The sequence below is a fragment of the Sus scrofa genome, chromosome 4 (assembly GCF_000003025.6).
Source record: "Sus scrofa isolate TJ Tabasco breed Duroc chromosome 4, Sscrofa11.1, whole genome shotgun sequence".
Classification (NCBI taxonomy): Eukaryota; Metazoa; Chordata; class Mammalia; order Artiodactyla; family Suidae; genus Sus; species Sus scrofa.
The window spans coordinates 124,050,897-124,175,057 of record NC_010446.5 but is presented as its reverse complement, the minus strand read 5'-3'; the positions used below and the strand labels follow the sequence as shown (position 1 = coordinate 124,175,057).

The 124,161-nt window shown below is 38.7% G+C and overlaps 1 protein-coding gene across 7 annotated transcripts; it reads left to right on the top strand.

Annotated features, from left to right (window-relative positions):
• MTF2 (metal response element binding transcription factor 2) lies at nt 50,618-123,472 on the top strand. Of its 7 annotated transcripts, none has more exons than XM_021090203.1 (17): nt 50,618-50,911; nt 56,494-56,580; nt 95,661-95,677; nt 95,758-95,859; nt 95,995-96,076; nt 100,640-100,735; nt 100,970-101,070; nt 101,459-101,607; nt 103,737-103,832; nt 105,650-105,718; nt 106,546-106,669; nt 114,029-114,096; nt 116,203-116,373; nt 120,044-120,149; nt 120,266-120,318; nt 120,431-120,535; nt 122,545-123,032. In XM_021090203.1, the coding sequence occupies exons 2-17, from the start codon at nt 56,577-56,579 to the stop codon at nt 122,900-122,902; spliced, it is 1,701 nt and encodes a 566-aa protein (XP_020945862.1). In that variant the 5' UTR covers nt 50,618-50,911; nt 56,494-56,576; the 3' UTR covers nt 122,903-123,032. The 7 variants fall into 7 exon arrangements, with proteins under 7 accessions (XP_020945862.1, XP_003481559.1, XP_020945863.1 ...); XM_021090206.1 differs by lacking the exon at nt 56,494-56,580 and adding an exon at nt 52,422-52,483 and having other exon boundaries at nt 50,664-50,911; nt 122,545-123,031; XM_005663669.3 differs by lacking the exon at nt 56,494-56,580 and having other exon boundaries at nt 50,639-50,911; nt 122,545-123,467.

The window sequence follows — 124,161 nt, the reverse complement described above, 5'->3', positions numbered from 1 at the left end:
ATGAATCTCCAGTGTCTGGATGCAACCTGTTGCCCAGGATGCCCTCATTATAATAAAATCATAATAAAATTAGCTGTGCAGATAAGAAGTGCCCATCATACACCGACGTCATGACATTTCCGTTAAAACTAAATAAGGACAAAAAATCCCTCCTCCCTTCGGGAAGGTGAAGAGGGGTGAAAATTAAGGAGCATGACCCCCAAACCCCACCTTCCCAGTGAATATCCCACCCATCAAATTAGAGACCCCATATAAACGGTGTGCCAAAAAAGAGCAGAGCAGCCACTCGTCTCTCTGCCCGCCTCTCCTTAAGAGGGGTATTTCTCACCAAAATAAATCCTCAGTTTTCCCAATTCCCATCTCGTTTCTAAATTCCTTCTGTGATGAGACAAAAACCTAACCTTCGAGAACAGCTCCACAGCCATGGCCCTTTTCTGCTCTGTTAATTTGCTTTCCAACTCACGAGGTAAGTGCAACTGCAGAAAAATACACAAAATATGGGAGTACAGGGGAGAGAGAGTCACGGTGGGGTTCACAGACAAGGCGGTATTTGAGCTGAGTTTTGAAGAATGTCATAATTTTTCAGGTCGAGAAAGCAGCAAAAGCATCCCAGCTGGAGAAGCAGTTCACACAATGCATGGCAGAGCGAGGTATATTTGATTTATAGAGCGGTAATTCCGTGTTGATAAAGCACAGGATGAAAGGGCTGAGTGACAGGAGATGGAACAGGACACCTGCCTGAGAGGGACCTTGTTCACCATCCCAAGACCTTGGCCACTGACGGTTTTTAAATAGAGAAGGTCCCACTGGAGAGAGAGGAGCTGGAGTCAGAACACTTGGACTCAGGACCTAATTTGGTCACTTACTACGTATCTTAGGGATTCCCATGTCCTCAGTTTTCCTAACCGAAAATTATAACACCTACCCAAGTACTTCGCAGAGTTGCGATGAGATTCAATTAAGACGCGCAACTGAAAGCGCTTTGTAAACTGTAACACTAACCACTATAAAAGTTATTATTAGCTTAACATGTGTACTACTTTGTTAGGTCTGCAATAATAAATACCCCAGAGCGGGTGGCTTAAACAACAGAACTATATTTTCTCACGGTTCTTGAGGCTAGAAGTTCCAGATCAAGGTGTTGGCGGGGATGACTTCATTTTGAGACCCCTCGCCTTGGCTCGTAGATAACCATCTTCTCCCTGTGTCTTTACAAGGTCTTGCCTCTGTGCACATCTGTGTCCTAATCTCTTTTCATAAGGACACCTGTCACTTTGGATTAGCGCCATCCTAAGGACCTCATTTTACCTTTTCTTACATTTCACCTCAATTACCTCGTTAAAGGCCCTCTCCCCAAATGCAATCACATTGTTTGGCCGTGGGGGTTAGGACTTCAACACATGAATGTTGCAGGTGACACAATTCAGTCCATAACAGCATATCATAAAAGCCAAATGTAACAAATCCACAATATCTACTCAGGTAACACCAAATGAAAACCTAAGTTTTTTTTCTGACCACACCATTCGAACAAGAAAGGAAGTCATGAACTCATTCCCACACCTTCTTCCCTACGAAATGGACCTGCTGGTCAGCAGTTATGTGGAGTGGGATTTCATGCCTGTGCATCAAGCTTCCCAAAAGCCCCAGAAAATGGTGCTGGCTGCGGCTCTGTGAGTGGGAAAGGAAAACCAATCCCTGGAATAAATGTCAATCCTTGTAAGGATGAACCACTGGCTCTTCCCGGTTGGAAGGGATCTTTGAGTTGTCCTCTTTGAGGAATGGTTCCACATGAGGATTCCCCGTGTCGGTCCGAGTTGCTGACAATTTGGACATTCAGAGGCAGCGACACTTAGCCTGATCCTGGGAAGCAGAAGTTGATGTTTCGGGGCCAATACACAGCCTTCATCTCTTCCACTGTAGCCAATCTCTTCACGTGCCCATTGTGCCTGTTCCAGACTTGACAATGGCAATGGCTGGCCAACACAATTAGCTGAGGAACTGTGTCTACTTTGTTCAGCACTTCGGTGATGGATGCTTCTGGCAGGCACCAACGTTTTTCTTTCTTTTCTTTTCTTTTTCTTTTTAGGGCCGCATCTTCGGCATTTGGAAATTCCCACATCGGAGCTGCAGTGGAGGCTCTACACTATAGCCACAGCAACGCCAGACCTGAGCCATGTCTTCGACCTACACCACAGCTCACGGCCATATCAGATCCTTTAATCCACTGAGTGGGGCCAGGGATCAAACCTGCGCCCTCATGAATACTAGTTGGGTTCGTTACTGCTGAGCCACAGCAGGAACTCCATGGGAGGCATTAACTCTTTTTTTTTTTTGTCTTTTTGCCTTTTCTAGGGCCGCTCCCATGGCATATGGAGGTTCCCAGGCTAGAGTCGAATCTGAGCTGTAGCCGCCGGCCTACACCAGAGCCACAGCAACACCAGATCCGAGCCGCGTCTGCAACCTACACTACAGCTCACGGCAACGCCAGATCCTTGACCCACTGAGCAAGGCCAGGGATCAAACCCGCAACCTCATGGTTCCTGGTCGGATTCATTGACCACTGAACCACGACGGCAACTCCGGCATTAACTCTTGATATAAAATCTTTGCACTTTGTGCTTCTCCCTATGTCCTTTCAAGCCTGTGTTCCTCGTTTCGAGGCTTCAGTCCTTTTCTCTCCACCCCCCTGCGTGTGGTCAGGCCATTGGTCACGGCCGAAAGGCTCTACGTATTCTCCACACAGACGTCTCCTTCCACGTCATCCCACGGTAGGCAGTTTCGATTATTTGACGGGTAAATTTTGAAGATGAACATGCTTCTTCCTTGTTTCTCTCAGGATTCTACGCTCCTAAAGAGGAACATTCTGGTGGTTCCTCTGTGTTGTGAAGTTTACAGGGATGGGCTTGGCATTGTCCAGTGCTGCCTGCAGGTGTGTGGGTCCATCTGCCCAGTTATTCGGCTAAACTACATCCCCCAAACCAGCCTTTATCCATAATTAAGTGATTCTTTGGTCTCCAGCTGCCCGACTCCCGCGTCTTTCTCTGGATTAGTTAGTTCCTACCCTGGAATTATTTCTGATTATGCAACTGAAACCCAGCAGAAAGGGCAGTGCTTCCCTAGCTCTCGAATCTCTCCAGAGCTGAAAGCACTTCCCTGGGCCTAGGGAGCTACACGGTATTTGAAGTCAGAGTGGACACTGGAGCTGAAGTGGCTTGAAAGAACATTATCCCAGGAGCTCCTGTCCTGGCTCAGTAGAAATGAATCTGGCTAGTATCCATGAGGATGCAAGTCCGGTCCCTGACCTTGCTCAGTGCGTTAAGGATCTGTGTTGCCATGAGCTGTGGTGTAGGTTGAAGACATGGCTCAGGTCTGGCGTTGCTGTGGCTGTGGTGTAGGGCCGCCACTGCAGCTCTGATTTGACCCCTAGACTGGGAATTTCCATATGCCAAAGATGCGGCCTTCAAAAGAAAAAAAAAGAAAAGAAGGACATGGCTCAGGTCTGGCATAGTTGTGGCTGTGGTTGTGACATAGGCCAGCTGCTACATTTCCAATTTGACCCCTAGCCTGGGAACCTCCATATGCTGCAAGTGCGGCCCTAAAAAGACAAAAAAGAAAGAAAAAACATTATCCCTTGACGAAAGTTACAGATGACAACTGGCTCTGAATAAAGCAGAGGTGCAGTCTTTTGTGTGTGTGAGTGTCTTTTTAGGGCCTCACTGGATCTGTGCTGCATCTGTGATCTACGCTGCAGTTTGCAGCAACGTTGGATCCGTAACCCACTGAGTGAGGCCAGGGATCGAATCTGCATCCTTGTGGATACTAGTCATTCTTAACCCGGTGAGCCACAACGGGAACTCCCGGAGATGCAGTCTTATTGCTTCATCACCTTGGCTCTCTGCAGGGCTCCTTTCTAGGAGGCTGATGTGATGAAAGCCAAGAGCAGACTTCTGTAGCAATCCAAACTTAGGGTTAGGGTTAGGGTTAGGCTTCTGTAGCAGTCCAAACTTTTGGAACTCATAGTTCATTTGGACCATATCATGGAGAGAACTTTGGAAGGAATACAGTGAAAATACTTTTTCTAATTCTTTTTGCAAAAGTAAACATTTTTCTTTACACATCTTCTTATTGTTACAGAGCATTTCTATGCATTTACTCTATACAGATATTAATTTCCTACTGCATTTGAGGCATTGACTATTTTATATATTCATATATCTACATTATATATATGATGTGAGGGGGAAAAAAGCAGTTAAGCTTCTCATATTTCTTTTCTTTTTCTTTCCTTTTTTTTTTTTTTTTTTTTTGGTCTTTTTAGGCCTGCACCCTTGGCATGTGGAGGTTCCCAGGCTAGGGGTTGAACTGGAGTGGTAGCCACTGGCCTACACCACAGCCACAGCCATGCCAGATCTGAGCTGTGTCTGTGACCTATACCACAGCTCACGGCAACGCCAGATCCTTAACCCACTGAGCAAGGCTAAGGATAGAATGAACCCACATCCTCATGGATACTAGTCAGATTTGTTTCTGCTGAGCCATGATGGGAACTCCTAAGCTTCTCACATTTCTTACAAGTATTTCTTTGGTGACTGCATGCCGGTATGGAATAAGCAACATTTTCTTTACAAAGCAATGTTGAAATACCTGAGCTCAAGCTAGCGAAGTATTCAGAAGGAAGATGTTCACATATAAGTGTGGGAACTAGAGCACTTAATTCCACCTCAAAATGTGTCTTGTGTTTTTGTGTAAAAGAAAGAATCCATTTGATGTTTACCCTCCTCATTTTCATGCACCAACAGTTGCCCCCATCTGGCATTCTGGTGGCCACACCTGGGTCATCACAAAACTGAAAACAGATGTGTGGGTTCTTAGCCGACATGTCAGATTCAATCAGAGATGCAATGGGAACATTATAGAGTAAAGCCTGTGTTTAACCACAAGGTGCCCAACTTGACTGGGGAGGCCAGAGACAAAGAGAAACCACAGACGAGTAGCTGGGAAAGGAAGAGAGGCAGGAGGAGAAAAGAGAAGGAGATAAGACTTGGGGAAGCAGATGTAGGTCAATCCAGGGTACCGTGGCTGGACGGGTGTTTTGGGGCTTGGGCTGCTTTGAGTGAGCACAATGCTTCCCTCCTTCCTCTCACCTCCCTGCACTGCCCAACATCTGACACCTGCAACACACACCCTTTCCCAGAAGGCCAAATACCATGGCAGTTAAAAGCCTGGGCTTTGGAGTCAGGAAACCTGGTGTCAAGTCCATTATTTACCACGTGTCATCACTAATTAACTCAACAAAGGGCAGCTCTGGCTTTTCACTTCTTAATCTGTCAAGTGGGGCCAATAAGGGATTATTCCTCCTAAAAGGCTGATTATTACACGAGCTAATAGATTACAGAGTTCTTAGCACAATGCCTGGCACATAGTGAGTCCTAATGAAAGCTAGCTAGTTTTATCAACCTGGGTCAATAGTGCTCTGAGCTCTAGAAAGGCCTCGAGGTGTCTGGCTGTGTCTTTGTTTACTCCCACCTTCACCAAAGCCATTTCATTTTTATCTATTCTATATTTGTTTCCTGTGAAGATTTTACTTTAGTGGAGTTATGCTTTTAAAAAACTCTTCAGGAGTTCCTGTCGTGGTGCAGTTGAAATGACTCCAACTAGGATCCATGAGGTTGTGGGTTCAATCCCTGGCCTCGCTCAGTGAATTAAGGATCGGGCGTTGCCATGAGCTGTGGTGTAGGTCGAAGGCGTGGCTCAGATCTGGCATTGCTGTGGCTATGGTGTAGGCTGAGAACCTCCAATTAGACACCTAGCCTGGGAACTTCAATATGAGCGTGGGTGTGGCCCTAAAAAGACAAAAGACAAAAAAAAAAAAACAAACAAAACCCAAAAACCCTTCAGGAGTTCCCACTTGGCTCAGCGGGTTACAAACCCAACTAGTATCCACAAGGATGAGGGTTCGATCCCTGGCCTCACTCAGTAAGTTAAGGATCCGGCGTTGCCATGAGCTGTGGTGCAGGTCGCACATGTGGCTCAGTTCTGGCGTTGCTGTGGCTGTGGCATAGGCTGGCAGCTATACCTCTGATTAGACCCCTAGCTGGGAACCTCCATATGCTGCAGGCGCAGCCCTAAAAGGCAAAAAAGAAAAAATTATTTTTGAGAATTTGCAATTTTACTTTACAAACCACCTTTCCACTCCTTTGTACTAGAGAGAGTTGGGAGCCAATGGGCTTTCACTCAGAACCCTGTTGGCTTATCTAATGCACACCCAAACCAGATGCACCCAGTGAACTGTGATGAATACCCCAGCTAACCACAATCATGCTCCCCACAGCATCCAACTGCACAGCCCTCCCTTGTTCCTCAGTCAACCAAGGCCCCCCCTGGGGTTAAAACCTGTTGTGCAGGGCAACCTCTCCCCCACTTAGACTCATGCCTAGATATCCAAGAGATCACAGCAGACATTGTCACTGATATTTTTTCTTTCCTTTTGTTGGCTGTGCCTGTGGCATGCAGAAGTTCCCGGGCCAGGGATCAAACTTGCACCACAGCTGTAGCCAGAGCCACCACAGTGACAACACCGGCTGCTTCACCCTCTGAGCCGTGTGGGAACTCCTCACTGAACATTTCTTTAAACTGAATCTGGAAGCGTTAAGACAAACGACTCAGTAATTCCCACTTCTAGCTTGCTTAGGTCAGGACGGTATATAGGGGAGAGATGAAATCATGCAATTAGATCCCGAGAGCCTACAGAATAAAACATCACTGCTCCAAGTCACTCAGCTGACTAAACTCAGGAAATTTTATGCCCTTGGATACATTGCTTATCCAAAGCTGTATCTAAAATCACTTAGAAATCAAACATTTCTATTGAATTGGATTCATGGGCGTGCAACCCATGGAGTTCACACAGGGTCCAGACTTAAAATGCCCCATGCTTGGTTTACTGCTCTACTGTCTTCGTTTTGAAATTCCAAATAATGTAATCTTTGAATTTATATTTTGTAAGTGAAGTCTGATGGGAAAACGTAGCCTGTGCAAGAACAGAGGAGATTAAGTGTTCTCCATTATTCACTGCCGAATGTGCGTGTAATTTTCTAGATTTGCCCAGGAACGCTGAATTCTGGTGGAGATCCAAAATGCCTGCGTTCAGTAAGACACAAAACAAGTACAAGGTAAGCGTGTTATGTCCAAAACTAAGTGGGGCCCTGATACCCCTGAGACCCTGTGCTTTCCATTTACACCAGAACTTGCTTTGAGTGTAGAAAGCAAGCAATGGCATCCTAAAACACACAAATGACTGAAAAATGCTATCACGCCCTTTCTTACTTGTGTTAATTTCCTGTATTAGCCAACTACTTACACTGAAAATGACAGGGAAGGAAAGGGAAAGATAGTGACCTATAGTTCTTTTCCTTTCAGTTCTTTCTTACTCATCAGTAAGCTGAAGATAGTGCTTGTAGGATGTGTGCATATCAAGAAGCAAAATAAAAACAGTTGAGGTATTTTTGTGCAGTGTTTCCACTGCTCTGATAAGGACGAAATATCTGTGTGTGTATAAGCTATAATATATGAACTGTGCAATTTTGGCAATTCTGCATGAGTTAAATGCTCTTATACTTGCATTTTAAAAAGGCATTGCACAATACAGAGATGAACGTTAAAATTCATGTTAAATTTAAAATTTTAATTTTTATTTATTTAGAATGACATTAAACATAAAATTAAAAAAAACCATTGCAAATTTAGAAAAGAACCTCAGAAGAAAGCAAAACTTTACATTTTAGCACCTTTTTTCCAAACAGTTTAAGATATAGTTTATAAAAATGAAATCTTGCCATTTGTGACAACATGGATGGATCTGGAGGGTTTTACGCTAAGTGAAATAAGACAGAAAGAGACAAATACTGTACGATTTCGGAAGTTCCCCTGTGGTGCCGCAGGTTAAGGATCCAGTGTTGCCACAGCTGTGGTGTACATCCTTGGCCCAGGAAATTCCAAGTGCCACAGATGCGGCCACCCCCCCCCAACAAATACTGCATTATTTCACTTATATGTGGAATCTAAAAAACAAAATGAAGAGGTAAAAACCTCCAGTTGTAAGATAAATACGCACAGGGATGTAACATACAGCATAAGGAATGTGGTCAGTGATATGGTGATAGATTTGTTTGGGACTAGACAGTTGCCAGACACATCAGGAGACCATTTTTATACCGTACCTCAAATCACTATGTAGTGCACCTAAAACCAACATAATATTGTATGTCAGCTATGTTCCCTCAGAAAAGATGAGTTCCTGTGTGGCTCAGTGGGTTAAGTGTCTGGCGTTGTCACCACAGTGGCTCAGGTTTAGTTCCTGGCCTGGGAACTTCCGCATTTTGTGGGTGCAGCCACAGAAGTAAACAAATAAATATTTTAAAAACGAAAAAGTTGACGAGTTCCCATTGTGGCTCAGCGGTAATGAACCCAACTAGTATCCATGAGGACTTGGGTTTGATCCCTGGCCTCGCTCAGTGAGTTAAGTATACGGCGTTGCTGTGAGCTGTGGTGTAGGTCGCAGACGTGGCTCAGACTCCACATTGCTGTGGCTCTGATGTAGGCCGGCAGCAGAAGTTTTGATTTGACTCTTACCCGGGAAACTTCCATATGGCCCTAAAAAGCAAAAAAAAAAAAAAAAAAAAGAAAGAAAGAAAGAAAGGAAGGAAGAAAGAAAGAGTTGAATTTCCCATGTAATTGATCTGGGGATATGCTTAAAATATATATATACATATATATATTTTTTAAGATGAACAAACACACACAGGTGATATAGTTCACAGACCATACAATTTACATTACAATTTAGAATCGTAGACATCAATGGGTTTGCAGTATAATCACAGACGGTACAACCATCACCACAGTCATTTTAGAACATTGTCATCGCCTCAGAAAGAAAACCCCTCTTCTCACCCTGGCAAGTCCCCCTCCCTCTTGCCTCCTGAGGCAACCACTACCTTCCTTTCCGCCCCGTAGATTTTCCTGTTCCGGATATTGCACATGAATGGAATCACATGCTATGTGGTCTTTTCTGTGACTGGCTTCTTTTCCTCAGCATACACCTTTCAAAGTTTACGCATATTGCAGCATGTATAATACCTCATTCCTTTTTATAACCGAATGAATATGGAAATACCACTTTACTTTATCCATTTATCAGTCCATGGATATTTGCGGTATTTCCATTTTTGACTATTATGAATAATGCTGCTATCAACATTATATTTTAATAATTTCAGGTCGCTTTTTTCCTACTTTTTGAACAAGGAGGTCTGTATTTTAATTTTTTTTTCACTGGGCTCAGCAAATTATGTAGCCAGCCCTGGTTTCAACTTACTTAACCCAAGAAATATTTGTTAGGTTTCTACTCTGTCCAAGATATTATAATTGACAGTGCCTGCTCTTAAGCGGTCTACAGTGTGGTAAGCAAGAATCAATCAAATACATGTCATAACTTGGATCATTAATTTCAAAGAAGTTATAATATTAAACGTGTTTGTGGCACTGAAACACTTTAAGATAAGGAGGATAGTTAGACCTGGACAGGGACTTCTCCATGGAACTGTGCTCCAACTTTTGGGGTCAGCATTGTCAACTTCATGAAATACTGACTCCCTGGGGACTGATAAATGCAGAGCCTTTTCTCTAAAATAAGGACCACGCTGATGAGGACCACAGAAACCCAGCCTATGAGGCTGCCAGGTGCCTTTGTCCCTTGAAGATGGGAGAGAAAGGATTTAAATTTTGGTAAAAGCCAGTATAGTGACTTTATTTGATTTTTTTCTTTCTGTTGTGACTAATGTTTGACATTAAAATAAATCACAGTTGATTGGTGAATAGTTCAAATGAAAAAAAGACTAGGACATTAGTCTGAATCAAAAAGAACCTATATGGCTCAAGAGTAAGGTGCCTTTAATCCTACAGAATTTAACCGAATGAATGGGGACTGAAGATGCATGGTCTCAGGACACCCTTGAATAAGATTCCTGGGTTCCCTGCCATTACAGATGTGAGAAAAAAAAATCTTATGAGAAAGAAACACATATCAAACAATCCACATTGTGTTTTTTGGTCTTGTTTTGTTTTTTAATCTTTTATGGGTATACATAGACATGCTAATGAAAAAACATAGGCAGAAAAGAAATGCTGTTAAAAAAAGAGAAGTAAAAAAGGAATTCTGTTCATCTGACTGTTGATTTGTCAGCTATTTATACGGTGAGGCTGCTCTATGGTAGAACATACAGGGAAAACACACAGTTCGTTCTTTTCGAGGAGCTCAGAATAAAAGGAAGAAGCGAGTCAATATCTACGTAAACTATACTGTGAAACCCGAAACACAGAAATACGAAAAAAGTGAAGCACTGAAGGAGATTTCAATTCTGGCACTAATGGGACTAAGAGCTAGAACATCTGAACTGGTCTTTGAAGAATGAGGAGGAACTCCCTACGTAAAAAGGAAGGGAAGTTCATTCCAGCCTGGCCGAGGACTCAAGGCTGTGGAAGAGCACGTTCTGTTTGGGGAGTGCGACAGAACTGATGGCCCGGAGAGTGGGGCGTGTACCGGGGAGATGCGGGAAAGGGGGAGAGTGGGGCGTGTAGCGGGGAGATGCGGGAAAGGGGGAGAGTGGGGCGCGTAGCGGGGAGATGCGGGAAAGGGGGAGAGTGGGGCGCGTAGCGGGGAGATGCGGGAAAGGGGGAGAGTGGGGCGCGTAGCGGGGAGATGCGGGAAAGGGGGAGAGTGGGGCGCGTAGCGGGGAGATGCGGGAAAGGGGGAGAGTGGGGCGTGTAGCGGGGAGATGCGGGAAAGGGGGAGAGTGGGGCGTGTAGCGGGGAGATGCGGGAAAGGGGGAGAGTGGGGCGCGTAGCGGGGAGATGCGGGAAAGGGGGAGAGTGGGGCGCGTGCCGGGGAGATGCGGGAAAGGGGGAGAGTGGGGCGCGTACGGGGAGATGCGGGAAAGGGGGAGAGTGGGGCGCGTAGCGGGGAGATGCGGGAAAGGGGGAGAGTGGGGCGTGTAGCGGGGAGATGCGGGAAAGGGGGAGAGTGGGGCGCGTAGCGGGGAGATGCGGGAAAGGGGGAGAGTGGGGCGCGTACCGGGGAGATGCGGGAAAGGGGGAGAGTGGGGCGCGTACCGGGGAGATGCGGGAAAGGAGGAGAGTGGGGCGTGTAGCGGGGAGATGCGGGAAAGGGGGAGAGTGGGGCGTGTACCGGGGAGATGCGGGAAAGGGGGAGAGTGGGGCGCGTGCCGGGGAGATGCAGAAAGGAGGGTCTGACCTCAGGCCAAGGGCTCGGGAACATTGCCTTTGTCCTGTGGAATCAGCAGTGTTTTAAGAACAGAAATGATATGAAAAGATGTATATTTTAGACTGACAAATCTGGACTGCAAGCGAAGAAGAAGTTTTGCAGCAAGAAGAAAATGTTGGCTCATGGTCTAGTTAGAGACAAGGGAAGAGATGATACGAGTGTGCTAAGGCTCGAGCAATGAGAAGCAGAAAAAGGAAAGATCTGAGAGGTATTTCAAGGAAGAATCAAAAGGATTTAGGGGAGTTCCTGCTGTAGCTCATCCAGTTAAGAACCCAACATAGTGTCTGTGATGATGCAGGTTCCATTCCTGACCTTGCTCAGTGGGTTAAGGATCTGGCCTTGCCACAACCTGCAGTGAAGGTCACAGATGCGGCTCAGACCTGGTGTTGCTGTGGCTGTGGTGTAGGCCTGCAGCTATAGCTCCAATTCAACCCCTAGCCTGGAAATTTCCATATGCCTCAGGTATGGCTGTAAAAAGAAAAAAAAAAAAGGATCAGCTGATGTAAGTCAAATGCAAGGTGAAAGCTACATCGTAGAGCCTATAAAAATCCTCACCCGTAAGAAGTTTACAATCAAGTTGAGAAGGCAAGATAATGACATGCACATTCTCTCTCTCTCACAAACACACAACACACAATGCAGCAAAGAGACAAACAATAGCCTAAGCAGCAAATGTCATTTATTGTGACTGGTACATGATAGATACTTAATGTTTGATGAATAGATGAGCAAGGAGCATAGTTGACAAATGCTATGAGAGTTCAGAGGAGAATTATACTAGACCATTAGGCACAATGTTTACGAGTACAGGCTTTGGAATCTGTCGCTTTTTCAAATTCTCATATAACCATTTAGCAGCAGGGAGAACTTGAGCAAGTTAAACTTTCAAGCTCCATTTCCCTAACTTGTAAAGTAAGCACAATAATCACTTCCTCAAAAGATTGATGCGAAGATAATAAAACGATTGCATGTATAAGGCCTAGCACATAGTATTTGATCAATAAATGACAAATATTTATTTATCATACTTGTGATGTTTTGGAGATGGTCCAGGAAGACGTCTACAAAGTCTTCTACAGGAAGTGGAACTTTGTAGAACTTTGTAGAACCTAAACTAAATTCTTCTTTCTTTCTTTTTCTTTTTTTCTTTTCTTTTTTTTTTTTTTTTTGTCTTTTTGCCTTTTCTAGGGCTGCTCCCACGGCATATGGAGGTTCCCAGGCTAGAGGTCCAATTGGGGCTGTAGCCGCCAGCCTATGCCAGAGCCACAGCAACGCCAGATCCGAGCCACATCTGCGACCTACACCACAACTCACGGCAACATCGGATCCTTAACTCGCTGAGCAAGGCCAGGGATAGAACCCACAACCTCATGGTTCCTAGTCGGATTCGTTAACCACTGAGCCATGATGGGAACTCCTAACCTAAACTAAATTCTATAGAAAGGGTACATTTTATGTAGGCAATGAAAGAGCAAGGCACTTACTATAGCCACGAGGAATGATGTGAGCAATATAAAGAATCAAACAGAGTTCTCTTGTGGCACAGAGAGTTAAGGACTCAGTGTTGTCGCTGCAGCAGCTTGGGTTACTACTGTGGCATGGGTTAGATCCCTGGCCCAGGAACTTCCATATGCTTCAGGAAAATAAAAATAAAAATAAAGAATAACACAAGGCAAAATCATAAACTAATTCCTCTGTGCTTCTTCTCTATACTTCCATAATATTCTGTACACGTGGCATTTTTAAGGGCTGAATATTTCATAATATTCTGTACACATGGTGTTTTTAAGGACTGTTTCACTCCCCGAAAGCAAGAAATGTATTCTGCATGGCTATCACTGTATTCTCAGTATGGAACATAATGCTTGGCACACAGCAGGCACTCAATCATGATGTTGAATGAGTGGAGAAATGAACAGCTCTCCATGGAGATCAGGGGTCAGTTGAAAGATCAATTAGAGATGGATTTTGTGGGACAGTGTCACTGATACACATTTTATACATATATAGCTTTTTAGGGCTGTACCCACAGCAAATGGAAGTTCCTGGGCCAGCGGTCAAATTGGAGCTACAGCTGCCAGCCTACACCATAGCCACAGCAACGTGGGATCCAAGCCACGTCTGCGACCTACACCACAGCTCATGGCAACACCAGATCCTTAACCTACAGAATGAGGCCAGGGATCGAACCCACATCCTTAGGTATCTGGTCGGGTTTGTTACCACGAGCCACGACAGGAACTCCCAGCAGGATATATTTTTTTCTCTCGTGCGGTAGCTATTTTTGAGTCACAGCTGGAGGATGATTTTACATCCTTGGCAACATAAAGGCAGAAGCTTGCTTCTTTTCTGGCTTAGGACTTTAAAGAATAAAGTATCTTTAAAAGAAAGTTAAAATCTGGGAGTTCTCGCTCTCCCTCTCTCTCTCTCTCTCTCTTTTTTTTTTTTTTTCTTTTTTCTTTTTGTCTTTTTGTCTTTTTAGGGCTGCACCCACAGCATACAGAGGTTCCCAGGCTAGGAAGTCGAATCGTAGCTGCTGGCCTATGCCACAGGCACAGCAACTTGGGATCTGAGCCTTGTCTGAGACCTACATCACAGCTCACAGCAACGCCAGATCCTTAACCCACTGAACGAGGCCAGGGATCGAACCCACAACCTCAAGGTTCCTAGTCGGATTAGTTTCTGCTGCACCAGGACAGGAACTCCCGGGAGTTCTCTTTTGATAGAACTTCCACATGCCACAGACACAGCCAAAACAAACAAAAAGTAAAATAATTGGAAAAATATAACTTTATAGCTTCAGTTTATAGTTATTAATTGATTCTAGAATTTATGAGCAATTCCTTATAACAGCACAAGATCCTAAGCTAAAAGCAAGTGCAATCAGTCTTCTAACACTTTCTTTTTATACTTTTTTTTTCTTTTTAGAGTTGCACCTGTGGCACTTGGAAGTTCCAGGACTAGAGGTCGAATCAGAGCTGCAGCTCCTGGCCCATGTCACAGCCATAGCAAGCAGGATCTGAGCTGTGTCTTCAGCCTACACCACAGCTCATGGCAATGCCAGATCCTTAACCCACTGAGCAAAGCCAGGAATCAAACCCTCATATTCAGAGGTGCTAGTCAGGTTCTTAACCCACTGAGCCACAACTCCACTTTTTACATACTTTAAGAAACACTTTTTATAAGTAAATGTGACCAACAATAAAAAAAATTAGCCTTACTTTTCATGGAACTGAAAATTTAAGTCATCTAAAATATACTTTGGGAGTTCCTGCTGTGGCACAATGGGTTAATGATCCAGCATTGTGACAGCCATGGAGTAGGAGAGAGATGTGGGTCGGATTTGATCCCTGGCCCAGGAACTTCCATATGCTGTAAGTGTGGCTAAAAAAGGAAAAAATCAAATCAAATCAAATAAACTTTTAAAAAAGTATATGGATAATGGGGACACATGCTCCCCTCTGTCTCCCCTTGGCACCCTTGTTGCAATCAAAACAGCAACTTCTTCCTTCTCTTGTTTCCATTTTTTAATTATCCAATCAATTTTCCATATCTGTACACTGAGTGCTCCTTACTATTTTTACAGCTGCATAGTATTCCATTTATGGATATACCAGTGTTCATTTAATCAGTTATCTATAATCAATCAGTGGTTTTCATCAGAGGAGTGGGAAAGATTGTGTCCCCCACCCTCAGCCCAAGAGCCATTTGCCAAATCTGAAGTCATTTTGCTTTGGAGGGAAGAATGCTACTGGCATCTAGTGGGTAGCGGCCAGGGATGCTACTAAACAATCCATAATACACAGGACAGTCCCACCACAAAGAGTTGATCTGGTCCAAAATATCCCTTAGGACTGGGATTGAGAAACCCTGCTCTTCCCATTCTTGGCCAGTACAAACAATTCTTCAGCAAATAACTTTGTAACTTCGTTGTGTTGTATAAATGCAAATATATTTTAGGATAAACTGCCAGAGGTGAAATTGCTGGGTCAAAGCATAAATGTAATTGAAGTGATTTCCAAATGCTCTCTAAGAGGTTATGGGTTTTATACTCCAAGCAGCTTTTTATTTATTTCTGTAATCTCATCGGCAGAGTATGTAGTCACACTTCGCTTTTAACAATCTGAAAGGTGCAGGATGTTATTTTAGCTAGTTTTAATTTGCAATTATCTTATGATAACACCTTTTTATATGTTTAAAGGCTACTTAAATTTCATTTTCTGTTGCCCAAGTGGGAGTTTTCAGAGGAAGGGACCTGGACAACAGCTCCCTCTACAGTGTCATGCAAAAAACCACCACAGTTGGAGGTCAGAGCCAGATAACTTTTATTATCTAGGATAGAGCCAAACTTCTATTTTATTTGAACTATCAAGATGAGATAATTCCCAAAGATGATGACAGGGCTCTACCAGTTGCTGGGTTATTGCAACTAAGGACCTACCCTCTTTGACAATAGAATTTCTAGAAAGTGAGTTCCATGAGGATGCAAAAATCCATGAAGACAGTGACTCCGATGTTTTTCTTCATTAACGTATCCTCAGAATCTAGAATAGTGCTTGATGCATAGTTGGCTCAGTAAATATTTGTTGGAATGAATGAGTGATCTGCAGACAATGTTATAGGGGTGCGGGAATGGGAATGGAAAGAAAAGGACAAGTAAGAGGCCTAGAAAAAAAATGTGTTGATCAGGTCTAGGATGTCAAGGGTAAGGAAGTAGTTAAGAGGACTTAGAGGATTTGCCAGCTGGTGACTTTGGGAACTGTGGCCCTACTGACATGAGCACAGCAGTCAGAAGGGTATCCAGTTAGAGAAGTTGGTTTGTGGTCATGCTGAGTTAGAGAAAATCACAGGATATCCAAGGGGAAATACTCAAAAGCAGAGAAGGGACAGAGCTGGAGGTACTGATTTGGAAGACATTTGTTAAGAGGGTTGACATTTCAATAGTATGTGAGATCTTTGAAGGACAGAATATTGAAAGAGATGTTGGCGAGGAAGAAATTTATTTTTAAAACTTCTTTGAGAAATAGGTGAGCTCAACTAATTAATAAAATAAGCCCTTGATCTGTCAGCTATCCTCACTTTCTTGTATTTTTAAGTTCTCACTCTCAAATGGCAACTTGATCTACACAGCAAATGTGTTGAAATATCTGCAGTACCAGTAATATTCTCCTTCCCTCCTCTGGTGACCTATCTCCTTTTCAAGGATACAGGGTCTCATCTTTCCAAAGTATCAAAGGTTTTCCCAAACAAAGAGGAGTTCTGCTACCAGGTGATTACACTTTTTATCCTTTTTTGATGAAAAATTTCAAATATTTACACAAGTAGAATAGAATAAAGAATTCCTGTCACCAGATTAAATAATTATCAACCCATGGGCAACCTTGCTCCATCTTTTAGCTCCCTATTGCCTTCATTGCTTCTTTTTTCTTTTTTTTCTGGCTGCGCCCATGGCATACAGAAGTTCTGGGGCCACAGCAGCAACCTGAGCTACAGCAGTGACAATGCTGGACCCTTAACCCATAAAGCCACCAGGGAACTCCCTGCCTTCATCATTTCTTAGGAGTAAATCTCAGACTTCAAATGGCTTCATCTTTAAATATTTCAATGTGTATTTCTAAAAGATATGGATTTGGAGTTCCCCTTGCGGCATAGCAGAAGCAAATCTGACTAATAACCATGAGGTTGCAGGTTTGATCCCTGGCCTGGCTCAGTGAGTTAAGGATCCGGCATTGCCGTGAGCTGTGGCTTGGATACTATGTTGCTGTAGCTCCTGCAGCAGCTATAGCTCTGATTAGACCCCTAGCCTGGGAACCTCCATATGTTGCAGGTGGGCCCTAAAGAGCAAAAAATAATATAAAAGATATGGATTTTTTTAAAAAACATAATCACAAAACTATTGTCACATCTAAAAAATAAACAGTTTCTTAATATCATCAAATATTCAGTGTTCAAATATCCTTGTCTCACAAAGCTTTTTACAGTATTTGTTTGAATCAGGATCCAGATAATGTCCATACATTGTAATTGGTTGCTACCTCTTTTAAGCTTTTTTTAATCTATTGATTCCCTTGTACCCTGCCCCCCTTAATTTGAAATTTATTTGTTGGCAAAACCGTATTTTGGCCCTATAGTGTTTCTACAGTCTGGATTTGCTGAGTCATTCTGAATGATGTTGTTTAGTATATTCCTCTGTCCTTTATATTTCCTATAAATTGACAGTTTAGAGCTAAGCTAGGTTTGCTTAGATTTCAGTTAGATTCTTTTTGGGGGGCAAGAATACTTTATATGTAGTGTTAGACACTTAAAGGGCATGCAATGTCTTTTTGTAATGTTAGCAGATGTAATTAATGCATCTAATAGTTCATTAGAAATTGTTAAAAATGGTAATATCTAATCCTAGTCTAGGTCCATAAGTCCTGCATTTTTAGCTAGAATATTTCTTTTTTTTTTTTTTTTTGGTCTTTTTGTCTTTTTGTCTTTTCTAGGGCTGCTCCCACATCATATGGAGGTTCCCAGGCTAGGGGTCTAATCAGAGCTGTAGCCGCTGGCCTACACCAGAGCCACAGCAACACCAGATCTGAGCTGTGTCTGTGACCTACACCACAGCTCATAGCAACACCGGATCCTTAACCCACTAGCAAGGCCAGGGATCGAACCTGCAACTTCATGGTTCCTAGTCAGATTCGTTAACCACTGCACCATGATGGGAACTCCTAGAATATTTCTTTTTTTCTTTCTTTCTTTCTTTTTTTTTTGTCTTTTCTAGGGTCTCGGCATATGAAGGTTCCCAGACTAGGGGTAGAATCAGAGCTGTAGCCGCTGCCCTACTCCATAGCCATAGCGATGGGGGATCTGAGCCAAGTCTGCAAACTACACCACAGCTGACTGCAACGCAGGATCCTTAACCCACTGAGTGAGGCCAGGGATCAAACCCGCAACCTCATGGTTCCTAGTTGGATTCATTACCCACTGAGCCACAACGGAAACTCTTCTATAATATCAATTTTCTCTCATGCACTATTTGGTTATTTGGTATAGTCATATAGGAAAGATAGAATAAGGACTTGATTTCTGCCTTTTTAAAACTGGCTTTCAAAATAAAGGGTTGGTTCTCTAGAATTTTCTAAATGTGACTAATTAGTTTCTTCTAATCATAATGAATTCATGAATTTAAATAAAGTTTATGTTTTTCAATCCATTGCAGTTATTTTCTTTGTTAATAAATTATTAATATTTAAACTACCCTATCTTTAGTCAGTTGGCTTCTGAGTCCTTTTGAAATGACCCAAATGGTCTTTGATTTGCCTTCTTGCTTTGCGATATTACGAAATATTCTAAGCTTTTCTTTTATATTTTCTGCCCTAGACGAGATCAGCCATTTCTCACATGATCCTTGATTTATTTTGCTGAGAAATGCTACATACAGCCTACGAACTGGGCACTGAGGTTGCTCATTACTTCTGGTTCATCATTGTTTCTAAACCATTTTGGTAGGCAGAGATAGGAAACATCTACTTATATATTTAAAGATAAAAATAAATATCTATTTATTTTGAGATCATATTGATATCCTCAATACAAATTCAGGGTTTTTCCTCTTCTCTTTTACATTTATATCTCCTTTCTCCCGTGACAGAAATCCCAGTTCTCCATGATGCCAGTATAATTGCTAATTTGCTTTATCTCACAACATATAAGAACCTCAGGGTAACGCCAACACCTCCATCAACAATGTGAATACTGAAACTGAAGACAGATTAAGGGTTTCGTTTGTTTTCTTTTGTTTTTGCAGTTCTTTTTTCCTTAGGGTGTATCCCAATAGGAACCTATAGTCAAAGTGCTGTGTTTTATAGTAATTTGGAATAGCTCCTGCCTGTGTGGTTACACCACCAACTGGATATGTGGTTAAGTTCAATTGGTTTCTTGCTTTCAATTTTTTGAGATTTAAAAAAATGTTTCCTTTTGTTTTATAACTATATTAAATATTTACATTGTTTCAGCGACTAAACTAAAAGAAGGGACAATTAAACACATCTGTCTTCTCTCTCTGTTCCCTAAGCATCCTTCTTTCTTCCACAGGTAACTATTTTAAAAATTGTGTGATTTACCATTCACTTAAAAAAAATATATGGACAAATATATATATATGTCAATTTTTTTTTTTTTGCTTTTTTTTTTTTTTTTAGGGCCGCACCCATGGCATGTGGAGGTTCCCAGGTTAGGGAATGAATTGGAGCTACAGCTGCCGGCCTACACCTCAGCCACAGCAACACAGGATCAGAGCCGCATCTGCGACCTACATCACAGCTCATGGCAAAACCAGATCCTTAACCCACTGAGCAAGGGACCCGCAGCCTCAAGGTTCCTTGTCGGATTTGTTGCTGCTGCCCCACAACAGGAACTCCAACATCACTTTTTCTATCCATGAGTAGATAAACAGTGTCATATCAAAACACTTTGCTACACCTTGTTTTCACTTAATGCATCCTGATGACTGTGTCATTTTAATATATAAAGATGTTTCTCATTTCTTTTTATAGCTTTATAGTTCTACAGTGTGTACATATATCACTACTTATGCAACGTTTCCCTTATTAATGGACAATTGGATTATTTACAGTCTTTCAATAATGCAAAGAATATAGTTATGAGTAGCCCCATGCAAACTTTTGTTCTTATTCTTGCCAGTAAATGTTTGGGATAGATTCCTAGACTGGGATTTCTGGGCCAAATGCACATTTTATTTTATTTTTTTGTCTTTTTAGGGCCACACCCATGCCACATGGACGTTCTCAAGCTAGGGGTCCAATCAGAGCTGTTGCCATTGGCCTACGCCACAGTAACACAGGATCAGAGCCGTGTCTGGGACCTATACCCCAGCTCACAGCAACACCGGATCCTTAACCCACTGAGAGGGGCCAGGGATGGAACCCGTGTCTTCATGGATGCCAGTCGGGTTTGTTAACTGCTGCACCACGATGGGAACTCCCAAAGGCACATTAGTTTTGTCAGATACTGCCAAATTCCCTGCCATTAGCAGTTGTGGTGTTTCACAGTCACACAAGCAATGTATGAAAGTGTCCATGTCCCAAGCAGCCTTACCAAAAGAGTGTTGTCTTGTCGAAGACGGCAGAATAGAGGGACTGGAGCTCAACTTCTCTCCTAAAAACAACAAAATTCACAACTAAAGACTGAGCAATCTCCACTCAAATGGACCGAAAACCTTAAAAAAGATACCCTACTCCAGAAGAAAAAGAGGAGGCCACATCAAGAGGTAGGAGGGGCAATTTCACAATATAAACAACCCCATACCTCCCAGGTGGGAAGCCCCACAGACTGGAAACTAACTGGTTCAGAGAGACTCACCTACAGGAGTGAGAGTTGTGAGCCCCACATCAAACCCTCACGTGCGGGGATCCGGCACTGGGAGAAAGAGCCCCTGGAGCATCTGGCATTGAAGGCCAGTGGGGCTTGTGTGCAGGAGCTCCACGGGACTGGGGGAAATGGAGACCCCATTCTTGAAAGGCGCACACAGACTTTCACGTGCACTGGGTCCCAGGACAAAGCAAAGTCTCCATAGGAATCTGGGTCAAACCTGACTGCAGTTCTTGGAGGACATCCTGGGAAAACAGGGGTGAACGTGACTTGTTGTGAGGGAAGGACATTGAAAGCAAAGCTCTCGGGAATATTCAGCAGCTGCCTTTCTCTGGAGGGGGCCATTTTGGGAACATCTGGATCCACCCATCAGTCAGTGCTGAGAAGCCCCAAGACAAATAACAATCCAGGTGGGATCACAGCCCCGCCCCTCAGTAAACAGGCTGCCTAAAGACCCCTCAGGCACACAGCTGCCTCTAATCCCATTCAGAGACTAAGCCCCACCCAACAGAGGGATTAGAATCAGCTCCACCTACCAGTGGGCAGGCATCAGCCCCTCCCATTAGAAAGCCTACAACAAGCCCCCCATACTGACTTTAGCCACAAGGGGGGCAGACACCAGAAGTAAGAGAGGCTACAGCTCTATTATCTCTATAAAGGTCACCACACCAAAAATCTATAAAAATGAAAAGACAAAGAACTATAACTCAGATAAGGGGGAAAGGAAAACCCCCAGAAAATCAGCTAAGTGATCAGGAGATTCTCAGCTTCCAGGAAAAAGGCTTCAGATTGTTGATGCTGAAGATGTTGCAAGACATTAGAAATAAACTGGAGACAAAGATGGATAACTCACAGCAAACACTGACCAAAGAGATACAAGATATAAAACTCAAACAGGAAGAGATGCAAAATACAATAACTGAAATAAAAAATTCACTAGAAGCAGCTAACAGCAGAATACAAGAGGCAGAAGAACGAATAAGTGAGGTGGAAGACAGATGAGTGGAAATTACGGATGCAGAACAGAAAAGAGAAAGAAGATTGAAAACGAATGAAGAGAGTCTCAGAGAACTCTGGGACAACGTTAAACGCACCAACATCTGTATTATAGGGGTGCCAGAAGGAGAAGAGAGAGAGAAGGGGACAGAAAAAATATTCCAAGAGGTAATAGCCGAAAACTTCCCTAACATGGGAAAGGAATCACTCACTGAAATCCAGGAAGCACAACAAGTACCATATAAAATAAACCCAAGGAGGAATACACTGAGACACATATTAATCAAACTGACCAAAATTACAGACAAAGAGAAAATCTTGAAAGCAGCTAGAGAAAAGAAACAAGTAACATACAAGGGAACCCCAATAAGGTTATCAGCAGATTTTTCAGCAGAAACTCTGCAGGCCAGAAGGGAGTGGCATGATATACTTAATGTGATGAAAGGAAAAAACCTCCAACCAAGATTACTTTACCCAGAAAGGCTCTCATTCAGATTTGAAGGAGAAAGCAAAACCTTCACAGATAAGCAAAAGCTGAGAGAATTCAGCAACACTAAACCAGCCTTACAACAAATACTAAAGGATCTTCTCTAGGCAGAAAAGAAAAGACAGCAACAGGAAACAAAAATTAAACACACATGACAAGGCTCACCAGTAAAGGTATATATACAGTAAAGATACGAAATCATCCATGCACAATTATACCACCAAATCAGAAATCATGAGAAGAGGTGGGTACAAATGCAGGACACTGGAGATGAACTTGCAATTAAGAGAACACCAACTTAAAACAATCTCATATACATATAGACTCTTATATCAAAACTTCAGAATAACTGTAAACCTGATACACAAACAAGGAAACTCTGGAGAAGAAATATATCTCATGGTAAATAAGTGCATAATCCACCAAGAAGGGGGTCATTTGACATCATTCTTGGAATGCTGAAGTCTTCTTACATCTGATTCTGATTTCCTATCCATCAAAGAATTTATGATAATTATAATTAAATAATGCAACTGTATAATTAAATAATACAGTTCTACAATTGCATTATTAATAACCATTTCTCTCCATGGCATAATGTAAAGTCTATAATGTCTTGTTTATCACATCACCTAGAGTAGTGTAATGCCTATATTGAAGAGTCAATAAGATGTAACAAATTGTGAGGACATGTTTATATAGTTACACTGTTTTTTAACCAATTTATGCATTTTATATTTTACTTATTTTCAGAGCATATATTATTTTTGTTATTCTTACCAGTTATTCTTTTTATTACCCTATATAAAATATTTAATGATATATAAGGCTTTCTTCTTTATAAATTTTAGTTGCATAATATAACAATTTTAATATAATGCTGATTTTTAAAGAAAAATTGAAATGTAATAGATAAAACTTAATAGTAAGGATGAAAGCCATACAAAATGGGATAAAGTATAGAATAAATTTCCTATTTGTCTCAGCATATTTTCCATTCCACTTCTCCAGAGGGAGTCACTTAATCTGTTTCTTAAGATCCATGATATAATAATCTGTGTGAATGTAACTGTGTTTAAATGTAGGTATTTTATTCTGTAAAAAATAAAAATAAAATTTCAGAATTAAAAAAAAAAAAAATATATATATAGTTCAGTATGAGATTGTCCTAAAACAAAACTGATTAGGAAATTCAAAACTGGTCAAACTAAGATGTGATTTTACTGCAAGAAACATGGCGGCATTTTGGAAGTAAAGTATATTCAGAGTAATCATTTTTATTAGGAGAAAACCACTAATTTATCTTCTTAGTATTATTGTAATATTTTATTAGAGAAATTAATGAAAAGTAGGTAAAAAGATCTTAAGAAGAAATTAAAAAATAAGAGTGAATATCATCAGATTTCAAATGTGGTAGGTTAGTAGAAAGAGCACACCCTTTGTTATCAGCAAGGCTTCAGCTTAAATAATGAAAAAAAGTTATTTGCCTTTTGAAGTAAATTTTCCATCTATAAAATATTAATAACTCTACCAATTTCATAGAGTTGTTGTGAAGGTAAAGTAACCAGCAAATATTAAGTTCCCAGTAATTAAACATCTCAAATAATAAAAATAATAATATTTCATCACAAAGCATCTGGTCAATATTTTACAAATATATATATATGACAAGAAATCTATTTATTGTATTATAATATTATACTTATCTTTCAAATAAAATATTATTTGTCATCAAAAAAAGAGTGTTGTCAAATTTGGGGATTTTTCTTTGTAAGACTGGCAAAAATCTTGTAAGTGAGAAATGATATCTCATGGTAATATTGCTTTGCATTGTTTTTCTTATTAACAGGATTGAAACATCTTTTCATGTGGTTGAGAGACGTCAACATTTTTTTGTGATATCTCTAATCCAATTTTTCTGTAGGACTCTTGGTCTTTTATATTTTAGAAGCTTTTTATATGCTAGTGATATTAATCCCTTATCTGTGATAAATATTGCAAAAAGTTTCAAAGTTTGGAATTTTTTTATTTTGCTCATTGCGCTTTTTATCACATCATTTTAAACTATTTTATGGAATCAAATTTCTTAATTTTTTCCTTATTCTTTCCAGATAGGAACATTTGCACCACTCTCAGGTTATAGAGAAATTCACTGTATTTTCCTCTTTTTACATTAAAAACTCTCATTCCATTAGAATTTATCTGGTATACCTGGTATACGATACGAGGCTTGAGTCCAACTGTCTTTTACCATGTGATTATCTTCTTATTCTACCATCCTTTATTTAAATGTCCACATTTTGCCCACTGATTCAAAGTGCTATCTTTATCATTTACTGAATTTCTTTATACATTTGGGTCTATTTCCGGATTTTCTGCCATGTTCTGTTTGTCAGCCTATTTGTGTGCCAATGCCACATTGTTTTAATTATGGAGGATTGGTAATACGTTCTCATATCTGGTAAGGCTAGCACCCTCTTTCACTGCTTCTTTTTTTTTTTTTTTTTTCAGATTTTTCTGCTTATTCTTGCCTGTTCTTACAAATGAACATGATAAGCAATATCTAGTTCCAGTAAAAACAAAAACAAAACCAACAAAAACTAAGGTATTTTTATGAGGATTGAATTAAATTTATTAAATCATTTAGAGAGACCCGACTTTTTTTTTGACCATACTTGTGGCATGTGGAAGTTCCCCAGCCAGGGACTGAACCCAAGCCATGGCAGCTACCCAAGCCACAGGAGTGACAACACCAGGTCTTTAGCCTGCTGTACCACAAGGGAACTCGCAGAACTGACATTTTTATAATATCAAGTTTTACTATTCAAAAATGGTATGTTTTCCATTTGTTCAAGTTTATTTTTGTATCTTTCAATAGTATTGTATGACTTTCCTTATATGTATAAATTCTGGGTTTATTCATGCCTAGGTATTTTTTTTTCTTTGTAAATGTGTTCTATTATATCTTCTAGCTGGTTTTTGTTTGTATACAAAAAAGCCAGTGATTTTTGCATGCTTATTTTATGACATGATATTTAACTAAACTATTTTGTTTGTAGTAATTTTCTCATTGGTGGATAAAAGGTTCAAACTTGTTATACCAAAAGAACACAAGGTTCTGCTATCAAGAAACAGACAGAAATTAGTCTTCTTTAATTTGCTACCCTTTACCAATGAGTAATGCACCTCCTTTATTATTTATTTATTTATTTATTTGGTCTCCAGCACATGTGGAAATTCCCAGGGCAGGAACTGAACCTGCACCGCACAGTGACAGTGCTCGATCCTCAAGACGCCACCAGGGAACCCCTATTTTTCCAGACTGCTTCTGTTTGGGAGCTAACCAATACAGGGTAAGGAGAGAGAGGAGGAGAGGTGGGAAGAGAGTAATTTATCTTGTCTAGTCTACTCTAGAGGAGTCTGGAGGGGCTCCTTTTGCTCTTCTCTCACGCTCCCCTGGAGGACCTCATCTTCCAAAGCCCTGATGGCAGGTTGGAGGATGAAAACACCCCTGACAAATGCCCATCCTCACAATGGTAACGCATTAACAAACAGTTTTACTTTATGTTTCCCAGGGCTTTGCTCCGAGGTACAAACTTTCCTTTGCTGCCTATATTTCTAAACTTACATCCCCCTATTTCCAAGAGAAACTCCTTGTTCGCTCACCTGTTCTACTCCCGCTTCACCGCACACCACCCTCTCAGAGGTGCACTCCGCAACTGCCATCTGTCGCTTCATGTTGTTCTCTCGTTGAAGGCAGAAACTCCCCACTTCCGCCGCCTCTCCCCATCCTCCATCCCCCCCACACACCCGTCTTTGCACTCGTTTTACTTTCCCCTCCTCTCTTCCTGTGCGGAATTACGGGCTATTCCTCCCCCACAGAATGTTGTTCTTCTATTATAGCATTTAATTTGCGCTGCAATTGTTTACTCACTTTTTCCTTCACTTAACTACGAGAATAGGAGTCATAAAGATTTGTTTCTTTCTACATCTCCAGCTTCTAGCACGGTTTGAGGGATTTGCTCCTGATCATATGCCATATTTTCCTATTTTTGTACCTGATGCTGATCTTGAAGTTCTGCTTCAGCCCTCCTCTATTAATACGTGTTTAAGCAATGGGGTTTGTACTCTATGTTGTTACACTCTTCTTCTCTACCTTAAAACACGCTAATTAACTCAAAGAGTTCAAGTACTTATATTCTTCTAGTCTAAATTAATAAGTACATTTGCTGATTATCAGTGCGGCATATTTAGGTTTTGTTTTGTTTTTTTTTTTTTACTTTTTAAGGCCTCATCCATGGCATATGGAAGTTCCCAGACTAGGAGTCCAATTGGAGTTACAGCTGCCAGCCTTAGCCACAGCCACAGCAATGCTGGATTTGAGCTGCATCTTCAACCTACACCACAGCTCACGGCAACACAGGATCCTTAACCCACTGAGCAAGGCCAGGGATTGAAACCACATCCTCACAGATGCTAGTTGGGTTCATTACCACTGAGCCACAATGGGAACTCCTGGGTATACAGAGTTTTATTTGTGTGTATGTTAGTGACCAGAAACTCAGAGTGTAATGAAACTCCTACTCTTGCAACAACAAAAACAAAAACACAGCCATGCTATGACATCCCTCCTTTATGTTCTTTGTGAATATTTGATGTTTCACCTAAGACTATAGCTCTTACGCCGAGTGAAATAGTCACACTGAGCTATCCAGATACTTTTCCCTTGAAAAGTTCTAGAGAAATACCAATGAAATGATGGCTACCAACTTTACTCTTTCTGGATTATTTGAGACTCAATTTCTTTTGGTGATATTTAAAAAATGATGCTACCAGTTTTTCTTCATTTCAACAGGCTTTTATAATTCTCTATTTTATAAATAATTTTTATTATATTTTAAATTGAATGCTTCTTGATGATTTAGCAAGAACTATATTATTCTCTACACTAATAGCTTACTAACATTAAATTGTAGAATTTAATATTTTGGGGATGTTTTTTGCAGAAACCAACCTTATCAAAGTTTCCATTTAGTTCAAGAGTTACCTTATGAAAGCAGAAGAGTCAGAGTTTTGCTCAAAGCTTGATTATCATGAATTGAAGTATTTATTATCGTCTATGCTCCTCATACTATATTTGGTAATGGGGCAACACAAAGTTGAGTAATGCATACTTCCTATCTTGCAAGAAGTCAATCTAGTGAAGGAAATAAGCAAAACGTACAATTAGGAGTTCCCATCGTGGTGCAGCAGAAAGGAATCCGACTAGGAACCATGAGGTTGTGGGTTCGATTCCTGGCCTCGCTCAGTGGGTTAAGGATCTGGCGTTGCTGTGAGCTGTGGTGTAGGTCACAGACTTGGCTCTGATCTGGTGTTGCTGTGGCTGTGGTGTAGGCTGGCAGCTGTAGCTCTGATTCTACCCCTAGGCTGGAAATCTCCATGTGCCATGGGTGTGACCCTAAAAAGCCAAACAAGAACAACAACAACAAAACCATACATCGAGACAATAGAAACCAGACTGTGTCATGTTTTTTTTTTTCCTTTTTTAAAGCCCCAACTGCAGTTACAAGCAACTGCTAAATTAATACAAGGATTGAGTCAGGAGTGGCTTCACAAAACTAGTAACATTGGCTCGAGGCATCAAAGGATGAATAAGATATGGAAAGATGAGACAGAGGGTAAGAGTATTCCACGCAGCAGGCACGGCATGCAAAAAGGCAGAGAGGTAAGTGAAAACAGTGCAAGTAGAAAAAACAAAACAGATAGAAAATGGTAGGTGTACAGCCAAGCTAGGAACGCGGGGATAGTGGGTGTTTTTAGTAGAAGGGGAGGAAACAAGTGATAGGTGGTAAGTAACTTGAAGGTAGGAAGTGGATAAACGAGTGTAGGAAAAGAAGACTACAGAACAAAAAGGAAAAGGACAGAGGAAGGGGTGTCGTAGTTATGATTTAAGGGCTAAGCAGAGGAAGAGGAAGCAGCAAATATGCAGGTAGAAAGTCCATCAGAAAAGTACTGAGGTTTGAAGATTCATACTACTTTAGTTTACTTCTTATTTTAATCTTAAAAAATATTTTAGAGCAATTATAGGGTTATAGAAAAACTGAGTAGAAAGTACAAAGTGCCCATATACTCCGTTCCCTAATCCTTCAGTTTCTCCCATTACCAGCATCTTGCATTAGTGTGGTATAGTTTTTGTTAAAACTGATGAATCAGTATCAACACATTAACATTTACTAAAGTCCATAGTTTATACTAAGGTTTAGTCTTTGTGTTGTAAAATTCCATGGGTTTTATTTAAAAAAAAAAAAATTTTTTTTTTTTTTTTGGCCTTTTAGGGCCGCACCTTATTTTTTGGACTTTTTAGGGCTGCACCGCGGCATATGGAAGCTCCAGGCTAGGGGTAGAATCGGAACTGTAGCCGCCAGCCTACACCACAGACACGGCAACACCAGATCCCAGCTGAATCTGTGACCTACACCACAGCTGATAACAACACCAGATCCTTAACCCACTGAGCAAGGCCAGGGATTGAACCTGCCTCATGGTTACTAGTCAGATTCATTAACTGCTGAGCCACGACAGGAACTCCGAAAATTATTTTTTTAGAAGAAATAAAAGGAAAATTAAGAGCCAAAGTAAAAGTCACGTCATGACTTAAAAGCACTTTACTCCCAAAGATACAAAGTCTATTAACTCTACCAGTGGGACTTTGTTCAGAAGAATAGCAAATATCTGAGTGGATAGAAGAGTCCAGCTGAAAACGGAGGGACTTTTGTGGTCTAAAAGCAATTGAGGGTTTCTATCCTTAAGAAAAGATTTCTCATGTTACAGCAGTTGAGGTTGTGAAAAATGTACAGAACCGATTGCATTTCACTCTCTTTATGAGTGAAACAGCTTGTGCAGCTTGTGAAGGTGGGCTAATACTATGGGAATCCTTACTCCATTCACACCTCTGAATACGTACATGGTATTTATACGTCTAGAGTTTAAGTGATCACTCTTTTCACCATCTGTACATGGATCATTTTTACCCTAAGAGCTACTGGTTCCAATGTTATTGTTTTGACATTATGCACTATAATTGATTTAAACAGAAGTAAATACCACAGCAGTTGGTGCTCTAGAACAAAATTCAGCCCAATAATTTCCACATTATTGTGAAATCTAATATACTCATCACCCCACACTTAATTCACTGCACAGTCAAAAGCTTGGGAAAGTAAGAATGAGATCTATGTAGGCATTATCATCACCCACTTGACAAAAATCCTAAATGAAATCAATTGAGACTCCAGAGTTCGATTTAAGAAAGTTACATAGACCGAGAATGCCCCAAATTTATCAAGTACGGCTGTTGGTTGCTATTTATGGCCTCCCTTTCCATTTCTATTTGACTGTTTCTTTTTAATCATAGCACAGTGTGACTTGTTAAATTTTTTTCAAGGACTGAAGATTCAAAAACAAAACCAAACGATTTGAAAGCAAAACCTCTAGGGATTATAGATGCAACCTAAAAAACATAAGCATAGGATAGGGGAAATCTTTACAGTTTATAACTTTTTTCTGTCTGCACCTGTGGCCTGAGGATCCTTAACCCACTGAGCGAGGCCAGGAATCAAACCCACATCCTTGTGGATACTAGTTAGGTTCTTAACCTGCTGAGCCGCAATGGGAGTTCCTGACCTGTTCTAACAACAACAAAAAATGGAAGCAGTCCAGGGGCTCAATGTCAAGGAAGCTCATGGAGAGGGAAGAGGAGCTTAAATTCTTTGAATGCCACTATCAGACATCTTGCTAAGCATTTTACAAGGGTTTCTTACTTAATATTGCCAACAATCCTATGAGTAATATGTTATTATCCTAGTTCACAGATGAAGAAAAATGAAACTTAAATGGGGAAAGTGACATGTAGGTGACAGCTTTTCTTTGTAATGAAAACCCAAATGCACGAGGATAAATTAGAGGAAGCTGTGGTAAAACAGTGAGGATGGGCAAAAACATCAGGTGAGTTTCAGCTTCAATGAACATAAGGGGACATTTCTTTAAAATACATTTAGAGGATAATGGTAAATCATTATTAACTACTTCTGTCAGATACTAATCCTCAACCTATTAGAGCCAACCCACCAATAAAAGATTGAGCATCACCAAAAAATTAAATGTAAAACGAAGTTGGAAACACTGTTCTACTCTTGTGCAAACTACAATGGTACCTACATCTATTCTACCCTATCCTGCTGACTCATTATTTCATGATGTTTGTAAGTCAAATCATTATGCTCTATACCTTCAACTTACACAGCGCTATAGGTCAATTATATCTCAATAAAACTAGAAGGAAACGTAATTTTTAAAAAGAGCTTGAGGAGTTCCCATTGTGGCTCAGTGGTTAACGAATCCGACTAGGAGCCATGAGGTTGCAGGTTCGATCCCTGGCCTCGCTCAGTGGGTTGGGGATCTGGCTTGCCCTGAGCTGTGGTGTGGGTCGCAGATACAGCTCAGTGTAAACCCCTAGCCTGGGAACCTCCATATGCCGCAGGTGAGGCCCTGGAAAAGACAAATGAATAAATAAATAAAATTGGCTTTGAATTTAAAAAAAAAAAGAGCTTGAAAACTATAATTCTTTCAGAATTCCTTATTCACTTCTAGCATGGACAGATATTGTGTTAAACCAAGAAACATATTTAATCATGATAAAGCTTTGGATTTCCTTTGTCATGCATGATCTCATTTGATCTTTCACAGCTTTTTTGTTCTTCTGCTTAAAACTCACAAAGGTTAGGAGTTCCTGCTGTGGCACATTGTGTTAGGAATCCCAGCTGCAGGGCTCCAGTCACTGCAGAGGCTTAGGTTTGCTCCCTAGCTGGCACAGTGGGTTAAAGGACCTAGTGTTGCTTCAGCTGCAATGTAGGTCACAGCTACAGCTCGCACTCAATCCCTGGCCTGAGAACTTCCATATTCCACGAGTGCAGCCATTAAAAAAAAAATTCAGGCGTTCCTGTCGTGGCTCCATGGTTAACGAATCTGACTAGGAACCATGAGGTTGTGGGTTCAATCCTGGCCTTGCTCAGTGGGTTAAGGATCCGGCGTTGCCATGAGCTGTGCTGTAGGTTGCAGACATGGCTCGGATCCCGAGTTGCTGTGGCTCTGGCGTAGGCCAGTGGCTACATCTCCAATTTGACCCCTAGCCTGGGAACCTCCATATGCCATAGGAGTGGCCCAAGAAATGGCAAAAAGACAAAAACAAACAAACAAACAAACAAAACACAAAGGTCTGCTTACTTCAGTTCTAGAAATAATGAATTAAGGAAGGCCCAGATGGAACTGACTGACTTGTTCAAAGGAAACTGAAGCTTGAAGTTTTTTTTAAGTTAAAAATACAGATTCTTTCATGCTCAGATCACTTTTTGTGAAATGCTGATCTAGACTGTGGAGTGTGACGGCAAGAAGGATGAACGTACTCATCTCTTATCCACTCATTGATGTGACAAACATCAGACACTGTGCGGATGCTAGAAATCAGAGATGACAAAGGGATCTCTCAGGCGCCTGCTATCTAGACATCCCTGGCAATTTACGCTGACCTGAGATATAAATGCAGATATGTGCCAGGCTCCATCTAACTCCTTGGGCTTTGAAAAGCAGCTCCTTATTGTTGCGCTTGTTTTCTTCAACCCCTCTCCTACCCCAACCCTGCTTCTAGATCATCCTCCTATCCCTTAGGGGAAAGATGGTTACGAAAGTTGTATCGTACTCATTTCTCACTCCAGGGGCCTGGGCTTTATTGGGGAAAATGTCTGAATGTTGAAGCCTAGGGTCAAAGTGCCTGTGTCAACTTCAAAACCTTGCAGAAATGAAAATGACAAAATCTATCCCTGTCTGCAGCCCTTGTTGCTTATGCGGAGTAAAATATTTTAATCAGGCCTTGATACAGACAAGATGGCACATGAAGACAAGAAATTTGCGGTATAATTTCTTTCTTCTTTTTTTTTTTTTGGCCTTTCCCATGGCACACAGAAGTTCCCAGGCCAGGTATCAAACCCACGCCACAGCAGCGACCGCAGTCACAGCAGTGACAATGCCAGATCCTTAACCTGCTAGGCCACCAGGGAACACATACAGTACAATTTCTAAAATATTCATTTGATAAAATATGGTCAATTTAATGAATATAAACCCAACTAATGTTAATGAGCTCCTAATGGGAAATATATGGACCTTGAAATAAGACATTAATAAAGTAACTACAATAAGGTGGAGATTAGAGTTAGCCTAGTGGTGACAGAATATCCCAAAGGGTTGGGTCTCTCCCTTCCCAAGGTCAGCCCAGCATTGGCACAGGAGAAGAATGAAAGCACAAGCACCATGCCTTTCCTGACTGGCTTAGTTTAGGAATCCACTAAGCCATAGTCCTTGGTTTGGCCATCTTTTTATCCCTATCGTTACCATAATCTACCTCTCATACAGCCACCCCTATTAGGTACCTGAGCTTTGGCTAAAGGCACAGTTTGTCACAGGTTGGGTTTTCTGGGAAGCCAATTCTGAGACAGAAATTAGCACGCAAGAAGTTTATTATGGAATCCCTTGAAATCAACACCTATGGAGGAAGTGAAGAAAGAAAGATTGGGCAGAGGGAAAATTTGGCTGCAGTATAGTCACAACAAGGGCTTAGCTGACTCCATGGGAAGGTCTGAAGACAGGATAACCCTTCAGAGTTGTCTCCTGCCAAAGTAAGGGGGTCTGATGGCCAATGATATTGAACATCTTTTGTTGTGTTTATTGGCCATTTGTAGATTACCTTAAGAGAATTTTTTTTTTTTTTTTGGTCTTTTCAGGGCCGCACCTGTAGCATATGGAGGTTCCCAGGCTAGAGGTCCAATCGGAGCTGTAGCTGCCAGCCTACACCACAGCCACAGCAACGGCAGATCCAAGCCTCATCTATGGCCTACACCATAGCTCATGGCAATGCCAGATCCTTAACCCACTAAGTGAGGCCAGGGATCAAACCTGCATTGTCATGGATACTAGTCAGATTAGTTTCCACTGAGCCATGACGGGGAACTCTGAAATTTTTTTTTTAAGAAGTCAGTAATGATGTTCAATCTATTTGGTTTACAGAAGAGGAAATAAAGGAACAGAGAGTTATTTTCTCAAGATTGCACAAATAAAATCCGAGCATTGGGGTTCCCTGACGGCCTAGAGGTTGGGGATTCAGTGTTGCTACTGCTGTGGCTGGGAACTTCTGCATGCTGTGGGCGTAGACAAAAAAATTAAAAAATTATAAAAAATCTTAGCATGGTATATACAGTGTTTCAATCCAACCTTCTTTCTTGAATGATCATGGACTCTTAATACAATCAAGCATCAAAGGCCTTGGCATAAGCCATTCCATAGTCTAAAGACTTAGACTTAAAGGCCAAGCAGGGACTAAAAAATCTGATTCTATGAGGAGTAAATTCATGTATTTTCAAGCAAATTATTCTCAGGGTATTCTCCAGAGTCCTTGCTCAAAATGACTTTAGGTTTCATGACTAACCTTTGTGAAATTTTTTTTTTTTTTAATGGCCGCACTCGTGGAATATGGAAGTTCTCAGGCCAGGGATTGAGTGCGAGCTGTAGCTGTGACCTACATTGCAGCTGAAGCAACACCAGGTCCTTTAACCCACTGTGCCAGCTAGGGAGCAAACCTAAGCCTCTGCAGTGACTGGAGCCCTGCAGCTGGGATTCCTAACACAATGTGCCACAGCAGGAACTCCTAACCTTTGTGAGTTTTAAGCAGAAGAACAAAAAAGCTGTGAAAGATCAAATGAGATCATGCATGACAAAGGAAATCCAAAGCTTTATCATGATTAAATATGTTTCTTGGTTTAACACAATATCTGTCCTATGCTAGAAGTGAATAAGGAATTCTGAAAGAATTATAGTTTTCAAGCTCTTTTTAAAAATTACGTTTCCTTCCAGTTTTATTGAGATATAATTGACCTATAGCGCTGTGTAAGTTGAAGGTATAGAGCATAATGATTTGACTTACAAACATCATAAAATGATTATTACCACAATAAGTTTAGTGAACACTGTCATCTCACACAGAAAAAAAGAAAAGAAAAATAAAAATTTTCCTTGTGATGAGAACACTTAGAATTTACTCTCTTAATAGCTTTATATATAAGATATGCAGTGTTATTTATCATGTTGTATGTTACATTCCCAGGACTCATTTATCTTATAACTTAAAGTTTGTAGCTTTTGACCACTTTCATTCAGTTCACCTTCCCACAACTCCCAACCTCCGATGATCACAAATCTCATCTCTTTTCCTGTAAGTTTGGTTTTTGTTGTTGTTGTTTTTTAGGGCCACACCCACGGCATATGGAGGTTCCCAGGCTAGGGGTCTAATCGGAGCTACAACTAGCCAGCCTATGCCACAGCCAGGCAGGATCTGAACCACATCTATGACCTACACCACAGCTCATGGCAACACTGGATCCTTAACCCACTGAGTGAGGCCAGGGATCAAACCCACAACCTCATGGTTCCTAGTTGGATTTGTTCCACCATGGGATTCGTTACCTCTATGCCACAACGTAACTCCCAAGTTTGTTTGTTTTAAAAGTATAATTGGGAGTTCCTGTCGTGGCACAGTGGTTAACGAATCCGATTAACCATGGCTACAGCTCTGATTCGACCCCTAGCCAGGGAACCTCCATATGCTGCGGGAGGGGCCCTAGAAAAGGCAGAAAGACAAAAAAAAAGTATAATTGACCTACAACACTATGTTAATTCCTAGTGTACAACACAGCGATTTGATACTTCTATACATTTTAAATCATCATCAAATATGTCTAATTCCCATCTGATGCTATACAAAAATATTACTATATTCCCCACACTGAACACTTCATTCCCATGACATTTTGTACCTCTTAATCTCCTTCACCTATTTCTGTCATCCCCTACCCACCCCTCCTCTGGCGACCACCAGTTTGTTTTATGTATCTATGACCCTCTTTCTATTTAATTATACTTATTCATTTGGTTTTTTAGATACTACACATAAGTGAAATAATACAGTATTTTTTTTCTCTGTCTGATTAATCTTACTTAACATAATACCTTCTGGTCCATCCATGTTGTCGCAAATGGCAAGATTTTATTACTTTTCATGGCTGAGCAATATTCCATTGTATACATATACCACATCTTCTTTATCTACTTGTCTATCAATGTCTATGTTGCTTCCATATCTTGGCTATTGTAAATAATGCTGCAATGAACATATATTATTCAAATTAGTGATTTTGTTTCCTTCAGAAATACACCCAGTGGACTCTTGGATTGTATGGCAGCTCTATTTTTAAACTTTGGAGTATCCTTCATACTGTTTTCCATAGTGGCTGCACTAGTTTACGTTCACACCAATAGTGCACAAGGGCTCCCTTTTCTCCACCAATACTTTTTCTCCTTTTGATAACAGCCATTCTGACAGGTATGAGGTGGTATTCACTGTTTTGATTTGTGTTTCCCTCATGATTCACTAATCTGTTAAGCATCTTTTCACATGCCTTTGGCCACCTGTACATCTTCTTCAGAAAAAATGTCTGTTTGGGTCTTATGCCCATTTTTTAATTGAGTTTTTTTAAAATTTTTGGTGTTGAGTTTTATGAGTTCTTTGTATATTTTAGATATTAACCCCTTACTGGATATGTTATTTGCAATATCTTCTCCCGTTCAATAGGCAGTGTTTTGTTTTGTTGACAGTTTCCTTCACTGTGCAAAAGCTTTATAGTTTGATCTAGTCTCATTTGTTTATATTTTGCTTTTGTTTCCCTTGCTTGAGGAGACATATTCAAAAAAAATTGTTAAAGCCAATATCAAAGGGCATACTGCCTATGTTTCCTGGAGAAATTCCTATTCAGATCCTTTGCTCATTTTCCATTAGGTTATTGGTCTAATTTTTTCTTTTTAGGGCCGCACCTGCAGTATATGGAAGTTTCCAGGCTAGCGGCAGAATTGGAGCCACAGCTGCCAGTCTACGCCACGGCCACAGCCATGCCAGATCCAAGCTGTGTTTACAACCTACACCACAACTCACAGCAACGCAAATGCTAGATCTCCGACCCACTGAGTCAAGCCAGGAATCAAACCTGCATCCTCATGGGTACCAGTTGGGTTCATTACATTGAGCCACGACAGGAATTCCAGGTTAATGGTCTTTTTATAAGAATTGTAAGAGATGGAGTTCCGGTTGTGGCTCAGCAGAAACTAATCTGACTAGAATCCATGAAGGTGTGGGTCCGATCCCTGGCTTGCTCGTGGGTTAAGGGATCCAGCGTTGCCATGAGCTGTGGTGTTGGTTGCAGATGCAGATCAGATCCCTCGTTGCCGTGATGGTGGTGTGGTTGGTGTAGGCTGGCAGTTGCAGCTCTGATTTGACCCCAGGATGGGAAACTCCATAGGCTGCAAGTGCAGCCCTAAAAAGACAAAAAAAAAAAAAAAAAAAAAAGAGTTGTAAGAGGTCTGTATATATTCTGGATAAAAGTCTTTATCAGATATATGACTGCCAAATATTTTTTCCCATTCACTTTTTTTTTTTTTTTTTGGCTTTTCAGGGCTGCCCCAGAGACATATGGAGGTTCCTAGGCTAGGGGTTAAACTGAAGCTGTAGCTGCCAGCCACAGCCACTGCCAGGCCAGATCCGAGCCGAATCTGTGACCTATATCACAGCTCTTGGCAACACCAGATCCTTAACCCACTGAGTGAGTCAAGAGATCGAACCCGCATTCTCACAGATACTAGTCAGATTCATTCCACTGAGCCACGAGGGGAACTCCTCCCATTCACTTTCTTGACAGGGTCCTTTGAAGTATATTTTTTTCATTTCGATGTAGTCCAATTTATTTTTTCGTTACTTGTACTGTTGGTATCCTATCTAAGAGAAAATTACCTAATCCAAAATCTTAGATGTTTTCTTCCAAGAGTTTTACAGTTTTAGTTCCTATATTTGTCTTTAATTCTTAGTGATTTTTTGTACATGAAGTGCAATACTCAACATGGACAACAAGTAACAATTCGACATGGAAACAGCTTATATACTCTAACACTTGACTGACCCAGAGTGATCCAGTGAAATCCTCTGAAGTCTTGAAGAGGCAGATTCTCTATCAGAACTCCTGGCTGTTTGTACTGGAAAGAAAGAGCAGCCCTCAATCACTGCAGCTCTCAGCCAAGTTGCCACATTCCATTCAATAGCCTGAATACAGACTGCAGAGATCTGGGGTGTCATGCATAATAATGCCTTCCAATACATGAGAACCTGTACCACCTGCCAGGTCAAATATGGGCCTTTCAGGTTAAAGGGATGGTGATGTCCACTCCCCAATCTTTGCCCCACAGAAGACTGACACATCTGTCTCCAGGGCTCTAGCTACATAAATCAGCACAGGTAAACCAGGTTGGGGGGAGGGGAATGGAGAAGCTTTTTTAAAAAATTAGATCAGATTTCAGGTCACGCTGATCAAATCTATTAGAGGTAACCTTTAGAAAGTTTTGACAGAAGAAGAGTAGAAGAGAAGCATTTTAGGAGCTAAATTTATGTGTGCTTAGGAAGAAGTGTTCTTGATAAAGTATCCTGGCCAAACCTCAGCTGAAGAAACTGCTGATTCCATGGTTGAGTAGGTATGTCTAAGAAAAAACGAAGGGTGTTACAACTAGATATTCTCACATTAAGTGAAGAAAGTCAGAAAGAGAAAGGCAAATATCATATCATATCACTTATATGTGGAATCGAAAATATGGTCCAAATGAACCTATTTACAGAACAGAAACAAGCCTCAAACATGCAGAATAGACTTGTGATTGCCGAGGGGGACAGGGAGGGTATGGGATGAGCTGGGAGTTTAGGGTTAGTAGATGAAAACTTACATTTAGAGTGGATGGGCAATGAGGCAGAACATGACGAGGGATGGCAGGAGAAAAACAATGTATATATATATGTAAGACTGGGTCACTTCCATGACCCATTGTTGTGCAGAAACTGGCACCACATTATAAATCAACTACAGTTTTAAAAAAGTCTAAAGAATAAATAAACTTAAAAAAAAAGAAAATAGAAAGGTTGAAGTTTAAAGTTCACTGAATATCTTAAAGATCTGGGACATAGGTGAGAGTAAGCCAAAAATAAAAGCTGAAGAATTAGATCCTAAAGCTTCATGAATTAAACTGACTGAGGAGATCCCTGGTGGCCTAGCAGTTAAGGATTCAGTATTGTCCCTGCTGTGGATCAAGTTCAGTCCCCCGGCCCGGGAACTGTCCCATGCTGCGGGTGTAGCCAAAAAAAAAAAAAAAGTGGCTGAATATAAGTAGGCAACTATAGAAGTCCCAGAATATTGTTTTTGCCATATTCTGTTAGTTAAAGGTCACAAAGCCAGCCTAGATTCAAGTGGAGGGACTGCACAGTGGCATGAATGCCAGGAGACATGGTTCCCTAGGGGCTGCCAGTGTAACCGACTATTACAGTCTATGCTTCTCCTATATCATAAATAATTAACATAAAAATTAATTAATAATATTCATTTACTTACTCATTCAGCAAATATTTATTGGTCACATGTGGACAGGGCATTGTTCTAGGCACTAGGATTATCACAATGAACTAAACAAAGTCAGTTCTCATGGAATTAATATTCTAGTGTGGAGAGAGATAATAAAAATATATTTTAAAGCAAAAAAGGGAGCAGAGTGCCCGAGAGATTCAGTATAGTATAGGGCAGTCAGAGAAGGTGACAATTGCTCTGTTAATATTAACAGGATTAATCAATATTATACAATAAAATTATCAACCATCAAGCACTTTTTTGGCAATGACCAGAATAATAATATCAATATGAGTACTTATAATGCCAGGCATTATTTAGTTATCCTTACAATGGATCTAAGGAAGGCATTACAATTATTTCTAATTTACAGTAAATGAAACTGAGCCTTAGAGAGGCCATTTCAGTTATCTATTGCTATGTAACAAAACATCTTAAACTTACTGACTTAAAAAACTATTTATTTATAATTCTGCAATTTGGTTGGGGCTTGATGGGGACAGCTCATTGACTTCACGTGGTATCAGCTAGAGTGGCTTGACTGGAGCTGGAGCATACACTTCCAAGGTGGCCTCACCAACATGTTGGCAAGTTGGTGCTATAAATTGGAAGCTGGGATTGCTGGTGAAGGGCCTTGCTTATCTCCCATATAGTCTCTCCATGTGGCAAGGTTGGGCCTCTCACGCATGGTAGTCTCAGTATACTTAGACTTCTTAATGACCACTAGTTTCCCCCAGAACACAAATGTGGGAGTTGCTAAGCCTTCTTAATATCTGGGTCCGGGAGTTCCCCTCGTGGTGCAGTGGTTAACGAATCCGACTAGGAACCATGAGGTTGCGGTTCGGTCCCTGCCCTTGCTCAGTGGGTTAACGATCCGGCGTTGCCATGAGCTGTGGTATAGGTTGCAGACGCGGCTCGGATCCTGCGTTGCTGTGGCTCTGGCGTAGGCCAGTGGCTACAGCTCCGATTCGACCCCTAGCCTGGGAACCTCCATATGCCGCGGGAGCGGCCCAAAGAAATAGCAAAAAAAAAAAAAAAAAAAGACAAAAAAAAAAAAAATCTGGGTCCGGAAGTCCCAGAATGTTGTTGCCGTATTCTGTTAGTTAAAGGTCACAAAGTCAGCCTAGATTCAAGTGGAGGGACTGCACAGTGGCATGAATGCCAGGAGACATGGTTCCCTGGGGGTTGCCAGTGTAACCAACTATTATGGTCTATCCTTTGGCCTCTAATGATTTGTGTTCCTCCTACATGTAAAATTATACTCACATATCCCAACACTTCCAATATGAAGCTTTAACTGAAGTCCATAGTTTACATTAGAGTTCATTCTTCCTATTGTACAGTTCCATGACTTTTTTTTTCTCTTTGCAGCAGCACCCATGGCATATGAGGTTCCTGGGCTAGGGAGTGAATTAGAGCCTCAGCTGTAGGCCTACACCACAGCCACAACAACACCGGATCTGAGCTGCATCTGTGACCTATACTGCAGCTTGCAGCAACACTGGCTCCTTAACGCATTGAGGGAGACCAGGGATCGAACCTGTACCCTCATGGATACTATGTTGGGTTCTTAACCTGCTGAGCCACAGGAGTAACTCTTCCATGGGTTTTGAAAACTGAATAATGTCATGATCTACCATTACAGTATATAATACATAATAGTTTCATCACTCTAAAAAGCTTGTGTTCTTTCTACTCATTTCTCCCTCTCCTCCCTAGCCACTGGCAACTACTGGTATTTTTACTGTGTGTATTGTTTTGCCTTTTCCAGAATATCATATTGTTGAACTCACACAGTGTGTAGCCTTTTCAGATTGGCTTCTTTCACTTAGCAATATGCACTTAGGTTGCTTCCATGTCCTTTCGTGACATCATAGCTCATTTCTTTTTATCATTGAATAATATTCCATTGTATGGATATATGATAGTTTGTCCATTCACCTGTTGCAGGAATGTTGGTCATTTATAATTTTTTTTTTCATTTTGCCTTTTCTAGGACCGCTCCCATAGCATATGGAGGTTCCCAGGCTAGGAGTCTAATCGGAGCTGTAACCACTGGCCTACACCAGAGCCACAGCAACGAGGGATCCGAGCCACATCTGCGACCCACACCACAGCTCATGGCAATGCCAGATCCTTAACCCACTGAGCAAGGCCAGGGATCGAACTCGCAACCTCATGGTTCCTAGTTGGATTTGTTAACCACTGTGCCACGACGGGAACTCCGGTCATTTATAATTTTGCTACGAACATTTATAAACAGTCGCGTGGGCAAGATTTTGTGTGGACATATTTACACTTTTTTCGGTAAACACCTTAAGACTGTGATTCCTAGATCACAAAGTAAGATTATATCTAGTTTTGTAAAAAACCGCCAAGCTGTCTTCCAAAGGCTCTCTTCCATTCTTCAGCAATGACGGGAGTTCCTGTTGCTCTACACCTTCATATCCATTTAGTGTTACCAGCATTTTGGATTTTAGCCATTCTGATAGACGTGTAGTAATAGTCCATTGTTTTAATTTGCAATTCCCCAGTGATATATGATGTTGAGCACATTTTCATATGCTTTATTTGCTATCTGTATATCTTCTTTGGTAAGTTGTCTGTTCATGCTTTCTGCCCAGTTTTAATTGGGTTGTTTGTTTTCTTATGGTTGAGCTTTAAAACTTCTTTGTATTTTTTGGATAAGCTCTTTACTGGCTATGTGTTTTGCAAATATTTTCACACCACCCTTGGTTTTATTTCCATGCTCTTAGTGGTGTCTTTTGCAGAGTGAAATTAATTTTCATAAATTCAACTTATCAATTTTTAAATTCATGGAGCATGATTTTGGTTTTGCATCTAAAAATGAATTGCCAAAGCAAATCACATGGATTTTCTATTATACTATCTTCTGGAAGCTTTACAGTTTTGCAAATTACATTCCTGCTTACATTCAATACTCTTTGTTAAATAAATTAAGGAAGGTTAATGGTAACGGAATGGAACAGATGAGGTTGGGTGGGAAGAAAGCTATTGGTTCTACAGATTTTGAAGGCATCAGCAAAAAATTAACAGTTAAAGTCTGTTGGGAACACATCCAGAGAACTAAGTTGCCAGTTAAGACATATTAAGACAGCCAGCTGATCAGAAGAGTAGGATTCAGGGTAGACCAAAGGCAAATTAGTTCAGAAAAGATTAAAGATCTGGTGCACTGATCAGAATTTCAGGAGAGGCAGTCCAGTACCCTGGAGAGCTCCCCAAAGAGTCCTTGTTTTGACAGGCTAGGGCTTCCAAATCCTCCTACCTGAGCATCTACATTTCTTATTGGACTAGAAACCTAAACCACTGCACTACATGAGTTTTAAATAACCTCTTAAATATTACAAGGGTATAAAAACTATGAAATAGACACATAAAGAAGAAAAAAATCTCACCACAGAGGGACAACCATTAACTAATGACAATGGGGAAGCAAGATCCACAAATGGACCCTATTTATTCATTCCTGTCTTCTTTGGTCAGCAATCCTTGAATGGTCCAATTTAATGTACACATTTGAGGAAATTAAAATTTTTTCTTTTTGGCTGTGCCCTCGGCATGTGGAAGTTCCTGGGCCAGGGATCAAACCCATGCCACTGCAGCCACCCAAGCTGCAGAAGTGACAATGTCAGGTCCTTAACCCACTGAGCCACGGGAAAACTCCATGAGGAAACTGAATTTGAATTCCTAAGATTATATAATTAGACATATTCTGATTCAGTTCTAACCATTATTTGTGCCAAGCCCTTGTTCCTGGCATAGGAGAGACAGGGAAGAACACTAGTGAAACAAACTGGATTGGGTACCAAAGCTTGATTAGGTGTGTACTTCTCCATCTAATACCAGCCTCTCTTTTACTGAGCTCCAGATACATTTCCTGCTGCATACTGGACATCTCATTTTAATATTCCAAGAGTACCTTAAACTCAATTTGTTCAGAACCTATTTTATTAATTTGCCCCTCAAATTTTCCCACATGTTTTATTTACTATCCATCTTGGTTAAGTTGAACATCAACTCCCTTACCCAATCTTTGCAAAAATGAAGACCACAAGAAAGAAAAAAAAAGAAGGAATAAGAAACAAAGAAATACAGTCATCACCTCTCATCTCACTCAAGCCACAACCCTCAAAGATTAGCCTTAAATCAATTCATTCTTTCACCTATCTTTTCCAGTGATTGCCAAGTTTTTTGGTATCTCCTTCTGTCTTTGAAGTCTCTTTCCCTCTCTGTTCAGGCCTTCACCCATTACTCACCTGGATAGTTGCAGTAGCCTCTTTATTTTGCAGTATTTCCTGTCTTGAATCCAATTTCCACACTACCACCAGAGAGATAGTTCTAAAACGTGGATTTATTTTATATTCTCTGATAGTTCTCTCTCTCTCTCTCTTTTTTTTTTTTTTTTTTTTTTTTTTTTGGTCTTTTTAGAGCTGAACCTGTGGCATATGGAGTTTCCCAGGCTAGGGGTTGAATCAGAGCTACAGCTGCTGGCCTACACCACAGCCACAACAACATGGAATCCAAGCCATGTTTGTGACCTACACCACAGCTCACAGCAATACCAGATCCTTAACACACTGAGCGAGGCCAGGGATTGAACCTTTGTCCTCACAGATGCTAGTCAGATTTGTTTCCACTGAGCCAAGATGGGAACCCCCCAGTTCTCTATTTCTCAATAGGTTAATGGTTAAAGAGTAGTCTCCAGTGGATAAGCAATGAGATCCTGCTGTATAGCACTGGGAACTATATTTAGTCACTTGTGATGGAGCATGATGGAGGATAATGTGAGAAAAAGAATGTATATGTGTATGTGTGTGTGTGTGTGTGAGTGAGTGTGTGAGTGAGTGACTGGGTTACTTTGCTACATAGAGAAAACTGACAGAACACTGTAAACCAACTATAATGGAAAAAATAAAAATCACTAAAAAAAAAAGTAATCTCCAGAGTCAAACAAAACTGAATTCAAATCTGCACTTACTGTTGTGTGACCCTGGACAACTTGCTTATCTTCTCTGTACCTCAGTAGCTTTACCTGTAAAACAGGAATTAATAATATCTTCTTCACAGGGTTGGTGAAAATATTAAATCAAATAACATATGTAAAGTACTTTTTCACATGTCTTAGCAGAGGGTAAACATTCAATAAATGTTATTATTATTATTATTACTATTTTTATAATAATGGGAGTTCAAACTTCATTGCATGTTAGTAGCCTCAAAATATTTTGACAGCTCAGAATAGCAACCCCATTTTTGGGAAAACATCTCCTTTCTCACTCCAACTATGTGCTTCTTGTGGTGGCAGCTAACAAAAGACTTCACTTATTTGGCTAGGGTGGGCATTGATCCATTTTTTTGTTGAATATCTCATCTTCTTGCCTATGACATCTGGTTCAGGTTGGGCATGCGACCCAAGCCTAGCCCATTGGAATGCTCCCCAGATATTTTTTTCAGCTGGAACTCTAAGGGTGGGAGTAGGAATAGGGGAAGAAGTTAGAGGGAGAAAATTCTCTTTCCTTGATCTATAGTAAAATGTAACCTCCCTAAAAACTGTGTTTTCCACTAAACAGAGAAGGCCAACTGCTGAAGAGAATGAAACATCATTAAGAGCGGAGCAAAAATGAGAGAGAGGGAGGGGGAGAGAGACAGAGATGGAGAGACACACAGAGAGAGACCGAGAGAGAGAGAGAGATGAAGGGCCCTAGAATCTTTTTAGTTCCTCTTTCCAGGCAACACCAAGGCACCCTTCCAAGGCTTGCTCTGGTTGTAGTCATGACCCTTGCAATCAAAAAAAAGTCTTGGAGTTCCCGTTGTGGCACAGTGGGAACGAATCTGACTAGTATCCATGAGGATGCGGGTTGGTCCCTGGCCTTGCTCAGTGGGCCAGGGACCTGGCATTGCCCTGATATGTGGTGTTGTGTAGGTTGCAGATACAGCTTGGATCCCACGTTGCTGTGGCTGTGGCTGTGGTTGGCAGCTGTAGCTCCGATTCAACCCCTAGCCTGGGAAATTCCTATGCCATGGGTGTGGCCCTAAAAAACCAAAAAAAAAAAAAAAAAAAAAAAAAAGTCTTGACTGATTTTTTCTCACTCCTAGCATACATCCCACCCTTTCATACCGCTATACATTTGTATTATATTTTAATCACTTACTAATGTCACTGTCTTCAGACTCCAAGCCTTCAGCCCACTTTGTGGTTATATATTTATTATCAATGCTTGTACCCTGTCCTGAACACTATACAGCATGGTTCTTCTGTTATTTATTGTTAAATAAATAAATATCCATCTAAAATTTTATTTACATAAAGGCAGATCTATGGTCCATATGTGTTTCCTAGGAACAGGGATATAAAGAATAGTAATATCCACCTACCCTCTAGGAGCTCACAGCTGAATCGAGGGGGTTAAGCATGTAATAATTGCTGTAAGAGAAAAAAAAAATAAAGCACTTTTACACATATTTTTTAATTTAATCCAAATGCTAAAGTTTTAATGTTGGTATTCTTATCCTCCAAAATGAGCTGATAAGAAGCTCAGGCTGTGAGGTTAGAGAACTTTCCCAAGATCCCTTAGGGCAAGTGACAGAGGCTGGCCAGTAATGGAAGTCCTTTGTCCTCCTGGGTTCCTGCCTCTGTTACTCTGTGATTCACCTCATGCTTCCTCTCTTAGCTTGTCCACATATTTGAATGTTAAGTGGACAGAACAGCGGAGTGAAGCAGATAAGATGGTTTATTTTTCTTACCATTGGATGATTCATCTCTCTCTCATCCTCTTCCCCCCAAATTTTGGTGACTTAATCTTCAAAAGCTTGTGTCATAAGCAGGGTATGTCACAAGCATGAACTGGAACTTAGTTCTTAGGACTCTTAATTGAGTAGTTTGTTTCGACTGCACATGCACTTCTCACTCACCTTAAATTTTTGACTGCCAAGAAAGCACAAATATCAGTTGATGGAAGCACATGTAAATCCTTCTGGGATTAGGGTAGAGGATGGTGATTTGACAAGGCTGAGGAAGGTGTCTGTGCCACAGGATCCCAGCTCTGATAAAGCTGTACACAGTGCAGGAATGCACTTTGAAACTAGGAAGGAAAGCTGCTTTATAATGCATGGTCTCCCTAGAACTATCCTCTGAAAAAACTTAACATTCTGCCAGCTGGTGAGGAAAAAAAATATTTACAGGGTCCACATTCATATTCCCAAATAAGTAATAGAGGGTGAATTTGGAAGTGAGAAGGAATAAATTGATAATGGGCACAATTTTTTTAAAAGATTTATTTTACAAGGATGTAAATTTGCTATGTATACTTTTTACACCAAATTATTGGGCTTAACAAGCAATATCATGTTGTATATGGACTTTTAAGCTTTGGATTAAAAAAAAAACGATTTAAACAAACCCTTTGATTTTATTATCACCAAAACATTCTTTTGTTGTTGTTGTTTCACATCAATTTCCCTTTTCACACCAATGAAGGCAAACTCTCTAAGAACACAGAGTGTCTTTCCTTGATCTCTCTGATTATTTGTTTTTCTATCTCTGCACAATGAACAACATAAAAGGTCTTTCAGATTTTCTTCACATAGAATACTAGTTAATACTTGGGAGCTTACAGATTTATAAACGGTATTTTATAACATTCCCTGTGACTTTTTGATGATAAAATTTGAGAATTACCTAATATTTTGAATATTCTGGTCAAATTTATGTGTATATATATATATATATATACATATATATATATATATATATTTTTTTTTTTTCGTCTTTTCTAGGGCCGCACCCACAGCATATGGAAGTTATCCAGGCTAGGGGTCTAATCGCAGCTGTAGCCGCCAGCCTACGCCACAGCCACAGCAATGCCAGATCCGAGCTGTGCCTGCGACCTACACCATAGCTCACGGCAACGCTGGATCATTAACCCACTGAGCGAGGCCAGGGATCGAACCTGCAACCTCATGGTTCCTAGTCGGATTCGTTAACCACTGAGCCACGATGGGAACTCCTCAAATTTTTATATTTTTCATTTTTGGTTTTGATTATGGTATGGAGTTCAATGCTGTTATTGAGTTCTGTTATACATTAACATATCTAACTCCAAATTGCATTGGCTTAACACAACCAGAGTTTATTCCTTTAATTAAACATCCATATGCAAAAAGATGAGTAAAGGCCCATACCTCACAGTACACACAAAAATTTACTCAAAATGGATCATAGACTTAAATGTAAAAGCTAAACTTATAAAACTTCTAGAAGAAAACATCATAGAATATCTTTGTGATCTTGGGTCAGGCAAAGGGTTCTTAGATATAACATCATAAGCATAAGGCAGTTAAAAAAAGATAAATTGGACTTTATCAAAATTAAGAAACTTTTGCGCTCCAAAAGACACCATTAAGAAAATGAAAGGATAAGCTATAGACTGGAAGAAAATATTTGCTAATTAAGTATCTGATAAAGAACTTGTATCAGGAAGTATAAAGACTACTTATAACCTGATAAAAAGAAGACAAACAGCCCAGTTAAAAAGTGGGTAAAAGATCTGAATACCTGCTTCACCAAAGAAGACAAAATAATGGCTAATAAGCACGTGCAAAGATATTCCACATCATTAACCATTAGGGGAATACAAATTGAAACCACAATAAGAAACCACTTCACTTACTCCCACTAAAGTGAGTAAAATAAAAACAATAGACAATAACAAGTATTGATGAGCATGTGGAGAAATCGGAACCCCCACATTGCTCACACTTTGGAAAACAGTTCAGCAGTATCTTAAAAAATTAAACATAAACCTACCATACAATGCGGCAATTCCACTTCCAGGAATCTATCCAAGAAAAATAAAAACAAGTATCTACACAACACTTGTACATAAATGTTCATAGCAGCATTATTCATAATAGTCCCAAACTGGAAACAATTTAGATGTGCATCAACTGGTGAATGGATAAACGAAATATGGTACATTCACACAGTGAAGTACTATTCAGCAATACAAAAGAAAGAACTAGAGGCACATGGTATAACATGGATGAACCTCAAAAACATCATATTGAGTGAAAGAAATCAGACTATAAGAATCCACTTACATAAAATGGCTGGAAAAGGCAAATCTATAGAGACAAATAACAGATTGCCTGGGATTGGGAGTCGGACCAGGTCTTGAGAGTAAATGGGCATAATGAATTTTTTTAGGATGGTAGAAATGTTCTAAAACTGGATGGCACTCTTATAGTCACTGCTTGTTGTCATTTAAGGACCCAAACTGATAGATGTTCTACTTCAACACTTGCTTCCATGATCACTACAGCAGGTGGGAGGAGAAGGTGCCTCTGTCTCTTAAAGATTTTCCTAGAGAGTGATTCACTTTCCCTTCTATTTTAGTGGTAAAAGCAAGTTACATGGCCATACCTAGCTTTAACGGTGCAAAAGACTGCATTTTCACTTTGTGTCTGGAGGAAAGGAGAATGAGAATTTTTGTAAACAACCCTTATGACTATAACGGAAATACATAACAATAAAGGGTACAGTTTACTCTGGAGTTATTTTGCTTTGCACTTCCAGGAGCTTGACGAATGTTTCTTCTCAAGGTTCTCATCCACTGCATGTTGCTTAGTTAACAGAAATTTCTAAGAACACAGTTACAGACATTCTTTGCATTTTACTGCAACTCCCTTAGTGCCCTTGACTCCCTGAGCACCTGGCTTCCTTAACTTGGATGACTACACTTTTGTACTTCTATGTTTACATAGGAAAACAGCAAGCCTCTTTTTCCCCCTTCCAAAAGGCAGGCATCATTGACTTCTCTAAAATATAAGAGATTAGAACACTTTCATGTGGCTAAAGAGGCCAAAAGTTAGACCAATAAATGGAAATTATAGAAGGGCAGACTATATATCTACATAAGGAATAATTTTCTAATTAGCATCTGTGCAATTGCATTGGCTGCCTCTGAGGTGTCAAACCACCAAAGATTTTGAAATTGAGGCTTGATGACCACTTGATATAACAGTCAAGATAAATGAGGAGAATTTAAACCAAATAATTCTCTAAAACTGATTTTTTTTTTTTTTTTTTTTTTTTGTCTTTTCTAGGACCGCTCCCACGGCATATGGAGGTTCCCAGGCTAGGGGTCTAATCGGAGCTGAAGCTGTCAGCCTACACCAGAGCCACAGCAACACAGGATCCGAGCCGCGTCTGCGATCTACACCATAGCTAATGTCAACACCGGATCCTTAACCCATTGAGCAAGGCCAGGGATCAAACCCGCAACCTCATAGTTCCTCCTCAAATTCGTTAATCTCTGTGCCACGACGGGAACTCCTCTAAAACTGATGTTTCATGATTAGGCTTAGCTGCAGAACAAGTACACCTGTTTGTACTATATTTATCCATTTTTGGACTGCATCTATACTTGTCAAGTCAAGCTCTATTCAACCAAAAGTGAAGGGCATTGAAGACAAATTTATGAGACATCATGTTATCATTCAATGTGAAATTTAAAGGTAAAAGAGGAGTTCCCATCGTGGCGCAGAGGTTAACAAATCCGACTAGGAACCATGAGGTTGTGGGTTCGGTCCCTGCCCTTGCTCAGTGGGTTAACGATCCGGCGTTGCCGTGAGCTGTGGTGTAGGTTGCAGACGCGGCTCGGGTCCCGCGTTGCTGTGGCTCTGGCGTAGGCCGGCGGCTACAGCTCCGATTCAACCCCTAGCCTGGGAACCTCCAAATGCGGCGGGAGCGGCCCAAGAAATGGCAAAAAGACAAAAAAAAAAAAAAAAAAAAAGTAAAAAAAATAAATAAATAAAATTAAGGTAACAGAGCTCACTCTGTCTTCTTTAACAGACTAAAATTTTGATTAGGATTTCAGGAGAGGCAAAGGAGTAGAAGGGTATGACTAAAACGGTGTGAATAAAATGACTATGTGAATTTGCCAAATTCTGAGACCTTAGGCTGAGGGGAACTCCTTTTGAAATAGGAGTAAAGTGAGTTTAGACCACAAGAGGTACTTTTTCAGAGAAAGAAAAGACACGGTACTAATTATCCCTGCGCTGTTATATGAGACGAAAATATAAAATGATTTTTTAAATATTCTGACAACGTTATAAACAAAGGTACCACACGCGGCGACTAAGAGGAGCTGGGTTTCATCCACGTAGAAGTCACAGAGACACGCTCGCAATCTGTCACTTGGGACCTCTATCGGCAGCAGGCTCAGGGTCTGCCCTGGTACGAAAAAGTTCTGTCCTCCTACCAGAAACCACTTGGCACGAGAGTATTCTCAGATTTCATCACAATTGGTAAGGATCTGCAAAGCACACAGGCAGAGACACCTTTCACCCGCAGGGGAAAAAAAGTCCGAAAGCAGCTCCTGACAGGAAGGAATTTGGGGCCGAGCAAAATACAATTCTGACATCCAGGGTCTCTTCCCCGCTGAATGAAATTCCAACAGCAGGCCTCAGGGAGAAGAGAGAAGAAACGCGCTTAATCTACGATTTTCTCCACAGAAAAGAAATGAGCGGGCCAAGACGCAGGGAGCACCGTCCCACTTCTCAGGAACAGAACCTGCCCGGGCCAAGTTGGACCCGACCTGCCCCCCTGGAGCAGCCGCTGCGGCAGGGCTGCCGACGGCCGGGAGCGCAGCCCTCACTATTGTGTTAGCGCCGGCGGCGGAAGGACTTAGCCCCACCGCAAAGTTAAAGAGTCCTTCTTTGTTCAGCCCCGGCCGCGGACGCAGGGCGCGGTGTTCCTCCGCGCTCGCGCCGCAGTCCCCGCCCCCTCGCGGCCCTGGAGAGCTGCCATTCGGCCGGGAGTCGCTCCGCGCTCCCAGAATGCACCGGCAGTCCGCGGGAAACCAAAATGGCGAAGGGTTGTAGCGAAGTGGGCTGTGTTTGAGGCCGGTTTAGAACGCTCATTCTGCCCCCAACCCTCGTCCCCAGGACCTCGGTTTGTGCGTGTGTTTGTGCGGGGTGCCCGGTGGGGCGGGTGCCCAGTAAGTGCTCGGACTCGCAGGGGAAGCCCCCACGGGGTCGTGATTGGTTCTTTTTTCCTGTATGAAGCGGTTGGCACCACTGAAGTGACCGAATGAGGTGAGAGACCTTGGCCTGGGAACCAGGCTCTTCCGGAGGAGGTGGAGGGGGTGGGGAGGAGAAAGAAAGGAAGCAAGTATAAAAGGGAAAGATGGAGGCTCGAGGTGGGGGTGGGGGTTCCAGTACGTGTATGGGGGTGCCTTGCCTGCATGTACATGTTGAAAAGAATGGATGGAAAGGAGTAGTCAGTTGGGTGTTGGAGCAAATAGGGACTAAAGGAGCGAGCAGGGCGTTGGGGAAGTCGGTTGGAGGAACAAGATGAAACGTTGAGACGGGGAAGCTGTGTTTGGAGGGGCAGGAAGGAACCTGGGGGCGGGAGACGGTTGGAGGGGCAGGATGAACCTGGTGATGAGGGGGTGGGGAACTGAGGGGAGGAGCCGTTAGGAAACGGGGAGCGAGGGAGATGTGGGGACCAGAGCGAAGGGGTTGCCTGGGACCTTGGGAGGCGCAAAGGGAAGTAGCAGCTTGGAGCCGGAGGGTGATGGAATTGTACAGAATTGGAGAACGGGGGTAGAGTAGACGGGCAGGATGGAGTGTGGGGATAAGGGGAGTAAGGATGGGGATAAGTAGCGCCTGAGAGCAAGCCCTGAGGCTTAAAGGGAAGAAGTGGGAGGGAAAGTGAGAGATGCGGGAGAGGAGCCTACCGAAAATCTGGGGCAATTCTTCTCTTTAAATAAATCTAACTCCTGTGCTCGCTCGGATGTAGCTTTGTATTGTAGTCATTTTTTTTTTTATCCCTGAGGTAATTACAGTTGAAGGGATTTTTAGCTAATTTGCCAAGATTTCTGAACATGTTTTAGTAGTGCCAGAACTCTTAACTGTGTGTGTTTTACAATCTGGCGTCCTTAGTTGCGAGAATTTTTCTTTGGAAGCAACTGGAGGGAACAGATGGAATTATCGGGGTGATGTGACGAACAGTGAGGGTTCCCGAACAATGGAAAAAGGGATATGGAATGCTGTTCTGTTCTTTAAAACGTGGGACTTTGGTTAAGGCGAGAACCATTTACTCATTGGAGTATGAAAACCTAGGTAGGCCTGTAGATGACATCAGAAAGCACCATGTGAGGTCGGTATAGAACTAGAAATATGTAAATAGTGCCTGATTTAATTTGACTCCAGATGCTCCGGTAGTAGTAACTTTCTCCTTCAGATTGATTCCATGTGAGCCTCTGTACACCTTGCCTACAGGCTGGTTTCAATTTCCATGTGTTCTTTCTCTCTTGAGAATTCCTTTTTTGGGTAGTCGAATGCAAAGACAGTGAACTTAAAAGTATTTAACGTGAATAAAGTAAAATGTACATAAATTATTGAGTAACCTTTTCAAAGATTTGAAGTTCTTTAAGTGGAGCCATTTTGACTAACAGCTTTAAGTACCCAGTAGTTTTGGCAAGGAAAGAGACAGAAATTTTTTTTATTCTTGAGATTTGGAATGTTGTTCACCCTCCAAGCGTTTGTAGTGACAGCTTGCAAAGGGAGTGCAAAGTGAAACTTTTTGTTTTTGTTTTTTTAGGTTCCTAAATATAAAAATCTATTTGAATTCATATTTTAAATTTGCTCACCTTCAGTTTTTTTGTAAGTACTAAAAATATTCTGAAATATTTGAATTAAGAGTGCACCTGTTTCCTGATACTGCGTATTCGTGTTAATGGGCATTAACGGAAATCTATACCTATCAGGATGAAATGCACACACAATTTTAGAGCTGGAAGTGTAGAAATCATCTGGTTAAACTTTTTTCTAGATAGAACAAAATATTAAATTACGCTTTTAATTATGCCTACTACCTGAAAGCTCAGTTAGGAAAGAAATTTTATTCTGCGTATTTTGCTATGGGTCATAAACTGATGTTGTGGATTATAAATATGCCTTTTCATTAGGTCTTTGACTGAAAGGATAACTTGCTTATATTTCAGATAATCTTTACATCTGACTTTAGGAAACTGGCAGTCTAGTGATAATCTGTCTTAACAGATGGGGAAATTGGCCTCTGAGGAGTTGCCATGACCAACATCTGTATCTTGGTGGTTCCGAAAGTAAAATTTAACTGCAGCTTTAGTCTAAACTTCCATGAAATTCCTTGATTGGTATTTTTATATTTTGTTTCCCCTGTTGTTCAGGATTTGTTTCTTGCGGCAAAATACAACCCCGAGTTGGAATATGGACGTTTCCCCATGGGTGTTTTTTTACATATATTTTTGAGTAGTGTTGTCAAATAGAACTTTCTGCAGTGATGATAGTTATCTGTCTGCTCCATCTAGTATGATAGCCATAGGCTCATGTGGATGTTGAACACTGGAAATGTAACTGGTGAGACTAAAATTTGAATTTATAATTTACTTTCTTAAAACTAAAACTTAAATGGCCATTTGTATTTGTTGTGTTGGACAGTACATTATTATTGCATCCATTTATTAGGAATTGTCACCCCCATCAACCATGGAAACCACAGGAGCCCAAGGGTAAGGATCTTTGAACTAAGATCTTTGAACTAAGGTGATTCAAATTCTCTTTGTACATTTTTAAGATGAAATATTCTTCATTTTTGCCACATACCATTGGGAAAGAATAACGAAGGTCTCTGGTCTTTTTAGGATAGAAGATTCTGTTTCCTTTGTCAGAAGGCAACAAAAATGCATGTTAAGAAGAATTAGTTTACCTTGATATTTTAAAAAATTATTTTGTTATTTTTACACGTGAAATTTTAAACATGTACAAAGTGAATGGTAGTATAATCAACTGTTTTATATCCATGTTTGTTTCATCTCTACTCCTACTCCTTTTATGTTATTTTTTATGTTTTTTTTTTTTTGAGGTAAAATTGGCATGTTGAAATGCACAAATCTTAAATCTACATTTTTAATAAAATAGTTTTATTGAGATATAGTGCAGTATTCTATTTATATACACATAATTCACATGTATGTAACCCTTTTAAGGTACAATTCAATGATTTTTAGTCTACTCAGAGTTGTGTGAATATCACCGTTATCTAATTTCAGAACATTTTCATCACCCCAAAGTGAAAATGTATCCATTAGTAGTCACTCTCCATTCTTCCCTACTCTTTACTCCTACCCCTGGCAATCACTGATTGACTTTCTGTGTTCATATTTTGCCTATCCTGGATGTTTCATACAAGTAAAGTCATACATTTTTGTGGCCTTTTGTGTTAGGCTTCTTTCACCTGGCATAATGTTTTCAAGGGACATCCATGTTGTAGCATGTATCAGTCCTTTTTAATGGCTAAAATATATTTCATTGTGTGAAATATACTACATTTTGTTTATTCATTCATCAGTTGATAGACATTGGGTTTTTTCCTACTTTTTGACGTGAATAATGTTACCATGGACATTTGTGTACAGGGTTTGTATGGACACATGCTTCCATTTCTCTTGGGTACATATCTAGGAATGGAATTGTTGGTTCAGGTGATAACCTCTGTGTTTTAACATTTTGAGGAACTGCTAAACCCTTTTCCAAAGACCCTGTATATTCTCATCAGCAACTGTGAGGGTTCCAGTTATTTGCATCTTTGTCTTTTTTATTATAACCATTCTATTGGGTGTGCAGCGGTATCTCATGGTTTTAATACGGATTACCCTGATGGCTAAAGTTGTTGAGCATCTTGTCCCTGTAGCTATTGGCCTGTTGTCTACTTTCTTTGAAGAACTGTCTATTCAGTTCTTTGGCCTATGTAAAAAAATTGGATTATTCCTCCTTTTACTGTTGAGTAGTAAGCTACACACACACACACACACACACACACACACACACACACACACACACACACACATTTTCTTTTCTTTTTATGGTTGCATTTGTGGCATATGGTAGTTGCCGGGCTTGGGGGTTGAAACCGAGCTGTAGCTGCCAGCCTATACCACAGCTTGCGGCAACTCTAGATCCTTAACTCATTGAGTGAGGCCAGGGATAGACCTGCATCCTGGTGGACACTGTGTCGGTTTTTTTCTTTCTTCTTTTCTTTTTAAGCCTGCATCTGTGGCATATGGAAACTCCCAGGCTAGGGGTCAAATTGGAGCTGCAGCTGCCAGCCTGTGCCACAGCCATTGCAATGCCAGATTTGAGCCACATCTACAACCTGCATCACAAAACTTATTTTGGATGCAAGTGCCTTATCATATGTATGATTTGCAATTTTTTTCTCTTGTTCTGTGGTTGTCTTTTCACTTGATGTGTCCTTTGAAGCACAAAAGCTTTTAAATTTTATGACGTTTATCTTATCCCTTTTTCTTTTTTGCTTGTGCTTTTGATATATCTGAGAATCCATTGTCTAATTCTAGAACAGTTTTCACAAATGGATGTAACTGCATATCTCATACACCTATCATGGTATAGAATACTTCACTGTTTCTAGGAAGCTTACATGTAGCCTTTCTCAGTCCTTCCTTTCCCTAACTACTACTGTTCACCTTAATTTTGAATATAACTTTATATAACTGGAATCATGCAGTATGCATATCTACTAACATTTTTGTTTCATAAAACTAGCACTGCTGTCTTAGCTCAAAAAATCCCTTTCTGCCTCAGATATTGTAGTAGTAGCTTAAGAATCTTACATTATGCTGTCACTATCCTAACCAGTATTTTATGTAATATAAGTTTTTTAAAATTTATTTTTATTTATGTATTATTTTTATTTTTTTCTTTTTATGGGTGTACCTGCAGGATATGGAAGTTCCCAGCTAGGCGTGGAATCAGAGCTGCAGCTGCAGGCCTGCACCACAGCCATGGCACCACCGGATCTGAGCTACATCTTCAGCCTGTGCCACACCTTGCAGCAACACCGGATCCTTAACCCACTGAGAGAGGCCAAGGATCAAGCCTGTATCCTCATGGATACTATGTAGGGTTCTTAACCTGCTGAGCCACAACAAGAACCCTACATAAGCTTTTTTATAATGGCTTGTGAAATAAGTTCTCTTGTTTTGAATGGAAGAAATTGAGTAGGGAATCAATGTGAATTTACTTCCACATGTTGCCCAAGATGAAGATTTAAAAATTAGGGGAACAAGGACAATGTGAGGGATTGTTGTAATGATGGAAATATTGGTATATTGATATGGAATCTGTTATTTCTTACAATTGCATATCTACAATTATCTCAGACTAAAATGTTGATTAAAAAATAAAAATTAGGGGAACAAAGTGGACCAAAGCAGGTGTAGCAAGAACATGTTCAATTTGTTTGCTTTCACTCAGGTTCTAAAAAACAAACTAACGATGAGCTTTTGTTTTTCTTTACCCTTACTAGTGAATTTTATATAGGAGAAGAAGCGCCCACAATTTTTTAGGTTGTAGTAGGGGGTGGAGTGGAAAGACATAGTTGTCTATTGGGGAGTACTGAATATATACTCAGAAGCTTTGGGTCTTTGTTTAATCTGTCAGCTCTGCATCAGTTATGGTTTCTTTACCTTTAAAATAACATAGGTGCGGGATGTTACTTACCTATGTTCACAGGATTGCTAGGAGAGTCAAGGAGGAAAATAAAGGAGAAAGCACTTTATAAATTCTAGGTGCAGTATAATTGTATAGTGTTATTTTCCAAAATCTTTTTCCAGAAGAGTTATATATAGAACAAGAGAACCATGTATACCTGTGATGAAGCCTATGAACTAAAAACACCCTGTACAACCTTCCCTGGATGAGTAAGTCTAATACTGATGAGTAATTTATTTTGCCCTATTCATAATTAAAACTTCAAACATGTTAATTTAACTGCCACGTCCCCTGTTGAGTATATTTAGAAGTGTTACTGAACCAAATGTTAAATATTTTAAAAAACGTATTTACTTAAAGTTTGCAAAATATTGACCGCTGGTGTTTTGGGATGACCAGCACTGATAGTTTCTCTTTGACATTAGATAAGCACTCATAGCGCTAAAAACCTAAAAAGAGAACTAAAACAAACAAGACCAGTTTCTTAGAACTCACCCTAGAGATTCTAATTTGAGAGGTATGGTGTGGGCTTTTATATATTTTTATGTTTAAAAACTTTTTCCGCTTGATTTTGTTTTGCAGCCATGGTTAAGAAGTACTAGATTTTTGTTCTCGGGTCAAGATTAGAAACTTAGGAGTTCTTATTAAAACATTACTAAGAACAATACAAACGAAAGACTAATAATAGGCATACTCTTTTTTCATACCTGAAAAAGAAAAATATTTTAGTACTATTTCCATCTCAAAAATATTTTAAGTAGGTGATTAATACATTAAGTAGTTAATGGAACTTTTTAGTCTGGGAATCTTCTGAACTGTTAAATGTTTTATAAAATTGCATTTAGGTGTTGCCAGATAGAGAATTCTTTCAGAGAAGTGTTCAAACAGAGGCTAGATGATCATCTTATTCAAGAATATTATAAAGAGGGATTTTTTCTTTTCCCCATTAGCTAGGAAGTAAGTGACCTAGGAACTTTCTACAACTAAAATAAGATTCTAGATTTTTTTTGTCTTTTTTGCCTTTTTAGGGCCACACCCATGGCATATGGAGGTTCCCAGGCTAGGGGTCTAATCAGAGCTGTTGGTGCTGGCCTATGCCAGAGCCCCAGCACTGCCAGATCCAAGCCATGTCTATGACCTACACCACAGCTCATGGCAACGCCAGATCCTTAACCCACTGAGGGAGGCCAGGGATGGAACCCACAACCTCATGTTTCCTAGTTGGATTCGTTTCCGCTTCGGCACAACAGGAATTCCCAAGATTCTAGATTTTAATGAAGACAGTGAGCACTGTTTTTCCATTAGGTTGAAGAGAATTGTCAAGGGGTATAGACTCCTTTCTCAAATCAAGGGGTATAGAATCCTTCCCCAAATCAAGTCCTTTTTAAATTATTTCCTAGTTCTCAGTCTTCACTTTATATCTAAATCCATCTGTCAGTTTTTTCTTTTTCAAAACAGGCTGCAGAAATTATGTTATCATTTTGTTTTAAGAGTTTTATTGCTCTTCATTAGAGAGGACCCAACAGAAGTAGTTATTTGCAAAGATTAAAAATTTAGAATATTCTTATATTATCGTTAGTGCAGTGATTCCCAATTTTTTTGCTTTCAGGACTCCTTTACACTGTAAATTATTGACGATCCAAGAAATTTTACATGGGTTATCTCTATTAATATTTACTGACTAGAAATTACACTAAAAATTTAAAAATGATAATACGTATGTGTCTTAATCGTAGGAGTGAAAATATTACATATCATTTAGTCTCTGGAAAAATTCCACTGTGGTTGTGGGAGAATGAAAAGGGCAGATAATGTCTTAATGTTTTTTGGAAACTAGCTATGACCTTGTAGATGCCCAGGAACTATACCTTGAGACCTACTACTCTGGTTTACCGTTTCTTTAGAAAGTTAGGCTTGTTTTGCACTTTGCAGGGTGCTTAGCATTCCTGGCCTCCCCTTAAGCGGATTTTTGTCTTTTCATGGAGGAAAATTTGAGGCTCTCAAACATGAACTGCTTCAGCTTCCTTTCTTCACATATATCAAATTAACAATAAATGTACTCAACCTCATATGAGAAGAAATGTACCTTCTTTGATTCAAGGCTAGTCTTTCCCTTAAAGATTCAATTTCTCTGACGTGTGTTTTCAATTATCTTTTTTTTTTTTTTTAACTCAGGGACTTTTTTTTTTAAATTAATTAATTTATTTTTATTTTTTTATCTTTCTGCCATTTCTTTGGCTGTTTCCGCAGCATATGGAGATTCCCTGGCTAGGGGTCTAATTGGAGCTGTAGCCACCGGCCTACACCAGAGCCACAGCAACGCGGGATCCGAGTCGCATCTGCAACCTACACCATAGCTCACAGCAATGCCGGATCCTTAACCCACTGAGCAAGGCCAGGGATCAAACCCGCAACTTCATGGTTCCTAGTTGGATTCGTTAACCACCGCGCCATGACAGGAACCCCTCAATTATCTTTTGATACCTTCCTTTTGTGTGAGAAAAATGGTCAATACTTTTCATACTAAAAAATAGAGAAAGCCATGCCCTTTAACCTTGTCTCCTCTTCCAGATGTTTGTAGCTTTCTCTCCTTTACATAGCCAGGCTCTTTATGAAAATTTTCAACTTTGGCTCTCATTTAAAGTGGGTTTTTTTTTGTTTGTTTGTTTGTTTGTTTTTGGCTTTAGGGCCACACCTGTGACATATGGAAGTTCCCAGGCTAGGGGTCTCATTGGAGCTGACGCTGCCGGGCTACACCACAGCCACAATGTGGGATCCAAGGCACATATGCAGCCTACACCACAGTTCATGGCAATGCCAGATCCTTAACCCGCTGAGCGAGGCCAGGGATTGAACCCACGTCCTCATGGATGCTAGTCGGGTTTGTTACCGCTGAGCCATGATTGGAACTCCTTAGAGTTTTATTAATAAACATATAATATAGATGTACATACACACACACACACACACATGGACACACACACTCATTGTAGAAAACTTAAATATTAAAAAAACTTTATATCAGCCAGACATCTACCAGAATGCTTTTATTTAGTCTCATTGCTCTATTTCTTGTTTTTTCTTTTGTTTTTGGCTATGCCTGTGGCACATGGAAGTTCTGGGCCAGGGATCAAATCCTCACCAAAGCAGCAACCCAAGCCGCTGCAGTGACAGCACAGGATCCTTAAACTGCTGCACCACGTGGGAACTAGCTTATTGTCTTATTTCTAAGCATATTTTTCATTTATGTTAAACACTTTAACATTTCCTTTTGTGGGGTAATGCATCTCGTTAAAAAAAATATCAAAGAGTAAAGAAACAGAAGGATTTAAAGTCAAGAGCTGTAGTCTTCAGGCCTCCTGAGTCCTACTTTGGAAGTGGATTACTTTATTTATTTCTTTATTTTCTTCTTTTTATGGCCATACCTGCAGCATATGGATGTTCCTGGGCTAGGGGTTGAATCTAAGCTGCAGCTGCTGGCTTGTGCCACAGCCACAGCAACATGGGATCAAAGTTGCTTCTGCTACTTATGCCTCAGCTTGTGGCAATGCCTGTTCCTTAACCCACTGAACAAGGTCAGGGATTGAACCCATATCCTCATGGACACTTTATCAGGTTCTTAACCCACTGAGCCACAATAGGAACTCTGAATTTATTTTTAAATATTATATTCCTTTGTTCCGGTCATATGTCCATAATGCTAAATAATACTTTTTAATTTATTCACTTTAGACATTCTGCTGTATAAAGACTTCCCCGCTGTGATATGCAGTTAACTTATACCCAGCATCTCCTTTCCTCATTTCAATTATTGGGTTTTCTCTTGATTAGATCTTTAACCTTAAACTTAAACCCTTTTTCATATTCCATCAAATTTAGACTTTATTCCTCCACCTTGTAAGGGAAGTATTAAGTCTCTTTGTTTCTCTTCTTCCTTCCATCTCTGAATTTTTGTCATCTTTACTTTGCTTTTCTGTTTTATTTTTATTTTTTATTTTTTGTCTTTTTAGGGCCGCACCTGTAGCATATGGAGGTTCCCAGGCTAGCGGTAGAGTTGGAGCTGTAGCTGTTGGCCTATACCACAGCCACAGCAGCACGGGATCTGAGCTGCACCTGCGACCACAGCTGAGAGCAACGCCAGGTTTTTAACCCATTGAGCGATCCAGGGATCAAACCTGCATCCTCATGGATGCTAGTCAGATTCGTTTCCATTGAGCCACGACAGAAACTCTTTACTTTGCTTTTCTGTTTTAAATTTTGATAACATTTAATATTCTCTCCTTAACCATAATTGTCTCTGCTTTGTTTATAGGTTGATTCTAAAGGTTGAAAATTAATAAGCAGCTTTTATATGATTTTGGCTAATACTGTTTGCAGTGTCAGATAGAACTACAGTTGCAGTTCCTTTCTTGTAAAAATTTTTACCTTAAAATTTCTAACACCTTTTCATGTTTCCTCTGCCTTTGTCTTACCTATACACTTTTCATACTGTCTGGTTTGTTAAAACCTCCTTTTTCCTCAGATATATCTTTCTTTGGAACCCTCTTTTTTTTTCCCTTTTTCTTTTTCTAATGCAGACCGATTGCTCTCTCGATTTTTTTTTATGGCTGCCATTATGGGACTTCTCTATGTTTCTCTCTTGGGTTGGGTACACTGTTTGCTACATCCCATGTTTTTTTCCTTTCTTGGGGATACTTTCTCATTTTGCTAGAGCCATTATTTGATGTATCACTAAGAAAGAAAAAGTCAGGAGGTCCCATTGTGGCTCATTGGTAACAAGCCCAACTAGTACCCATGAGGATGCAGGTTTGATTCCTGGCCTTGCTTAGTGGGTTAAGGATCTGGTATTGATGTGAGTTGCAGTGTAGGTCGCAGACACAGTTCGGATCTGGTGTTGCTGTGTCTGTCGTATAGGCTGGCAGCTGCAGCTCTGATTCGACCTCTATCCTGGGAACCTCCATATGCTGCAGGTCCTGGTGGAACATGGTACTTAACATGTAGAATTTTTATTTTAGGCTGATTGAAAGTGAGCTCTTTATCTGTCATGCTTGTGTAAACATAAATAGGAAAGTATAAAGTACTCGGTTAAGGTAGTCCTATGACTTCTTCCTGTTAAAAATTTGCTTGTTTTGAATCCGTTAAAAAAAATTACGTTGTATTGAGATACTTCCATATACCATTCTAATTCACCCTTTTAAAGAATACAATTCAGTGTTTTTTTTTAATTCACAGAGTGTGGAATCATCACCACTATTTAATTTTAGGACATTTTATTATCCCCCAAAAAAACCCCTACCAATTAGCATTCATTCCACTTGTTCTCCATTTCCCCTACCTCCTCAGCCCTTGGCAACCGCTAATTGACTTTCTGTGTTTATATTTTGCCTATTCTGGACGTTTCATACAAGTAAAGTCATACATTTTTGTGACCTTTTGTGTTAGGCTTCTTTCACCTGGCATAATGTTTTCAAGGGACATCCATGTTGTAGCATGTATCAGTCCTTTTTAATGGCTAAAATATATTTCATTGTGTGAAATATACTACATTTTGTTTATTCATTCATCAGTTGATAGACATTGGGTTTTTTCCTACTTTTTGACGTGAATAATGTTACCATGGACATTTGTGTACAGGGTTTGTATGGACACATGCTTCCATTTCTCTTGGGTACATATCTAGGAATGGAATTGTTGGTTCAGGTGATAACCTCTGTGTTTTAACATTTTGAGGAACTGCCAAACCATTTTCCTAAGATCCCTTATCCTTTATATTCTCATGAGCAACTGTGAGGATTCTAGTTCCTCTGCGAGTTTTCTGTCTTGTGTGTGTGTGTGTGTGTGTGTGTGTGTGTGTTGTGTGTGTGTCTGTCTGTCTTTTTTATGACTGCACCCAAGGCATATGGAGGTTCCCAGGCTAGGGGTCAAATAGGAGCTGTATCTGCTGGCCTAATCCACAGCCACAGTAACGCAAGATCCTTAACCTACCGAGCAAGTCCGAGGCTTGATCCTGTGTCCTTAGGATACTAGTCAGGTTTGTTAACCACTGAGCCACGACGGCAACTGCCTGTCTTTTTGATTATGATCGTTCTGTTGGGTGTGCAGTAGTATCTCATGGTTTTAATACGGATTACCCTGATGGCTAAAGTTGTTGAGCATCTTGTCCCTGTAGCTATTGGCTTGTTGTTTACTTTCCTTGAAGAACTGTTTGTTCAGGTCTTTGGCTGTTTAAAAAAAATTGAATTATTCTTCTTTTTACTGTTGAGCAGTAAGCGTATTTTGTATACAAGTGCCTTATCAGATACCTGATTTGCAATTGTTTTCTCCTGTTCCTTGGGTTGTCTTTTCATTTGATGGTGTCCTTTGAGGCACAAAAGCTTTTAATTTTGACTAACTTTAATTTATCCCTTTTTCTTTTTTTTTGTTTCTACTTTTGATGTCATATTGAAGAAACTCTTGCTGAACACACTGTCAGAAAGATTTACTCCTGTGCTCCATTTTGAGTTAATTTTTATATATGGAATGAGGTAGGAGTCCAGCTTTATTTTTTACAGGTGAATACTAGTTTCTCAGAACCATTTGTTTAAAAAAACTCTTCTTTCTCCATGTAATTGTTTTGACAATCTTTTCAAAATCAATTGACCATAAATGTAATAGTTTGTTTATGGATTCTCAGTTTCATTTCATCGATTTCTGTCCTTAGGCCTGCATCATAATGTCTTGATTACTGTTGCTTTGAGTTCTGAAATTGGGAAGTGCTTACGTTGGTTTTGTTGTTCCTTTTCAAGGTTGTGTATTCTGTGTTTCTTGCTTTGTGTGAATTTTAGGATCTGTCAGTTTCTGCAAAAAAGACACCTGGGATATTGATAGACATTGCATTGAATCTGTAGGTCATTTTGGGAATATTAACATCTGTGAACATGGGGTGTTTTTCTAATCATGTAGGTCTTATTTAATTTCTTTCTCTGATGTGTGGTTTTCATTGTACAAGGATTCTACTTTTTTGTTAAATTTATTCCTAAGTATTTTGTCTTTTTTCTTTTGCCTGCTGTGTGCAGTAGCTTGATGTGGGAATTTCAGTTCCCACACCAAGGACTGAACCCATTTGCAGTGGTAAAGGTGCTAAGTCCTAGACCACTAGGAAACTCCTCCAAGTGTTTTGTTCTTTTTGGTGCTATTGCAAATGGAATTTTTTCTTTTTTTTTGGTATTTTTCTAGGGCTGCACCCTGCAGCACATGGAGATTTCCAGGCCAGGGGTCTAATCGGAGCTGTAGCCGCCGGCCTGTGCCACAGCCACAGCAATGCAGGATCTGAGCCGTGTCTGCGACCTACACCATAGCTCACGGCAACGCTGGATTCTCAACCTGCTGGATTCTCCAGGGATCAAAGCCACAACTTCATGGTTCCCAGTCGGATTCGTTAACTACTGAGCCACAACGGGAACTCCCAGAATTTTTTCTTAATTTCATTTTCTGTTGTTTGTTGCCAGTGTATGGAAACAAAATTGATTTTTGACTTTTGTGTGTTGATCTTGTATTCTGCAACCTTGACGAACTGTATCTCATAGTATCAGTTTTGATGCCACTGTGAATATTGGTGATGATGTTTCTTTAATCTACATAAGAATTAAAATAATTATGTAAAAATTGGTGTCAGGCTCTAGTGCAGGCTTATAAATAAAGCAGGTCTTGATTCTCACTTTGGGAAACCAACTGAAAATGTCTCATTTACTGTGTGTACCCCATATTCTCCCATAATCATTTGCTTTTGGAGGGATAAAAAAATGCCTCAGTATTTTCTCTAATATTTTCTCCCCAGTACCTCCTGACACCCATTTTCTGTGCTTTGATGCTGATACTTTTAGTATATGCATATGCATTGGCCACAAGGCATGCTCTGCTTCTGCTGCTTGGCGAGTTAGTGATTAGAAGTTACTATCAATTGTAACACAGATGGTGAGACAGATCTGCATTTCATTGAGTCAAAATGTGAAAATTATATATGTCCTTAAGTTAATGACTGCTCTAGGTTTATGGCCCATGGGAGCTTTGTAAGTAAGGAATGAGTAAAATAAAAACATTTATTGATCATCTAGTCTGTATATTTATGTATTTATTTATTTTTGGCTGAGTCCATGGCATGCAGAATTTCTCAGGCCAGGGATCGAACCTGAACCAGTGTGGTAACAATGCCGAATCTTTAGTCAACTGAGTCACCAGGTAACTCCCAAACAGGTTTCCTTATTGCAGATTGAAAGTGCATTAAATAAGCTGAGGTTGGTGGGAAGATGAGTTAGGAGTCTGTGGTAGTAGTGCAGATGAGAACTGATAATGACCTGAAATAAGGCCATCATTATGGGAGATATTTGAGTGTGGTTTTTAAGAGAGAATCAGCAGGATTTGGTGATTATTTGGAGAGTTAGGGTGGGGAGGGAATCAAGGATAAATTTCTAGCTTGAGAGATGGTCAGAAAATAATGGTATTAACTGAGATAAGGAATACTGGGAAAGGGGAAGAATTTGAAGAACATGTAGTTTTGTTAAGTTAAAGGTGCTGGGGAAATGCAGATTGAGATACCTAGTGGGCGGTTGGAAGTCTGAAGCTTTTTTTTTAAATTGAAGTATAGTTCATTTACAGTGTTATGTTAGTTTCAGGTATATAGCAGAGTGATTCAGTTATACTTACATATATATCTATTTTTTCATATTCTTTTCTCTTATAGATTATTACAAAATATTCAGTATAGTTCCTGGCCTGAAGCTTTTGAGATAGGATGGTGCTAGAGATAAAAGATACAGAAATTGTCAACAGTCAAAAATTAGGTGAAGCATTAGGAGAACATGACCACCAAGGATAAGCAGAACATGTAGAACGAGAGGAGGAAACCCTAGGCATCTCCACCAGTGGATTGGCAGAGGAGGAGGGGGTCAGTATGTGAAATATCAGATAGGTGGGAAAAGCCTCTCATACTAGGGGTGAGGGCTATCTTAGAAACTAAGAGAAATGAATTTCAAGCAGTAGGTCATGATCATCAATTATTATGTAATGATTTGGGTACAGTGAGAATTGAAATTAGAGCATTATCTGTAATTTGGTCATTTGGAGGTCTTTGTTGCAACTTTTTTTTTTTTTTTTTTTTTGTCTTTTTGCTACTTCTTTGGGCCGCTCCCACGGCATATGGAGGTTCCCAGGCTAGGGGTGGAATCGGAGCTGTAGCCACCGGCCTACGCCAGAGCCACAGCAACGCGGGATCCGAGCCGCATCTGCAACCTACACCACAGCTCACGGCAACGCCGGATCGTTAACCCACTGAGCAAGGGCAGGGATCGAACCTGCCACCTCATGGTTCCTAGTCGGATTCGTTAACCACTGCGCCACTACGGGAACTCCTGTTGCAGCTGTTAATCAGGACTGTCAGTTTGCTATGGATAAGACAATGTGCTTTTTAAAGTTCATTGGTGAAAAGTGGGAGTTCCTGTTGTGGCGAAGCGGAAATGAATCCTACTAGGAACCATGAGATTGCAGGTTTGATCCCCGGCCTGGCTCAGTGGGTTAAGGATCCCATGTTGCCATGAGCTGTGGTGTAGGTCGCAGGTGCGGCTCGGATCTGGCATTGCTGTGGCTGCGGAGTAGGCCCTCGGCTACAGCTCTGATTGGACCCCTAGCCTGGGAACTTCCATGTGCCTCAGGTGCGACCCTAAAAACACAAAAGACAAAAAAATAAAAGTTTATTGGTGAAAAGAATGAGAAAAATGGAGATATGACTTGTGAAGACTTTTGTTGTTTTTGTTTGTTTTTAAGTTGATTTTGGTTATGGCAGATTTACACCAAAGAGAGTTGGAGATTTAAAGTAAAGGAAAGGGGGAGTTAGTGCTGTGGCATAGCAAGTTAAGGATCCAGTGTTGCTCTGTAGTGGCTTGGGTTGCTGCTGAGGTGCAGTTTCATCTCTGGCCCCAGAACCTCCATATGCCATGGGTGTGGCCTAGAATAGAATAGAATAAAGTAAAATATTGATAAAGTGAGTTTCTTGATGTGAGATCTCTCTCTAACCCTGGAGAGAAGAGGCTTATTCTTCTTAGAGAAGCATATTAGGAACTTGATTTTGTGGGTCGCTTTAGGGGAAAAGGGGTGGGGAGAAAGTTGAAGAATTTAATGTTTATAGTGTCTGTTTGTTCTGAAATAAGATTCTACCTTGTGAGTGAAGGAATTGAGTGCCCCAGCAGACCTTCCAACAAGTACCTCTTTCTGAAGGTGTGTACATAGCAGAAATGATTATAATTATTATTTTTAAAATTTTACTTATTTAAAAAATTCTTTATTATAGTTGATTTACAATGTTCTGTCAATTTCTGCTGTACGGCAAAGTGACTCATGTGTATATATGTGTGTATATATATATATATATATTTTCTTTTTCTCACATTATCTTCCATTAATGTTCCATCACAAGTGGCTAGATATAGTTCCCTGTGCTATACAGCAGGATCTCATTGCTTATCCTAATTATTATTATTACTGTTTATCTTTTTATAGCCTCACCTGTGACATATGGAAGTTCCTGGGCTAGGGATCAAATCAGAGCTGCAGCTGCAGGCCTGTGCCACAGCTACAGCAGCACAGGATCCAAGCCACATCTGCAGTGTACACCTCAGCTTGCGGCAATGCCTGATCCTTAACCCACTGAGTGAGGGAGGCCAGGGATTGAACCCACATCCTCATGGATGCTGTTTTCGGTTCTTAATCCTTTGAGTGACAATGGGAACTCCTTGAGGATTTTTTGTTGGCAGTTCATGAATTCTCTATTAGAAGAGTGGTTTTTGCGGTTTTGGTTAAGAACACTTAACCAAGTACTAAAAATGCGTATATACTAAATTTAAAAATATTCTTATCATAACATAGTTTTAGATCCTAATGACATTACCTTTTATCATGAATTAATATCAACAAATATCTATTGGGTACTTATCTTGAAGAAACTACTGTACTTTAGTGCTGTATGCTATGGAGAATTCATTTTCTTATGTTCAGCAAATAGCATTGAGGACCTTATATGTGGAATAGCCTGAGAGGCTAGAGATACACCATGGAACAACAGAGACATTTTCACTGCTTTTGTGGAGTGTGCAGTGTTTTGGAAGAGGGTGTGGAGAGGGAGACACACACAGACAGAGACATAGAAAACAAGTAAACACACATTATCACCTGTGTAGTGTTTTTGCTAAAACTGTTTAACCTGACTTTAATCATGAGGACACAATAAGATAGATCCAGAATGTTGTGGCATGCTACCAAGAGAGCTGATGAAAAAATGTCCAAGTGTTAAAAATATAAAACAGAACAAAACAAGAACAAGGATAAAATTGACATTAAAGGAGACAAAAGAGATGTGGCAAACGCAGTGTGTGAACCTTGACTAGATCCTAGATTTTGAAAAAAGCTGTAACAAACATTTTTTTGTGTGTCAAATGGGAGAATTTTGACTGTACATCAGGTGATGATAATAAATTTGCTAGGTATGGTAATGGTCTTGTATGTGAGAAAAAGATCGCTGTTCTAAGAGGATATGTACTGATACTTACTAGTGAAGTGTCATGGTGCCTGTAACTTTCAGATGGATCATCAAAAAAGTGTGTGTGTTAGAGCGGGAGAGGGAGAGAAATGTGAACTATTAATTGGTGAATCTAGGTGAAAAGTGAACTATGATTATATTGACTGTATTTGGCAACTTTCAAAATAAAGAATTGAGAAAAAAGAAATATAAACGCTTTAAAGAACAAGAATTCTCTGATAAAGAGTATTGTAGAGTGCAGCTATTCTGATATAACTACCTAGAGGAATTAGCTATTCAACCAATGGAGGGATTGGGGTGGGCAGTTTGGGGAGTAGGTACAATGTGTGTGAATGTCTTGGGTGGAAAGATCTTAGCTTTAAAGAATTGAAAGGAGGACTGTATGGCTAGATCCTGAGATGCAACGATGTAATACTCCCATGAGAGGAGAAAACTAACATGGTACTTTATTTGTAGCATTTTCAGCCTAGTAAATATCTTCATGTCCCAGTTTTGATGGAGTTTAAACTATTTATGAAGTCCTTTTGTATTTATTTATCTGTATGAGACTGTTACACTCAGAGATTTGAGAGTAAACCCAGGGACAGTGGTCTCTGAGCTTTTTTCTTGTGTCAAAATCAGGAACAGCTATACCTGTCCCAGGGAATTTAACGTCCAATTTGAACCATCTTCAGAAAGACATTTCATCACTGGTAAGTTAGGCTTTTAGAAGCCTTGTGGTTAAAGAGGCTTGTTAGTGCATTGAATGGCTTGGTTTTACCACTTGTTATGTCTGAAAATGTTCTTGGCCTTCCCACTGTATTTTGTTACTTCAGTTCATAATCGGGATCCAAAGGGACACATCTAAAATAACTTAGTCTGTTTCATAGACAGTGTGACTTTCTGTAGACCTTTAAGGAAGTGATCTTATTTTTTGAGTTCTAGATTTCTTATTTGTTAAAGGGAATAGTAAATAGTCTCTTCTTCCTCTCTTATGGCATTGTTAGGAGAAAATGAAACGTGAATGCTCTTGAGAAATTTAAACAGTATAGTAAGGTGAAGGTGTTTTCAAGCCCTTTAAAATCTGTTCTACTACCCAAGATCCAGTTCATACTTTTAGGAATCGGAACTTTTAACTCTGTGGCTTGCAGCAAGGGTACCTCAGTTCTTTCTGTTTGGTGTTAGGACCAGATTCTACAGGATTGCAATGAAAATTCTGAACTTTTCATTCAGTTGATTTTTGCCTGTATTTAGTGGAGTTTCATTTACATGCTGTAATCAACCATACCAGCTTTGGTACATGAAAATGTACTTATATGTTAAATCACAGTTATCTTTTTTTTTTTTCTTTTCTTTTTAGGGCCACACCCGAGGCATATGGAGTTTCCCAGGCTAGGGGTCGGATTGGAGCTACAGCTGCTGGCCTACACCATAGCCACAGCAACGCAGGATCTGAGCTGCGTCTGTGACCTACACCAACAGCTCACGGCAACGCCGTATCCTTAACCCACTGAGCAAGGCCAGGGATCGAACCTATGTCCTCATGGATGCTAGTCAGATTCATTTCCACTGAGCCATGACAGTTTTTTTTTTTTTTTTTTTTTAAGTTATTAGCATTGTTGGCTTTGTTTTAAATCTGTCTGCTGCATATGCAAGGTAACTAACCATCTCACAACTAATATATCATCAGGGATCTGCAAACTAATATTAAAGTATCATTGTGGAGACACTCTGTCTTCTATTTGCACAAATAGTTTAAATGTTTGTGGATATTGTGATGAAAAGGTTTAACCAATTGTCATTCTAAAAAATCTAATAGAGTTTTGAAATCTCAAAGTATTTCTAAATGTTTGATACGTATTTACCATTCTGAAAACTTATTTACCATTCTTAATTCTACCTTGATTGACCTGATGCTGCACCTGTGGCATGGGGAAATTCCTGGGCTTGGGTAGAATCAGAGCTGCGGCTGCAGGCCTACGCCACAGCCACAGCAACACAGGATCTGAGCTGTTTCTGCAACCTGTACTGCAGCTTGTGGCAATTCCGGATCCTTAACCCACTGATCAAGGCCAGGGATTGAATCAAATCCTCAAAGAGACAGCATCAGGCTCTTAACCTGCTGAGCCCCAATGGGAACTTCTGATACATTATATTTAAGTGTCACTACTCTTTTTTTTTTAAGAAGTTTTGATTTTTTAAAATAGTTTATAAAAATCTTTTTGTGATCACAGAATATTTTGTACTTGTTGCAAAACCTTGAACCTGGAGAAGTGTTCCGTAAAACTGATGTTTTATCCTAAATTTTAAGGTATTTGAATATATTTTCTATAATTTCATGAAGAGAGCCAAAGTCACACTCATTGAACTTGTAAACACCTCCATCATTGCCTTACCTCTTGGGTAGTTAAGCTGTATATTTTTTTCTTTTTTGTGGTTAAACTCTAATTCTAGATGGCTCAGGCCAAACTTGAGGTGGGGTGGATAATTTACCTCTGCTTTTAGTTTCAGTCGTCAATAGAGGTGAAACTAAATGCAATTTTAAAAACGTTTTTGGCTTTTTGTGTACTAGAATGTGTATTTATAGGATAGTGATGTTTACTTGATAGGTGGAGGGTTTATTTACTAGTATGTGTATTGGTAAGTATAGGCTATCATTAATTTATTCAAGTGATTATTATTATTTTTTAAACAGGATTTTTGTTTGTTTTGTTTTTATTTTTATTTTTTATTTTTTGGCTTTTTGGATATGGAGGTTCCCAGGCTAGGGGTCTAATCGGAGCTGCAGCTGCTGGCCCACGCCTCAACCACAGCAAACAGCTCACGGCAACGCCCCCCTGAGCAAGGCCAGGTATTGAACTCGCAACCTCATGGTTCCTAGTTGGATTCATTAACCACTGAACCACGACAGGAACTCCTCAATTGATAATTATTAAGAACTTACTTTGTGCCAGACACTGTAAAGTTTTAGAGAGCAAAATACTTTCTTTTACTTGTAATTTGAAATGTGGATTCCATGTATTTGCAGTTTTAAGGTCATACATTTCTAGAAAATTGCTTGATTCTACTATATGTTTTACACCAGAGATTCAGACTGAATCATCAGTGTATGTAAGAGAGTAGATTTATTAGACTCTGAATTTTTGCTGTAAATAATCTAGTTTCAACAATATTTCCATTCTTGTAACGAATGCCTTGTATTAATGCTCATATTTCCCCCACCCTGTAACCTCCTTAAGGAGCTGAGCTTTTAGAAAGAATAAGCAAAACTCAGCCTGTTAGTCCTTACTTCTAAACCATATGTGGTTAGGGATTTAAGCTCAGTGATCATAGGTGACTTCGGAATTGTTAATAAAACTCTAGATTTGGAATCGTCAATAAACAGTTTTTAGCACTCATTTTACCTAACCTGTTAGGTATATCTGATATACTCCTTTCTCTTTTTCCTTAGTTGTCTTTTTTTTTATTTTTATTTTTATTTTATTTTTTGTCTTTTTGCCATTTCTTGAGCCGCTCCCAAGGCATATGGAGGTTCCCAGGCTAGGGGTCGAATGGGAGCTGTTGCCGCCGCCCTACGCCAGAGCCACAGCAATGCAGGATCCGAGCCGTGTCTGCAACATACACCACAGCTCATGGCAACACCAAATCCTTAACCCACTGAGCAAGGCCAGGGATCGAACCCGCAGCCTCATGGCTCCTAGTCGGATTTGCCAACCGCTGCACCACGACGGGAACTTTTTTTTTTTTTTTTTTAGTAATAATATTTCTCTCTGGGCTATCTTTCTATTTCTGTGGTGACACCTTTCCTTGGAGGATTCTTTTTTTTTTTTTTTTTTTTGTTGTTGTTGTTGTTGCTATTTCTTGGGCCGCTCCCGCGGCATATGGAGGTTCCCAGGCTAGGGGTCGAATCGGAGCTGTAGCCACCAGCCTACGCCAGAGCCACAGCAACGCAGGATCCAAGCCGCGTCTACAACCTACACCACAGCTCACGGCAACGCCGGATCGTTAACCCACTGAGCAAGGGCAGGGACCGAACCCGCAACCTCATGGTTCCTAGTCGGATTCGTTAACCACTGCGCCACGACGGGAACTCCCTCCTTGGAGGATTCTTTTGCTCACATTTGAATAAGAGTTTTCTGAGGATTCCCAGATTTGACTTTCACAACCCTTTAGCTTTTCTTGGTGGATTAGGGGTAGTGTACTGATAGGGGGTTACCAGCTTTTTATTTTGGAAAGTAAAAATGTTTTGAAAAACTGCCACGTATCACCATTATTTCATAAAAGAAGAGAGATTTCAACTCTAGAAGTGTAAGAAGAATGTGCTCTCAAAATACATAATGGGGAGTTCCCATTGTGATGCAGCGGAAAAGAATCCTACTAGGAACCATGCGGCTGCAGGCTGCAGGTTCGATCCCTGGCCTCCCTCAGTGGGTTAAGGATTTGGTGTTGCCATGAGCTGTGGTGTAGGTTGCAGACACTGCTCGGATCCTGTGTTGCTGTGGCTCTGGCATAGGCCGGTGGCTACAGCTCCGATTACATCCCTAGCCTGGGAACCTCCATATGCCTTGGGAGTGGCCCTAGAAAAGGCAAAAAGCCAAAAAAAAAAAAAAAAAACAAAAAAAAAAACAAAAACAAAAACCAGAATGGTCTGTAAGGTGATTAATTTTAACTTAAAACTCAATACAGTGTCCTTGCTTTTCTTACTTTGTTACAGATTGACACTGATCTATGGACTTAATTACATTTGAGAACCACTGACTTAAAACAGGTTTTGGAGCTGGTTTGTGGGGAGGGAGGTGTGGGGAGTTTCTGTGTTAGGGAAAAACTGTGAAGTGTGTTTTAACATATTAAAATAAAGGCTTCAAAGCAATCTTCTGTGAACCACACCCCCCCATTCAATAGCAACTATTGATAGTCTGTGGAATTGTTATTCCAGAGGATACCCTTTGGGAAACACTGCTATGGATGTTGATGTTAGCAAGGGTTTTACTTCACTTTTATCATTGTCTGTCTTTTTAAAGGTAACTGTTAATATTTATCAAAATATTACTTGCTGAGTATAAAGTATCAAATAGTTATAAGATTAAAACACTTGTAATAAAAAAGATGCTGTTTCTTTATCTGTTCCCTCTACCTTTCTTAGAGGCAACTATTTTTTTTTTTTTTTTTTTGGCAGCATGTTGGAGTTCCAGGCAGGGATTGAACCTGCACCACGGCAGTAACTAGTGACAATGCCACATCCTTAACCTGCTGATCCCTCAGGAAACTCCCTGTTTTTTCTTTATATTTCTGTACAAAATATTACTGTCTTGATTCATCAGTTTTAAGCATTTCTTCGTGTGGTGTTAGATGAGGAGTTTCTGTAAATCTTCTTTTCTTTCAATATGGTTATACAAACAATTTCAAACCCTTTATGATTATATAATAATAGTTTACATGTGAGCTACATACAATATGCTGTGGCAAAATAATGGTGAAACTTTAGTTAATATATTCAAAGAACTTAGAACAATCCAAACAACTGTTTTTAGCTGTTATCTCTAGGATTCTGTTTCTTTTTTTATACAACTAGGTTTAAAAATTATCTCATTAAAAATAAAATTTAGTTCTCTTTGAACATTGAAATCTTTACACATCTTTCCACTGCTACTCTGTAAAATGTCTTGCATTGTACTTTACTTCAGTCAGTCTGTTGTAGAATTTATCAACTACATTTGTTTTTCTTAGAGATACTCTCATTTCTTGCTCTAATCCGGACTCATAGCTCTCTAGAAGATGTTGTCTTGGGACTTGTCTTCAAAACCATCCTTTTCCCTTTCTGCTGTGTTGACCACCCCCCCCCCCCCCGCCCAATCTTATGTCTGCCTTTTATTTGGTTTATTCTTTCTGTTTGGTATCTTCTGTCAGGAGCCAAAGAAAGTGTTTGGGTGATAAGTCATCATGAACTTTGTATACCTGAAAATATACTTATTTTACCCTCACTCTTGGTTGATAACTTGGTTGGTTAAAAGTTGATTTTCACTCAGTTTATTTTTCACTCCGAATTTTTTTTTTTTTTTTTCTTTTTTTTTTTGCCATTTATTGGGCCGCTCCCACGGCATATGGAGGTTCCCAGGCTAGGGGTCTAAATGGAGTTGTAGTCACTCGCCTACGCCAGAGCCACAGCAGCGTGGGATCTGAGCTTCGTCTGTGACCTACACCACAGCTCACGGCAATGCCAGATCCTTAACCCACTGAGCAAGGCAAGGGATCGAACCCTCAACCTCATGGTTCTTAGTCGGATTCGTTAACCCTGAGCCATGACGGGAACTCCTTCACTCAGTATTTTAAATGAATAGTTCCACTGTCTTTTAGCTTCTAATATTGCGGTAATGATAATGTCATTACCATTCTCAGTTCTTTGTTGTCTTTCTTTCTCCCCCACTGCCTTTTTTTTTTTTTTTTTTTTTTTTTTTTTTTTGCCACATCTGTGATGTATTGAAGTTCCCAGGCCAGGGATCGATTCTTAGCCACAGCTGCAGCAATGCCTGATCTTTAACCTGCTGCTCCAGGCCAGGGATCTAACCTGTACCTCAGCAGCGACCTGAGCCACTGCAGAGACAATGCAGGGTCCTTAACCTGCCATGCTACAATGGGAACTCCACCTTTTCCTCTTTTCTAAGCATAGTATCTTATCTTTACCCTTGATTTTCTTTTTTTATTTTACTAGAAGTAAATAACATGTTAATATGATAATTTTACATTTTGTTACATTTATGGTTGTACAACTATTGTCATGACCCAATTTTATAGCATTTACATCCCAATCCCCCAGCCCATCCCTGTACCCCCCAACCTGTCTCCTTTGGCAACCATAAGTTTTTCAAAGTCTGAGTCAATATCTGTTCTACAAACAAGTTCATTGTGTCCGTTTTTTAGATTCAACATGTAAGTGATAGCCTATGACATTGGTGTATCACTGTCTGACTAATTTCACTTAGCATGATAATTTCTAGGTCCATCCATGTTGCTGCAAATGCCGTTATCGCTTTCCTTTTAATGGCTGAGTAATATTCCATTGTGTATGTGTACCGCAGTTTCTTTACCCACTCCTCTGTCAACGGACATTTAGGTTGTTGCCACGTCTTGGCTATTGTATATAGTGCTGCAGTGAACATTAGAATGCATGTGTCTTTTTGAGTCTTGGTTTTCTCTGGATAGATGCCTGGGACTGGGATTGCTGGATCAAATAGTAATTCTATTTTTAGTTTTCTGAGTAATCTCCATACTGTTTTCCATAGTGGTTGCACCAATTTACATTCCAATCAACAGTGTAATAGGGTTCCCTTTTCTCCACACCTCCGTAAGCTGTGCCTATAGCCCTAAAAAGGCAGAAAAAGAAATTAAAATTTTTAGGGAAACACAAAAATCCCCGAATAGCCAAAGCAGTATTGAAAAAAGCAAACAACAACAACAATAAAAAACAGAAATGAAAGAATGTAAATTGGTGCAACCACTGTGGAGAAAAGTGTGGAGGTTCTTTAAAAAACTAATGAACTACCATAGGATCCAGCAGTCCCACTCAGGAGTATATATACAGAGAAAATAATAATTTGAAAAGGTACATGCACCTATATGTTCGTAGCAGCACAATTCACAATAGCCAAGACATGGAAGTAACCTAAATGTCTATAGGCAGAGGAATGGATATAAAGAAGATGTAGTATATATATACGATGGAATAGCATGGTCATAAAAAAGAGTGAAATGCCATTTGCAATAACATGGATGGACCTAGAGATTATCATACTCAGTGAAGTAAGTGAGGCAGAGACAAATATGACATCACTTGTATGTGGAATCTAATAAAAAAGATATGAAAGAATTTATTTATAAAACAAATAAACTTAGATTTCTGAATCAAATTTATGGTTACCATAGGGGGAGCGATGGTGGAGGATGGGATAGCATATATATGCACTACTGTATATGAGATAGATAATTAACAAGGACCTGCTGTTTAGCACAGGAAAATCTACTCAATAGTCTGTAATAACCTATATGGGGGGAAAATGGATATATGTTTATCTGATTCATTTTGCTATACACCTGAAACTAATACAACATTGTAAGTCAACTCTACTCCAGTAAAATTTTTTTAAAAATTCTGTTCTTTTTTCATTTAGTTTTTGTGCATTTATTGTCCTCCCCTGCCCACTTCAAATCAAGATGGATACCTAATAAGTTTGTCTCCCCCCCGCCACCCCCTGATCTGCTCCACCTTTTACTAGCAGAAAACTTACAACTAGTGAAATAAAAATGACAACTAGAACTTTTCTCATTTTAATTCCTGGTGTGACCCTGCATCCACTACTGGGTTGGTTTCGGTTTTGTGGGTTTTTTTTATTTTTTTGATATACAGTTGACATATAACACACAAGTTTCAGGTGTACAAGATTATTATTCAGTATTTATATGTATTCCAAAATGATCACCATAATAAGTGTAGTTAACATCTGTCATCATACATAGTTATAAACACTTGTTTCTATTAGGATTTTCTCTCAACAATTTAAAAAAATGCATAGTGTTATTAATTATAGTCACTGTGTTGTACTTGGCATCCCTGTGACTTATTTTATAACTGGAAGTTTGTATTTTGATCCCCTTCACTCATTTTCTCACCTTCCTTAACCCCACTCCTCAGAGCTGGCAACCACTAATCTGTTCTTGATTTTTTGTTGTTGATGTTGTTTTAGGTTCCACATTTAATTGAGATCATATGGTGTTTGTTTTTCTTTGTCTGATTTATTTCATTTAGCCTAATGCTCTCCAGGTCCATCCTTGTTACAAATGTCAAGATTTTATACTTTTATATGGCTGAACAGTATTCCATTTTACACCCCCCCCCACATTTTCTTTATCCATTCATATATCAGTGGACACTCAGTGTGCTTCCTTGTCTTGACTGTTATAAATAATGCTGCAGTGAACATGGGGGTACATACATCTTTTTGAGTTAGTGTTTTCATTTTCTTCAGATAAATGCCCAGAAATGGAATTGCTAGGTCATATGGTAGTTCTGTTTTTAATTTTTGAAGACCCTCCATTTTGTTCTCCATAGTTGCTGCCCCAATTTACATTTCTATTAACAGTGCAATACTGATGATTTGTTGCCCTTTCAATAATGGCTGTTCTGAGAGGTGTGAGGTGATATCTCATTGTGTGATTTACATTTATCTGCTGATTAGTGATGTTGAGCTCCTTTTCTTGTACCTGTTGGCCATCTGTATGTCTTCTTTGGAAAAATGTCTATTCAGATCCTCTGGTCAGTTTTTAATCAGATTGTTTGTTGTTTTTCTGTTGAGTTGTTTGAGTTGATTATATGTTTTGCATGTTAATCTCTTATGAGATATATAACTTGAAAATATTTTTTCACATTCTGTAGGTTGCCTTTTCCTTTTGATGATTTCATATGGAGGTTCCCAGGCTAGGGGTCAGATTAGAGCTACAGATGCCAGCCTCTACCACGGCCACAGCAACACAGGATCTGAGCCACATCTGCGACCTACACCACAGCTCTCGGCAATGCCAGATCCTTAACCCACTGAGTGAGGCCAGGGATCAAACCTGCACCCTCATGGATACTAGTCGGAAATGTTACCACTGAGCCACAATGGGAACTCTCTGTACAGAAGCTTTTTTGTCCTACTCGTTTATTTTTGCTTTTGTTGCCTATGCTCCTAGTGTGAAATCCAAAAAGTCATTGCCAAGGCTGATATCAAGGAGCTTACAGCCCCTGTTTTCTTCTAGGAGTTTTATAGTTTTTGGTCTTACGGGTATTTAATCCATTTTAAGTTAGTTTTTGTGTATGGTATAAGATAGTGGCCCAGTTACATTCTTTTGCATGTGGCTGTCCATTTTCTTCAACACTGTTTTTTGAAGAGACTATCCTTTCCCCATTATATATTCTTGGCTCCTTTGTTGTAAATTATGTGACCAAATGTACATGGGTTTATTTCTGGGCTGTTTTATTCCATTGATCTATGTGTTTGTTTTTATGCCAGTACCATACTGTTTGGATTATTATAGCTTTGTAATATAATTGCAACACAGCTTGAAATCAGGAAGTGTGATTCCTCCAGCTTTGTTTTTTCCTCCTAAAATTGCTTTGGCTATTTGGGGTCTTTCGTGGTTCCTTATACATTTTAGGATTGTTTGTTATATTTCTGTGAAAAATGCCATTGGAATTTTGATAGGGATTTTATTGAATTTGTAGATTGCTTTGGGTAGTAGGGACATTTTCACAGTACTAACTCTTCTTTTTTTTTTTTTTTTTTTTGTCTTTTGTCTTTTTTGTTGTTGTTGTTGTTGCTATTTCTTGGGCCGCTCCCGCGGCATATGGAGGTTCCCAGGCTAGGGGTTGAATCGGAGCTGTAGCCACCGGCCTACGCCAGAGCCACAGCAACGCGGGATCCGAGCCGCGTCTGCAACCTACACCACAGCTCACGGCAACGCCGGATTGTTAACCCACTGAGCAAGGGCAGGGATCGAACCCGCAACCTCATGGTTCCTAGTCGGATTCGTTAACCACTGCGCCACGACGGGAACTCCAGTACTAACTCTTCTAATCCATGAACATGGTATATTTTTCCATTTATTTGTGTCTTCAGGAATTCCATCATGGCTGTGCGTAAACAAATCTGAGGATGCAGGTTTGATCCCTGGCCTTGCTGGTGGGTTAAGAATTGGGTGTTGCTGTGAGCTGTGGTGTAGGTTGCAGATGCTGCTTGGATCTGGTGTGGTTGTGGCTGTGGCATAGGCCAGTGGCTACAGCTCTAATTCGACCCCTAGCCTGGGAACCTCCATATGCCATGGGTGTGGCCCTAAAAAGACTTAAAGAAAAAAAAAGAATATTTGTGTCATCAGTGTCTTTCATCAGTGTCTTAGAGTTTTTAGTGTACAGGTCTTTCTCTTTCTTAGTTAAATTTATTCCTAGGTATTTTATTCTTTTTGAATTAATTGTAAATGGGATTTTGTTTTTAAACTTCTCTTCCTGATTAGTTCTGTATTTGTATATATAAACTCGAGTTTTTGTTTTTATTTATTTAGCTTTTTTTTTAGGGCTGCACTTGCAGTATAAGGAAGTTCCCAGGCTAGGAGTTGAATCCTAGCTGCAGCTGCTGGCCTAAGACACAGCTACGGTAATGTGGGATCCAAGCTGTGTCTGTGGACCTATACCACAGCTCATGGCAACACTAGATCCTTAACCTATTAAGTGAGGCCAGGGATCAAACCCATGTCCTCATGGATCCTAGTTGGGTTCATTACCACTGAGCCACAATGGGAACTCCTGGAACTGATTTCTATATGTTGATTTTATATCCTATAACTTTATTGAATTCATTTATTAGTTCTAGCAGTTTTATAGTAGAATGTTTAGAGTTTTCATGTCATATGCAAATAGAGTTTTACTCTTCTAGTGTCATGTCATAATGCAAATAGAGTTTTACTTCTTCTTTTCCAATTTGGATACTTTTTATTTCCTGACTAATTGCTCTGGCTAGGACTTCTAATACTATGTTAAATATAAGTTGCAAGAGTGAGCATCCTTGTCTTGTTCCTGATCTTAGAGGAATGTCATTGAGTGTGATATTAGCTGTGGGCTTGTTGTATATGGCCTTTATTATGTTGAGGTACATTCCCTCTATATCCACTTTGTTGAGAATTTTTATCATAAATGGATTTTGAATTTTGTCAAATGCTTTATCTACATCTATTGAGATGATCATATGGGTTTTTTTTTTTTTTTTTTTTTTTTTTTTTTGTCTTTTTGTCTTTCTAGGGCCACACCCACGGCATACGGAGAGGTTCCCAGGCTAGGGGTTGAATCAGAGCTGCAGCTGCCAGTCCACGCCAAAGCCACAGCAATGCGGGATCTGAGCCGGGTCTGCGACCTATACCACAGCTCACAGCAACGCCAGATCATTAACCCACTGAGCAAGGGCAGGGATCGAACCCCTCAGCCTCATGGTTCCTAGTCGGATTCGTTAACCACTGAGCCACGACGGGAACTCTGATCACATGATTTTTTTTTTTTTTTTTTTTGTCTTTTTGTCTTTTGTTGTTGTTGTTGCTATTTCTTGGGCCGCTCCTGCGGCATATGGAGGCTCCCAGGCTATGGGTTGAATTGGAGCTGTAGCCACCTGCCTACGCCAGAGCCACAGTAACGCGGGATCCGAGCCATATCTGCAACCTACACCACAGCTCACGGCAACGCCGGATCGTTAACCCACTGAGCAAGGGCAGGGACCGAACCCGCAACCTCATGGTTCCTAGTCGGATTCGTTAACCACTGCGCCACGACGGGAACTCCTGATCATATGATTTTTATTCTTTGTTAATACTGTGTATCAAGTTGACTGATTTGTGCATGTTACATCATCCTTGCATCTCTGGAATAAATCATACTTGACCATGGTATGTGATCTTTTAAATATATTATTGCATTCAGTTTGCTCATATTTTGTTGAGGAGTTTTTGCATCTGTATCCATCCGGGATAGTTTTCTTTTCTTGTGACAGCTTTGACTGGTTTTAGTATCAGGAAATGCTGGTCTTGTAAAATGAGTTTGGAAGGGTTCCCTGCTCTTCTTTTTTTGGAAGCGTTTGAGATGGATTGGTATTAATTCTTTGAATGCTCAGTAGTTTACCAGTGAAGCCATCTGGTCCTGGACTTTTGTTTGTTAGGAATTTTTTTAAAAATTACTTAGTCTTTGTACTGGAAATCAGTCTGTTTAGTTTTTATATTTCCTTGTGATTCAGTCTTGGTAGGTTGTATGTTTCTAGAAATTTATCAGTTTCTTCTAGGCTGTCCATCTTGTTGGAATATGATTATTCATAGTAGTCTCTTATAATCCTTTGTATTGCTGTGGTATCAGTTGTAACATTTCTTTCATTTCTGATTTTATTTATTTGAGTCTTTTTATAGTTAAGTCTAGCCAAGGGTTTGTCTATTTTATCTTTTCAAAGAACCAGTTCATAGTTTCATCGATCTAATTTATTGTCTTTTTAGTCTCTATTTCATTTATTTTTTTTCTGATCTGTGTTATTTCCTTCCTTCTTCTGACTCTGGCCTTTGTTTTTTTTTCTGTTTTTTTTTCTGATTTCTTGAAGTGTAATATTAGGCTGTTTAATTAGAGATTTTTCTTGTTTTTGTAGACCTGTGTTGGTATGAACTTTCCTCTTAGACCTGCTTTTGCTGCATCCCGTAAGTTTTGGTATGCTGTATTTCCATTTTCGTTTGTCTTATGGTATTTTTTGACATCTCTTGTTTTTTTCTTTTTTGAACTATTTGTTTTTCAGTAGCATGTTTTTTAATCTCCAGATAATTTGTAAATTTTCCAGTTTTTTTCCTTGTAATTGATTTCTAGTTTTATACCATTGCAGTGGGAAAAAACTATCCTAAGGGACGCAGAAGGGCATTCCATAATGGTAAAGGAGTCAGTACAACAAGAGGATGTGGTATTTGTAAATAGTGAAACGCCCAAATATGAGCACCTGCGTATATAAAGCAAATATCAACAGACCTATAGGGAGAAAGCAATACAGTAATAATAAGGGATTTTAATATCTCAGTTTCATCAATGAATAGATCATCCAGACAAAAAATCATGTAGGAACACTGGCCTTAAATGATCCAGATGGACTTCATAGATGTCTGCAGAACATTTGATTTGAAAGGAATGGAATACACATTTTTCTCTTCCATAATGTGTTTCAGGTGTACATGGAGCATTCTCCAGGATGGTTTATATGTTAGGCCACAAAATAATTCTATTTTCTTTTCTAATGTAGGTATTTTAAGACATAAGTACTGTGTTAGTTGCATCCTAAAAGTTTTAATGTATGGTGTAATTGTTCAGTTCAGAATATTGGGTAATTTCCATTATGATTGCTTCTTTGGCCCTTGAGTTATGTAGAAGTACTTGTCTTGATTTTTTAAACTTTTAAGTTATATTTCTTACTGATTTTCAGTTTTATGTCATTGCAGTCAGAGAACATAAGCGATATGATTTTATAGCTTGAAACTTGTTGAGGTGTTTTATGGCTCAGTATATGATCAGTGTTCATAAAAATCCTTTGTCTAATAGCTTTCTTTGATGAAACACAGATAATCATGATACTGTTTTCCTCCTAATTTCCCCTCATACTCTTCTCCCAGTTTCCCAAGTTGAAAACCTAGGAGTTATTCTGAATTCCTCCTTTGCTTTTAATATCACATCAAGTTAATTCTTGATACCTGTTCACTCCACTTTTAGAATTATTTCTTAATATGACTCATTCTGTGTTTATTAAAATAAAAATCTTGGAAAATGTTAAGTATATAAACTAGGTTACTCAGCCCTAGTACATGGGGCTTTTTTTTTTTTATCTTTTAACCTACTCCAACTTCTTCACGGCCCTGATTCATGTTACTCTTTTCTTGTTCATAGAGTGTAGCAGGTTTATTAGGGTTTTCATCTTTTGTCTCCTTTGATAGCATTTATTTATTTGTATGTTTATTCATTTAGCCAATGTTGAGAACCTATTATGTGCCAGATACAGGGGAATAAATAGCAGTGAACTAGACAGAGAGGCAAACTCTTTGATTGAGCCTTCATAGCTTGGGTCTTTTTTATTTGTCCGATGTCCAAAGATATTTGCTACTTCCTTTATTATAAATTGAGCTGTAACTTTTTTTTTAGGGCCACAACTATGGCATATAGAAGTTCCTAGGCTAGGGGTTGAATTGGAGCTGCAGCTGTCAGCCTATGCCACAGCCACAGCAACGCCTGATCTGAGCCACTTCTGCATTCTGACACCACGGCTCATGGCAATGCTGGATCTTTAACCTACTGAGCAGGGCCAGGGATTGAACCCACATCCTCATGGATACTAGTCAGGTTCATTTCTGCTGAGCCACAGTGGGAACTCCTTGAGCTGTAACTATACTGAAGTTTTGTTCCTAGAAAAGTGTGTATTGTCTTGGGACTTTGCTTACACATGTTCCCTAGACCTGCAAAGCCCTCTTTAAGTTCATCTGAAAGTTTACTACTTTCGGGTTAATAGCTGAGTATTGATGAAGTCTTTACTCACCTTTTCTCTTCTTGCTGGATAATTAGAAATTGTGTTTTGAGTCTGTTCATTATAGAATTATGTTATATAATTTGTTTCCCCACTTAGTCCTTGTTCCTTGGTGTTTTGTCATATGTTCTTTCTTATTTTTCTCTCTTACTACCTAGCCTATTACCTGGCACATAGCAGCATTCAACAAATATTTGTTGAATGACCACAGCCATACAATTTAAATGTTTTCCTTAACATTCATTGGCCTCTTCTTCAAAATGGTTTGGGGATGAGACTGTTTTGGTTGCTCAAATAATCCAGTTAATTAAAAAGTATATTCATTCTAAGATACCAATTTTCAGCTGTTAGCAGCTTGGGAGATCAAAGTGTGTGAGTAAGTTGTTTATAATAAAGCTGCATTTTGCCTGTAATCCATTATAAATGGGAAGTACAGTTCCAAGTCAGCCTGTCTGTAATTTGTCATGTCACTTACTTGCAGTGTTCCTAATACATTTTATCTACTTTAATGGTTTCAAAATTTAAGCTTGTGCTCTCATTGAATATGTTTCTTATCAGTGTTGTACAGCTGTAGGACTAAGGTGTCTACTGATTCTGAGCCACTAGTAGCAAATCCTAGCAATCCTGGCCAGGTGAGGAATGGGAGGATAACATATACAGTTGATAGGAGTAAGATGTTTGTATCTTAAACAGATGAACATTACTCACTCACACCTACTTGTCTGACCCTTCAGATAAAGAATGTGGAGGGAGTTCTGAAGACCTTCATATTTTGGCATTTAGAGGTTTCCAGCTTAAGTGTTGCCTTTCCAACTAACAAGCCTAAAGCAAAGAGCATTACTAAGTCCTGTGTCAAATATGAAGAATTCTCATACAAGTTCTTATAATCTCAATCCTTATTTATTTATTTATTTACTTATTTTGGCCTCTCCCACACATGTAGAAGTTCCTGGGCCAGGGATTAACCTGAGCCACAGCAGTGACACTACCAAATCCTTAACCACTAGGCCACCAGGGAACTCCTAACCTCAATCTTAAGTAAAAGTAGACAACTAAGGATCACTGAATACTTGAGGAAAACCTGCTGCGTGAAAGGAGAGCCCAGGAGAAACAGAAGTAACGATTCCTGTGTAAGTAGATAATAGAAAGGGTTTACTGAAAGCTGAACAAGTACTATTGAAAGAGTAGACACATCCTTATGAATTTTGAAGACATTAATGATAAAAGAAGATCATTGATAAAGGAAAAATAGCAGTAACCTACCAAGGAGGAAAAATCAGAGTGGCATCAGATTTTTCTTCAGTGCTGAATGCTGAATGTAGAAAAGGAATACCGTCAATCATCTGAGGGAGAATTATTTTCAGCATGTAACTCTGTATCCAGGAAACTCTTAATCAGATGTGAGAATAAGACTGAAATTATTTTAGATAAAGAGTCAGAAAATTTACATGCTCACATCCTCTTATTGCAAGCCACTGCTCCGGAAAAATAATATGGGATCTGGAAAACAAAGAGAAACTTCAAATTAATCCTGGCTGGTGTAAGAACATGGAGAGCTCTAGAAGTAAGAGTTACCATTAGAAAAAAGAAAAGTTTGACATTGTCCCTGACAATTTGAAACAAAGAGTCAAGAGGGACATATTCTCCAGCAATTTTGGGAAAAATAAAAAGTGAAGCAGAAAAGATACTAAGTGTATGCCATTTAGTTTTGTGATGATTAATATTTACAGTTTTAATTAAGTAAACCACTTCATTGATTTAATGATAATAGTCCAGTAAGATTTATAGAGGGAGTTGGTGATTATCATCTTTTATAATAAATAGATCTGAAATTGATAAATTAGGAAAGAAATATGAGCACATTATTCAGAAATATGGTGGCATTTCCCAGAAGAAATAGCTGAAAGGGTCAGCCTCAGAAGAGCAGAACTGGAATGTTGGAAGTGATCGGTGGAAAAACACTGCATTTCATTTTAATCCTTTCTGTACTACTTGATTTTACAAATATATGCATTATTTTGTCTTTATTATTTCTAAATGTAAGGACTTGAGTAGAGCAGCCATTAAGCTGCTTTCTTTATGTTTTCTATCCTCTAGTCTTGGCCTTAGTTCCCTTAGATGTTCTACTTTCAGTGAAACCACAGTCAGAAAGAAGGCAGCTAGTTTCAGATTGCGTTTTTCTATACTTGCCTCAAGTGATAAAAGAGAATTTCTCTCCCATTGATTGAATGCAGGATCAATCTGTAGACTTCCTTCTGCTTCCATTGTACCTGGGCTCTGCTCTGGCCCTTCTTGGCATCGTGAATTTGACCATATCTTTGTGAAAGTTCCCACCAAAAGTGTGATTGTTGTTAGGTTACATTATATTCTTCACTTGTGACTCACCCACACTCTCTTTCCCAGGGAAGGGAAGAAATTGTGGGAAAGAACCTGGAAAGATGATAGCTTTTGCTCTTTAAGGTGAGATGTGATTGATCGGGGCCTGTGATGGATGCATGGCGTTAAAGATAGCAGAATAGGTCTTTTTCTTCTCTTTTTCCTTTAGGAGAGTTGGTCTTTTCTTGCTATTGCATACTCTTTGACTTTATGGATTGGGGTGAGTGAGAGGGTGGGAGTGCTTAATGAGAGGTGGCAGTATGAATTGGGACTAGGGTTTACTGCCTTTCTTCTCTTTGCTGCCAAGTGATACTTCATGGGTTGAAGACTAGTGGCAGGAGTGCTAGAGACATGACTGTGGTGGATCTGTCATTGTTTACTAGGCTTATTAGAGAAGAGGAAGGAAACCTTAAGCAGTGTGATAGAGGGACAAAAGTTCATACTAGGGAGATGAATCCTTTGTTTAGCTCTCAGAGACTGCTATTAATTAACAGATACTGTTGGTAATTTACTGATCATTTATTGTGTTCCTACTGCATTCTAAGCACTGTGTAATGGGTGAACCAAAAATGGACAGTATTGTATCCTCTCAGAGTACCAACTGTTGAGGGGGTGAGGAGTACGTAAGGATAGGTTAGTAGGCAAATGGAGCACAGTTTGGGAAGTACAATGATGGGAGAACTAAAGTATGCTAAGAGAGCATCTAGCCTGAATTTAGTGGTTGTGCTTGAATTGGGAAAGGAGCCCTAAGAAGGAAGGTCTAACTCAGACTTTGCTACTAAACTCTCAGGCCCTTAATATAGGGACCTGGACTGTCTTATTCACCAGGCTTAAAACGGGTACTAAGTAAGTATTTATTGAAGCAAAAAAAAAAAAAAAAAAAAAAAAAAAAAAAATCATTAACCTGAAAGTGAGTTGAGTTTCTTAATACTTCTTCTATCAGGTGTTCCTGTTGGGGTGTAGCGGAAACAAATCTGACTAGTATACATGAGGATGCGAGTACGATCCCTGGCCTCACTTAGTGGGTTAAGGATCCTGCATTGCCTTCAGGAGCCCTGGTGTGTGTACGTCACAGGTGTGGCTCTGATCTGGCGTTGCTGTGGCTGTAGTGTAGGCTGGCAGCTGGAGCTCCAATTTGACCCTTAGCCTGGAAACTTCCATATGCTGCAAGTGCAGCCCTAAAAAGCCAAAAAAAAAAAAAAAAATTTTTTTTTCTTCCATTATTTTTGAGAAATTAAATTCTTAACACATTGTATTTTAATATTAGCCTTGTAGTAGTTCTCAGATTGTCTCAGACAGAAAAAATAAACTCTCTGTGGAGTTCCTGTCGTGGCTCAGTGGTTAAGGAATTCGACTAGGAACCATAGGGTTGCGGGTTTGATCCCTGGCCTCGCTCAGTGGGCCAGGGATTTGGCGTTGCCATGAACTGTGGTGTAGGTCGAAGACGTGGCTTGAATCACGCATTGCTGTGGCTCTGGTGTAGGCCGGCAGCTGTAGCCTACACCAGAGCCACAGCCTGGGAACCTCCATATGCGGCAGATGCAGCCCTAGAAAATACAAAAAGACAAAAAAAGGGAGGAAGCACATTCTGACACATGCTACAACATGGATGAACCTGTGGACATTGTGCTAAGTGAAATAAGCCTATCACAAAGGTAAATAGATTAAAGGACAATAAAGAAAAAAGAAAAACTCTGTGTGGTCTCACCAAGTAACATTGATAGTTTGCTAGTGAGCTGGGGGGATAAACTGGGGAATGAGTGAGGGAGAAAAACCACACTGTTTGAATTATGCACCTGGTTCTCAAGTTCTTGAGTCCTGGTCTTATTTATTGTATGAGTAGTAATCCAAGAAGGAAGAAGTGGCTAGAACCCTTGGTCTGTCAGTTAATTTCAAGGGAAGAAACTTCTTTGTCCTGGCAGTTTGTTTCAAGATATGGATCTCAGTAGTGTTGATGAGAAAAAATGCTTTTCTAATAATAATGGTATTATAGATAAAAATAGTCTTTATGTATGTGTTGTCAAATAGTAAAAGCAAATAGTGATGTATTTTTTTTTGGCAGGGGGAGTTTTTTTATTTTATTAATTTTTATTTTTTTAATTTTTTAAATTAGTGAATTTTATTACATTTATAGTTGTACAACTATCGTCACAACCCAGTTTTATAGCATTTCCATCCCATACCCCCAGCCCATCCCTCTATCCCCCAACCTGTCTCTTTTGGAAACCATTAGGTTTTCAAAGTCTGTTAGTCAATATCTGTTCTACAAAGAAGTTCACTGTGTCCATTTCTTAGATTCGACATATAAGTGATAGCATATGACATTGATGTATCACTGTCTAATTTCACTTAGCATGATAATTTCTAGATGCATTCATGTTGCTGCAAATGCTGTTACACCTTTCTTTTTAATGGTTGCGTAATATTCCATGGTGTATACGTACCTCATCCTCTTTATCCAGTCCTCTGTCAGTGGGCATTTAGATTGTTTCTATGTCTTGGCTATTGTGTATAGTGCTGCAATGAACACTGGAGTACATACATGTACCTTTTCGAGTCATGGTTCTCTGGATAGATGCCCAAGAGTGGGATTGCCAGATCAAATAGTAATTCTATTTTTAGTTTTCTGAGGAATCTCCATACTGTTTTCCACAGTGGTTGCACCAGTTTACATTCCTATCAACAGTGTAATAAGGTTCCCTTTTCTCCACACCCTCTGCAGCATTTATTGTTGGTAGACTTTTTGATGATGACCATTCTGGCCCATATAAGGTGGTACCTCATAGTGGTTTGATTTGCTTTTCTCTAATAGTGATGTTGAACATCTTTCATGTGTTTTTTGGCCATCTTTATGTCTTCGGAGAATTGTCTGTTTAGATTTTCTGCCCATTTTTTGATGGAGTTGTTTGTTTTTTTGGTTATGAGCCACAGGAGGTGCTTATAAATTTTGGAGATTAATCCCTTGTCAGTCACTTCATTTGCAAATATTTTCTGGAGTTCCCGTCGTGGCGCACTGGTTAACGAATCCGACTAGGAACCATGAGGTTGCGGGTTCGGTCCCTGCCCTTGCTCAGTGGGTTAATGATCCGGCGTTGCCGTGAGCTGTGGTGTAGGTTGCAGACGCGGCTCGGATCCCACGTTGCTGTGGCTCTGGCGTAGGCCAGTAGCTACAGCTCCGATTAGACCCCTAGCCTGGGAACCTCCGTATGCCGCGGGAGCGGCCCAAGAAATAGCAAAAAAGACAGAGAAAAAAAAAAAATTTTCTCCCATTCTGTGGGTTGTCTTTTTATTTTGTTTAGGGTTTCCTTTGCTGTGCAGAAACTTTTAAGTTTAATTAAGTCCCATTTGTTTATTTTTTGTTTTTATTGTCATTGCTCTAGGAGGTGTATCTGAGAAGATGTTGCTGTCATTTATGTCAGAGAGTATTTGGCCTGTGTTTTTCCTCTAAGAGTTTTATAGTATCTGGTCTTATATATAGGTCTTTAATCCATTTTGAGTTTATTTTTGTGTATGGTGTTAGAAAGTATTCTAATTTCATTCTTTTACATGTGGCTGTCCAGTTTTCCCAGCACTAATTATTGAAGGGACTGTCTTTTTTCCATTGTATATTTTTGCCTCCTTTGTCATAGATTAGTTGACTGTAGGTGCGTGGGTTTAGTTCTGGGCTTTCCAGCTTGTTTCACTGATCTATATTTCTTTATTTGTGCCAGTACTGTATGGTTTTGATGACTGTATTTTTGTAATGTAGTCTGAAGTCAGGGAGCCTGATTCCTCCAGCTCCATTTTGATGTAGTAGTAGTCTTGAAATATGATTTGACTCCTGCTGCTCAGTTACCTGTTTTGTTTGTTATGAGGTACTACATCATTCCCAAGTCTCTGGTCAGGATATGTGAGTTTCCCCAATTCTCAGTTAGATTCTTGCTCTCATTCACCAATTGTCTTAACATACCCACATGAATATATTTAATATGCATCCTTGTATATGCATGTGTCCTTTAAAATACATGGTGTTATTATATATATGCACACTTAGTTTGCATAAATGGTAATTGTGTTATAAATTTTGTTTCTGTTTCCATCAACACATTTGGAGGATCCTTCCATGTTTTTGAGTGTATGCTCTACTTCTAGGATCGGAACTATATTTTACATTTTCTAGTTAGATTTCAAGTTTTATATTTTCCTTTATATCTTTGATCCATCTGGACTCACCTTTTTGTGTGTTGTGAATTAAGGATACAACCTTTTCTCCCTTTAAGTGAGCCAGTTTCTCCAACAATGTTTATTAAATAATACATCCTGTCTGTACTGATTTGTGATATCAAGTTATCATTTATCAACTTCCTGTAAGTGGATCTGTTTTAGAGATACCTGTTCTATTGCATTGGTGTTATTCTTTCTTACTGTTGAGTACAGAAAAATTTTTCTCTGGGAGTTCCCGTCGTGGCGCAGTGGTTAACGAATCCAACTAGGAACCATGAGGTTGCAGGTTCGGTCCCTGCCCTTGCTTGGTGGGTTAACGATCCAGTGTTGCCGTGAGCTGTGGTGTAGGTTGCAGACGCGGCTTGGATCCCTCGTTGCTGTGGCTCTGGTGTAGGCCGGTGGCTGTGGCTCCGATTGGACCCCTAGCCTGGGAATCTCCATATGCCGTGGGAGCGGCCCAAGAAATAGCAAAAAAAAAAAAAATTTTTTTTCTCTGGAATATGTCACAGTATGTGATAGGGCAAGTCTTCCCCTGTTTGTTTTTCCTATTATTGTTATTATTTTTTCTTTTTATGGCCATACCCATGGCATATGGAAGTTCCTGGGCCAAGGATTGAATCCAAGCTGCAGCTTTGGCAACCCTGCATCTTTTAACGTCCTGCACCAGGATGAGGATCAAACCTGCACCTCTGCAGTGACCCAAGCTGCTGCGGTCAGATTCCTAAACCACTGTGCCACAGTGGGAACTTCTCTTCTTTGTTTCAAAAATTGACTTAGCTATTCTGTGGACTTTTCAGTTTTTCATGTTAATTTTCTGAAGTGTTTGGTCTCAAAAAATCCTGCTAGGGTTTTAATTGGAATTGCATTGAACTTATATGATAAAGATTACCCAGTACTGTGAAATTTAGCTTGTATCAACTCCATTTGGGAGAAGCAGGAGTATTCTAGACATGCTTAATATCCCATAAAAAGAAAAGTTATGGACTGGAGGGTTAATGGGTGTTGGGAAGAGCATTCATAACCCAACAGCAAAGGTACAGAGCTTAAGAAAAGGGCAAGTGGGCCAACTCCTTTATTGTATCTTGGTTTTCTTTTAAATTTCTCAGGTTTGACTTATACACATGAGAGTAGCCTAGCCTTGATGCAAGATGAGAGATACAGCGATACAGCTTTGTGGCTATTGACCATAATCAGCTGAGTACCTAGAAGTACTATTTTCCCAGTCAAATAATCTGTTTATCAAGATAGTTTTACAGTATATTAAGTGGGGAAAATATTTCCAACATGTATAATAACAAACTATTACTACCCGTAATATATAAGATGCTCTTGAAAGTCATTATGGAAAGGGTTAACATTTCGGTTTAAAAAATAGGCAAAGAACATTAACTGCAGTTTCTAGAATACGTACAAATTGTTAACAAACATTAAAAAAAGCTCCTCAATAATAGAAATATAGGTAGAAATTTGTGCGTGTGTGTTGTCAGCAAAAGGATAATGCTCCTTGTGGATAAAGTGTGGGCCGTCAAGTACTACTCTGATAGTGTCAGAGTGTTAATTGCTACCATTTTTGAGGTTCACTTGACAGTAATATATATCACATTAAAATATATACATAGTATGGGTTTGGAGGAAACAACATTTAAATGAAACAGTACTCTTCATGAGATGATAATTGAAACTGTTGGTGAATATCTGATGGTTGATCATACTTTGTCTACTTTTGTATGTATTTGTAATTTTCTATAATAAAAAGGAAAAATGTGCATATTATTAGATAGGATAACTATTCTTCATTAATTTATCCTATATGGTGTTTGGAGCAATTTAAAAATAAAACATAAAAAGAGTTCTGGTGTGGCTCAGCAGGTTAAGAACCCAACTAAGATTGATGAGGATGTGGGTTTGAACCTTGGCCTCAGTGGGTTAAGGGTCTGGCATTGCTGCAAGCTGTGGTTTAGGTTGCAGATGTGGCTCAGATCCCATGTTGCTATAGCTGTGGCACAGGCCAGAAACTGTAACTCCGATTTGACCCCTAGTCTGGGAACTTGCATATGCCATGTGCCACAGCCACAGGTATATGCAGGTTCCCAGACTAGGGGTCAAATGGATCTGAGCCACATCTGCAATAATTTTTTTAAAAAAGTAAAAGGATGGGAGTTCCCGGTGTGGCTCAGCAGATTACGAACCTGGCTAGTATCCATGAGAATGTGGGTTCTATCCACAGCCTCGCTCAGTGGGTTAAGGATCCAGAATTGTCGTGAGCTGCAGCATAGGTCAGGGATGCGGTTTGGATCCCATGTTGCTGTGGCTGTGGTGTAGGCTGGAAGCTGCAGCTCCAGTTCAACCCCTAGCCTGGGAATGGCCCTAAAAAGACAGACAAAAAAAAAAAAAAAGTAAAAGGATGAACTTTTTATATTGCTTGTAATAGTAAAACATTGGAAACATCTAAAATGTTCCTTACTTGGTTAATAATTGGAAAGTAACTTAACAGCTGATAGAAAGATTATCTTTCTTTACATTTATACAGATGGACATTGCATTGTCTAAGATACATTGTTATGTGAGGAAAGCTATAGAGCCTTAAATATATTCCACTTTATTAAAACATATATTGATTTATATCTACATATGTAGTATATGCATAAGAAAAATCAGGAGATTAACAGTTTTCTTTTGTGGGAGGATGTAAGGTGGGGGATTTTCACTTTTGAATATACATTTCTTTGTTATTTGTTTAACCACCTGCATGTTTACTTTTGTAATCAGAAAGGAAATAATACATGGCAATTTATATTTGTTTATTTAGAGTGTGGCTTTTATAATGTGATCCAAGGGTCCTTTCATGGGGTCTGCAAGGTCAAAACTCTTTTTCATGGTAACACTAAGGTGTTATTTGCTTTTTCCACTGTGTTAACATTTGTATGAGGGCGTAAAAACAATGTTTGGTCACACTGCTGTGTGCCTTAGCATGAAACAAGGCATCAAACTGTAGTAGTATTATTTGTTTTTATTTTTTTTTTTTGCTTTTTTATCTTTTTAGGGCTGCACTCGAGGAATTTGGAGGTTCCTAGGCTAGGAAGACGAAGCAGAGCTGCATAGCTGCTGGCCTGTGCCATAGCTGCTGGCCTGTGCCACAGCCACAGCAACACTGGATCCTTAATCCACTGAGCGAGGCCAGGGATCAAACCTGCATCCTCGTGGATGCTAGTCAGGTTCATTAACTGCTGAGCCAATGGAGGAACTCCAATATTCTTCATTTTTGACTACTCATGGTAAAACGAAATGCACACACAGAAAACTATTTCACTTAACATTATTAATGAAACAATTAAAAAATTATTTTCACTAAATCTTGAGTTTAGGTTTTTAAGTGTAATGAAATAGGAAGTATATATAAGGCATTTATGCTAAACTAGTAGCTTTTCCATGGGTCCCTGTTTTTATTTGAATTGGTGATATGGTAGATAAGTAATATAGTAGATATTTTCTTGAAGTGACACAACTTCACTTGTATTGCCATTTTTCTTTATTTATTTCGGTGGCTTAGAGCTACTGTCTGATGTCATTATTTAAATACAGTTTTGTTCCCACCACCTGCTATTGTCAAATATATTACATTCCTATAGATTAACAGGTCTAACAATATGATCATAAACATATTGTTTCATATACTTCCTTAGAGGAAGTAAGCGTTTATATTGTCTTTTGTAATTACTTAATTACCTTTTTTCCAGTGTTCTTTGTTTTTTTATTGTGTGTATACCTGTGTGTGTGTTTGAATTTCTACTTGATTTCAACCTTCCTTTATATTTTGTTAAGTAGCTCTGCTAGCAACAAATTCTCTCAGTCGTTGTTTATCTGGGAATATCTTTGTTCCACCTTCATTTTTGAGAGGTCGTTTTGCTGGATATAAGATTCTTGATTGACATTTTTTTTTTCTTTCAGCACTTTGAATGTCATCTCACTGCCTTTTGGCCTTCATTGTTTCTGATGAGAAGTTAATATTACTGAGATTTCCTTGCATGTGATGAGTTACTTTTCTTGTTGCTTTCAAGATTTTCTCTTTGGCTTTAGCCTTTTCACTGTGGTATATCTGAATGTAGATCTCTTTGCATTTATCCTACTTGGAGTTTGTTTAGCCTCTTGGATTTATAGATTGATGTTCTTTTAGCAAAGATGGGAAGATATTAGTAATTACTCCTTGGAATATTTTGAAAATGCAGTGTATCTTTCAAACTGAAACTCTATACCTCTTAAACACTAACTTCCTACATCTCCCTCTTTCCAGACTCTGGCAACCACCATTCTACTTTCTGTCTCTATCAATTTGACTACTTTAATTACCTCATGTAAATGGAATTATACAATATTTGTCCTTTTTGTCTGGTTTATTTTGCTTTAGCATAATGTCTTCCAGGTTCATACATGTTGTAGTTTGTGACAGAATTTCCCAGAATTTGTGTATTTCTAGGTATTGAAAATTGGTATTCCCAATTAGAAACATTTTTATTTTCCCCCACTTGTTTTGTTTTTACTTTTATGCTGCTTTTGAACTCTCATCTATCTAGTTTTATATATTATTGTATGTTTAATTAGTAAAACAAATCTAAATTGAGAAAATGAAACCAAATAAATACTGCTTTATTACCTTTAAGGAAGTTGATAGTGGTATGTAATAACTAACATGAAAGTTACAGTTAATTCTGGAGTATGTAATTTTGGGGGGTATTTGCTTAAAAATGTAAATATTACAATTGGCTTCTCATTTGAGTATGATTTTGTGAAATTGGTGGTCTCAACTTTTTTTTTTTTAAACTCCCAGTCTGCATTTTTGAGGGAGTGTGACATATTCCCATCAATAAGTGAGGATTTATTCAGTAGTGATTCCTGAAGGAGGTCACGACAACACTTCCAGTGAGTTGAATATACCCAGTTACCCATAGTCACTGGTTGGTGTGTTTTAACTACTTGTGGCATAATCTTCTTTTCTCTTTTTTTCCTCTTTAGAGCTGCACTATGGCATATGGGAGTTCCCAGGCTAAAGGTCAAATTGGAGCTACAGCTGCCTGCCTATACCATAGCCACAGCAACACGGGATCCGAGCTGCATCTCGAATCATTGGATTCATTTCTGCTGTGCCACAATGGGAACTCCCTGGCATAATCTTTTAAAAAAAATTTTTATTGAAGTATAGGGAGTTCCCCTGTGGCTTAGCAGGTTACTAAACTGACTAGTATCCATGAGAATTTGGGTTCAATCCCTAGCCTCGCTCAGTGGGTTAAGGATCTGGCATTGCCGCGAGCTGTGATGTAGTTTGCAGATGTGGCTCGGATCTGGCGTTGCTGTGGCTGTGGTGTAGGCACGTAGCTGCAGCTCTGATTTGACCCCTAGCCTGGGAACTTCCATATGCTGCAGGTGTGGCCCTAAAGAGAAAAAAGAAATTATTGAAGTATAGTTGATTTACCGTGTTTTAGATGTCCAGTAGAATGATTCAGTTTTATACACACACATTTGTATATATATTTGTTTCCAGATTCTTTTCCATTATAGGTTGTTACAAGATAGAATATAGTTACCTGCGCAATACAGTAGGTCCTTGTTGTTTATCCATTTTATATATAGTAGTGTGTATCTGTTGTCGTAATCATTTTTATTCTTTATCAAGTACTTATGAAATTATGCCATGCAACTTCTTTTAGTTTAAACCCAACTGTGAGATTTAAGGCATCCTTTGGTCATGACCATGGCCTCCCCACTTAAAACTTAAAGGTATCATTTTGGTGGTAGCTGCGCTGGATATATTACCTTGCAGTGGTTGCTTGATCCTGACCCCACTTAGGGCTAACAATGAATGAATATTGAGAACTGCTACCATTTTGTTTTAAACGTCTTTGTTTCTGGAGTTTTTGTGATGTGAGGTACTTGTTACTTTTTTTCCCCTAAATTTAAGATTTTTAATAAAGAAAAATTTTTGATTAATACATGAAATACATTATTGATATAAAATAACCTCTATAAGGAAATTAGTCTCATATATGGCTTTTTATTTCTTAAACAGAGACTCTACAGGGGCAGGTAATTCACTGGTCCACAAGCGGTCTCCTTTACGCCGAAACCAAAAGACCCCAGCATCCTTGACCAAGCTGTCTTTACAGGATGGACATAAAGTCAAAAAGCCAGCATGTAAATTTGAAGAGGGTCAGGATGTCCTAGCTAGATGGTCAGATGGCTTGTTTTATCTTGGAACTATCAAAAAGGCAAGTTCCTTAATGTATCTTTTTTTTTTTTTTTTTTTTTTTTGCAGTTAACTTTTAATAATCTTGAATTTAAATTTAAATTTTAGTTTTTTTGCTTTTAAAAGAAATCTTCATAAGTTTCCCTCTGTTTTTCAGATAAACATATTGAAACAGAGCTGCTTCATCATATTTGAAGACAGTTCTAAATCCTGGGTTCTCTGGAAGGACATTCAAACAGGCAGGTGCTACTATTTCTCTTGGACATGATTTTCACTAAAACTGTATTTTCTTCAGCTTGTCATTTTCTAGTGTTGTCTGTTTAGTACAGTGTATTAGGATAACTCAGAATCAGTTTTGAGGAGAGGCTAAATCAGTATTCTTCATAGTCTTCAAAGAGTTATAATCTGTATTATAAACCATAAGAACAAGAATTACTGGTAGATTAGAGGGCAGATGTATACATTCTGATGCACATGTATAAATTCTTGTTAGGACCTTTCTAAGAACTTTGAAAAAAAATTTTTAGCTACTAAAACAAGTAACACTTTGGACTTCATCTTAACTGTTACTTTCCTCTATTAGTCTAAAGTGGTATAGGGAGCTAATGTATATAGAACATACTATTTGCCAGATGTTTTGGGGAATTAGGACTTATTAAATAGGTTTAGAGTACTAGAAATATTCATTAATAATAGTGGTTTAAAATTATTGCTTAATTACTCTTTTATGTTTAGATGGGAAAACGAGGTTATATTTAGGTGCAAGTAAAAATGAATACAAGTATGTTGTGGTTTGGTTTAGGTATGTTTCTTGTAATGCTTTTTATTTTTGCAAACTGTAATTGCTGAATGCCCTTTGAATCTGCTAAATAAAAGTGTTTTTTTCAGGTATCTTTCATGGAGAGTGCTTTATATATTTAAAAATTATGAATATTAATAAGTATTCACAATCTGAGTATTTTAACAGCATGCTAAAAACCCCACTTTTGGTATTCCCCCTTTTTTTTTTTTTTTTTTTTTTTGTCTTTTTGCCATTTCTTGGGCCGATCCCACGGCATATGGAGGTTCCCAGGCTAGGGGTTGAATCGGAGCTGTAGCTGCCAGCCTACGCCAGAGCCACAGCGACGCGGGATCCGAGCCGCGTCTGCAACCTACACCACAGCTCACGGCAACGCCGGATCGTTAACCCACTGAGCAAGGGCAGGGATCGAACCCGCCACCTCATTGTTCCTAGTCGGATTCGTTAACCACTGCGCCACGACGGGAACTCCTGGTATTCCTTTTAATGGGTTAATGGGCCTGCACTAAGGTGTTTTTATATTTCCTCTTGTAGAAAGGAGAGATAAATTCTTTAAAGTATCTATCGGTTGGGTTTTGTTTTTTTTTGTTTGTTTGTTTTTTTGTTTTTTGTTTTTTTTGCCTCTTCTAGAGCCATACCCACAGCATATGGAGGTTCCCAGGCTAGGGGTTGAATCGATGCTGTAGCCGCTGGCCTACGCCAGAGCCACAGCAACGCAGGATGTGAGCCACGTCTGCAACCTACACCACAGCTCATAGCAACTCGGGATCCTTAACCCACTGAGCAAGGCCAGGGAGCGAACCCGAAACCTCATGATTCCAGTGGGATTCATTAGCCACTGAGCCACGATGGGAACTCCCAGTTGGGTTTTTAATTCGAATCCCAGTGTGGCTTTTTGGTAGGTTATAGCTGTGTTCTATTTCTTGATTTCACTCTTACTTTTTCTTAGAGAATGAAAAAGTTTTGGTATAAAGGAATTGGCATGTTCTAATTGCCGTCTTTATACATGTCACTCAGGGATTAGGTGGAGAACTCAATAGCTGTTACTCTAGTAATATGTCTTAAAAGTGTTTATAGTTCTTGAGGCTGATCAATTTAAAGGACTAAATTTATGTTTTGAATCTCAAATTGAAGGATCTGTGAGAAAAGGAATAGGAGGTCTCCAGCAGTAGTGATATTGAACAGATCTTATTCCCCTGTACACAGAACTATCCCTTTTCCTTAATTTGTAAATATGTGTCTCTGGTGGAGCTGAGCCATGTTATACTGCTTCTCTTCCTCTTCTGTTAGCTATGTGTTCCTTTCAGCATTTCAACTGTTTGGTGGTTTCTGTAGTTAAATAGAGGTTTGTCTGTTTTTCTGTCTTCTTCCCTCCCTCCCTTCCAGAAAGGAAAAAGAAAGCCAGTAGTACATAGAGATAGAAAGTGAGGGGGTCTTGTCCAACTTGTGTCCTATCCAGTATATCAGTTCAGTGGTCTGTATTGTTCTTGCCTCACTGGCTCCTTTTACTGTCCTTAGAATTAGATAGAATAGCCCCTTGGCCATTTCACTCTTTGTAACTCGCAGGAAATAGCACACTTGTGACTTGGAGTTTGTGTAGAACAGACAAGTGCATTGCATTGTGGCAGGTTTCAGTGCATGGTGTAGTTTTAGTAGTTTTCTTCCTGTAAGGAACCTGCTAATAGTTACATACCAGAATAACTTAATTAATTTCACTCATCTAATAAGATTCTTTTTAAAAGTTTACATGAATGGCAACAATTTATAGGCATATTAGTAGACAAAGAAGTGTGCATTGCAGCAGGGAGATATCATGTTAAAGCTGTTAAATAAATTTATAAAAAGATTTTAATCTTAATACCTAATACTGTTATGGTTTCTGTGAAAATGATACACTGCTGGTGGCAGTGTATTTAAATATTTATTTCAGGTATTACTTTGACAGTTGCACTAAATGCATAAAAATTTATATGCTTTCATTATACAGCAGACTCATTTGTAGCAGTTTATTCCAATAAATCATAAATAAAATGTATAAAAATTTACTGTAGTTTATTTTAACAGCAAAAAATTTGGCATATCTAAGATAGAAATGGCTTTATAGTCATTTGGATTTAGAGTAAGGGAGACTATAGAAAGCTGCTAAGCTACAAAGAAAGTTTTTTTAAACTTGATGGTCAAAAACTCATATTGGATTTATAAGTAAAGGCAATTCTCTGCTTCCTCAGGATTGTTTCCTGAAGGAATACATGTTGTTTGTTGACTCTACACCCTCTTTTCTGAGGAACTGCCTTCCCCCACACCATTCCATATGTTTAAGTGGGAGTCACTTCAGGCACTTACCCCAGCTTGGGGCTATTGGCCCTTTTCTAGGATGTTGGAGATTTGGACTGAGAGGGTCTAGGCTCAGTCTGGTTACTCTCCTGATTGGAGCCATAAACTGAGAAACTAGGGGATGCTATATCCAGCCAAGTGAACAAAGCCTGGGAGAGAAGAGAAGAGAGAACAAGAAACAAAGCAAAAAAGGAAAAATGCAAAAAACAAGAAAAAAAAATATGGTAGCCTGCATATCTAAGAATAGAGGTGTAGTAAATCAAATTTGGTTCTTTCCACCGGATAGACTATTATACAGGTATTAGAAGTTAATAGTTTTTGAAAACTATAGTGTGAAATGCTTTTGATGGAAAAAAAATTTTTTTTTTCTTGTTAGCTTTTTAGGACTACATCTGAGGCATATGAAAGTTCCAGGCTAGGGGCTGAATCTGAGCTGTAGCCACTAGCCTACACCACAGCCACAGTGAACATGGGATCTGAGCCGCGTCTGTGACGAACACCGCAGCTCATGGCAGCACTGGATCCTTCACCCACTGAATGAGGACAGGGATGGAACCTGCATCCTCATGGATCCTAGTCGGGTTTGTTACTCCCTTGATGGAAGAAATATTGCATAGTATTAATGGAAGGAAACATCTCACAATGGAGAGACTATGGATACTGGTGCATCTGAATTTGAATCTTAACCTTGATATTCTGTGACTGAGGGTCCTTGGGTTAGTTACTTTTATTTTTCTGAGCCTTAATTCTTCTCTATAAACGGGATATTTATCTAATAAGTTGGAGAGTTAAAATAATATGTATCAAGAGCGTAACAATGCTTGGTTCACAGCACAGAATTTAAATTTTTACTGTTGATATGTGAATAAAGCATGTGTGTTAGTATTTTAACTATAAAATTGAAATTGATAAGAGAATATTGGAAATAATTGTGTTAGAGTGATAAAATTATATTCTAAATTTTGCAGAATAAAATTGTTTTTAGAATAGAAATATTTAAAGAAGAAACAACCTAACCTATTCAGGTAAAAAATGTAATTAGTAACTGTGGAACCTCTAACTTTTGTTACAGTGGGATTTGGTTTAGGGTCTGTTACTGGACATCATATATCCAGGTTTCTGAAGCAAGAGTTCAAATAATTGATGTTCAACCTTTTTTACAATTAGTAAATAAGAAATGTTTTGCATCGAGAGAGAAAGGAGTCATTGATAGATCTTCCTTGCCTCTTTTCTTTAGTCTCATGATGTTAGGCGGTGTAGGGTGAGTGAATACATGTACATGGGTATGTGTGTGTGATCTGAAGAGTAGTTCTGTTCACCAGTATCCCCTTTGCTCACCCCCCAGGAGAGTGGGAATATTGGAAGTGAGTGGTAGGGGATCCTGCCTGAGAGCAGTTTAAATTACGTCCTCTCCCAAAAAACAGATTCAATCACGAATGTAGATAGTAGGCATCTTAAGTTAAAGGTGGGAAGAACACATATCGGGAGCAGAGAGATAGTATTTTGTATACAGTACTTTGCCTTGAGAAGATACCCTTATGATCTAGTGAACAGACATTGCTAGCATTGGCTACTTACAGACTCAAAAAAGTAGTTTTGTTATATGGAACAATTCTGTCTTTTTAATGGATGTTGACTGTCTTTTTAATGTATATTTAAAATATTTTAGGAGCCACTGGAAGTGGGGAAATGGTCTGTACAATATGTCAAGAAGAATATTCAGAAGCTCCCAATGAAATGGTTATATGTGATAAGTGTGGCCAAGGTAAATGTTAATTGCTTTTAATCTTGTGGAAAAGTTTTGTTATATACCTAACACCTCTGTTAGAGATGAATGATTAAAAATTCTTTACATTGTAACTTAAAGCTGTCATGATAAGTTTGTTCGTCATTGTAAATATGTTAATGTAGGAAAAGAATATTAAAATGGCTTCTTAAAATTATGTTGCAGTATTTATTAATAAAATAGAATTTGCTTTATGCTTTTTTTGATATTAAGGATATCATCAGTTGTGTCACACACCTCATATTGATTCCAGTGTGATTGATTCAGATGAAAAATGGCTCTGTCGACAGTGTGTTTTTGCAACAACAACAAAGGTATCTTTTAAGTGTTTTGGGCTAATGCCCTAAATGGAATTTGTAAGGCACTATCAACGTAATGATTGTGTACGTTGAAAGTTTATTTGAGTGAAATGAGCAATCAGTGCTGGGTAGAAAGAGGTGCTGCTTATTGTTTGACTAATGAAGCTTAAGTGACTTGCAGCTATTCTTGCACTTATTTTATGATAGTGATCTTGGTATTGGGGCAGTAGTTTGAAAGAAAAGACAACAAAATAGAGGTTATTATTGGTCAAACAGTTTGTGATATGGTAAGAAATTTAGAGTGGAAAATTCTTGAGAAGTTTCAGAAGTGTTTGAAGATTGTAGAATTGTATTTAAAATTTTATCCTTCACTCTTTTAAATAACTTTTTCCCTCTAATATAGAGGGGTGGTGCACTTAAGAAAGGACCAAATGCCAAAGCATTGCAAGTCATGAAGCAGACATTACCCTATAGTGTGGCAGATCTTGAATGGGATGCAGGTCATAAAACCAATGTCCAGCAATGTTACTGCTATTGTGGAGGCCCTGGAGAGTAAGTAAATACACTTATTTGATGCCCTTAGATTAATTTTTAATTGCTTACATTGTCTGGTTTATTTTTGCTACTGATTGTGGTGGGTGAGTGATAGTGAATTGTAAATGCATGAAAGTATCAATAAAGAGAATGGGAGGGATTAGAAGCTGTAGTTTTATTCATCTTTATCATTGAATGTTTGCTAAATAAGAGTTCTAAGAATGTTTAGAAATTTACTTTTTTTAAAAATTTGAAAAAAAATTTTTTTTGACTGCACCCATGGCGTTTGGAATTTCCTGGGTTAGGGATTGAATTTGAGTGGCAACGCTGGATCCTTTAACCCACTGTGCCAGACTGGGGATCGAATGCACGCCTCCACAGCGACCCAACCCACTGCAGTCTGATTCTTAACCTCCTGTGCTGCAACAGGAACTCCTTAGAAACTGATCGTTAACTTCTTTTTTTTTTTTTAAAATGATTTTTATTTTTTCCATCATAGCTGGTTTACAGTGTGCTGTCAATTTTCTACTGAATAGCAAGGTGACCCAGTCACACATACATATATACATTCTTTTTCTCACATTATCATGATCCATCATAAGTGACTAGACATAGTTCCTGTTGCTATACAGCAGGATCTCATTGTTTATCCTATAAACTTACTTTTGAAATAGAGTGTCATGATTAGAAAATGCAGTGTTTCTACTAGACTGACAGTGTATAATGAAGCTATTAGAGTTCTGGATATTATGTTTTTGTTGCAAAGAAAGTTTGTATTACCTCTCTTTGGTCATCCTATCATGTTCTTTTGGCTCAGTTTGGGTTTGTAGGTGGTTAAATAAAATCTTTAGTTCTTTTTTTCATACAAGTTGATATTAAGTCAAATTGTGCATCATGTATTTGTACTACATTTTTTAAAATGTTAGTGAATAACTTTACATTTAACTCTATTTAAATTGTAGTTATTGGTTCTTGAATCTTCCTTATCAGACTCCGCGCTTCTCTTAAGACAGGGGGCTGTCTAGGAGAATGCTGGGACATATAAGGTATTCAGTGATGAAAACATGAATAAATGAATATATAAATGAATGAATTTTTAGTTCTTCATTCTACCTTGTCTCTGATCTTATGGAATTTTTATTTGTGGTTTAACCTTTCTATAGCATTTCTCAGTTTTTGGTCACCTGTAGATTAAAGAAGCATTCTGTCTGGTTTCTTTAAGTCACTTATAAAAGATACAGTGAACCTAGATATTGATCTTTTTCCTTTTTTCACTTATACTTAGCATTTTAATTTATAGGCATTATTTTATGAAACAGATTGCTCATTGTTCTTTACCATAACTACATGAACTATTTGATATTGCTAGCACTTTAACTTTAGCACCTAACAGAGTACCTGGAACATAGTATTTGTTGTCTTGATGAATCAAAGACCTTAGTAGTAGTTGTTTTGGCTTTGCCTGTATATGGCTTAAAATTAATGTGGGGCTCACTTATTGAGCAAAAGAATTATTTGAATAAAAGGTGTTTTTGGGGTGGCAAATAAGGTATTAATATATTAAAACCACGTACTAACTTAAAAGATAGGATATCCTTAGCTGAAGATTCAGTTTTAGGCATCTTGAACTATCTGAAAGAGAAAGTCTGTCACAAAGCCTTTATACCTGGTAGAATCTTAGATTGGATTTATAGTTATGTTAACCAAATTTATTAAATTGCTATACTCCTTTTCATTATAATGAGCAAGAATAATAGAAACACAGTGAAGGCATAAAGTTGCCTATGATCCTTTGTTTTATGGGACAAATAGCTCTATACATCAGAGACCACTGAGGCAATCAATGTGAAAAAAAATCCCATGCTTGACAAAGATCTTTTACTAGTGTAGGAACCAGGCACTTGTTGACTAGAAATAATAGATGTACTTTTCAAGAGCTTATAAATTCTCATGAATAAAAGAGAGGAGGGATGAAATGGTCAATATTAATAACCTTTTGAGGGAGAAAAAATATGACAATAAATATACCAGAAATGTGTTACTGTAATTATAACTATATTCTGCATGTCACTTTTGTCAATTTTTTTTTTTTTTAAATACTTTACCTCTTAAAGGTAGTAATTTTAATCTTAAATTTTTCCTTCTAGCTGGTATTTAAAGATGCTGCAATGCTGCAAATGTAAGCAGTGGTTTCATGAAGCTTGTGTGCAATGTCTTCAAAAGCCAATGCTATTTGGAGACAGGTGAGAAGAGCATTTGAGCTTTATCGATTTTTTTTTTTTTTTTTTTTTAGCTTTTAAAAAATTGTGGTAGGAGTTCCCATCATGGTGCAGTGGTTAACGAATCCGACTAGGAACAATGAGGTTGTGGGTTCGGTCCCTGGCCTTGCTCAGTGGGTTAAGGATCCGGCATTGCTGTGAGCTGTGGTATAGGTCGCAGACGCGGCTCGGATCCCGCGTTGCTGTGGCTCTGGCATAGGCTGGCAGCTACAGCTCCGATTCGACCCCTAGCCTGGGAACCTCCATATGCCGTGGAAGCGGCCCAAGAAATGGCAAAAAGACAAAAAAAAAAAAAATATTGTGGTATGTTTGCATTTTCACATTTCTCAAAGTTTTAATAGTGATTTGTAAAGGTTCATCTTAGAAGTAAAATATGGAATAATACACGTATGGAGTTCCTGTGTGGCTCAGTGGATTAAGGATCTGGTGGTATTACTGCAAGTGGCTTGAGTTGCTGCTGTGGCGTGGGTTCACTTCCTGGCCTGGGAACTTTCACCTGCTATGAGTGCAGACAAAAAAAATAAATAAGTACTGAATAATATACTTAAATTATACATAATTTTTAAAAAACATAATTTTTGTGTTTTTGGGTATTGTTACAGAAAACTTAAGTATTTGATCAGTGATTATACTTGCTCCTACTGCCCCGCAGTACTCTGAAGTATTCTCATTGGTACTTTCTCTTAAAAAATCTTAAAGGAATCCTGTGACAGAAAATTGGAAAAGGCCACAAAATGTTGATGCACACAATTTATACCTTAGGTCTAAAGTATTTCTAGAGGTTGATCTGATGTTTTTTGGATTAGAAGAATGTGAAATAGAGTTCTAGGAAGAAAACCTGCAGAGAGAGCACTAAATATGACATCAAAAACCTTGGGTTTTATTTTTATTATTTTGTCTTTTTATGCCTGCATATGAAAGTTCCTGTGCTAGAGGTCAAATCAACAATATCAAATCTGGGTTGCATCCAGTTTGCAGCAATACTGGATCCTTGACCCACTGTGTGAAGCCAGGGATCGAACTCGCATCCTCATGGACACTGTGTTGGGTTCTTAACCCATTGAGCCACAATGAGAACTCCAGACCCTGGGTTTTAAATCTTAGCTTATGTCACTTATTATCTTTCTGACCTTAGGAAGGTCAGTTTGTCTCCTCTGGGCTTATTTTACCAGATTATTCTGAGCAATGAACGTGGAAACAGCCATTGCAGTTCTTAGTCCACACATGCCACTTGCAAACTCTTCCTGTGCAGAAATCTGTGTGAACTCTGAAAGTCTTTAATGGTTAAAAAATAGTGCTTCTTCCCCTCCCAGATACAAACTATTTAATTATTTGTCATTACTGGGAAAGAAATTCTTTAAATGATAGTGTCATGATTGAGATTATATTTTGACTTTGTATGTCAGCCCTTATGTCAATTGTAGGGTACGCATTTGCTGAATATTTTAATTAAATGATTATATGTACTCTTTTTTTTTTTTTTTTTTTTTTTTTTTTGCTTTTTAGGTGGCCCTGCAGCATATGGAGGTTCCCAGGCTAGAGGTCAAATCGGAGCTGTAGCCACTGGCCTACACCACAGCCACAGCAATCCCATATCCGAGCTACATCTGTGACCTACACCACAGCTCACAGCAACGCCAGATCTTAACCCGCTGAGCAAGGCCAGGGATCAAATCTGCGTCCTCATAGATCCTAGGCAGATTTGTTTCCGCTGAGCCAGGACGGGAACTCCAGTTCACATGTAGTCTTGATTATTCATTGTGTACTTTTCTTTTCTTTAGGTTTTATACATTTATTTGCTCTGTCTGCAGTTCGGGACCAGAATACCTCAAACGTCTACCATTACAGTGGTAAGTACCGACATTTCTATTAGGAACAAAAAGAGCCATATTTTATGAAACTTTCTGTATACATTTACATGGCTTAAATAAAGATTTGTCCTTTTTTATGCCTGGCTTTCTTTCTTTCCCTGTATTTATCCTCAAGCCTAATGTCTTCCCCAAGGATATCTAGTTTTATTGCTAAAGTAATAAGGTCAGTCAGTTTCTAATGGCATAAAATGTCACTTTCAAATTTTTTAGATCTTGAAAATTCTTACTCAAATTTCTAGTCCTTTTGGGTCTTCAGAATAGCATACAGTAGAAGAGAGAAAATGTCTTATAATGCAAAAAAATTTTCTGCCTCAGTTAAGTAATGCTGGGTATGGGAAGTAAAATGAATAAAATTTTGGAGATTTACTGAAAATGTGTATGGTACATACTTAGACATTTTTGTTAAATGTTTTACATATTTTAGGAAAAGATAAGATTTAACTTCTGAATCAGATAAAAAAGTCTGTTAAAGTATGATCCACTTTGTAGCTTATATATAGTAGTGAAAACACGAAATTTTAGGTTATAAGTTATTTTTTCTTAAAGTCAGATATTCTTTAAGTGCATTTTAAGAAATCAGATATCTTTTAATTTTTAGTTAGTATTCAGGTTAAGTTAAATGTTAATGTTTTTCATATGTAATGATTTATTGTGCATATGACTTATGATATTAACGCTCTGTTTGCCTGAATACTTCACTTTGGATTTTTTTAATTGCTGGGTTTGTGAAAATACTGTGTAATTTTTAAACAGTAACAAAAAACATTGCTTTTGTATATTTTGATTTTTTTTTTTTTGGATTCCAGGGTAGATATAGCACACCTATGCCTTTACAACCTAAGTGTTATTCACAAGAAGAAATACTTTGATTCTGAACTTGAGCTTATGACATACATTAATGAAAACTGGGATAGATTGCACCCTGGAGAGGTAGGTAGTTTTAGAGCTAACTTCATTAGCTACTTGATGTCTTTTTTGGTTTTTTTGTGTTTCTTAAAAGCTACTAAGACACTTATGTAAGCCATACATCTAAAGTAGCGTTTTACTTTTAGTTAGGGAGAAATAATTTTGGTAAGGCTGTCAGGATCAGCCCTCATTTCCTGTTGACTGTTGACTTGAGGGGGGAAAAAATGTAGAAGGAAGTAATGTACTGGATTTTTCCATTTTCTGAAGTGAAAAATCACTATAGTTAAAGATAGAAGGGAGGGAAGTTCCTGTTGTGGTGCAGCAGAAATGAATCTGACTGGTAACCTTAAGGTTGCAGGTTTGACCCCTGCCTCGCTCAGTGGGTTAAGGATCCAGCGTTGCGGTGGTGTAGGGTGCAGATGTGGCTTGGATCCTGCATTGCTGTGCTGGTGGCTATAGCTCCGATTTGATCCCATATACCATGGGTACGGCCCTAAAAAGCAAAAAAAAAGGAAAAAAAAAATAGAAGGGAGGGTATCTTACTTATGATTTCTCTTTCTTTTTGTCTGAGTTTTCTATAAATTTAGAGATGTAACCAGCAGTCTTCTTTCCTCTCTTGTTGGTATTCCCTTATATATATCTTTGACTTTCAGAAATAGTGAGACCCAGAAGCAGAGTTAGAATAACAAGTTAAAGGGGTTACCTTGTGGCACAGTTGGTTAAGGATCTGGCTTTGTCACTTTATCCTGGTTAAGGATAAGGCTTAGGTTGCTGCTCTGGTGCAGGCGTGATCCCTGGCCTGGGAACTTCCACATTTTTGGGAGTATGGGTGTGGCCAAAAAAAGAAGAAGAATAAGTAGTTGGAGAGTTGAAGCTATCTGAGTTGAGTCGGAGATTACCACTCTCATTCTGGCATCTCGTTTTGCTTTTCATTTTGGGAAGTGTAACCACTTATGCTGGTTTACAGAGTCATTTTTTTTTTTTAAAGAGTATAAAAGTTAATGCATGTTCATTGAAGGTTTTGAATCTACAGAGTAGCACAAAAAAGAAACTAACTAGAATAACATTAATATTTACCTTATTTTTAGCACTTATTTAGAGTTATTAAAATACAAATATTGACTACTCTTAGGTTAACTAAAATATTTGTTTTATAATATGTGGAATTAGATGTGTGACTCTTAGTTATGTATTACTTTTCGAGGTAAATATTATGTAAACTGATGTGAAATTTAGGAAGGATTATTGAATTTGTAGCTCTTAGACATGAGGCAGTTTATGAGGTTTACATCAAATAAAATACCAAGGATTTTTTTTGTCGTCTTGGGGTTTTATGGGGCATCAGGGAGCACATAATGCCCATTTATTTAAAAGTTAGTAGTAGATTATTTGCATAAAATTAAAACAAATACCTTTGGAATATTTAGATTTTAAAATCAGTTGAGCTAAGATGTTTTGACTTTGAGTTAGAAATTGGAATATAATTCTCTTGTTAAGTTTTCTGCTAAAAGCTTCTTTTTTTTAGATGACATTTGAGAGCAAGTGAATGACTTGTACACTTGATAAATTTTAATAAACTGATTAATAATGGAAAAAAGAAGTATGCACCTGACTATTGTGTTCTTTATAGCCTTTTTAATTTTATTTATTTTATTTTTATTTTTTGTCTTATTAGGGCCACACCCACGGCATATGGCGGTTCCCAGGCTAGGGGTCGAATCGGAGCTGTAGCTGCCAGCCTATGCCGGGAGCCACAGCAACACCAGATCTGAGCCGTGTCTGCAGTCTACTATGCCACAGCTCACAGCAATGCTGGATCCTCAACCCACTGAGTGAGGCCAGGGATAGAACCCGCAACCTCATGGTTCCTATTTGAATTCGTTTCTGCTATGCCACGACAGGAACTCCATATAGTCATCTTAGTATTTAATGTTCTCATACATTTATTTGAAATTCTTTCTTTCTAGTTACGGTTCTTTCAGCACTTCATATGCAGATCATCTCTGTTCTTGTTAGTATACTTTATATTTTACATGATTTAATTCTGCACTGATTACTTCACATTGTCAGGGAACATGCATATAAAAACTAAAGTTGTTTTATGCTTAAAATGCTATCTTAAATATTTAGAGTTTATTAAAGAGGCTGAAAATAAAAATAATAGTCATAATTAGTCTTTTAAAGAAGTGAGTTCAGTTTATGAATTTCATGTATCTCAGTTCTCCTGAGCTTCTGATATATATCAGAAAAAGTTTTATTTCAGCAATAGATACATTTTTATCCTCTGTAACCAACGAGAGAATGTCTTAGAAGTAAGAGATTTCAGTTTCTTATTCTGTGTCAAAATAGAAAAGTGTACCTCTTTTTATTTAAAAATTAAGAAAAACGTGATTAATTTAACTTTACAACAGAAAAGTTTTCTGAAGATTATTTCCATTTTGAGGGTGGGCATCAAATTTATTATCAGAACAAGTGACTTCCCAATAACTTTTCATCGCTTTCTTTGCATTAAAAAAAAAATCAGAATTCTTAGCTTAGTTATCTCATCTTCAGAAGAGTTATTTACAGATGGAAGTCCAGGTTTTAATTCTCTATGTGAATATTTTACATCTTAATATTGTAGTTGTAATTGGCTTTTGAGTGAGATTTTAAAGATAAAGAGACTTAAAGTTTGTGTTAGTAATATTTCTTTGATTTTTATTTACTTTACTTTTAAATGTTTATAGTAATAGAAACAAAAATAATACAAAAAATGTATTATTCCAAATTATTAAGGTAGTAAATCTTGGTTAATTGAAATTGAGTTGCAAGTTGAATTTTGTCACTAACTCAAAATCAGGTTAACAAAATTTTCTTTTTGTTTATACTTGTATTCAAAATCTTCTTAAAAAGTAACATTAATTACAGTTGTCCCATGATACCCATGGGAGATTGATTCTAGACCCCCTTTGGATACCAAAATCTGAGAATACTCTAGTCCCTCACATAAAATGATGTGGTATAGTTGGCCCTTCATATCTGATTGATTTTTCACCATTGGAACCCATGGATACTGAAGGCCAACTGTATTTTCAAAACATGTGTGTTACTGTATGTACATTATAGGCATACCTCAGAGATAACAGGTTTTAGTTCCAGGCCACTACAAAAAGGCAAATCACAGTAAAGCGAATCAGGATTGTTTGATTTCCTGGTGCATATAAAAGTTACAATTGCACTACACCGTAGTCTGTTAAGTGTGCAATAGCATCATGTCAAAAAAAAAAAAAAAACCAATATACATACCTTAATTTGAATATAATGCTATTGCAAAAATGGTGCTGATAGACTCGCTTGAGGCAGGGTTGCCATGACCCTTTAGTTTGTAAAAAACACAGTATCTGTGACATGCAATCAAGTGAGGTTCGATGAAGGGAGGTATGCCTGTATTGATTGAGTTGGAATACTCAAGTTCATTTGAACATTGATTCTTGTAATTCATACTATAGATTATATGACAGAGACATTTTAGAGTGTGTTTGAGAGAGTCCAGTTGACTCTTGAAGAACATGGGGTTGGGGCACAAACCCTCTGCAGCTGAAAATGGTTATGTGACTAGAGCTGACCTGCCCTTCTGCAGTTCTTCACCCCAGATTCAACCAGCCACAGTGTACTACTGTAGTGTAGGTGTTTAGTGAAAAAAAGAGCTGTGCATGAGTGGACTCACGTAATTCAAACCCTTGTTGTTCAGGGGTCAACTATATATCCTTTCATTCCAAAAAGATGAAACATTAATGTACCATGTGTCTTGTTTTTAATTGATTATTTTCAGGATTGCTATGAAGAGAAGCTGAAACTTGTAGAACATATTAGAACATAGTGCTAACTTTATACCGTTTCTTTTTTTCTTTTTTTTTTGTCTTTTTTTTTGCTATTTCTTTGGGTTGCTCCCGCGGCATATGGAGGTTCCCAGGCTAGGGGTCGAATCGGAGCTGTAGCCGCCGGCCTACGCCAGAGCCACAGCGCAGGATCCGAGCCGCATCTGCAACCTATACCACAGCTCACAGCAGTGCTGGATCCTTAACCCACTGAGCAAGGGCAGGGATTGAACCCGAGACCTCATGGTTCCTAGTTGGATTCGTTAACCACTGCACCACGACGGGAACTCCTATACTGTTTCTTAAACATCTTAAACATCCTGTTTCTTTTTAAACATGTTTGAGATTTGGTGCCTTAAAGATTATCATATAGACTGAAGTATAGCTATTTGAGAAACTACCATGTTTTAAATCATTTTTGAGATAGTAAAAACATCTAACACTTGACACCCCAAATAAAAGTTAAGGTTTTTATATAGAAGAAGTATTTAGAATGAGTTTGTACTAGATTGCTCTTGGACATTACGATGAGATATTAGTAGGTTTTGGAATCTATCTATTATCATTTTCTTTGATTCCTAATACGATTTGAAATTTTAGTTCTGTGTGGACCACCCACTTTTCTGTTAACTGTGGTCTTAAATTTTAAGCACCCAAAGGTGGATAGAAGAGCAGTGTGTTGTGTGCCACCTCGCTTGAAGGATGCAGGGAGAAAAGCATAGATAAAACCCAAATGAAATACTATGCCAGAAACAGTGTTTTGGCCAGAGATAAATATAGTATAGTACAGGTGATATAATACTTTTAAGTGCAAATTACAAGGAATATGGTTAAAAGCATATGCTTGTGGCCCTTGAGTGTTATGTATTAGCATACGTATATATATATATATATATACATATATATATATATATGGTGGCAGACAAATTACTTAAGCTCTTTGGCATACTTAAGCCTAGGTGGCATGGAATTCAGTATTGGTAATTGAAGGATGTCTTTTATGGAAGGGAAGAGTTTTAACCACATAATAGTATGTATATCTTGTACAGAAATATGCAACCCTGAAAGTGAAAACATAGTGTGAGATTAGTGTCTATAGAGGGAGGAACAAAAATTATTATTTTCAAAGAATACATGTTTTATAAACATATTCAGATGGAAGAACTAGAATACAGTGCTCTTCTAATACAGATTATTTGGTTTACATTATGACATTTGCACTCTTAGTTTTCAAAATACAGAAAGGGAGCCCTGGACTGCATTATCCGAGTTGAAATAAACAGTCCTGTGCTGAATAATCCTGGAGTGCTGAAGGTACTTACAGATAAAATTTCTGGGAAATCATAGAGAATAAGTACCAAAAGAAATATAAGAGAGTTCATTGTGATTTTCAAAAGGAAAAAGGTGTGGATATGAGAAATTAGAAACTTTTGTGGTTGAATGTCAGCAAAATTGTAGAGCAGAGTTTTCATATAAAGATTTTAAAAGCAATAAAAAACACCACTAATTAATTAGAATAAGTCATGTTAAATACCCTGTGTTGTTTGTTTGTTTGGTTTTGGTATGATTAACAACACTGATGTCAGGTGGTAACGCGCATGGTATAGACCTGGTACAACTCAGTTTCATATGAGATACTGAAATGTGAGCTGGTCCCCATAAAAATTGAATGGATTTGTAACTAATTAAATAATAGTAACAAAAACAGTTAATGGCTTGGAAATATTCTTTCAGGGAGATAACTAAGGGAAAGCCAGGGTTTTTTGTCTTTACTTCAGGAAACATGACAGGATCAAAAGAAAAGATCATTTCGAACACTGAGCAGAAAGAAAAATCAAATTAACAGCAGTTATAAAATTTTGTTTTTAGGTTTAAATATACAAACAATAATATGAAAGAAGCAGTATATAATAGATTCTTGGCTTGAGAGCAGTTCATCTGCTAAGATTTTAGAGTTAGGTGGGAGTGGGGATGAGGAAAAGGGTGGAATTATTTGGCGAATAAGCTTAATATGAAATAATCATGTGATGAGGCTGCTAAAAACTTTAACCCAAGCTTACACGTAAACATGATAGCTAGTGTCTGTCACATATTTGAAGGACCATCTTATAAAAGAGGGGATGGAAGAGTTCTAGGAAGGAAGGTTTTGTTCACCCTGGAATGGACTCCTTCATTAATTGCCTCATTAACTTTCATCAGTGGTACTACTTAAACCAAGGTTGCGTGACTGTCAGAACTGTAAAAGGGATTGCAGTACTAGTGAAAACTGGAATTACATCTTGGGTCACTTTTTAAAGTTTGAGCCTGTTACTCTTCCTTAAATAGACATTCTCTATCGTTGGACAGTTGAGGAATTAGAGTAGGGAGGTGTGGTGTGGTATAGTGGAATGAGCACAAAACTGCCTGTGCTGTCTTGCCTTTTCTGTCTCGCTCTTTCTCCCCTCACCCCCCACCCCTTTTTAAAGTAGCCAATAGAGGCACAGAATGTGCTTTCAGTGAATGTTGAATGAATGTACTTGTCACTTGGGTTCAGTTTCCAGCTCTCACTAACCAACCATGAAAATCTGAGCAGTGTGACCTTCATATCTGTTTAATCTGTAAAATAAAAGATTTGGAGTAAATGCCTTTTTTATAAGTCTCTTCTACCGTCAGTATTCTATTTGACAGATTTGTTTGTTCTTTTTACTTGAAACATTTCTGAGGTTTGGGAGTTTCAACTGGTAAAGAAAAGTACTGGCAGTAATTTTGAAAGTCGGTGATATTTTGGAAGTTTTGTTTGTTTTAGTTTTTGTAGCTTTGATTGCAGATTTTTTTTTAATATTTTTTTTTCTATTGGGACCCTTTCTTTAAACTTTGAAGAAAAGGCACAAATGACTCTGAAAGAAACCTTTTTGGAACAAAATAGAAAGTCTTCTAAAATTGAATTGTTTAGGTTTTAAAATGGTGTGTGATAAAAAATTACTGAGTCATTTTGGGTTTTAGAGGTAACAGAAGTGTGTATTTTTTATGAAAGTAAAATCCCCAAATTTCATGTTACTTGTTAAAATCATAGAGATTATTGGTTTGTGTTAATATTAGAAGTATTGGGAGATAAAATGCCATGTTTCTCATTACTTTTTTATACTCTTTCCTTTTAATATCTATTAAAAGCTTTTATGCTTGATTTTGAAGTAATTATTTCCCAGGTTATAGAATTAAACTGTATTTGATGATAACTAATAATAAAATCCAATTTTTATTGTATTTTACAGTTAAATTCTTTCAGGCATATCATTTGATCCATACAAGTACTGGTAAAGTAATTAGTGTAGGATTTATACTCCCTTTTCTATAGGTGAGAAAACAAGCCTTGAGATGTTGAATGGATTTAGGTCACAGAGCTAGTCAGTGAGGACCTGGAATTAGAATTTAGATTTTCTGACTGCTAGTCAGGACATTTCTGCATTGCATTGCCTCTGTCTAGCACTTGTGTATTAATTCATTGATGAAATTGTAGTGCGTTAAATTGTTTCTTGATACTTCACAGCTGGCAGACACACCAAAATCTGAAAGATATGAGCATGTTCTGGAGGCATTAAATGATTACAAGACCATGTAAGTTGATTTATTTTATGTACCCCTATGAGGGAGACATTAGTAGGTATAAGGAATAATGGCATTGTTTAAGAATTGTGGGATTCCTGTGTAGAGCTAGTACATACCATTTAAAACTTTTTAATGTCCTCTTTTTCAGTCAGAGTAAAGCGGTGATTCTCAGGGGTTGGAGAAGGAAGAACAGTCCTCCAGGAGTGGTGGATGGGAGGCATAGCAGTATCTCAGGGGAATCTGGTCTGCTGAGTTGAAAAAGCATTCTCAGTAATGACTTGTTTTTATAATTTAATCCACTGAAAGTAAAATAAAATCTTGGTAGCTAGTAGGAATAGATTAAAAAGGTATATATTGTAGAGAATATGGGTTTAAAATGATTGAGGTCTGCTATAGTTTTAAGATTATTGTTATTGGTGATGTAAGTTTTTGATAATTAAGTGATAATGTTTGATTTATTCTTATAGACATCTTTTCCTTTTTTAAAAAACCAGCATATCTACATTTTTTTTTAAAAATTGCAAAATACAATAGAAATAATATTTTAAATGTATACGTTAGTTCCAACCAGCCATTAAATTACAACATTTTTGTTTGTAACAAGTTGCTTTTTTTGAACTTCGCAACATTTCTTCATTAATAAATGTTATGGAGTTCCCTGGTGGCTCAGCCAGTTAAGGATCTGGCATTGTCACTGCTTTGGCTCAGGTTGCTGCTGTGATGTGAATTTGATCCCTGGCCTAGGAGTTTTTTAATGCCACAGGTGTGGTCAAAAAGAAAAGAAATGTAATTACAAGAGGTGAAGTTCCTGCTGTGGTGCAGTGGGTTAATGATCCGGCTTGTCTGTGGGGGCGCCAGTTTGATCCCTGGCCTGATGCAGTTGGTGGAGGATCCGACATTGCTGCATCTGTGGCGCAGGTCCCAGTGCCGGCTCAGATTCAATCACCGGCCTGGAAACTTCCTTATGGGGTGAGGGTGGCCAAAGAAAAAGGGAAAAAAAAAAATTACAAGTGCCTGGGTCTTTAGGCCAGTTTAAAAAGCCATAAACTGCCTGAGCAGTTACCATCCTGCTGATAAAAATACTTTAAGGGGCAGTGAATTCTGTAATGCAACTTAGTGTGCCAGAAATGTATCTGTTTCTGATATGGTGGAAATAAGGGCTTCTCTTTCTCAAATATTTATAAAAGTAAAAGAATGATCCAAAAGTTTGGTAGTGGTTCTTGTGGCCAGTCAGGCTCTAGTAGAGCTAAGGGTGGTGTTTTGGAATAAGAATCCTAAAGGACTTTGGGGAAGGGTTAAGAAGCATGTTTTTCAGCGACGTAAGCCCAGACCAAAATAGCACTTCTCTGCTCCAGGTTATTTCCAGTTCCAGATCTGACATACTAGACACTCATTTTATTTTCTGGGCCTCTAGAATTGGTCTCCTACTTCCTTTTCTAATGCTATCACTTATTACTTTCTGACCAGGGCTTTTCTCCTCACAGATCTACTCTGAAACAATTTTTCTTTTCCTAAACATTTTTGAGATTTTTTTTTTAATAAATGACACTAAAAATATGGAAAAACATATTGGGACTAAAAAGACACTGCTCTCTACTTCCTTCCTTCAAAAAGTTAGATGCTATGTTTTAAAGAGAAAAATAGACCTGGAGGAATTCCTGCTGTGGCGCATCTGGTTAAGGATCCGACATTGTCTCTGTAGCGGCTAGGGTCGCTGCTGAGGCATGGGTTCATTCCCTAGCCCAGTGCAGTGGGTTAAGGGTCTGGTGTTGCTGTAGCTGTGGCGTAGGTTGCAGCTGCAGCTCAGATTCAGTTCCTGGCTTGGAAACTTCTATATGCCACCGAGGGTGGCATAAGAAAAGAAAAGAAAAGTGGACCTGTATTATGTTCCCTTCTGATACTATTCCTTTTTCCCTGCTCCCCCATCATATTCTACTGTGGACTGGCTCTGGGGCAGATAAGAATCAAAAAAAAGCAAGAGGGCAAGAGTCAATGTTTCTAGTCTTGGGTGGACTTTCATGTGTAAAGGCTTTATATCTGAAAGTTAAGACTTAGGGTCTGCCATGTATATGTGTTCAGTTTTTAAATTTTTAGTTAATTTTTTCAAAAATTTAGGTTTATGTCTGGGAAAGAAATAAAGAAGAAGAAGCATTTGTTTGGGTTGCGAATTCGTGTTCCTCCTGTGCCACCAAATGTGGCTTTCAAAGCAGAGAAAGAACCTGAAGGAACATCCCATGAATTTAAAATTAAAGGCAGAAAGGCATCCAAACCTATATCTGATTCAAGGTAAAAGTTGATCTGTGGCTTAGTTTTTCTCTTTAGCTTATTTGTAACTAAAAATGTGTTATTTAGTTTCATTAGTATATTTGAAAATACAAGTGGCAGTTACCCTGATTTGTTGCTTTGTTTATAATTTTTTCTTTGGACAAGGTACAAGGAGTTAATGCTAGATGTTTATTCACTTACTTTAGATCTGAGGCTTCTTAGGAATAGGCCCTATTGATTTCGTTAGCAAATAGCTTAAGTACTGGCCTGTTCATTTGTTTGTTCATTTCTCATTCGTTTTTCATTCATTCCATTTATTAAGCACCTTACTATCTAAGTGCTGGAGAAACAATAACAAATGAGACTTTCTGCCCTGATGGCGTTTCTATTATAGCGGGGAGGAAAGGTGACAAGTAAAATAGTTACAGGTCATGCTGATGCTATTTAGGAAATGGCAAACAGATTTAGACTGTACTGGAACTGTACTGGGATGGATAGAGATGAAGTGGTCTACTCTAAGGAGGCTTAATGGTATTTAAGCTGAAATTTAAAAAATAAGAATGACCTAACAACGTGAAAAACATCCAGGTAGGAGAATTAACAAGTGTGAACGCTCTGAGATATATATGTCCTAGGAAATCACGGGAAGCTAGTTGAGGTATAAATGAGAGGCTAGTGAGGGCTAGAGTAGCATTGGGTGTTGCAAAAGTTGGGTGGGGCTTGGTCATGTACAGTTTCATAGGTCTCATAAGGAGTTTGGAACTATTTAAAAATGTAAGCAGATTGGATTATCCTTTAAAAATACTTTTTTGGGGCGCTCTTTGGAAAACAGATATATGTTGAGGTAAGAGTAGAAGCAAGAGAATTTAAGACTTTTCAGATGTTGAGAGGTAGGTAATGGTTGCTTATGCAAGTGGAGGTGGTAGCAGTCAAATAGAAGATAGATTCACAATCTCCATTAGAGGCAGAATTTGTTGGCTTTGAACTACATTTATGAAAGGGAGAAATGAAGTTATACAATGCCCAAATTTCTGACTTGAGCCACTGGTGGGTAGTGGTGTCTGTTACCAGATTTTGGCAAGGTGAATAAGCATTCTTCTATTACATACTCATTGCGTTTGAGATTCTTATGAGGAATATCTAGGTGATGATGACGTTAGATACAGGCAACTTACTGTATGATTCTGGAGCTCAGGAGAGAGCAGGACATGTGATGTAAACTTGGAAGCTGATTTATAAAGCTATGAGAATGGATGAAAGATGATTTCATCTTTCTAGATGTAGAGAGGGAGAAGAGAAGAGAATATGGCCCAGAATAATGTCCTAATATCATTTAGAGATTTGCAAGAAGTGAAATGAAGGGCGGAAACAACAGAATGATCAGTGAAATAAGGGGAAACCAGGAAAGTTCAATATTATGAAAACCAAGAGGAGAATGTTTCGAGCAAGATGGATATATTAAATAGTACTGAATGCTGCTGAGAGGCGGGTTAAGATGAGAGAAAGATGTATTGGATAAGATAACATTCTGTACAGTGACAAAAACAATTCTCCTTGAGAGGTAAAGATTGGTCTAGGTCAGAGTGTGATGAATTCAGTACTGCCCAATTTATATATCACAACTGGGCTTTTTCTACACTAAGGGATATGGACACGTTCAAAATGATGATGATGGCGATGCTAAAGGAAAAGCGGAAAAAGCAAATAATCTTTAAGAATTCTGAAAGAAGAAAATAGGGTATGTGTCATCATCTCAGAAGTAGTTTTGCTGTACTGTAAAGGGAAGTAGACAAATGGAATGGAAGCTGAATCAAGTGATGGTTTTTCAATAGATAGAAGATAATTGTGACCTGTTATTCTGTGTGAGTTGGAATGATCCAGTGGAGAAGGTGAGATTGGTATAGTAGAGAGGGGAGGTAATTGAAGATACTGTAAAGTCTTTGAGAAGCCAAAAGGGACAGGATTTAAAGCCTGAATGTGGGAGTGGCCTTTGGTAAGAGGACTTAACAACTCTTCTGTTGAAATGGAGTGAAAAAGGAGAATATGGGTGCAGATACTGATTCTTCTAGATTTAGTATTTGGAAGATGACTGAAGTCATTGCCTGGTAGCTTCTGTTTTGTCAAGCAGATGATGTGGCAAAGATAGCTGAGAGGGACATTTAAGGAGCAAGTACGAGATAATTATCTTAGAGAGTTAAGAAAATAATTGCAGAGGGTTGACTGTTATATCCGTCTGAGGTGGTAATAAAGTAGATATTGCTTTAAGAGTTTGTTTTTTTTTCTGCAGGAAAGACTACTTAGGCATGTCACTTTTAAATTTTATCATTAATCTTTTGCTAGAAAGTGCCCATATTATGAATTATGAATCATTCCTATCATGATTTTGATAGGACACTCCACCTGTGGTAGCTATTAGGTCCGTTTGATGTCACCAGGTAATGGTTCAGTGTTTTTAAAAGGCATTCGCAGTCCCTTCTGGGCCCTATGTGTGAATTGGTCCTTTTAATCTGAGAGTACTTTCCTTAGTCCAGGGGTCCTTTATCAATAACCGTTATATTGATCATCTTTCAAAAATATATGTATATATACCTCATACATCTTATCCTTAAGACTTTTGATTACAGTGCTTGTTATTCTTTGTTTCTCTAGCTTCTCTACTTGCTCCTTCCTTGTACTTCCACCTTATTTTCCCCAACCTTAGTTTGGTGTGTGAAGGAATAGTCTTTTCCTAGTTTTCTCTAGTTCTCTCTAACCTATTATTATAATATTGTTCCTTTACCTCGTTTTTTAATTGAATTTTCCTGGATAATGTTTTTGTAACAACACTTAACCTATTTTATTATCCTGCTTATATATACATTCATCTTATAACTGTACTGCAAACCCCTTAGCCCAGGGAATATCTTTGTATTTCTATTGTTAGTATCCCATTTATATGGAGATGTTTGTTGAATAGATGAAAACATGTTTTGTGTATTGATATTTGCCATTCTTCATTTCTAAATTAGACATGTCCTTAACCTGTTGCCTTTTTCCCCTCCCTATTGCTTGATACTTGTTCTTATGTCTCAAAATGGTTTTCTAGATCTTTCTAATTTTGCCCCTTGAATTACTTCCCTGCCCAATATATGAAGGATTCCTTACTCTTTTATGTTTTCCCTCGCTGGGCATCATTCTCTTTCTGATGTGTGTCATTCAGGAACCCATAGGCTGCCTCTCTTTCTAGCTGCTGTATTTTAAAATAGGTACTTCCTGGCTCCATGAGGTTAACTACTAAATTCATAATTTCTTTTAGTAGTAAATTTTTGGAATACCCTCTAGCCACCTGTATGGTAATAACCCAAATGAAATAATTGAACTATTAGGAGTTTTGAAATCTTCCATCCAGTATAGTAGATGTTTTTGTTTGTTTCTGCTTTTATTTTTAAAATTTTAGGTGGTACATATTTTTCAGAATTGTATTAGAGAACTTTTTTTAGACCTTTCATAAATATATCTTAAACATTTAAATGAGAATGTGTTATCTATGAAATTGACTAAACTTGTAGATTCATCTTAATTTTATTGTTCTTATGGTATTGTTAATATAAAAATTATAAGTATAATCTAATTATTACATAAGTAGAGCTGTAACTATATATTGTCTCTTGTCTTTTTGCAGAGATTAATACACAATGTTTTTCTGTTTCAGAGAAGTAAGCAATGGCATAGAAAAAAAAGGAAAGAAAAAGTCTGTAGGTCGTCCACCTGGCCCATACACAAGAAAAATGATTCAGAAAACTGCTGAGCCACCTTTGGTAAGAGGATATATTGGTATATGTTCACAGAGGAAAGTCTGCTTGAAATTACTGAGAAACTAATCTTTTCAGCTTACTTTCAAACCATGCTTTCAGTATGTTTTTTTATTTTTTAGGATAAGGAGTCAATTTCAGAGAATCCTACTTTGGATTTACCTTGTTCTATAGGGTAAATAGAAAGTTATTTTCTTCTAACCTAGGAATTTTCTTTTGGGGAGGGGATTAGTATTTCTATTGTTGTGTAATATAGTCGTTATACCATTTAAATTCTCTTGTCTCAGGAGAACTGAGGGAACTGCACATTCATCTAATACCTCAGATGTGGATTTCACGGGTGCTTCCAGCGCAAAAGAAACTACCTCGTCTAGCATTTCCAGGCATTATGGGTAGATATTTTATGTTCTTATTCTTAACTGATTTTTATCTAGACTTTTTCATTATTAAGTGATGACTAATAATTTGTAGCAATTCAAAGTTGACATTAAGTTTGTCTTTCAGCTTTTAAGAAGCAGTCTATAAGAAGATTCCTTAGGTTGTTAATATTCATCTGAATTTTTTTGCTTTTTGGAGCACAAACATTAAAATTTTCAAATTTGTCAGGAATTTTGCTATGTATCCATAGGAGACCCCAGAACCGAGCTGCATCTGGGACCTACACCTCAGCTTGCAGCATTGCTGGATCCTTACTCACTGCGTGAGACCAGGGATTGAACCCTCATTCTCAGGGACACTATGTCAGGTTCTTAACCCACTGAGCCACAAGGGGAACAGTAAAAGGATTTTAAACTCAGGATTTTTATCACTAGCAAACTCCCCCTCTAATATTTTATTTAACCTAACTCTTCAGAAAGACAATTTTTTCTTAAAGTCTGATAGGTCAGGTAAGAAGAGTTTAATTTACTTAGGGTCAGAGCTATGAGCTTGCAAGTTTTATACTTTTCCTTGTTTAATTTTTGTTCACAATTCAAAAACTGCTCTTGTAAATCATATAAAATTATAAATATTTAAAGGCTTAAAATGTAACTCATTTTTAAATGAGTTGTGAATAATAATAATGTGTAATAATAATGTGAGCTATTTTTTGGCCTCTTAACCAAGCATCGTATTAAGGTTACATACACTGTCTTACTGAATTCATAAAACGATATTTTACTCAGCCGTAAAAAAGAACAAAATAATGCCATATGCAGCAACATGGATGGAACTAGAGACTCTCATATTGAGTGAAGTAAGTCTGAAAGAGAAAGACAAATACCATATGATATCACTTATATCTGGACTCTAATATATGACATAAATGAACCTTTCCACAGAAAAGAAAATCAGGGACTTGGAGAATAGACTTGTGGTTGCCAAGGGGGAGGGGGAGGGAGGGGGATGAATGGGGTGCTTGGGGTTCATAGATGCAGACTATTGCCTTTGGAATGGATTAGCAGTGAGATCCTGTTGTGTAGCACTGGGAACTACGTCTGGTCAGTTATGATGGAGCATGATAATGTGAGAAAAAAGAATGTATACATGTATGTGTAACTGGGTTACCATGTTGTACGTTAGAAAATTGAACACTGTAAACCAACTATAATGGAAAAAAATAAACATCATTATATATATATTAAAAAAAGCAATTTTTTGAGTTACTCCCATTTTACAAACTAAGTTTTGGAGCGTGTTAGTAACAAGTCCAAGATGGCATGTTTACTAGCAAGTGTACAGAGCCAGGGATGTTAATTTGGGCGGTATAATTATAGTCTTTGAATTTAGCTGTTAAGCTATATTTTGCCCGTGTTTTCTAAGATCATAAAATTACTGAATTTCTGAACTCAGATTATCTAGTTCAGCCCCTTCAGTCAATATCTTTGCTTAAGAGAGCACAGAAGATAAGAGATTTAAATTTGACCAGTATCACATTGAGCTAGACCATGGGAATCCTGACATCTAGTTTATGCTTATTCTAGTTCATCACATTACTTAACAGCAGGCCTAGCATTGGTAACCAAGGGACACTTTACACTAGCTCTGCCATCCGTTTAAGCACGCGGAAAGGTGTCTGGTATGTCGTAGGTGCTTATTAAGTATTCATTGCATTGAGGGAAGGAATGATGAACTGTCTTCTTTTTAATGATGAAAACATTGACAAGACTTAACTTATGAATAGGGCCTCCTGGTAAGAATTTACTTCATTGGCCTCATAAATCAAAAATTTCCTCTGAGTCTTTTAAGCTTAGTAGTACATAGTTAAGGAAGAAAAGTTCTTCAAGGGTCAGACCCAAGAAGGTGATTGAATTTAATTTAATGAAAGCAGTGGTAATCCAATTTATGTAGCATTTGTTGTTTTGATTTGGCTGATTTTTTGTATTGGCAAGGGTAGATAATTGGGGCCTGATTTGCTCTGCAGATTATCTGACTCCAGAAAAAGAACTCGTACAGGAAGATCTTGGCCTGCTGCAATTCCACATTTACGGAGGAGAAGGGGTCGTCTTCCAAGAAGAGCACTCCAGACTCAGAACTCAGAAATTGTAAAAGATGATGAAGGCAAAGAGGATTACCAGATTGATGACCTCAACACGGAGATTTTGAATAACTTAGCAGATCAGGAGTTACAACTCAATCATCTAAAAAACTCCATTACCAGTTATTTTGGTGCTGCAGGTAGAATAGCATGTGGTGAAAAATACCGAGTATTGGCTCGTCGGGTGACACTTGATGGAAAGGTGCAGTATCTTGTGGAATGGGAAGGAGCAACTGCATCCTGACTGTAGGACTGAACATTATGTTCACTGCACTCTCATTTTCTGTAGGTACAGTTCAAAGCCCTAAAGGAGTCTGGCTTTTACTATCTTTCTTAAAAAAAAAAAAAAAAAAAAAAAAAAAGTCAAAAAAAATCACATAAGGAGATGATACTAGCCTTAACATGTACCTGTCAATGTTATGGATATTGTCATAAAAAGATATCTTTTAAAAATCAGAACAGAGACTTAATTTTTTAAATCTTAAGATTTGTAGAATGTTTCTAGGATAGGGTATTAAAAATGATTCAAACCCATGCATGGTGTTAGATAATTTTTCTAATTATTCCATTGAGTCAGTTTTTGTGGTTAGTGGTTATCAGAGCAAACAGATCATGTAGATAGATAGCACAAGTATTTGGAAAAACATTGTCTGTTTTGTTACCAAAATGTTGGAAAAAAATTTATTTCAGTACCTTTTAGATTTCATAAAGTGCAGTGTATATAATGCCTACTAAAAGACTGTAAAATATTGAAATTTTCTTTCAAGCAAAGTGTAAAAAATATATTGAGCCTGTAAATTGCTCTGTGACTAGACTTCATTGTCGTCTTAATATATTCTTTGCATGTGCATATATATACACACATGTGTATATATATGTGTGTGATTGATTATGTGACCTATGCAATACAAATTATGGGAATGGGCAGCTTTGGAGTATATATCCCATAATTCTTTTTTCAGGAATAGTTGCAGTATTTACACAGCAGCATTTCTTCTCAGGCTTTTATTGGGTGCTGTTGCTTGCTATGTATGAAGAGAAATGTGTCAAACGAGTTTAGTGTGTTCTGAAGAAGGGTGTGAACAACAGTGTTCATGGGCTTTTAGAATGCTTTTCACTTTCAGTCCTTGTAACTCAGCTGTTCAATACCTAAAACAAATTCAAATAGTATGAACATTATCTCCTACTAGAAGTAACATTTTCACGTTTTCATGGCACATTATGATTGTAAATGTTTCTCAGTTTTAACAGTAAGTCTATAGGAGTCCCCTGAAGATTCCTGACATGTCTGTAGTAACTGTTAGTCATGTTGAATTAAGTGTAGTATGAACAAAGTATTTTATTGCACAGGGTTAACAAACAGTGTGTTGCCTGCGGAGGCAACTACTGTTTTATTACAACATTACCTCTTGTTTTTATAAAGTGTACCAAGATTTAAATTGATAACTTTATTTTACATGTTAAAAAAAAAAAGTTTCTTTTATCACCAGTGTTAGAGTTGTC

Bases quoted from the DNA above. Each gene is read 5' to 3' on its own strand.
- MTF2 (XM_003481511.4), top strand. The intron at 101,071-101,458 runs GTATCTTTTAAG...CCTCTAATATAG, and splicing joins TTTTTGCAACAACAACAAAG to AGGGGTGGTGCACTTAAGAA. The intron at 103,833-105,649 runs GTGAGAAGAGCA...TCTTTTCTTTAG, and splicing joins CCAATGCTATTTGGAGACAG to GTTTTATACATTTATTTGCT.